Source organism: Cryptomeria japonica, chromosome 10, assembly GCF_030272615.1.
Source record: "Cryptomeria japonica chromosome 10, Sugi_1.0, whole genome shotgun sequence".
Taxonomy (NCBI): Eukaryota; Viridiplantae; Streptophyta; class Pinopsida; order Cupressales; family Cupressaceae; genus Cryptomeria; species Cryptomeria japonica.
The window spans coordinates 656471172-656615350 of record NC_081414.1 but is presented as its reverse complement, the minus strand read 5'-3'; the positions used below and the strand labels follow the sequence as shown (position 1 = coordinate 656615350).

General features: G+C 34.4%; 1 protein-coding gene across 1 annotated transcript; it reads left to right on the top strand.

Moving 5' to 3' along the window:
* The first annotated feature begins 96433 nt into the window (after positions 1-96433).
* LOC131859118 (uclacyanin 1-like) lies at positions 96434-97462 on the top strand. The gene is made up of 2 exons (XM_059212660.1): positions 96434-96611; positions 96969-97462. The coding sequence occupies exons 1-2, from the start codon at positions 96434-96436 to the stop codon at positions 97460-97462; spliced, it is 672 nt and encodes a 223-aa protein (XP_059068643.1).
* Positions 97463-144179: the final 46717 nt, after the last annotated feature.

Genomic DNA, 144179 nt, shown 5'->3' with positions numbered 1-144179 from the left:
TCAAGGACCTATTATGTCATCATAGGTCCTATTATGTCATAATCAGCCCGATTATGACATAATACCCTTCAAAAGGTCCTACTAGGGGGTATAATGTCATAATAGGTCCTCTTAAGGGGTCTTATGACATAATAGGACCTATTATGACATGACAGGTCCTCTTAAGGGGTCTTATGACATTATAGGACCTATTATGACATAATAGGTCCTATTATGTGATGATCAATCCTATTATGTCTTAGTAGGTCCTACTAAGGGGTCTTAAGTCATAATAGGTCCTAGTAAGAGGTATAATGTCATGATAGGTCCTCTTAAGGGGTCTTATGACATAATAGGACCTATTATGACTTAATAGGTCATATTATGTCATAATAGGACCTATTATGTCACAATATGACCTATTATGATTCAATAGGACCTACTATGTCACAACGAGACCTATTATGACATAATAGGTTGTATTATGACATTATAAGTCCTATTATGTCACAACTTATAAGATCTTCTAAAATCTAGAATCTGTATTATAACTCTTAGAGATCTAAAGCCACTCTCAAACATCCTGCCAATATATACATGAAATATAAATTAAAGTATAAGAAAGGAAAAACAAAAAGGGAAATGTGAATTGTACTTAAATGTTATATTTCATGTATATATATAGTTTGTTTGTTTTTTTGTTTTTTTTTTAAATTGAAAAAAGGGAAACAGGATCCTATTTTGTTTTTGAAAAGGGATCTCATTTGCCTAATATTTTTTTAATTATTTTAAAAAACAAAACAGGCAAACGAGATCTCGTTTCTAAAAATTTTAAACTTTGGTTCGGTTGTAGCTTCAGTTTTGGCTTGGGAAATGGCTTGGAGAGCTAAACCTTTGGCTTGGACCTAGTTTGACCTACAACTTGAAGGCCAAATCAATCTTCATATAAAATATTAACTTCAAGAATATATCTGAACACCAAATTTTTAGAAATTTTTTAAACAATGAAAACCCATTATAGTAGAGACTATCTAGATTCTAAATAGGTAAGTTTTTTAGAAAATGGATCAATATTTTTATTTTTAAAATAATTACTAATGAAAGAGGTCCATAAACTTGAAATAATAGGGCTTTTTAGTTTTTTGTAAACTTTTTTGTCTGTAAGCCTTTTGGAGAAAACATTATATGGCATCAAACTAGAGAGAATTTTATACAGTTTAAAAAAAAAAAAAAAAAAAAATTAGGTTAAATTATGCTTGCCGTACACAAGAATTTTTCAAAACAATGATTATGCATAATAAAAAATTAACAAAAAAATATGTAGAAAAAAATTACAAAAAAATATTCTCCTCCAAGGTGAGTGAGTTACAAATCTTTTCCCAAAAAGATTTATAAAAATAATTTCATTTATGTCAAATTATGCTTGCCATACATGGGCATGGTATGGTCCTGAAAAAGTGACTTTTAAACTATAGGTTTTAGTAATGCCTATTCAAACTTCATTTTTAAGATCTGGGTATTAAAATAAATTACATATTTGGAATGTAGACTTCAAGCACTACATTTTCTATTGTTGAAATTTTTCAAGATTCACTCTTTAAGTGTGTCAAATCTTTAGGTCAAATAGGATGAAAATGAAAAAAAGGGAAAAAACTTCCACTTTTTGGCCAAAAAGGACACAACTTCTTGCAGGTACCACTAGGTGAAACTTGAAGAGAGACTATCTTTTTGGAGATGTTAAAGATCAAAAAAATATCAGGTACATAATTCTTCTAGATGATGATTACAAGGTAAACATTGTCCCTTCTTAAGGCATCAATTAAAGTATTTATCTAATAAACTATCTTTATATATAAATGTTTATTAAATGGTTTAAATTGATATGAATTAATGTCCATGTGAATAAATATTAATACTAGTATATCAATAATAATGCAAAAAAATTGTCAATCGATCTCAAGGTAGGACTGAAATAGGCACAAATAAATCAAATTTGAAATTACTTTTTTGAATTCCAGGGGTTAAAAATATATATACAAGATCAAATCCATGCTCTCCAATTGATCCAAGAAGACATGGAGGTGCCATAAATATAAATTACACAAGAACATGTACAAAAAATTATAAGGCACACTTAGATATGTGGGAATGTGTGTAAATGGATATAGATAAATGACAATAAAATAAGCCAACTCTATATGAGATTGTACCATTTATCGACATCTAATTATATTAAGATACTCTTGTAGAGAACACAAAAATAATCTAGAAATTTATACAAAGATGCAAATTTTATCACTATAATAATTTAAAAGAGAATAATATCTAGCAATTGTGCTTTGGTGTGCAATGGGTACGTTCAAGAGCCATGGAAGGTCAATTAGGGAATTTTTTGGTGTATTTTGCATACATTTGTCTAGTGTGTAAGGTCAAGTTGTAGGCCATTTAAAAATTGATGTTATTTGTGCAACCAAAGTTTCAATCAAGAAGTGATAGCTTAAAATGAACTATGCATCTACCTATAGGGATCCAAACATGACTAAAAAGGCTTTAAATTAGGAAGCTAATTAGATTCCATTACCAATAGGATCATGTTATGTTTGCAATAGATATAGAGGGAGATAGATATATTAATAGATAGAGAGGGAGGGAGAGAAATAGAGAGAGAGAGAGAGAGAGAGAGAGAGAGAGAGAGAGAGAGAGAGAGAGAGAGAGAGAGAGAGAGAGAGAGAGAGAGAGAGGAGGTAATAAAGAGGAGAAGAGAAGGTAATAGAGAGAATAAGAGATAGGGAGAGAGATAAAGATAGAGATAGAGATAAGAAAGAAGAAACAAGGATTGTGTGAGTAATAATTAGAGAGATGGATAGATAAAGGATAGAGAAATAAAGAGATGTAGGAAGAGGGAGTATCATAGAGAGGAGAGAGAGAGGTACAAATAGGGAGAGATAGGGATATAGAGAGGGAATGATAGAGATAGGCATAGTGGGAGAGAGAGAGACAAAGAGAGACAGAGAGATGCATGAAGAGGTGAGAAGATAGAAATAGGGGAGAGAGATAGAGAGAGGAATGTGGATACGGAGAGAGAGATGGAGATGAGAAGATAGAGAGATCGAGAGTGATGGAGAGATAAATTAAATGTATTATATAAATCAAAATAGAAATTCAAAATATAAATGTTCTCCAATAAATTAAAATTTAAATAAGATAAATAATTATAAATTAAATTAATTTTAATAAATTTAAAGTACTATTTATAATTTTTTAAAAAGACATAAATAATTATAAATAAATTTCAAACTTAAGTCTGAAAAAAAATATTAAAATAGAATAAACTAAATGCAAAGTCAAAAATATATGAAAAACCAAATATTAATAAAAATAATAATTAAAAAATTTATACTAAATGATAAATATTTTAAATTTAAAAAATAATTAAATAAAAAATAAAACTATTTTTTTAATTTACTAGATCAAATATATACCTAAAAAATATTTAATAGATTAATGAATATTAATTGAATCACAGTCCAAATCTTCAAACCTAAGGTTTATATGCATTATGTAGTTAGTTAGGGTATGTTCTCTCATTATTAAGATCATATCTTTGGAAATTGTATTGTGCCTAATATATGAACTAGTACTTGTTTTGTTTCTCTGTGGGATTAAATATTATTGGATCTAATATTATTAATCAAATCACTACAATATTAAAAACATTAAAAAAAACATTATGTTTTATTTAAAAAATCACTTTTAACAAGAAAATAACTTAAAATAAAAAAAAACGAAGACGCGTTTATTTTGGCTGCGATTGACTAACCTGTGGCTAACATGCTGTACGAAAAGTATGTTTTATGCCCAAATCAATATAATTAATCCCGCAGCAATCTATCTAAATTTTATAAATGCCTCTCCAATCATAGAAAGGGAGGGTTTCCACCACATTAATCACAGCCCTGCAAACCAGAATGGGCAGAATTTATTATTTTATAAATGCCTCGTTCTACAATTATCTTCCCGTTTCCCAGATACTCCAGACACCCCAACAGAATAGGCAGAATAGTTTCCCTCACTGCGGCTTCCATGGTCGTCCTATCACACTGAACAATTACATTAAAGGGCCACAGCAGGGAAGGATCATTTCCATAAATAGGGGGAACAGCGGTTTTAATGTTAGCTTTAGACACATATTAGTAATTTTAGCCTCCAAAGCCTCTAATATTGCCTGCACGTATCTGCAATGCCTGAAGATGCATCTCCCTGCAAATTGGCTCACTGCTTCTCGAACATTTGGTTGCTTCTCATCGACATGGTCTTCACTGGAAAGAAAAGAAATCGTTGCTTTGACATTCTCGATGACAAAATCTAAAATGTCATTCTTCTGTTTATTAAGCCTTGCATTCAAATCGGGCAATACACTCAAACTCAGAGAGGACGATAGATCTCTGTTTGGTCCAAATACTCATTCTGAGAAGAATTTCAGAATGAAGATGAAGATGAAGTGGATTTCCCTGTCACACCGGTGGAATTTGAGGCCACAAATTGATGCCGCTGGGTCGTCATTTGCTGATTACGTTTTGAATCCGTCATTTCTTGATCCACAGTTTGCTCGTTAGGTTTTTTGAATCCATGCCTAATTGGATCTTTCTGTTTGGCATCACTGCAATAGCACAAGCAATAATAATAAAACTCAGAGAAAATCATGATGAAGGATAAGATTGAAGGTAAATAAAAATGGAAGATAAATGTAATAGAGACAGCAATATCTTAATCTAATTTTTTTATTTCTGCTTAGATTGAGAGCTGAAATAAAGTGCACTCCAATTTTACTTGATTTGTTTCTTGAGGATATGATAATTGTAGATTAAATAGAAATTTCTTCTGCATAAGGTTATGGAAGAACATAACATTTAGATAGAAAATTGGACAGCATAAATAATGTTGAATGAAGATATGTAAATAATGTGAGAAACCTCTTATTTATTGAATTCTCAAAAGTTAAAATCAAGGGATAGATTGACAATGGATGGCTAAAATTAGAGCAAAGATTAGGGTTAAACTCAAAGTTGTGATCATGTGATACTTGTCACATGATGGATAGAATTTAGGGTTAGGAAGTGCATTAAAGAAACATTCTTATGAGAAGAGCTAAGATTAAGATGTTTAGTTTAAAATGAATGGATGAGATGAAAGCTAGTTTGACTTTTGTGAAGTGTCTAGATTAATTAAACATGTGAAAGGGATACTTGTCACTTGATAGAAAGTTTATTCTACAATCCATGTAAGCAATTTAAAGGTAGGATTGAATCGACAATAATAAAGAAATAAAACTAAAGTGTAAAATTAATTAATTAAAAGAATAAATATTTATTTAATTAGTGAGATCAAGCAAAGGACAAATTAATGAAATAAATAGTAGATATATATATTTAATTAAAAGTCAGGATAGAATTGGATATATGGTGAAATTATTTAAATACATAATATGTATTTAATTGAGTAAAATTAAATGTAATTAGATATGCACAAAAATAGGTGTCTACATTTTGCCCTTCTTGAGATGATGTTGCAACTATTTTGAGAGTGAGTAATACTTATAAACTTTGGGCTTCAATTAAACCTAACCAATTATATTCCTAGAGGTGCCATAAACAAGATTTTACATCTCTTAAAATATAGCGTCACAACAACAATTAGTAGCTATACCCAAATGAATACTTGACCCTAAGCGTTTGTGACTAGGTCAAGGTCATTGTAGATGCATTTATAGATTCAGTAAATCATACAACTTATTACAATAATCAATTATTTTTTATAGACTATGGCAATGGGTAGATATACTAAACATATTTTTTTGAGTATTTAACATTTAGGCTATCTTATAATAATTTCTTGGTTAACAATGCTAAATAATGAAGAATATACATAACCTAAAATAGCACTGATCTACTCCTACCACTAACTATAAAAAGGATTCCATTTAAATTAAAGTCTCCATTAAGTAATGAATACCAAACTAAAATGGAATATATTCAATACAACATCAATAGAACCATATTTTTATTTTGAGAAAACCAAAGATTATCTAAAATAAAGTGTACATACTTAATAATCTATATTAGAACTACGATGACCCTTGTGCAATAAAATATGACCACTAAAAAGTATTTGTACTGTTTAAGATGTTTTCATACATGAATCGAACTTCTATTATAGTTTCACAAGTAAATGTGGTGAGAAGAGATATATAATTGTGACTTTACATTCCCCATAATCTTTACAGAGTGTCATGGAGATACTCATTATAAAATATATATAATAAAAATCCTTTATACACTATATTAAATAATAAATTCAATTCATTTGCAGCTGAAATGTGCATCTACCACTAGTACATTTGGGGCTCAATTCCGACAGTTGCTTGTCAAAATTATGACTCTTTTTCATCAGACTGTTGACAAATGCAGTCATCGAAAACTTGTTGTCAGATACTCCGACGATGCTCATCAACATCAAAATTCCGACGGAAACCATCAGGTCTCCATCGGTGTATGTCTTACCGATAGCCTCATCGGCTATCAGCAAGACCAAATGTTCCCTTCACCACTAGTGTAAGTCCTGCCGATGGATTTCATCAACATGTACTACCTTGATGACACACAAGACATGAGGTCTCAATTGGTGTATGTCTTGCCAATATACAATGTCAGCTATCGACAAGATATACACCGATGGAGACTTGATGTCTCAAGTGCCGTTGGGGTAGTACATGCCGATGAAATCCATTCACAAGACTTACACTAGCGACGAAGGGAACATTTGGTCTTGCCGATAGCCGATGAGGCTATCGGTAAGACATACACCGATGGAGGTTTCAGGTCTCTATCGGTGTATGTCTTACTGATAGCCTCATCGGCTATCGACAAGACCAAATGTTCCCTTTTCCCCAAGTGTAAGTCCTGTCGATGGATTTCATCAGCATGTGCCACCCCAACCGCTCATCCGTCGAGAGAATGTCGTTGGTCATACAGCATCCTCGTCGGATGTTTTCGTTGATTTTCATCGAAATACCGACACCGTCTAATGGAAACTAGGAACTATGTATCGACGAGGATGATGTATGCCCGATGGTATAGTCGTTGGTGCAAATATAAGGGGCATTAGAATTTCAATGATTTTTTATTTATTTATTTATTTTAAATAATACAAAAAATCATATAATGACTACTAAAATCTGATAGTTTCACGTCAACACATTAATTGTTTTATGATGTGAGACATGTTTCAGATCAAAACCCCACACAAAATCTAGCCTATTTGCTAATAATGCAACAATATTTTGATCAATTCAAGCAAATCATTAGGACTTGTTAGCTATCCTTCTTAACTATGCCCAATACAGGGATTTGTCTCTAGGTTTCTATCATGCCTTGTGCTCTATCAAATCTCCTCTATTTGAGCTACCTTGAATGCATGCCTACCACTATTTGAAACTTTGATAATCTATATCATGTATATTGCTAACGTTGAAAGGCTCCTTTATCACTATGAATATTGTCTCAAGTGTATGGCTTCTACAATAAGCATAGGATAGTATTTATATTGATTTTATACAAAAAAATTTACTCACAACTATCTTTGCAATAGTGAATATCCTTACTGTCACATACAATGAGAATGATGGCATCCTTGTCATCTTTTAAAAATGATATCTTATCTAAGTGTTTTCTCATATCGTTTTGATTATCTCACCACTAAAAAACCTTCATCACCATGATTTGCTAACTATCTACACTCGTGGAGAGTTATTTGACCGCTCTTTGTATCATCTATGGATTTAGGGCTTTTGGTTTGACTGGCAACTCTTGGTCTCTAACTTTGTATGACTTCAATTTTCACTACTCATTCTCTTCAAGTTGACATCTATATTACTGTTGCTATATCTTTCCTATGATTGAAAGCTTTGATATCTCAACTATAGTGAGGTTTGACTGTGAATGAGGATACTTCACGACCCCTTTTGTGATAAGTTTCTTTTAGATAAAAATATGACCTAGATGATCATCAAATGAGAAATATTGGCTATCATCATCACTATGCATAATGAGTTTTTGTTAGAGAGATCAAGTATTATATTAACAAAGTAATGAATTTACAAGGCTATGTGCTCAATGGGTCTCTTAACTTGTAAAAAATGCCAACATTCATGAAGAAAAATGAAAAAATGTCATTAGTGAAATAATTACTCATTGAGATCATCTTAAGATGACTTAAAATACAACCATCATATCCCACAAAAATAAATACTGGCCAAATATGCCTCAAAAGCCTCTAATTACTTAAAATTTAATACTATCCTCTAGATATCAAAAGAAATTTGGTCCTATGAATTGACCGCTACAATTTGGAGTACAAAAGAGGAAATGTACTTGGTAGTCCACTACAATTTTAAGAATAAAGAGACTCTATGGCACTGAGAGGTTGCAATCATAGCCTATGTTGGCCATAATCCCTGTTGCAGCAATAATGAGAAGTGAGGTAATAGTTATAAAATTTGGATGAACTCAAAGAGACATTTACAAATACAACCTACCCTTTATAATACCTAATTGAAAAAATGGATGAAATGCAAGTCCTTGTATCAATAACGTCTGGCAGATAGTAAAAAACTAGAACAATAAATTCTATTTAAAAGTGGTTAGACTTACAATGATAAGGAAAATTAAAAAATGCTAAAAAAAAATGTCAACTAATAAAAAAACTTACAAGGATGAGGCATATTCGCAGCTTTTGCAGTCACGCCATGCATATCAGCACTAGAAGCAACTCATAGTATTAGTGTACATACAAGACAATATGGGAGTTCATTATACCCAACAACTTGTGGTGTTGTTGTTCATGTTGGCTCTGTTGGACCCTGCAATTAAGATTCAATATACATTATTCAATAATATTAATTGTGCAGCATAATGAAATATTGAAAAGTGTGTTATCTTATTGAGCTTCTCTTTGTTTCGAGAATAGTTTAATATGCTCTACTTAACAGGGCCAACCATGTGAATGTGGAAGCTCATTTGGCCCTTCCCCCCCCCAACATCACTCTAAATTCCCTGTTAACATCTAACATTCATTTATTCCTTCATCCATTATTAAAATATATCATTCATTCATTATCACATAATGTTCATTAACACATATTATTCATTAACATTAATTAACAAGCAACATTCATCAATATTCATTAACACATATCATTCATGAACATTCATTAGCACATAACTACATTCATTAACACATAAAAATCAGTCATTATCAAATAAGGTAGATTACAATAATTTTTTTAATTTTTTTTTAAGCTATGTAAAAACTAAGTGGAGCATCATTTTCTTCATCATTTCCCCCATCTGTAGTTGTCCTTCCCTCTGCTCGTGATCTCAATGTATGCCTAGTCCTATATAGAGGACAAGGACACTAAACCAAAGGGGCGTCATCTGCAATAACAAAGAAATGGGTTAAATTCAAAATATTTTTTAATTACTATTACAAGTATTTCATTAATTTAAAGAACATAATTGTGGTGCTCTTTACTTGATGGGGTGACATCATCTTCCACATAATTTTGTCTAGCCACCTCAACAAGTTGAACGACCTCTAGATCCTTTAGAGTTGAAATACGAAATGTTACATTAATCAATACACCAATTGTAATTAAATTTGTTTAAAGGAATAGTAGTGGTCCTGTTTACCTAATTGGGGAATATCACGTTCCTAATGTTGTCTACCTAGATCATGCTCCACTTGGTCACCACCGACTACATGCTCTAAAATATTAACAAAAAGGGTTACATTAATTACTACACTAATTACAATTTAATTAAGATGTTTAATTGTATTAATAATTAAATAAAAAAAAAAGTAGAAAATGAATACCTCCACTACTAGAATGCACATCTAGACCTTCATGTCTAGGTTGTGTTCCACAATTAATAGGTTGCATTCCAATGTCATGTGCATTGGTATCATTGCTTGGTTATTTAAAAAGAATATAGCCACTTTATGTTGGAACTTAACATCAAATAGATTATTGGTAAAGTATTCAATTTGAAATCATTTTCATTTAGCTTATTTACCTTTGTGATGGATGCATCAAAATCGCATGTTTGCTGTAATGCCCCGCCAGGAAACCCCGAAGGGATAAAGCCATAACACAAGAATAGAGTGCAAATTTTTTTTAAAGTTACAACACATAAGATGCAACAAGATATCAAAGATTCAGATCACATAGCGGAAGACTTCAACTAACACCTAGAGAGTTTCCCAACGAGATTACTTAAATTTCACAATTCACTTATCTCACACAATTAATCCAAAAGCTGAATATCTAATAACTAGATAATTCATAATCAGAATAATTCCTTTCAAAAGAGGGAAATATAAATCACAAGCGAAGATTCATCATTAAGATCCATTCATAATCTTTACTCAAGCTTTTCATTTAAAATTACTAACCATACATCTAACATTCTAATACACTAGGTTTTCATCATAACATAAGAGATCTTTCCAAGCATATTTAAATTCCTTAACAACAACTGAGTATAATTCATTACTCTAAGTCACATTCTTTCATATTCCAACTTATTGCATTTTAAAAGACGATTGCATACTAGCATCTACGATAAATCACATCTAAACCACTTATGCATTCGATCAACATGGCATTCAAGAAAGAATTGAATATAAGCATTTATAGTTAATTCCATTTATCCAGTTAACCATTCTAACATAAGTTAATCATACATGATAAAGCTGAATAAAGGAAACATAAGAGAATACATCACATAACACCATAATGATCTCGGAGTTCACCCCTAAAGGGCTACATCTCCGGGTCTGCTCAACTGCAAGACCCCTCTGATAAATAATAAGGTTACGGATACAAGAGGTTACACTATACAATCCAGCCATCAAGGCAATACATAAACAATATACAAACGACCGCATCAGTCGATTAATACATAAACGATCCCTGAAGAGAACAGGATCCAGCTAAACATAATCAAAGCTAAAACAAGAGTCCAGAAGAGCATCCATAAAACTGAGCCATCACCACCCAAGGTCTAACATGAAACCGACACTCACAAGGGCAGAGACAAAAAGGACGACTCACAAAGGTACTCCTAACAGGACAAAACGACAACACACTAGCGAACGTAGGGACAAGTGTCATCACACAACCTGGTATGGTTACCATGGCAAGTCTTCATAGGTCCCGGCCCCATAACCTGGGTCACCCTGGCAACCTAATCTGAGCTTTCGGCCCATCCAAGCCTCATGTGGACCCACACATCCTCTCGTGAAGACAAGGATGGTGGTTTGCCATTTCAGGCCTTCCCACAGCATGTCGAGTCTATGATAGCCCTCATCCCATGTGTGAGGCACATTATCTTATTTAGAGATTACATTCTAATCTACTTAAAGGTTACCACTTATTAGACTCACTTTCGACGGGTTACCCAGCAGTCACTTTGGGCGTGGCCCCCAATCGAAAGCCACTTTCCCATACGACACTAGACTAAACTCAGACGAACTCAAAACCAAGGAATACACATGGTCAGATGAACGGAGTTCAAGAAGAGAGAAACAATCATCTGGTCAAACACGACTCAAGGGTAATTACTTACTGACGGTACTTTAACTAGAGACCTGACAACTAAGGTTAACCACGAATCATTATTTGACTCACTCAAAGAGGATATTATCAAAAACGACTCCACCACAAACAACAGTCAACTCAGAATCGAGGACTGAAACAGGTACCCCAAGTCAATCCATACGATAGGGTCCTACTAAACAATACAAAACATGCCGTCTCATAATTAAAGGCGAATACAGGAATTAAACTCGCAAGGCAATAATCAGAAAAGACAATATTTCCTCAAATTGATTTAAACATTAAAATCGATCAAGTTTTCTACAAGATCCAAATCAGATTACAGTTATCTACCTCATCAAGGGATAAGTTGTTCTTGGTTTTCTAACTCTTAAGGTTCAAGCATCGAACAGACATATGAAGCCATAAAGAGTTTTTTTTTTTTTTTTTTTTTTTAAACCAAATTCATATTAATAAAACTCAGACAACCATTAATCAAATAAATCAGATATTTAACCTCCAACAAACATCATTAATATACTGGTCTGAAACCGACCTCTACAGTTCCGTATTATTTCTCAAGCCCAGATGCATTATACGGATTACGGAAATAAAAATGTAGAAAGAGAATCTAAATGGAGATAATCAATTCCAAAGCATATCATTTCAATTCAAACACCCAACGATAAATGTTTCGCTACTTCTCAATTACTCAAATGATATGATCTAAGATAATATTAACAACATCAATTAGTAATTACATCGTATTTCAACGATTTTCCAATAACACATTATTCTCTATTTTGTTTTTAAACAACACTACCTTAATTAGCCAAATGCTCTAATCAGCTAGAAGGTGAGATCTAGATTTATTAACCCAAGATCAATCAGAGAATAATCGACAATATTAAATTGCAATATTGCAATCGAAGAACTTAATTGGGAAGAGGGCATAAGTCACGAAATGAAGCTAAATAACAATTAACCTATAAGCTCTATTATAAAATTAATCATTATCAAACTAACATTTGTGACGATTATTGCCTCCTTAATCAAAATTAAGAACTAATAAAACTCAACATTAAAATAACATACATCAAAATGATATTACATAACATATGCATTTTTTTTTGAATGATAAAAAAAACACATTAAAAAAAAACGTTTTAAAAACTATGTTTTAAACAAAAGAAAACGCATTAACAAAGGGCGAGGGCGGGCCATGCCCTAGCTGCAGCACCAGGGAACAACTTGTGGGCGGTGCTCACGGTGGTGCTCGCAGGTGCCGCGGCGCCCTGTGGCCACCGCGGCCCCTGTGGCCACCGCCGTGAGCCGCGGCCGCAGCTAAACGGCGACCAGGTAAGGGGGAAGCGAGCGGTAGAAGGGGGGGGATGTGCAGGGGAGGGGAGGAGGAGCGGGGGAGCTCCGCTCCCCGCCCTCTAACCCCAAACAATGGTTTTTTTTTAAAAACCCCAAAACGCACAGTTCGAACCCATGTTAAACAAAACAACGCACAGTCCGAGACTAACACAGACGTCCAGCTCGGCATAAAAATAAATATTTTCTTTTTCCTACGAAAACACAGTTTGAAATACCCGAAAAACGCCACACCCACTGAGATTTCAAAAATTTCAATTTACAGAATGAGCATGTTCAAAAGAAGTATATTTGGGTATCCTATATTTTGATGGGTATTCATTAATTCAAACACAAATGGTTTCCCACACCCAAAACAGATGAAGAACATCAAAACCCAATTAAATTTGTTCATATTTCTATTAAACCATTCTTAGCAAACCAGAAATTCTTTTGGCAACAAGAAAATAATTCAGAATCCTACCTTCATTCGCAATCCTGGTAGAGATTACTGAAGAGCCCACCTGCCAGATCCAACATCATTCCTTCCCAAAACCCCCAATTTCATTCCAATTTTTTTCTTTCCAACCAAAAATTCTCCAAAATGTCCCTTCCCCCAAATTTCCCCAAATTTGGGTTATATGGAAGAGTTGACCAAAAACTCTATTTTTGGAATTAAAATTTTTTTTATTTACAAATAATTCACAAAATTAATCCTTTTCTCACTATACAACAAATTAAACTTGCCTTTTTCAATTAAAAATCGATTTCCTCAATCAATTCAATTTAACCTTTCAATTAATAATCCAACAGAATACAATTAAACCTATCGCAATTAAATACAAATCTTCCTTTTCAACAGCATATTCAAAATGCATTTAATATTCAAAATCAGTTATTTAATCGAACTTACTCCCAATTAAAAATGAGCAATTCATATCAACGAAAATCGCATAACGAAAACCTGATTAATTTAATCCATTAATCTTCAATACACAAACGCATATATACTCAAAATAATCACTAAGGACTAATTAATCAATTTAATCAAACACACCAGGCATGCAAATCGAGAAGGACAACCAAACAGACGACTCGCAAACCCAAACAAAAAGGGATTACCGACGATGACTGGCGATGCTCACTTGAGTACGACGAAGGTCAACTAGGGTCTTACGACCACCTAATCCAACTCTAAGGATAAAAGAGGTACACTCAAACCTGCACATCCAGGTGAAGACAAACCTCGCACTCGTGTGGCGTTGTACCTGAAATCTCCTGCAACCAAGAGCCATACATGCATACATATATAAAATTTAATGAAAGCATTAGTCCGATACTAATATCACGAAATAGGAACACTGAATAACTTGCATATAACTAGTGTGAAAATCACATCAACAGCTATGCGTTAAATCAAGCATCTGACTGTAACATCATATTAAGATAAGCTAATCAAGATTAAACCAAGGTTAGAAATAGATTAGGGTAGGGGTACTACATTTGCCCACTCAATTCTCATAGCTGTTCAACCACAACTGTATAGCCTTGCTGGTTGGCAATTCTCTTGTCATCTTCTGTGGGTGCTCTATTGAATTCAGAGCCTTCCACTTTTTCTTAGTATCGTGAATTTTGCTTGTATTGTTTGATAAAAAAAAATGTTTATAATTTATAAATATTTTGATGTGATATTTTATTTACTGTTTCTTAAAATTTGTGCAGGAAGTTTCATATAACCACCAAAGTCGAGTTTGTGTTTCTCGTGCTTTTCTTGTCTTGCCTTGGTTGCCTTGGATGTGTCACTCTGTCTATGAAAAGTTTGAAATATGTTAGATTATATATATATAAAGAGTAATTAGTACATAATTACATTCTTAATAGTATCACATACCTTCTTCTAGCATCTGGTGGTGTATTTCCTTTTTTCCTTTCAATTCTCTCCTTCGCATCCAAAATCAGGTCCTTCCACTCCCTCTCTGGAATCATGGGGGAATGCTCGTACTTTACGTTCTTCTCTAAATGTGTCCTGTATTGGTCCCTCGCATACTTTAGATATGTGCCATCTTTTTAAGGACCTTGGTTTTGTTGAATGTGTCATTTCTGAACAACCCAACCATATGGTTTGTTAGTTCATCTTTTAACTTTTTTTCTTGGTCATTCCACCTTTAAAGAAAAAAAAAACTTGTTAGATTCATAAATAAATTGAAGCTACCTTTGATATAGTTCAAAAAAAGGATCAAAGGAAAAAACTATTCTAGCAATGATACGAAATCAAAATAGTGAATTAGGGTTAGGTCACATATGATATTCCACCTTTTACGTATGGTGGGCCCAAATATCTGGAATGCAATGTCATTTAGGTTTTTATAAAAAATATCATTTCCTACAAAAAAAACATGGGATCATTAGTCCAAAACAAGTGATCATTAAGTAAATTATAATTAGACTATATATAATCATAATTTTAAAGTACATGGAACCTTCTGTATCTTTAAGGGAATCAATTTGTCGTTGCTCATCAGCAATGTGGCCTGCAATGTTCTCATACTATCAACATGAGAAGATCCAAGAAATGATGGTATGTTATCAGCAATAGTCACCTCTGGCACATCCTCATGTGCATATCTTGCTGCAAAAAATGATCCACTATGAAATACCCCCAAGAAAGAACACTTCAAGGGAAATAAACACATAACAAAAGAGAGAGAAAAAGAGGGATCTACCAATAGTGGGTGGGTCAACATGATGTGTAGTAGATGATGTCTGCATGTTGCGTGTTGCCGACATTGCAGTTGGCAATACAGGTGGGGCTAACCTCGGATGAGGCGGCGTTTAGACAGGAACATTGACAACACCTGAAGAATAAATAATTAAATATATGAAAATTGCAAGAATTTTAAACAAGGATGAACCTTTATTAAGAATTGTAAAGAAAGATGAACCTTTATTAATGTTCGATGCTAATCTTAATGACATAACAACATGAAGAAGGAAAAAGGTAGTTAAATTTATGACAAGAGGGTAGTGTAAAGGAAGAAGGAAGGAGACACCTTGAATAACACTATAATGTATTATGGTTTGATAAAATCAATAAAAATTTGTGTTTTGGAACTTGTTAATTGCAAATTTCCATAACAGTCACGTTTCATGCACTGTTTCAAGTTTCTTCTCATCAAGAAAATAGATTAAAAATATCTAATCAAGGATTGAAGAGTGAAGTTTAATGAATTAACTTTATTTTGTGCCAAGTTAGAGCAATGGCCGTGAAGAATGAGGAGAGTTTGAATTGTTTTTCTCTAAACTGTCCAAAACCCTCAGTTCTAGGTCAGTCACAAGGGTTTGTTAATATCCATTGATTTAGTCATTGAAAAAATCTCAAATTCTACATTCCTATTACTGACTCAAGTATCTTTCATCTTTAATTGTTCTTATATTGAATGGTTGTACAAATGTCAAGAAAACTAGTGCCCTAGCAAACTGAGACAAAGTTTTCCCTGTTTTGGGAAAACAAACCATGTTGTTTTGTTGAGTGATGTCCAATGGGTTGAAATAGGACTGTGTTGATTAAATAAGGTTGGAACAACTCTAAATAACCTTGCCCAGTGTAGCATCCTAAAATTGCGACACTTGCAATTTCGACTGCATTTGGGTCTTCACGATGGCGGCGCAACGTTGAACCTGAATGGAGACCCCAAAACCTGCTTGTAACACCAAAAACTGCATTTTTCTGCACCTTGGCATGATCCCTCCTTGCACCCTGCTATCCCAGGCGGTGGGACCATGGCGCCCAGTGCCCTGGTCCTTCTGGACTAGGGCGCCCAGTGCCCTAGTCCCCCAGGACCATGGCACCCAGCGCCCTAGTCCCTGGCCCTATTTTGGGCCCGGTCTCTTTTGGGCATCGGGTCTTTAATTTTGCAATTCGGGAAATAATGTTTCCTGGTCGGCCTAAGGTCAAAAAAATCAGTCTATCAACCCTAATTGACAAGTATATAAACTATATTTCCCCTCCCATTTGAGGAGGCAAGAAAGAGGAAGGAAATAAGTAAGAGCAAGATGCGGAAGCAATATTCAAACATTCAAACATTCAAGCATTCAAGCATTCCTTCAAGCAATTGAGCATTCTAAGTCTCCATTCAAGGCTAAGTGTTGCATTCAAGACAAGGATTCAACCATTGAAGAGGAGATCACATACAACATACAACATACTACATACATTACACCTTCGCATGTAAGAATACAAACATTCTTACAACAAGGTATCAGTACTTGTTTACATTACAAACATTTACATTTACAGCATTCTCATTTCTTGGTTAATTCCAAAACTGGGGTTTGACCTAAAGGCAAACCCCTCATCCCTAACCCCCCAATCGTCCTCTCTTTTCTATGTGTAGGTTGCAGGTATGCGGCTGTAATTGAAGATTTGGAATCCTTGTGCAGAGACGAATAGATCCCCCTTCGTTTCGCGGATTTTTCGGAGGACCGTGTGCACGCCGGGCACCATCGCCCTGTCAACTTTCACTCAAATTTGCAGAATAGCACTGTCTTGACATTTTACTGCTAATTCTAGGTCCACAGCTTCATCCCATATCCCTATCTATGTTTATAAGCGAATCTTTCTTGCTTCTACATAGATTCCTAGTTCAATCATTCTATCTACATTTCTTTACAAAAGAGGGTATCCTTGATGTCTTAACCCTTGAAACTCATTTAGAATCCAATCCTGCATTGTGTGGGATTGGATCTTATGGTTTTCAACCCCTCTTTTGAATGTAAAGTCTCTCCTAAGTGAACACCATCAACCCTAGTGACCTCCCTTCTCTCCCCTCAGAGTTGGGGAGGGGAGAACGACTAGGGTTCGATTTTTCCGCTTTACATTTTGGTGAACCCGACGTGAAAATCCTAATTCTGATTATTCATACTTAGATCTGAAAAATTTGCTTCCTTAATTACATTTCCATGTTTGATCTTTTGCAAATTTTAGAGGCTAATTGCATAAAAACCCTAAAATATTCTTTTTAGTAATTAAGCTTGTGAAATGTTTAATTGTTAATGCTTGTTTCAGATCTACCCTTCTATTGCAAATTGTCAATTCATATTTGTGCTTTAATTCTGAAAATTAAGTGGTTAAGTGTCAAAACCCTAATTTTTAAAACCCTCTTGATTCAACCTTTGACTAATAATTTCACTGATCAAAACACCTCCAAATCAGCTGTAACTTTGGATTCCGCAACAAAATCACAATATCTCTCATCCCTGAAAATTTGGAAAAAAGTTGCGAGGACCATGTGCACCCTGAGTGCCATCATCCCCGACATTTTTTCTGAAATTTCGGGAGCTAGATCTTACTGTATTTTTCTGCTAAAATCTAGAATTTTGGCTGATTTTATCAATTTTAACACTTTCAAAATTAAAGTCAAAGTTTGTCTAGCGATTGCTTGGATTGAGGCTTCTAATCATTCAAAAATCATTGAAATTGAAATTCATATTAAAATTGTGTTCCTTACTGTACTAAATCTGAAAAGTGTGTTAGCATTCATTCGAAATTTCAGTGCTTTAATCAAATTTTTGTAGTTTGTGACTTTTGAAATTAAGTGTTTAATTGCAACAACCTTGATTTCCACCTTCAAATTTGAATTTTGCATGAAATCGAGTCAAATTTTAAATTTCAAAGCCTGCATTACTTTCAGCATTCCCTCTAAAATCATAAAATTCAAAATTCCAGTTTCCTTCTCTTTTTCAAAATTCAAATTTTACATTTTTCAACAATCTTGGTAGGGTTCAATTTTGAGATTGCAACTTTAATTTGGTCTATCTATAGATCGTAAAATCACTCAATTTTTTCAGATTAGCTTTAAAATCATCATAACTTTCATCCCTGAAAATTTCGAAAAAAGTTGCCAGGACCGTGTGCACTCCGTTCGCCATGGTCCTGGACATTTTTTCTGAAATTTCGAGAGATTGTCCTGATTGTATTTAACAGCTTAAATCTAGGAGATTGGATGATTTTATTGAAGTTTACTACCTCTAAAATTCAAAATCTTCTCTCTCTCTTTAGTGCATGAGTTTTACAACAATAAGCCCTACTTACACTATTCCCGTTAGACGAAGCCTTAGAATTAAGTCTTTCCAAGGTTTAATTACTGAGGAGATGGAACCTAATTTGAATGGCCTTTTTAACGAGGACATTGGTAATTCCTCTAATCCTCTTAATGATGAAGAAGCTCTCCATGAGGTTTCTGTAGAACAACTTTCGAAATTGGATAACCAATTTGATGATTTTCGACAATGGATGTCTCAAGAATACCCCGATAGCGAAGCTCTTTCATTAATTGAGGGTCTAAAACGTATGGTTCAAAGTGATAAGAATGGAATTGATATTTTTCGTGGTATTGCACACATTGTGGATTCGAATGTGATGCTGATGAAAAGTTGCGCCGAAACCTTAGGTTATACACAACCTCCTACTCAAGTTAATCATTCTATTCCTTTGACAACTTCTATTGCTAGTATACCTACTTTTACATCAAACATAATGACTACTTCAATACAAGACATTCCTCCTATGATCAACAGTCATGGGGGCAATCCTTCTTCTTCAATCAACCCTCTTCCTTCATTCAATCCAACTTCTTCATTTATTCCTTCAATAAGTGTTCCTATTATATCTCCACAAATGAACATGACGCAAGGAGGCAATTCGTTTAATCATTCCATTCCTCCTTGTAGTGTTCCTCCTTTCCAATCATCTCCTATGACTAACTATCATAGTGTCCCACCACCTTACTCTCAATCAATACCTTCTTTCAATAACATAATACCTCCATCACAATCTAACACGTCTAATATGAACTCTTCGACTGAAGCGACCATTAACAATCTTGCACAAACTGTCTCTTCTTTACAGCAACAAATTGCCTCTATGAATCAATCTAAGTTTAGTGTGCCCACATTTGATGTTGCGAGCCCACTTTCTCTTGACATTGTTTGAGCTATCCCCCCTAAACATGTTGAAATTCCACATTTGGAGCTTTATAATGGTAAGGGTGATCCTCTAACACATGTTAAGACCTTTCAAACAATATGTACCGATTTTGCTTATGACCAAAGATTGCTTGCAAAACTGTTTACTAGAACATTAAGAGATAAAGCCCTACAATGGTATTTCTCATTGCCTTCTTATTCTATTACTTCTTTCGAACAACTTGCCAATGCTTTTATTCAACAATTTCAAAACAATATAAGTCCTAAAGTTACTTTGATTGATTTAATGCATTGTAAACAAGGTGTTAAAGAAAAAGTGACTGATTTCATTGGTAGATATAAGCATTTGTATGCTCAAATTTCTTTTCCAGTACCTGACAATGATATTCAAAGAATCTTTATTTCTAATTTACAAAATGATATTAGAGAAAAACTTCTATTTTCTGAGTTTACTGCTTTCCAACAGTTGTGCGCAACTCTTCACAATTATCAACTAACTGTGAGTCAAATGGAACAAGCAAATCCTATGGCTCCGAGTGATAAGGGTGATAGTAGTCAACAACCATTTGGGAAGTTTAAACCGAACAGAGAGTCCATTAAAATCAATGAAAACATCATCAACAACAATGTGAATGCAGCATCAGGTGTGCCTCCTATTTCTAAGTTTTTCAAGAAAGAAAGAAAGTTTACTCCTTTGAATGAATCATTGCATAGTATTATGAATAAGTTATTGGAACAAAATGTGCTTACTTTTCCTCCTATAAAGCAAATAGATCCTGTGAAGATTAATTCACCCTATTTGGATAACAAATCTTTTTGTCAATTTCATCGTCATCCTGGGCATGATACTGAAAAATGTTTTGCTTTAAAGGGTAAAATTCAAGATTTGATTAATAATAATACTATCTCTGTTTCTGGTATGAATGATAAAGGCAACACATCTGTAGCTCCTCCTAACCAAAATCTTAAGATTTTCACTGATCCATTACCTTCTCATACCTCTAATGTGATTGATACTAATGACTCCTCTGTCTCACCTGATGATCTTGTGTCTATGACTCCGAATGTGATTAACTTTGTGGAGCAGCAGAAAATCCCTAAAGAACCTTCCATCACATTTGATAAGGATGAGAACATTCCTCCTCCTCAATCTCCTCAACTTCCTACTAAGACTAGATGAAATCGTTCTGCACGTGAACGCCGACGAAAGCGTCGTCTTAGAGCTCAGGCAACTGCTTCTCAAACTTTGCAATCCCCAAAAACACCTTCAGCCAGTATTATTCCATTTTCTCCTCAGTCGAAAATTGAGCCAAAATCTCCTAAACATAAGATGTATGATGGTCTTGATCCTGTGCGAGTTAAAGATCCTATTTTTATAAATCTTGATGATGATATAGATGAAAATGTTATTCATGATGAAAACGTTACTCTTGTTCATTCTGATAGTGAATATGAATATGTTGATGTTGATAACCATTTATCTAACGAATTTTCTAAAGCACTTTTCCTAGCTCCTAGACAAGAACAACGTGGCTCGGAACATGAACATAGCCCTTGTTTGGATCTTGTGATAGCTCCATCTGCTGTGTTGGATGTTCCTCCTCTAGCATGTTTCCTACCTTCCCGAAATATTGATCAGCAAGATCGGGGGGTAGATGACGTGCTAGACTAGTTTCATTAGCATAGTAGACTCTCTCCTCCTCTCTTGATCTCTTTTGTTACTTCTTCTATGTGTTATTCTCATTCTTCTATTTGTTGTCCTTAGTGTTGTCTACTTGAGGATGATGCAAAGCATTGAGATCTCTTTTGGTCTCTCTCATGTTGACTCAAAAGACACATGTGTTCCCTTCTTCTAGGTGACCTTCCTTGATTGGGGAATGAAGAACAATTATGCATACATACATATGATATACATGAATTATCATACAACATATTGACCCCGAGGAAAGCGAAGTCACCTCGTTCTTTGTGTTTTGTTTCTATTATCCTTGGGCTTATCTCACACTTGGGGGCTAAATCCTTGTGATAACGTGCTCTTTTCCCTTCTCATTTTTATATGTATCACTACCTTAAAGAAATCACCCCCGATGAGGCGTGTGCGATCGCTTTAACGTAGGGGGGCATACATTACGTTCATATCTTTTCAAGATACTTGAAAATTTCTTGACAAATTTAGCTTTGCCTTGAAAATTTTTGATATCTTTCTTGCATGACTCATAGTGAGGGAACCTTACTACTGACAGTCATGGTTCTCCCTCGTGATCTTCCCTTTTACTTTGTCAATTGAATTCGTAAGATCCTTAGTCCACTGGGGGCTTGGTGTATCTTGCCTCCTTGACATGGTGAAAGTTTTTCAATGTTGTTTCCTTGTACTTTACCGGAAGTATAAGCGTACGCTTATACTCCCGCTCAAGTGGGGGCTAAATGTAGCGTCCTAAAATTGTGACACTTGCAATTTCAACTGCATTTGGGTCTTCATGATGGTGGCGCAATGTTGAACTTGAATGGAGACCTCGAAACCTACTTGTAACACCAAAAACTGCATTTTTCTGCACCTTGGCATGATCCCTCCTTGCACCCTGCTGTCCTGGGAGGTGGGACCATGGTGCCCAGTGCCCTGGTCCTTCTGGACTAGGGCGCCCAGCGCCCTGGTCCCCCAGGACCATGGCGCCCAGCGCCCTAGTCCCTGGCCCTATTTTGGGCCCGGTCTCTTTTGGGCATCGGGTCTTTAAGTTTGCAATTCGGGAAATAATGTTTCCTGGTTGGCCTAAGGTCGGAAAAATCAGTCTATCAACCCTAATTGACAATTATATAAACTACATTTCCCCTCCCATTTGAGGAGGCAAGAAAGAGGAAGGAAATAAGTAAGAGCAAGACGCAAAAGCAATATTCAAACATTCAAACATTCAAGCATTCAAGCATTCCTTCAAGCAATTGAGCATTCTAAGTCTCCATTCAAGGCTAAGTGTTGCATTCAAGATAAGGATTCAACCATTGAAGAGGAGATCACATACAACATACAACATACTACATACATTACACCTTCGCATGTAAGAATACAAACATTCTTACAACAGGGTATCAGTACTTGTTTACATTACAAACATTTACATTTACAGCATTCTGATTTCTTGGTTAATTCCAAAACCGGGGTTTGACCTAAAGGCAAACCCCTCATCCCTAACCCCCCAATCGTCCTCTCTTTTCTGTGTGTAGGTTGCAGGTACGCGGCTGTAATTGAAGATCTGGAATCCTTGTGCAGAGACGAACAGATCCCCCTTCATTTCGCGGATTTTTTGGAGGACCGTGTGCACGCCGGGCGCCATCGTCCCGTCAACTTTCGCTCAAATTTGCAAAACAGCACCCTCTCAACATTTTACTGCTAATTCTAGGTCCGCAATTTCATCCCATATCCCTATCTCTGTTTATAAGCGAATCTTTCTTGCTTCTACATACATTCCTAGTTCAATCATTCTATCTACATTTCTTTACAAAAGAGGGTATCCTTGATGTCTTAACCCTTGAAACTCATTTAGAATCCAATCCTGCATTGTGTGGGATTGGATCTTGTGGGTTTCAACCCCTCTTTTGAATGTAAAGTCTCTCTTAAGTGAAAACCATCAACCCTAGTGACCTCCCTGCTCTCTCCTCGGAGTTGGGGAGGGGAGAACGACTAGGGTTCGATTTTTCCGCTTTACACCCAGTATGATGGAAATTGATAAGACAAGAAATTTTCAATCTACTTGTTTGATCATGATAGTCACAATGAATGGTAGTTTGGGTTCCTTATTTTGCAGTTTTAAAATTTGTAAGGATTCTATGAGTAAATGCAGATTATAAGTTCTTGGGTAGTTGGAGAAGACATTAATGAGATGAGGACAATGAAATAACTCTCTTGGAGGACAGGGGTAAGTATATGTTAAGGTATGATGGTTGAAATACTTGGTATTCTCACAATGTTAAGGCTAACATGGAGTTGCTTGAACATGTAATTTGTCTAGTTAGAAGTTGAGCTCAAGTAGAATGTGAGCTCAAGTAGAATATGATGAGCTTTAAAATGAGAGAGTATCATATAGTGAGAGGTGAGTTGGTAGTGAAGAATAAATCACAGTATGAAGCTCTCAAAAATGATAAATGATGAAGTGAGAGGTTAATCCAAGTCAAGGATCTAGAAAAAGGATGTGTTGGGGGTTTGTTGAGAACAAGTTAAGGGATGTGTAAGGGGATTTGTTTCCCTGATGTATGAATGATCAGTCATGAAGAGCATCAGCTAGATCTCTTTGCATCAACTACATAATAAATATATGATCAATAACACTAGCATTAAAAAAGCAAGTTCACAAGTCCAAAGGAGGATTAGTTTTAATGTATAAAAAATGGTCATCACCTGAACTACCTACAATACCCTGATCATGGCCACTAGGTTGATGAGGGCGCATAAAATCCTGTAAAAACAACATGTACATATTTTAGTTAATGACATAAAAGAGAATAAAATAGAAACCATTATTGAACTTTTGCTATAATTAAAGCTTTCATTAATCCTTACTTGCAAGTTATGTGTTGTCAACATCAATTGTTGCACCATGCCTTTTATTTTATCGGTCTGAGGGCTCATGGATGCCAAAGAAAGAATCTCTCTATTAATTTTTCTAATAGACTGTTTCATCATTTCTATAGGGTTTGTGGTAAATCCGATGTCATCATCACATAATACTATTGAGTCCACATCCCTTTGAGGTGCTCAGGTACTGCAGGTCCCTTTCCCTTTCCCTGAACATCCGTCTATGACAAGAATATTATTAATACTATCAAAATTACTCCAAAACACTCAAGAAAAGAACATAATAATATAACAGTTTGCTTCTATCTAATTTGTACAATTACAATGAGGTTTACCTGCTCAGTAGAAGTGTCAAGACCTACATCCTTGTCTGTGCTATGTGATGGATCCATCTCACCATGTGACAAAGAAAAAATATAAAAAATATTAGCAAAATTAAACCAATAGACTTAGAAAAAAACTTAATAATAAAATGGTATATTGGAGTCATTAGATGGAGGTTAGATTAAATGGTATATAGTACATAGCACCCCCATGATAGTAACTTTGTTTGTATCTATACGATTCAAATTATAATTGATTAGTAGCTCTTCCCCTGTAGTTATTAATTTTATCACACATACGAATACATGATTTCCCTCATGCGCCTCAAATATGCAATTAGGTTTCTTATTAGTTGACCCAGGTCATGTAATATTTAGAAAACCTACAACATTCCCTGTTGCTTTTGGCCTTCCATCAATGTATCAAGAACTTGTTTACTTTGATCATTATCTTTCTGTTGTATATAATTTGTTGATAGTGTATACCTACGCATACTTTTTTTATATCAAACAATTTGCATCCAACTTTTGTAATTGTAACAAGGTCTGACAAACTCCATCAATTCAGCAACTTTGTTGTAATAGACCTTTATGTCGTCCATGGAAAATAGGCCCAAACCATGTAATTATGAAGGTGTTATGCAATATATCCTATCGTTAACACCAAAATCAATGTTAATTGGAGGAAGTTCCTTGGATACCCATTGTTTCTATAGATTTTTGTACCTCAAGGGCACCTCAATGTTTCCTTTTGTCTCATCATCGTAAGAACATGACCCCCCTTGAGCAAGGAAAAATTCCATGTGTTTATTGAATTTTCTTCTAATATTTTGACCTCTAGTTTATCTCCCTATTTTAAATCTACTTCTTGTCTCACTTTCATCTTCTATTCTTGCATTTCCCTCACTCGAGGAAGACACATCTGACAAATACCTATTTTCTGATAGATGTACTCCATAAAATGAGAGAGTTAGTTGGTAATGAGAGAGATATTTTATAAATGAGGGTAATGTTGATGAAGAAGTCAACCCTAAAGTTGATGTTGAGATTAAAATTTGAATAAGTCCAACTAGGGCCTCAAGTGTTGATAACTGTATTAGATTTACTGCTAATGTCGAGGTGTGAAAAACTAAGGAAGTTTGTTTTCCTAGTATTTTTTTAAAAATAAACTGTTTCTATAGGGTGTATTGACTTATACCCATTGATCCATGAGACTGTGCAGGATCCTCGTGAAAAGGGTTCAGGTTCCTGCATATGTAATTCAATTATCTTATGTTAGCTAAAAATTACATGATACATATACTAAATATTACATAGTACACAACATGAACAATATGCAGTCATCATAATCATTGTATATTTGTTTATTCCTTACCTTTACTTTATGTAGACTATGCAGGATCCTCAAGTAAAGGGTTGCTGATGTCTGTAATCAATTACCTATTTCCACCAAGGGTGGCAGCATCACACAAAATATACATATGAAATCAGCACCAACAATTGAGCATCATAAGCATTACATTTGCAATTTGATAAATGATAAATACATATGTATCATATGCATCATAAGCATCTCATATGTATCATCATAAACATGTAATCCATCAAATATATATCATAAATCACCATCTATCACATAGCTAATAAATAGTCCACATAATGAATTAATTATGTAACCATATAAGTCAAATAAATTTCTATCAAGAAATCAATATTAAATAGATAATATACTTATCACATACATCATACATTTATTCATGTCATTGATATTCTTCTTCATCCAACTCATCATCACGACCATCATGATCATCATCGCCATCATCATCATCATCGCCATCATCATCATCATCATCATCATCATCATCATCATCATCATCATCATCATCATCATCATCATCATCATCATCATCATCATCATCATCATCATCATCATCATCACCATCACCATCATCATCATCATCACCATCATCGTCATCGTCATCGTCATCGTCATCATCATCACCATCATCGTCATCGTCATCACCATCACCATCACCATCACCATCACCATCACCATCACCATCACCATCACCATCACCATCACCATCACCATCACCATCACCATCACCATCACCATCACCATCAGCAGCAATAGCATCATCATCATCAGCTTATTCTTCTTCGTGAACATTTTTTCGTTAGGAGCATCATCAACTAATTATCGATCGTGATCATCATCTACATCATCATCTACTTCTTAGGTATCTTCTTCTTCAATCAAATTATACTTTATTGGCCTTCCTCTTGGATCTTGTCTAACAACAAATGACCAACTTGATTTTTGTGGAACATCTTAGTAAAATACCTACTCACATTGGCTTGGAAGAACATAGGGCTCATCCCCAACTGGCTCAAATGACCTTGTATTAACCATTGTAAATCCATCATCATGTTCAATAATAGTTCTATCAGGATCATTTTTATTTTGTCATAGCCTATACCATTTGATGACGAACATAACTAATTTGAAGGAATTAAAGTCACATTCAAGTATATCATCCAAAATGTCATAGTATCAATTTTGAGACTCTTGAGGATGTATGTCATTTCTAGATGAAATATTGGTCACCTCAAAGACTACAGTTATCCCACAATCACAAATTTTCTTCATGTCATCCAACTTTTTGATGTGAAATTTATGACCATTGAAGTACATAGCCTTGTAGTGTTTGACCTACAATATCTCAAACATGTAAAATTAATGCATCATGAGTTGATAAACATATGGGTGATTAATAAATTTATACGTACCTATAAATATCTTAAACCATGTGTGACCAGAATGTTGACATTGTTCAATCCATACCATCATCCAATCAAGATTGTTTGCAATATACAAATGTAGTGCATCCCACTCTCGACCAACTGTACAAAAAATAAATAGATGACTTACAACCGAGTTATTTTGAAGATTAAGATTTAGTTAGATACAATAGCATCTTATAATTACCTCTCACTTTCCTCAATCTACCTTTCCCCATCAAGTAGTCCCCTTTGAATTTGTTAATGGGGTTGGGATCCCAAATGCAATCTATGTGGATTTTTGCTACAAACTTAGGAAGATATTTAGTAATGTACACCATAGTCTGGTATATTTTATACCCCTCCACCATAGAACCCTCAGGATGTGCTCTTTGTTGAACCAAAGCCCTCAAAAACTTTCAAGTACCTCTCAACCATCCACATTGACCTAGTGTGTACAGGTCCACACAATTCAATCTCCTCAACTTGGTGTATGAGATAATGTTCTTGTGCATTGAAAAATGTTAAAGGTGGACACTTTTGCATTTCACACATTAGATGAGGAATTTTTCTCTTCCAATATTTTATATCTTCTTTATGGATTTCTCTAGAGGATAACCACCTGCAAGAGATTCAAGACGTAAAAATATATAAATGAGACTTTACAAAATAATAGACAATATATTACATAACAAGTAAAACAAATCACAAATATAATATCTATATAAAAAATTGAACCAACATCACTACTTACCTCATGTATTTTCCAAGATCATATATGACTTGCTTTAAATTATTGTCGAAGTGGTCTGGGAGAGATAGAGGTAGAATGTACTGCGACAATTATAAAATGATCTTTTCATTATTTTCTAACTTAATACAATGAAAAGTACATGTGCAGTATACAAATATATAGTAAATACACAAGAATATGAATTACCTTAATGAACGTATGCCAATCATGTGTTTTCATCCCTGACCCAGATTCACTTTTCTTTGATATGAGATTATTTATGTTTGCATCAAATTCTGTGGGAAATCGAATTTTTCATATGACTTCCTTTATAGCATTGCTTTTCTACTCTGTTAATAACCAAGGAAGGGCACTTATATTAATCTAGTCTCCACTGCTATTTGATTGAATGAATTTTTTCATTGCATGATTGGATTCCTAAATGTCACTACAAATTTTGACATTTTTTTCTTTGTCACGCCTTCCATCAAATATTTTCTATAATGTCTTTTTTATATTCTTTCCAATATGCATAGTATCAACCAAATGCATAATTTGTAGCTTCTCATAGTAAGGCAACCTACTAAATTGTCTATCATAAATTTTTAATCCCCTTGGAAGGTGGTCATCCATGCCTTGACGACCTTCACAATCATCAATTACATCACCAGTAAACAAAACACAATAGAAAAATACAAATTCCAAACATAAACCATTAGATGGAATGGCATTACCTCGACGGTCAATTCTATTATATTCCAATTTCCATAGGTGAGGTTTCATTCTTCGTGGCTTTGATGTAGTCTCTTCTTTCCCATTGGAAAGATGTTTTTGAGTATTCTGATACTTCTGATTTTGGTGGAGGAAGTGCCCATACTCATCAAACACCTGCTTTCTTAAAAAAATTGAATGACGAGATTTCATCTTTGGACCACATACTGGACATGCAAATTTTCCCTTTGTTTGAAGACCTAGAAGATAATGTATAATTCGATTAAATATGTAAATTTTTATAATTATAATTATCATGTGCAACTTGAACACTATAACATACCACAAATATGTGTTAGCCCTAGGGCATCGTGTATTGTCCATACAAGCATTGCATGGAATTGAAATTGTCTTTGTCCTATTGGTCTAGAGACATCATACATGGTGACACCATTCCATAACTCCAACAACTTGTCAATAAGAGGTTCAATATATAAATTCATATCTTTAACTTGGTACTTACCTAGTGTAATGAACAAAAACATTATCTAATTATTATGACCATTTTCCTACAATATTTATAATTAAATGTAGATGACTATTAAATGAGAAAATACTTGGAACAATCATTGCCAACATTATGTGCTCCCTCTTTATTGACATCCATGGAGGAATGTTATTGTTTATAACAAAAATAGGTCACACTGAGTAAGCAGATCTCATCTCTCCAAATGGATTGACACCATCTACTGCCAATGAAAGCCCGAGATTACAAGGTTCTTCTTTAAAGTGTCCCCACTTTTCCTGTATGTCCATAAATGTTGAACCATCCACAAGCATTCGAATAATGATATCTCAACTTTTATTGCATGTATGGTAATCCATAAATTGTGCGAAGCTAGTGCACCTGAATAATCATTGTATACATGGAATAATGAGACTATAATGAAGAACCTTGCAAGACCCCTTTTTTGTTTATTTGATCTGTTCGATATCTACTAATATGACATTCAGGGCATTCTGTTATGAATTAATGTTGTTAATGATATATAATATGATCATTGGGACAAGCATCTATTGCTTGATACTCCATTCCAATATCTTTCATAATGGAAGATAATTCTCAATATGAGTAAGGTATAATATTTGATGGTAGTTAAAAAAACTCACCTATCAATCTAAAGTGAAAAATAGAATTTATTAATATAAGTAATATTAATGGTACATGATTCACCATTTATTAACTATAATGACATATATGACATACCTTAACATACATGAGATTGTTATGTTGGATAAACCATTCCTAACCTTCAAGTTTACCAACAACAATACAATGGACAAAAGAGTTGTTTGGGAGCCTTCATAAAGGACCTCATATGCCTTCTTGAGTAGAGGTAAATCATGAACAACATTAAGGTCATCTTGACCATCATGATCACATGTACCAGTACTAAATGTGTCATGGATCAATGTATTTGTACCATCTTCAATTGTGTTTTCTGGTGCATGGTCGTCATCTTCCATGGGATCATTATCTTCAGCTTCAATATTCACACCTCCATGTTCCTCCACTTTGATAACCATATTCTCTGAGTTGTGTTGGTCCATATCATGTGCCCTGGGGTGCTTGACCTATATAAAAATGATCAACATAAATAAACCATGATCATGATCTCATCATCAAGTGATTTCTTATGTATATAAATTGTTAAAATGATATAATGAACAACTTACCAATAGACGATAATCATGTCCCCCTTCAATGTGACTATGTTGCCTACAATGTTTCTTAGTTGTTTTGATTAGAAGTCTTCTAGTCTTTAAGCCCTTACAAATTTTGTAGGGACAATAACATTTTCCATCACCTTTTCTTTTCAAGTTAGACCACAATCTAGAAATTGTCTCCTTATTTTGTTCTTCACTAATATTATCTGACATGGTCTTTCTTCACAGGAAAAAAATCAGGCTATGGAAAAATTGCAAATCAAACCAAAACCATTTAACTCTTCTTTTTCATCTTAAAATATTAAACTTAATATAGAACGTATTTAGTGTAGCTAGTGGTCACAAATTCTTTTGAGATGCATGTTCAGTCATTAGATGTTCAACATAAATTCTCTTTCCTCTCCCACCAACTCTTCCTCCCTCCCTCTTTCTTTCCCTAAGATGTTGAGTGCAAATGCTAAATGGTATCAACAAAACTTCTCTCATCATGATGTTTATAAAAATACTTAAGGAGGAAAATAGTTGGAGTGAGATGATTATAAGTGCCATCAACTATGCATTGGAATTATTTTGAGTGCAGTCAACTTGACTAAATTAGGTAGATTCATTGAGGACAACTCATTCAACAATCATATTTGCATCCATAGAATTAGGCACTAAACACAGGGCTTCACATTAGACTTTAGTTAGTGATTGTGATTAGTAACCAATCAGATAAGTATATCTAATATCTTCTCATGTAATCTGAACATTATATTGAAAACTTTGATCTGAACTTAATGTTGGGTTTTTCCTCCAATCTGGAGGTTTTTCCAAGGTAATTGCGTGTGTTTTTGAATATGGGAAAACAGGTTTTGATGGGGACCTGAAACCCAGTACAGTCATAAAATCAAAAGATAAACATTACAACATAGCAAAAAGACAATAAACAAAAGAAAGACAGCTAGTGAACCAAACACTAGCAAACAAGAGAATGCGGATTACAGACCAAAAAAGACTGACAGTAGTCTAGGCTTAGGTTAATTTCTGAAGCATCTCCGCCGTGAGGTAATCTGCATGTGTTGTCTTGTGTTTTTGCTTGTATTGTTTATTTTTGAGTTTTATTATTACTTTTGATCACTAAAATTATCACCTTCTATATAAGTGAGAGGGTGCCTTAAGGTGTTCATAGTGATCCTTGAGAATAAAATAAACTCATAATTTTAGTAATTCACTATGTTATAAGTAAGACAAAATTACTTAGAGAAGTGAGGACACGTTTGAATTTTATAACGTGTCTAGAGTTTCTTCCTAGACGAGATCTTACTAGTATATTGATGATAATAGATTATTTATTAGAGTTTTTTCCTAGTTCAATTTTTCACAAGGTAAATCACTTGCATTATGTACTTGTCATGTGGTGTTTATTTTATATCTAGTATATAATTGCTAACTAAGTTTTTAATTTGAATAAAGGGCCTTTTCACCTTCCCAATTTATTTGATTCAAGTCCTCTTGAGGTAAATGCCATGATATTGGACAAAATGAAAAAATAATTAGAACCCAAGTTCCTAGCAAAATGAGTAAACAATTTCATCCCACGGCAGGCACAGTCCATATTTATAAACTGCAAATTTACCAAAAATCAAGGGGAAAAATGCTTAAAATTGTATGATCTCCTTGTAGTTACCCAAAAGATGTGATGTTAAATCTATTTCTATATATAATTCTTTGATGTATAATGAGAGTATTATTAATCATGTTAATACTGTGTGGTATTATAATTCATCCCCTTCTCAATGGGGCAAGATGTTTAAGAATATTTGGAACTCTCTTGTTGCTCCTAAAAAGAAAGCTTTTAAATGGTTGCTTCTACTTGATAAGTTACCTATCAGATATAAACATTATAATGATGTTTTTGGTAACATTTGCAATGTTAAAGTGACAGTTAGCATATTTTCTTTGACTGCTCTGTAGCTAAGGAGGTTTGGAAGTTGTTTGGGTTTATTTTTCCTTGGCATATTAGCATACTTGATGTTCTATCTAGTTTTATTAGAGGACTTTAAAAAAGATACGAATTAGTTTTGGAATTTGCTTTCATGTGAAATTATTTGGTACATTTGGAGGATTAGAAAGTTAGAGAAGTATCAAGGGATAGAAAGGGCCCTTACTGATTCTTTTTTGTAGACTCACATTCCATACTTAAGTTAAAAAACTTCGGTCTATGAATACTTCGGTCTATAACCTTCACAAACTAAGCAAAAAGATGTTGCAAGTACGGAAGTCTTCTTAGAACTAGTTATAAAGAACTTGAAATGTTAGTTATGAAATGATGCTTCAGTATAATATACCAAATTGAAATACTTAAACATAGAAAAATTGCAAAACGAACCAAAACCATTGAAAATTCAACACAGTAACATCATGAACAACAGTCATTGACAGATCACAAGAGAAACAACTATATTGGATCAATGTCAAAGCACTCTGATAAGATCTGATAGCACATAATTTTTCAAATTAATTATGCTCTTAAAAATGCTATTCTCTTATATTTTTTCTTTTGATTTTATACATTGAACACTTTCTATCATAATAATAGTTACTACTAGGTTTTATGTGATGGTTGACATGGATGAGCTTTCACTTTGAAAGGTCTTGGCAAAATGTATATTTCAAAAGCATCTCAGGGAACATATGAGAAAAGGAAGAACTCCTATGTATGTTAGAGGTTTTGTTCAGTTTATATTGAATCCATTAAGCAGATTATTAATATTCGTATTCCTAAGAAGAAGTAAAAGATGCAAGTAATTGAAAATTGTATTATCGGGTTAAGTTATCCCAATAAGAACACTTGAACAAAAAAGGCCAAAATTCGATGAGGGTATCATATACTGATAAAGGCAATGAAGGAAATCCATCGGCAAAGGTTATAATGAAAAGAAGGTCATCGACATAACCAAAGGGATCGGGATGTGTTATTTTGAGTTACCCCGATGCCCAAAAAAGACATCGGGAAAGCATGTATTGATGGAACATACTTGATTAGGAAAGCTTTGCCTATGGGTATAATTCATTCCAAGCTATCCCTATACTCGATGGAAGAGTTGGTTGATTAAGCAGAATGAACTGAATACAATGGGAAGAGTTCCACCAAAGGAGAAAGTCATCAGGGAAACAATGCTAATCTCTTTGAGCCCAAAGGGAGTATCGGGTTGACTTACACCGATACAACAAAAGATAAGTTATCGGCTAAGGATATCCCGATAAAGGAGAGTAAAGTACCATAATAAAAGAAGGGTTTTGTAGGTGGTGCCAAAAGGAAGTAACATCAGAGAGATATAGGTCATCGAGTCATTGCCATATCTGAATTCAAAACTGAAATAGTGATTTCTTATTTAATGCTTGTAGTAGGTATATCTATGGTTCACAAGAGGCAATTTTATGAGAAACTCATCAATGTAAATCTGTATGTAGATGCATTGGGCATATAAACTAAAACTGCCTAATCTAAGTGTCACACAAGCGAAAGATAATTCACAGAGAGAATAGATTGAGTTTCTAAAAACCAAAGTGAAGAATTATTATTACAAAGATGGACACTTCAAGTTTAGCTAGAAATAAAAGGGCAGCAAAGAGCGTCGAATCTAAGGGAAAGAAGACTAAGACAGAGGATGTGCCTCCTGTTAGAAGACTAAATGAAGAAATGATTCAACAAATGCAAGCACCCGGCCCAGAGTCCATGTAATGCCCCGCCAGGAAACCCCAAAGGCATAAGCCAAACCACAAGAATAGAGTGCAATCATTTTTTATTTTTTATTTTTTCAAAGTTACACCACATCAAGATACAACAAGATATCAAAGATTCAGATTACATAGCGGAAGACATCAACTAACACCTAAAGAGTTTCCCAATGAGATTACTTAAATTTCACAATTCACTTACTCACACAATTAATCCAGTAAGCTGATTATCTTAATAACGAGATAATTCTTAATCAGGATGATTTCTTTCACAAGATGGAAATATTAATCACAAGCAAAGGTTCAACCATTAAGATCTATTCATAATCTTCATTCAATCTTTTCATAGGAAATACAAGCCATACCTCTAATATTCTATCACTCTAGAATCATCATAAACATATGAGATCTTTTCAAGCGTGCTTAATTTTCTAACCACAACCGAATAGATTCCATTACTCTAAGGTACATTCTTTCATATACCAATTTATTGCATTTTAAAAGACGATTGCATACTAGCATCTACGATAAATCTCATCTAACCCACTTATGCATTCGATCAAAAGGCATTCAAGAAGAACTCCATATAAGCATTTAAAGTTAATTCCATTTATCCACTTATCCATTCTAACATAAGCTAATCATACATGATAAAGCTGAATAAGGGAAACATAAGAGAATAACATCACATAACACCATAATGATCTCGGAGTTCACCCCTAAAGGGCTACATCTCCGGGTCTGCTCAACTGCAAGACCCCTCTGATAAATAATAAAGTTAGGAATACAAGAGGTTACACCATTACAATCCAGCCATCAAGGCGAAATATAACAATATACAAATCACCACATCGGTCAATTAATACATAAACGATCCCTAAAAAGAAAAGGATCTAGCTGAACATAATCAAAGCTAAAAAAAAGGTCCATTGGAGCATCCACAAAACTGAGTCATCACCACCCAAGGTCTAACATGAAACTAGGTACCCACAAGGGCAAAGACAATAGGACGACTGACAAAAGTGCTCCTAACAGGACAAAACGACAACACACTAGCGAACGTAGGGACAAGTGTCATCACACAACCTGGTATGGTTACCATGGCAAGTCTTCATAGGTCCCGGCCCCATACACTGGGTTACCCTGGCAACCTAATCCGAGCTTCCGACCCATCCAAGCCTCATGTGGACCCACACATCCTGTCATGAAAACAAGGATGATGGTTTGCCATTTCAGGCCTTCCCACAACATGTCGAGTCTTTGTTAGCACTCGTCCCATGTGTGAGGCACATTATCTTACTTAGATATTACATTCTAATCTACTGATAGGTTATCACTTATTAGACTCACTTTCGATGGGTTACCCAGCAGCCACTTTGGGTGCGGCCCCCAATCGAAAGCCACTTTCCCAAACGACACTAGACTATACTCAGACGAACTCAAAACCAAGGAATAGACATGGTCAAATGAACGGATTTCAAGATGGAGAAATCCACCATTTGATCAAACATGACTTCATACGAGGTGCACTGACAGACGGTACTCAAACTAGAGACCTGACCGACTAAGGTCAACCACGAATCAACATTCGACACCCATATAGAGGATATGACCAAATACGACACCACCACAAAACAACAGTCAACTCGGGACCGAGGACTGATACAGGTACCCCAAATCATTCCATACGATAGGGTCCTAACAAACAAAGCATGACTTGCCATTACATAAGCAAAAGCGAATACAGAAGTAAACTCGCATAGGTAATATTCAACAGATACAATCTTTCTGAATTGATCTAAACTTTAAAAGTCGATCAAGCTTTCTACATGAGCTATAAGAGATTGCAGTTATCTACTTCATTTAAATATAGGTTGTTCTTGATTTTCTAACTCTCTAAGGTTCATTGTATCGAACATACAAAAATACGCCATAATGAGTTCTTTAACCAATTTCACTAGAATATAATTTAAACACCCATTAACCAATTAATTAAGATATTTAATCTTCAATTAAAACATCATTGACGTACTGGTTTAAAATAAATCCTACACATTTGTCTTTTCCAGAACCAATTTACACTATATAGATCAAGAAATTATACATATCTAGGGAAGCCAAATAAAGAAAATCCATTCCCAGATTAACAAAATGTTTCCTTGAGCATAAAAAGAAAATTACAAAAATAACTATTAATAAATGAATATAGTTAATAATCCGCTATTGATTAAATATAATCAAATTAATAATCAATATAAAAGAGACAGATTAAGTATTTAATTACCAAAATACGCATTAAAACAAGATGAGTTTGAATATTAACTATTGTATTTTAGTTTTTTAAAAAACATTATACAATAAATTAATAACCAATCATACTTGAATTTTTTTACTTAAATGCCAATATTTAATAATCAAAACTTAACAAAAGTATTAAACATTAAATAATATTAAAAATATTATATGCATTTTTTTTTTTGAATAAAAAAAATACATTTAAAAAAAAACATTTTTAAAAACTAAAAAAACAAAGCATTTTAAAAGGGTGGCGAAGGCTGGGCGCCTAAACCCTAGCCACAGGAGATACCCGCACGGGCGGCGCCACTGTGGTGCTCGCAGGTCCCGCGGTGCCCTGTGGCCACCGCGGCCCCTGCGGCCACCATAGTGAGCCCGCGGCCACTGTGAGCAGGACAAGCGAAGGGGAGGGGAGGAGGAGGCGGGTGGAGCTCCGCTCCCCGCTCTCCAAACCCTAGACCAACGTTTTATTTGCTAAAACAAAAATTTTGATTTACATAAAATTTTGAAATAAACAATTAACATTGCCCCCCATTTTTTTTTTTAAAACCAAAACTTGATTTACCCAAAAACTCCATTTTCCAAAAGAAAACAAAATAGAGAAAAGGGTTTTCATAAATTTCATTCCAAACAGCAAAACCTCCATTTGAACAGTCTCATAATGAGACTTAAAATATTATTTCCAGAATGATAAGGTTTTCTTTTTTTTTTTGTTTTTTTAAACACAATGAATCAACTATTTTGCAAGAACACCAGGCATGCATAGTTTTTAAACCCACAAATCCAAAATTAAATCTCAAATCAATTTAAGAAGATTGGATTTTTAGCAACAAGCATTTTCATTCAACAACAGACTATTTCCATGGCATCAAGGAAGAACAGTTAAGGTAATTCCTACCTTCATACGCATTCCTGGAAGAGCTGATGGAGAGCCCACCTGCCAGATCCAGAAGAACTCCTTCCTCCCAAAGACCCCCAAATTTCAATCCCAAAAACTTTCTCCAACAAAATATTTTCCAAAAATATCCATCCTCTCAAAAATTCCCAAAAATATTAGGTTATAAGGAAGAGTTGACCAAAATTCCATTTTTGGAATTAAAATTTTTATTTAAAAATAATTCTCAAAATTAATTCTTTTCTAACTATATCAACAATTAAATTGTTTTTTTTCAATTCCAAATTGATTTCCTCATTTAATTCAATTTAACCTTTCTAATTTCAAAAGCCAACAGAATACAATTAAATCTATGGCAATTAAATACAAAACTTTCTTTTTCGACAACATATACAAAATGCATTTAATATTCAAAATCAGCTATTTAATTGAACTTACTTTTTCAACAGCATATACAAAATGCATTTAATATTCAAAATCAGCTATTTAATTGAACTTACTCCCAATTTAAAACGAGCAATCCAATATCAACGAAAATCGCATAACGAAATCCCGATTAATCTAGTCCATTAATCTCTAATGCACAAATACATATTTAATCAAAATAATTACTAAGGACTAATTAATCAATTTAACCATACACACCAAGCACGCAAATCAAGAAAGTCAACCAAACAGATGACTCGCAAACCCGAACAAAAAGGGATTACCGACGATGACTGACGATGCTCACCTGAGCACGACTAGGGTCAACTAGGGTCTTACGACCACCTAATACAACTCTAAGGATTAAAAGAGGTACACTCAAACCAGCAAATCCAGGTGAAGAGGAACCTCGCACTCATGCAGCGTTGTACCTGAAATATCCTACAACCAAGAGTCATACATGCATATATATATAAACTTAATGAAAGCGTGAGCCCGATATTAATACCACGAAATAGGAACACTTAACAACTTGCATACAACTAGTGTGAAAACCACATCAACAGCTGTGCATTAAATCAAACATCTGACTATAACATAATATGTAGATAAACTAACCAAGATTAAACTCAGATTAGAAATTGATTAGGGTAGGGGTACTACATTCTCCCCCCCTAGGTTCTGACTTACTCCTGGAAGTCGTAAGGCTAGATGGAGAACATGTCGTATGCATCAGCCCTGAAACTCATTCAACAAATATGAAATTGCACATAGAAATCTTTCCATAATCAAATGAAATATTACTGCTAAATCCTCTACAATGCCATTACCCATTGGCAAGGTACATCTAAATCCATACATTCCTTAAAATATTCTAGGAATTATCCACAATCATAGCAGAGAAACAAGAATTTTCTCCCTTTCATTACACCAAATTAAAGCATTACAAAGAGGTAAACAACAATTACCATAATCATCTACCAAAAATGACAAGAAAACATGGCATCATGACCAATTTCTGTTACCAAGACATCTTTATCATAACATTTTATTGAATAGAACTAGCTTAAATATCAATTTCAACAACCAAATTAACTTTGATGAAATAAGAGCAACATAAATAACTCAATTGTTTACAGTTGCTAGGCATAAGAAATCCTTCCAAAGACTATGTCCCATAACATAGTGACAAGTTAACACAATTTACTCCATGTTACAAATAATAACCATCCACATAACTGGAATGCATAACACAAAAGGCCACATGTGAGCATGTCTAATGCTCAGTCAAAGATAACATGCATGATCAGCATCTCTATGCTTGATCTCAGAACACAATATGATCATAAATATCCAATATCTCACTCAAGGGCTCGATGGTGCTAGGCACACCATAGCAGTGCTACCTTCCATACAAGACCTTTGTGAATATCCCTTGTTGAGCAAGGTGGTTAGCCTCCAAGAGATAGTCACCACACATAGGTAGGTAGTGGGTCCTAGCTGCAACACAGCCTCACATACCCCCATCCTCAAGGTTCCCTACATCTACTTCCTCGCACACACTCTACCAATTCCGTATCATACGTCCTTGGAGAGGAATTTCACATATCAACACAAGACCAGCATCCGAAAACAATAAGGATAAACCAATTTAGCCACCAAGATACAGATGAATAAAGATAATAAATCATCACTTTCCAACAGTAAGGCAAGAAAATAATCCAGAATTGCAACACCAAATCAAAAGTGCAAAAGATCACAATATCGTGGCTAAACCTTCAAAGTCAACGTAAAATAAATTGCTGATCCCCAAAGAAATATAAATAATATCACAACTGCACATAACATCACTATGTGACTAGCATCTAGCCACCAACGAGGAAGGAAGGAACAACTGACTAGCTATTGCAGTAGCTCATCATATGGTGCGACCTAGTCACACTACCCACATGGCATGGCGGTGTGCACCTCGACATCACCTCGCATCACGTCGTCATGCGGCATGGCAATACCCCAAGCGGAGAACACACGCAATGGACGTATCCCGCATGGTATTGTACCTCACGGAAAAAGCACGCGCAGGTCACATCCCGCATAGCGACGTATCTGGAAGGATACTCGCCGTAAGTCAGAGGTATACATGACTAGGGTCCACCCACATGCCCACCAACACATACTAACTGGCAACACATGTGAATAAACCTACCTTTCATGAAGACAAGGCAAAGGATTCTCCAAATTACACCATCACTACACACCAGAATCACCATCCAAATGCTCAAATAGAGGAGAGGAATGGGCTATCACATATAAACCTATAAATAGATTCATCAAAAGGGAAAGTATTGAGTACACCCTTGATACAGTTTAGTAGTACAACTATATCATTCCTCGAAGTAGAGAAGCTAAAGTCGCTTCGCACCAACATTACTCATACGCCAATGCATACTATTCAAGGAATGGTTACTTCGAATACTACCCCATAACATACTAAGTTACCCACAACCCAAGGTTTGGTACTTAGCAGGGAAACAAATAAGCAACATCACATAAACAGTATGGTTTCCCATACTCATAGGCAACATATCCTCCATGGTTGATTACTTCACCAATCCATGGGCACATATAATAAGCACTGGTTTCTTACAATACACACAAAAACACCAGTACTGGTTTAGTCACATTTATGGGGAGTACTTTTCAGTACGCTAACATCTATTCAAGGAAGATTTTAATTATGCTTTCTATATAAATAACTGAATCAAGTTTACTCTAGATACAAGTACTGAAATTATTAACAATTCACAATTACATAGGGAAATAACATCATTCCTATATCTTTCTCAAATTTCACTATGCATCCGTAACTAAATTACTAGCTAAGCAAATTCTTTTCCCAAAGAGGACTTTCATCTATCACTATGAAGCCAAAATGCAATAGTACAATTTCACATGTTTTATAAACATTCTATTTAAATCGATGCATTCTTTAATACCATTTCTAAAAAATCTTATGATTAGGCAAAGAGAAGGGAAAGAGAGTTTGATAACCAAACTATTTCCTACAAAAAAAACGCAAGATCAATCAAGATCACACTATAATATAAAATTTCTCACTATAAGCCTATCATTTTAATTACACGGTTTTCATTTCGCTACCGTTAAGAAGGATGACAACCAGCCTAACAAAACACTTCCAATAATTATGGTTGCAACAGGAGGTTCTAGTTTTCCAAAGAAAACAGAGATCAAGACAGGCAATCTTTTCGATAATGCAAGACCTCTTAAGAACACTCACTATATAATACAATACAAACACATGCCATAGTTTGCAACCTATTATAGAAATCACATTACGATCAAAAGTTAAGCAAGGAGCTATCACCCGATTAAAACATATTAAGGCATGCACATCAAACAAGCTTTTCATCCGCACTTTCTAAACACATTAAGGTAATTACATATACCCAAAAGCGAGTTCAATGGAGCATTTGCTAAAATAAATCTTCAATCAACTGGTTAATGAAACACATAAAACAATATTTCAGGGAACACATTAGTACTCTCTCAAAGCTACAATAACATGCTCCTTTCAATACTTCTTCTACAAACCAAACAGTTTCACATAATTCAACTATTCGCATAGCAATGCACCTTACTAAGGTAGAATTTAATCATGCTACTCCTACAACATACACATGGAGAATTCTTTAAACGTACACATACAGTTTTCTCCCAATAACCAATATGAACTTTAAAACCCATAGCCCCTTTAATAATCTAAAAACACATAAGCGTCATAAGGCTCACACAAGGGTTCAAGAAGTCACACCCTTTCTCTCACAAACACAAAAACTCAAATCAGAGCTAATTACACATATCCTAATCATTTTAATTTCCAGAAAGAGAGAGAGGAATGGAGATAATCATTTAATTTTCTACAAAATAAGCATTCAATATCTACCATACTAGTCCTTCAAGTGGACAACACTAAGCTAGATCATAATTTTAAACAAACACAATTCGCATTTTCAGAATCAAGACAGGCACTGACCAACCCGAATGGATTAGTCTAAAGAGTACAACACTCAAAAAGGAAGGTACATACGACTCTCTATCAAAATATGAATAATCGTAGACCAAGACATCAATAAGCACACAATGCACATAAAGCATGATCAATCACTCAAAACACCAACATCAAGAAGGTGAAACCAAGGTGTGAACACACACGTCACACACAAGTTAAGGTCTGCTCAATCACTCACATGCAAAAGGAGGACAAGCATACACATAAGGTCGATACACCTCACACCAATAGAGGCCACACATGACACTAGAGATCCCAATGTTTGCAACTTGGCTCTGATACCAAATGTAATGCCCCGCCAGGAAACCTCGAAGGGATAAGCCAAAACACAAGAATAGAGTGCAATAATTTTTTTTATTTTTTTTTCAAAGTTACACCACATTAAGATACAACAAGATATCGAAGATTCAGATTACATAGCGGAAGACATCAACTAACACCTAAAGAGTTTCCCAACGAGATTACTTAAATTTCACAATTCACTTACTCCCACAATTAATCCAGTAAGTTGATTATCTTAATAATGAGATAATTCTTAATCAGGATGATTTCTTTCACAAGATGGAAATATTAATCACAAGCAAAGGTTCAACCATTAAGATCTATTCATAATCTTCGTTCAAGCTTTTCATAGGAAATACAAGCCATACCTCTAATATTCTATCACTCTAGAATCATCATAAACATATGAGATCTTTTCAAGCATGCTTAATTTTCTAACCACAACTGAATAGGTTCCATTACTCTAAGCTACATTCTTTCATATACCAATTTATTGCATTTTAAAAGATGATTGCATACTAGCATCTACGATAAATCTCATCTAACCAACTTATGCATTCGATCAAAAGGCATTCAAGAAGAACTGCATATAAGCATTTAAAGTTAATTCCATTTATCCACTTATCCATTCTAACATAAGCTAATCATACATGATAAAGCTGAATAAGGGAAACATAAGAGAATAACATCACATAACACCATAATGATCTCGGAGTTCACCCCTAAAGGGCTACATCTCCGGGTCTGCTCAACTGCAAGACCCCTCTAATAAATAATAAAGTTAGGAATACAAGAGGTTACACCATTACAATCTGGCCATCAAGGTGAAATATAACAATATACAAATGACCACATCGGTCAATTAATACATAAACGATCCCTGAAAAGAAAAGGATCCAGCTAAACATAATCAAAGCTAAAACAAAGGTCCATTGGAGCATCCACAAAACTGAGTCATCACCACCCAAGGTCTAACATGAAACTAGGTACCCACAAGGGCAAAGACAATAGGATGACTGGCAAAAGTGCTCCTAACAGGACAAAACGACAACACACTAGCGAACGTAGGGACAAGTGTCATCACACAACCTGGTATGGTTACCATGGCAAGTCTTCATAGGTCCCAGCCCCATACACTGGGTTACCCTGGCAACCTAATCCGAGCTTCCGGCCCATCCAAGCCTCATGTGGACCCACACATCCTCTCGTGAAAACAAGGATGATGGTTTGCCATTTCAGGCCTTCCCACAGCATGTCGAGTCTGTGTTAGCACTCGTCCCATGTGTGAGGCACATTATCTTACTTAGAGATTACATTCTAATCTACTGATAGGTTATCACTTATTAGACTCACTTTCGATGGGTTACCCAGCAGCCACTCTGGGCGCGGCCCCCAATCGAAAGCCACTTTCCCATACGACACTAGACTATACTCAGACGAACTCAAAACCAAGGAATAGACATGGTCAGACGAATGGAGTTCAAGATGGAGAAATCCACCATTTGGGCAAACATGACTTCATACGAGGTGCACTGACAGACGGTACTCAAACTAGAGACCTGACCGACTAAGGTCAACCACGAATCAACATTCGACACCCACATAGAGGATATGACCAAATACGACACCACCACAAAACAACAGTCAACTCGGGACCGAGGACTGATACAGGTACCCCAAATCATTCCATACGACAAGGTCCTAACAAACAAAGCATGACTTGCCATTACATAAGCAAAAGCGAATACAAAAGTAAACTCGCATAGGTAATATTCAATAGATACAATCTTTCCGAATTGATCTAAACATTAAAAGTCGATCAAGCTTTCTACATGAGCTATAAGAGATTGCAGTTATCTACTTCATTTAAATACAGGTTGTTCTTGACTTTCTAACTCTCTAAGGTTCATTGCATCGAACATACAAAAATACGCCATAACGAGTTCTTTAACCAATTTCACTAGAATATAATTTAAACACCCATTAACCAATTAATTAAGATATTTAATCTTCAATTAAAACATCATTGACATACTGGTTTAAAATAAATCCTACACATTTGTCTTTTCCAAAACCAATTTACACTATACAGATCAAGGAATTATACATATCTAGGGAAGCCAAATAAAGAAAATCCATTCCCAGATTAACAAAATGTTTCCTTGAGCATAAAAAGAAAATTACAAAAATTAACTATTAATAAATGATTATATTTAATAATCCGCAATTGATTAAATATAATCAAATTAATAATCAATACAAAAGGGACAGATTAAGTATTTAATTACCAAAATACGCATTAAAACAAGATGAGTTTGAATATTAACTATTGTATATATTTTTTTAAAAAAACATTATACAATAAATTAATAACCAATCATACTTGAATTTTTTTACTTAAATGCCAATATTTAATAATCAAAACTTAACTAAAGTATTAAACATTAAATAATATTAAAAATATTATATGCATTTTGTTTTTTGAATAAAAGAAATACACTAAAAAAAAAAACATTTTTAAAAACTAAAAAAACAAAGCATTTTAAAAGGGCAGCGAAGTCTGGGCGCCTAAACCCTAGCCGCAGGAGATACCCGCGCGGGCGGCGCCACTGTGGTGCCCACCACAGTGAGCCCGCGGCCACTGTGAGCAGGACAAGCGAAGGGGAGGGGAGGAGGAGGTGGGTGGAGCTCCGCTCCCCGCCCTCCAAACCCCAAACCAACGTTTTATTTGCTAAAACAAAAATTTCGATTTACATAAAATTTTGAAATAAACAATTAACATTGCCCCCCATTTTTTTTTTAAAAACCAAAACTTGATTTACCCACTCGATTTTTGAAAAGAAAAGAAAATAGAGAAAAGGGTTTTCATAAATTTCATTCCAAACAGCAAAACCTCCATTTGAACAGTCTCATAATGAGACTTAAAATATTATTTCCAGAATGATAAGGTTTTCTTTTTTCTTTGTTTTTTTAAACACAATGAATCAACTATTTTGCAAGAACACCAGGCATGCATAGTTTTTAAACCCACAAATCCAAAATTAAATCTCAAATCAATTTAAGAAGATTGGATTTTTAGCAACAAGCATTTTCATTCAACAACAGACTATTTCCATGGCATCAAGGAAGAACAGTTAAGGTAATTCCTACCTTCATACGCATTCCTGGAAGAGCTGATGGAGAGCCCACCTGCCAGATCCAGAAGAACTCCTTCCTCTCAAAGACCCCCAAATTTCAATCCCAAAAACTTTCTCCAACAAAATATTTTCAAAAAATATCCATCCTCTCAAAAATTCCCAAAAATATTAGGTTATAAGGAAGAGTTGACCAATATTCCATTTTTGGAATTAAAATTTTTATTTAAAAATAATTCTCAAAATTAATTCTTTTCTAACTATATCAACAATTAAATTGTTTTTTTTCAATTCCAAATTGATTTCCTCATTTAATTCAATTTAACCTTTCTAATTTCAAAAGCCAACAGAATACAATTAAATCTATGGCAATTAAATACAAAACTTTCTTTTTCGACAGCATATACAAAATGCATTTAATATTCAAAATCAGCTATTTAATTGAACTTACTCCCAATTTCAAACGAGCAATCCAATATCAACGAAAATCGCATAACGAAATCCTTATTAATCTAGTCCATTAATCTCTAATGCACAAATACATATTTAATCAAAATAATTACTAAGGACTAATTAATCAATTTAACCATAGACACCAAGCATGCAAATCGAGAAAGTCAACCAAACAGATGACTTGTAAACCCGAACAAAAAGGGATTACCAACGACGACTGACGATGCTCACCTGAGCACGACTAGGGTCAACTAGGGTCTTACGACCACCTAATCCAACTCTAAGGATTAAAAGAGGTACACTCAAACCTGCAAATCTAGGTGAAGACGAACCTCGCACTCATGCGGCGTTGTACCTGAAATCTCCTGCAACCAAGAGTCATACATGCATATATATATAAATTTAATGAAAGCGTGAGCTCGATATTAATACCACGAAATAGGAACACTTAACAACTTGCATACAACTAGTGTGAAAACCACATCAACAGCTGTGCATTAAATCAAACATCTGACTATAACATAATATGGAGATAAACTAACCAAGATTAAACTCAGATTAGAAATTGATTAGGGTAGGGGTACTACAGTCCAAAAGGTTGAAGCAACACTTGCCTCGAAGGGAGCAGTTGGAAGATAGATACAAAGAGGCCAAGGATGTCTGGACTAAGGTGAGGGGACACAAATTGTTCCCATTCTATTATCTGAGATGAAATAAGGAAATGTCGCTTTTCAATCATTGGATGATGAATTTGGGTAAGTTAACTATCACAAAGGTCTTTGTGAACATAAGGTTGCTGGAGGTTCTAGTTAAAAATTACAATTCCGTGAAGATATACATTCAACTCCCAAATGGTGATGCATTTATTAGGTTTTCCATGGGTACTGTGAATGAAGTTTTTAATTTAGATCCCAACCAAGACAAATCCCTATCCTTTGGGGAGTTAGAGGAAGAATATCTTAGGATGGACACTAAATACACTGGCTGGAAAATTCCTATTCATAAAAGGCAGCCATGGAAATTGACTGAGGAAGATGGGCCATCATTTAGCATTGATTTATTTAGATAGTACTTGCAGTATAGATACATGTTATGCAGGAAAGTAGGAGGAGTTGAGGTGCTTGATTTGATGAGTACTGGGCCATTGGTTTTAGCTTCTGATTTACAAATGTATGAGCCCAGACCTTTTGACTATGCTGCATATCTGGTAGAGAAGTTACATGAAGGTTTTCTAAACCTTAAAGATAATAGGAACCCTACCCTAAAATTTTACTCACTGTTAATGCATTTGGTTTTTTCTATGGACATGTGAAGGGTTTGTGGCGAGAAGATTTAAAATTGAATACAACAAACAGGGAAGGTGAAGAACAACTTCTGCAATTATGGACATTTATTTGGGACTCTTGGTATATGAGATCCAATTATATTAAGTTTGAAGAACTTATAGAGAAACCATTGTACAGGATATATGGGGTTTTGTGTGGAGGATCTATCTCTAATGGAATTAAGAGCTTTTTAAAGTATTGTGATGAAAGGTGAATTATTGACCACAACTGGGGAGACTGGTTTGTAAATAAAGATTTCACATATTTCAGAATATATGGATTTGAGGGAATCCCTTATATGTTGCCTAAATTAGTTCCAGATAGAATAGCCCACTTAGAGATTGTAAGGCAATTGAGTGTGTCAAACGCTAAACATTTTGTGGATCAGCACAAACAAGCCTTCTTGCACGGAACAATAAGTTTTGGAGATTTTACAATAGTGTCTACTAAAGATTATGATAAAATTGATAGAAGAATACAACTTATTTAAGCACTATTCCAAGAAGAATTGTGATGCTAAAGGTTATATTCATTCTTGCAAGAAAAAGAAAAACTTGGGAGATTATCTGCACTCAAGTTTGGAGGCTGAAGATATGTTTGGGAATATGGAGGATGTAGAAGCCCAAGAGGTAATTGATAGACCGAATAGAGAATTGGCAGAAAAGACACAAAGATTGTAGGAAATGGAAATTGAGGAGGAGGAGGTGGAAAGTGAAACAGATGAAAATGTATCCATCTCTAGTTATCAAGTACCAACAAGGGAAGAAGAGCCCAATGTGCAAGAGAAAATTGTGACAAAATTGAAGGTTCATGTTGATTCTTGGCTGGAGGAATATTTTGCCTTTGTTGGAGATGATGTCGTTATACAATCAAAATAATTTAAATCATTTTTGTACAATTTTAAAGAAAAGAAGAGGGATTCTATTCCCAAAATTACACCAGAAAATGAAGTTGAACTGTTGACGAAGTTAAAAGAACAAATAGATGCTGAATTGGCCACAATAACTCCTCAAAAGGGGAAACAAATGCTTACAAAGGATGGTCTAATCTTATTTCTTGGATGGGATCTTAGTGCTTCATTTATTTTTGATAGTTTATTACATTCAGAGAATAAGGAGTTTAAATTAGATATACAGGGTGTAAATAATGTGTTCATTCGGTCAAGATTCGATCAAGCTGAGGAAGCCTTGTTGTTATGGGATTTATATCCTCCTAATAAAATACCTAAGATTATTAATGTTGATAAGTTCTTTGGCCATATGATGAAGCTTAAAGTTGGGGAGATTGATCCCATCATTTCTACAGACATTGGAGTAGATATCTCAAAGTTTAACAAGGCACAAATGGTCATGACAGTAAGAGAAAGAAACCAATATAAAGGATTGTAAGAAGAACTACTTAGAACAAGTGGACAACCAGTGCCAATGGTTTTTTCTCCTGATAAATCATAGTGGAAGAAAATGTGTGAGTAATTACAACAAGAAAACAAGAAGATTCTTAAACAGATGGAAAGTATGAGGACATATATTGCCTTTGTATTGTTAACCAAAAGATTTGAGACTTTGCAAGGCTTTTCTAGAAGTGTTTTGGACAGTTTTTTAGAAGAACATGGATAATGCAATCTCACACAATAGGATTCAAAACAGATTGGGAACTAGACTGCATGATAGAATAGTAGCCAAAGCAAAAAATGAGGAGATTGAAAAGATAAAGAAGTTGTTGACAAGACACAATTAATTTAATGAACAGTTATAGATTGAGTATGATGAGTGCAAGCACATAACTTGCAATGTTTCCCAGAATTGGTTGATCAGAAAGGTGATATTAAAGATAAGGATAAATGGATCTCAAAATGCCGGATTTTGTCACACTGGAGATCATCGTCAGGGATATAATTCATGATATAGATACATACAAGTCAGAAAAATACTTGGAGCACATTTAGAAATGTGGCAAGATGTTGGGAGATCAGACCTGATTTTTAAAAATGTCTCAAGGAAATGTCAGTTTTTAGGTAGTTAGTCTTTAGTTAGACTTAGTTAATTTTAATTCCAAATGAAAGGGTATTCCCTTTCATTGTGGAACTGAATCTCATCTATATTTTTTACTCTATCAAGACAATCTTTTATGTAGTTCTTATGGAGTTTGTTTTTAAGAAAGATAGTATCAAGTTGGTGGATGATGATATTTATTGAAATCATCTGGTTTTATTATCTATTTTCAATATAAAGATCAAGTTTTCTTCATCTTTGATGGTATCTACATTTTCAATTGATTGATTAGTTCCCTATGATAAATATATTCAATTAGATTGTTTCAATGTGCTATCTTATGTTGTTGTGATTGAGATTATTTTTTTCAGTTTGAAGGATTGGTTGGCAAGCTTCAAACTATCTTATTGGTCTTTCAAAGTAAAGTTAAATTCAATATGACTAATTGCATATTATATTTTGATTACAACTCATATAGATGCCTTTGACGTGATGATCTTGGTTTATTTTCTGGAAATGCCAAACTGGTGAAAATACATTGTGCTATATGTAATCAGTTGATTATCTTATGTTTATTTCAATACAAAGCTATAGTGTTTTTTTATCTCTGATGGTATTTATCTTTTTGATTGTTTGATTAGTTCCCTGTGATAAATCTATCCATTTAGATTGTTTTAATGTGTTGTCCCATGTTATTATAGTTTGAGTTAAGTTTCAGTTTGATTATTAGTTTGAAGGATTGGATGTCAAGGTTGATTATGTCTTATTTGTCTTTTAGAGAAAAGTTAAATTCAGTAAGACTAATTGCAACATTATGTTAGGGATGAAGGCACTGGTCTACTATTGTTTGAAGATAATTTAATCAGGTATTTTCAAAGTAATCTCAATTAAGAAATTATACTTATAATAAAGTAACCTTTTATTGAAAGCATTCATTTACAAGCAAGTAATTCAAAGTTTTTAGTAATTATTTAATTGAAGTGACATAAACCTTTGAAACATTCAATTCCAATCAGGCATACTTGACAACATGGGATTAATACCCATCAAAAGTCTCTTCTCAATCTTCAAAACACCCTTACAAGACAACAACTTAATAGGCACCAACAATAGTTTGAGGAAGACAAACAGGACAAAGGCTTTCCTTATCTTGTAATGAAGTCAATCACTTCGATCAGTCTCTTGATATCATTATTATAGACTTATCCTCCATTTTATAGAAAGATCCAATGGTTCAAATGAAAGTTATGATAATTCTTCCAAAACTTGTGTCACATGAACTAGCCAAGAAAATGGCCGAGGATGTATACTGTGAAGATGTGGGACAGGATATAGATAATATGGATGAGGAAACACAAGAAATGGCGGTTGAACGTGTCAAAAAATATCACCATGTGTTAAAGGCCCTTGATATTGATGAATATTCTAGAATTGTGGAACAACGGACATCCAATAAAAAGCAGGAAACTCTTGTTGACATAAAGATTGAATCGACAATATGAATGTAAACAACAAAAATTAACTTTCTACAATTCATGGGTTAAACTCTATTTTAGTTTCTCTTTATATCTCTATGCTATGGAAATGCCCTAAAGTTTTTTTAATAATTAGTTTTTGTCTCTATGCCTACAATTTGTTATGTTTTTTTAAATCTAATTTTTTCCCGATTTTTATTGATGCACATGAACTAGCCAAGAAAATGGCTGAGGATGTATACTATGAAGATGCAAGATAGGATATCGATGATATGGATGAGGAAACACAAGAAATAGTGAACATGTCAAAAAATATCCCCATGTGTTAAAGGCTCTTAATATTGATGAATATGATAGAAGTGTGGAACAACAGACATCCAATAAAAACTGGGAAACTCTTGCTGACATAAAGATTGAATCGGCAATATGAATACATCAACAACAAAAATTAATTTTCTACAATTCATGGGTTAAACTCTATTTTAGTTTCTGTTTATATCTGTATGCTATGGAAATGCCCTTAAGTTTTTTTTAAAATTAGTTTTTGTCTCTATGCCTACAATTTGTTATGTTTTTTTTATATCTGATTTTTTTCCGATTTGTATTGATGCACATGAACTAGCCAAGAAAATCATTGAGGATGTATACTATGAAGATGCAAGATAGGATATAGATGATATGGATGAGGAAACACAAGAAATGGTAGTTGAATATGTCAAAAAATATCCCCATGTGTTAAAGGCCCTTGATACTGATGATTATGCTAGAAGTGTGGAACAATTGACATCCAATAAAAAGCGGGAAACTCTTGCTGACATAAAGATTGAATCGACAATATGAATGTAAACAACAAAAAATAATTTTGTACAATTCATGGGTTAAACTCTATTTTAGTTTCTCTTTATATCTCTATGCTATGGAATTGCCCTTAAGTTTTTTTTTAAAATAGTTTTTGTCTCTATGCCTACAATTTGTTATGTTTTTTTTAAATCTGATTTTTTTTCGATTTTTATTGATGCACATGAACTAGCCAAGAAAATGGCTGAGGATGTATACTGTTAAGATGCAAGATAGGATATAGATGATATGGATGAGGAAACACAAGAAATGGCTGTTGAACATGTCAAAAAATATCCCCATGTGTTAAAGGCCCTTGATATTGAGGAATATGCTAGAAGTGTGGAACAACGAGCATCGAATAAAAAGCCAGAACTCTTGCTGACATAAAGATTGAATCAACAATATGAATATAAACAACAAAAATTATTTTTTTACAATTCATGGGTTAAACTCTATTTTAGTTTCTCTTTAGGTCTCTATTCTATGGAAATGCCCTTAGGTTTATTTAAAAATAGTTTTTGTCTCTATGCCTACAATTTGTTATGTTTTTTTTTAATTTGATTTTTTTTTATTTTTCCACGATTTTTTGAAAAAAAATCAAATAGTGTTGGTTTGCTGATTTTTTCCCCAAACTATTTTTGCTACTATGAAATAAAGAGCCATCCCATGATGAGGAATTTTATTTGCTAACTGGAAAAAATGAAGAGACCCTTTCAGTGGGGAAAATTATACAACCAACTGCCCATAGAGTCCTAAATAATCGAATAAAAGTTGCTTCCATACAAAGGGCTATTTTGAGGGTTGGAAGGGTTTAGAGTTGCAGCAAATTATCAAACAGGTAATAGTTACAGTAACCAACCAAGTTGGTGTTGACATAAACCTAGCAACATCACATGAATGGATGCTTTCTCCTCTACAATTTGTAGCTGGCCTTGGACCTAGAAAAACTGCTTACATACAAAGGGCTATTTTGAGGGCTTGAAGGGTTTACAGTCGTAGAGAATTGTTCACCCCTCTAGAAGGTATGAAGCAACTTGTCTTTATAACGAACATCCACAACATGGAGAGGTTAAGGAGGTTGAGGATCCATACTTTTCCAAAGAGGATACCATTAAACAAAGTGAATAAGAGAATACAAGGAATGCAAAGGAACTTGTAAAACAATCTTGATGACAAGAATGAAAGGACCAACATCTTGTACAGTTGTTGGCGAGCATCTATTTTCAGCAATTGTGCCCTAATAATTGCCCTAATTTTAATTTTTACTCATTATTGATGCATTTAATCTTATTATGTGGACGTTTTTGGGGTATATGGCCCGATGAATTGAGGCTTAACATCAGAAACAGCCAAGGGGAGGAGCAACATGTTCAATTGTTGACTTTTGTTTGGGATTATCATTACACAAGATCAAATTGTAACTAAATCAAGACCTAAAGATTTTGATGATAGAAAGATAGTGAATCATAACTTGGGCGATTGGTATGTCCAGTGACTTGTCTTTATAACTGGCAACCGCAAAATGGAGAAGTTAATGAGGTTGAGGATCCATATTTTTCCAAAGCCGATACCATTAAACAAAGTGAACAAGAGAATGCAAGGAAAGAAAAGGAACTTGCAAAAAAATCTTTATGACAAGAATGAAAGGGCCAACCTCTTGTACAGTACACAACATGAAGCGCAAGAGGTAAGAGGTAGTAACAATAATGGTGATGGTCATTGTGTCAATGGCACCGCCATCTGTTGCTTCAATTTTTTTAATTTGAATTTGGTGAGTAAAAGTAGAGTGAATTCGCTAGGGTTTACGGTTTCCAGAAAATATTGTGGTGAGAGATATATTGAAGACCATCAAGATTAAAAATCTTAAATCTCATATTAAATACAATATACATGCTACTTATATCTGTTATTCTCATCAAATTTATATTCTTTTGATAAAATAATGATTCTTGAAAAATAATGTAATATTATTGAGCTACTTTAGAGATTGAACAAAGCATTTGAGGAATTTTGGCTTAATTTTATCTTTATTGGTTGTAACCTACATGGAAATCCAAACCATTTTAAAGAATAATTGTTTCTAGCTGGAGAAACAATTTTCTAGTGGTCAATATAACAAATTTAGTCACAATTTTGACTTTGGTATGTACTGAGGGCTAATCAAGTTTGGATGGTAAAAATTATGAGAGTTTTAATCATCAAGGGTCAAAGATAACTTGTACCATTGAAGGAATGTGGAATGGTGAAATTCTAAATAAAAAAATTACCGAAGAAGGTGAGAGAATGTTGGAATGTCAAAGGTTGGGGGTCACACATACATTATGAAAAGTACTTGGTGAGAGGGAAAATCAAAATTCCAACACTAAAAGAGTACTCAATTAAAGGTCTCTAATTTAGGAGGTTGGAGTTGGTGAAGAAGGCATGGTGTGAAGGGATGTTTGAAATTTGGACAACAAATATTTGAAAACTTTCAAAATTGGGGGAATGAGATGACAGGATACAAGAACTAAATTAGATGAAATCCTACAACTACAACTTTTTTAAACAAATTAAGGAAAAATTGACTCGAGTTAAAAAATAGAGGAGGTCCATAGGATTCAAAAGGATAGAAAATTGCTTAACACCAAATAAATTAGAGGTTGTGTATGACAGATAAGGCATTCCAAAAAGGGGAAGTCCAATGATTTGATAAGGATGAAGGGAAAAGGTGAGGATGGATGAATTGTTTATTGGGATGGATAAACCTGCAACTATAAAAATATAACAACTTGCATAGACTTAGGATTTTATTATAGAATACATGAGACATTGAATCTTTTGGATTTATTTGAACTATTACAATATTGGTAATGGCACAAGGAAATAAGGAAATACTTGAAGAAATTTGACTCATTGGAAACTTACTTAAACTATCTCATATTGGTTATAAGTGGCGATTTTAAAAGAGTTCAAATACACAAAAGGGAAGGAAATCAAGAAAAATGGCATTCGTCCTTTGATTCCTAAAAAGGGTAGTAAAAACACCATTCTATAACATATAACCCTTAAAATTTCATAGAAATAATTAACATATAATTTTTTTCCCATATAAATGATATTAAATGTGAATTAATATCACTCTTGGCATTATAAATTAAGAAAAAAGGTTTCACCATTGAATTCTTCATAACCTTTACTATTGTTTCTTACTTCCATTATTTTCATAATGAATTGGCACATATAGGTTGAAGGATGGATGTTTGATAAGAGAAGGCTTAAATCCACTATTGTGTGTATATGAATAGGTGTGATAAGTATGAGGGATGAAAGGGGTAATAGGCTAGGAAAGTGAAATTGAAGAGTAAGAATAAAAAAGCATGTGCATGGGAATAGGTAGAGGTTGGATAGGTTTGAGAAATATGTGGAATGAAAGAGATGATAATTTAAGAAAGGGACATAGAATAGGAAGGACAATGAAATGTCTCCATGGGAGTTGATATAGGGATATAATAATGAATAGACATTTTGTGAGAGAGGATGGTAGATGTAGGAATACAATCACCAAGAGTAGTTGTGATTAGTCAAATAGTGGTGGATAAGATAGGTATGAAGGTAATTTAGAAGGTGGGAAGTTGAAAAAAGGATAAACAATATATGGTATGTACTAGTTAATGTGGGAGAACTACTATGGGGCTTGATAACGTTAGTAGGAGTAATGTAAAATATGGGCCAATGGTAGTGTTGGCTAGATATATAAGGTTTTCAAGTACCAAAAATATAATTTATAGCATTTATAGACTCATATGTACAAGTCATATAGCCCTAAATACAATGTCTAGTATACTTAAATAAGATATAGAAATATAAAAGACAATTAAATAAAAAGTTGAATTCTCGAGAATAAGATAATTAAGTATTATTATTAAAATATATTATGGAACATGTGGAATTGTGAAAATGTGTTTAGAGGCTATATAGAGAAGTAAAACATGGGAGATAAGAGTATGAAATATATGAATTAAATGTATATGAAATAAATAAGATGATAAGTGAGAGTAAAACATGGCAAATATAATTTGAGATATGTATAAGCCATTGAAGAATCTTAATATATAATGGGTGTATATAAATGAAGGTAGAGTTTATCATGGTATAATTTGTTTTATACTTATCAAATATCTCATTTCTCTCTTTTTATTGAATCACAGTGATTTTTACTATATATTTGACCTAATATTAAACATTAGACTTCAATCAATATTTTTACATAATCAAGTAGAAAACGAAGAGGAGATATCCTATTGACAAAGTAGATGAAGAAATTTTAGCTCTAATAGCTTATAAAATTTCATATCATTATGTATAATCAATGAAGATATTTTAAATCATATTAGATAACTTTGTGTAGGATTTTAATGTTGGCCAAACTAACAAGCTAATTTATTAAATTTCTTTGTCATGAGTGTAATTTTAGTTATATAATTATAAATTTATCATAATAAGAATTATTCATATATTATTTTCAATAGAAGCATAAATATAAATTTTATTCTCATTATATTACATTCCCATCTTAATATTTATATGAGCACACTTTGATGGAAGATAAGGATCATAAGTAGCCCAAGCCATCAATAAAATATAGGATTATAAATTTACCTAATTCAGTTTCAAATTATAAAAATTAGAAATATCAATTTAGCATAGGGTATTTAAGGTGGTCCAAACAAGGAGTTTGTGTACCTATATCCCTATAGACAATCATCCACTATTATAAGTAGAGTAGGAAATCTTAGAGCTCATTTCTACAAATCCTAAAAAACATTGAGATAAATTGGTCAACTAGCATACAATTTGGAACTACTTGAGAAAAGAAGAGTTTACAATGTCTTCAATGTTTGGTGTATCACTCTATTGGATGAAGAAGGAAAACTAACTTTTATTTTGGACTTAGTTATTGATGTGAAAAAAGGGAAGATGAGGAGCTAAGAGATTACTGGGTGTCTATTCTAATGGAAAGACCTTGATGATGATGCCATGTGAGGAGCATCATGAATTTTGGAGCATCCTAATTTGAGTTTGTTTGAGGGAAAGTAATTTTGAGTGGGGAAGACTTCTCTTTCCTCCCTTTATGTAATAATATTATGATGTGTCAAAATTCCTTGATTGAAAGACCTCTTATCCACTCTCAAACATAAATTATATTTATACAAGTCTCATCTTCCTCATTTGTTGTCATTATAGGTTGCTCATCTTTATACACTTTGGTGAGTTAGGTAATTTAGATCTAAAAATGAAACCCTAATGGAGTATGTAAGGGTGGGTATGGTCATGAAAAGAGATATCCAACAATAAAAATTAACCCTAAAATAAAATGTGCCTTTTAATGAAGTAGAAATGAAAATAACACAAATCCTCACAAGATTTAAAGTGATAATGAAGTATAACATATAGATATCAAACCAAAAAATAGTGCATGTACAAAACCTATAGTAAAGCCCTAGGGTGGCATAAGATGAGATAGATTCACTAAAATACACTGGAAAATAATTTTTTCTATGCTAGAAGTAATCTAGGCTAACCAAATGAAATGCATGAATATAAGCATAAACTAACCTAGATGAATAATTTGAATTATATGGAAATGGATAATTTAAAATTAAATTCTAAGAAAGGAAAGAAAATGAAAGGGTTTGGGGTATTTATTTTGTGGAATTTTGAGGAAGAATACAACCTAATGATGTGAAAATATCTAAATTGTGTTCACACAAGTAGACAATAATAAGGTGTGCTCATTGTTTGGGATGTTGTGCTAAACTATCACTATCTCATAGGCAAATCAATGGATTGAGGTCCATTTTCAAAGTATGGATCTATCATGTGTCTCATGAATCTAATCTTGGTGATTGAGCAATTAGTACCTAGTATATTATTTCTTCAATTATTTGTTTTCAATGACTAGCAACATTCAAAATACCTTAAGTATGTTGTCAAATCACTAGGGACAACTTCTCCTAGGTGGACTCCAAAGAGAGACTAGCTTTATGGAGATGTTAAAGATCAAAAAATACAATGTAAATATTCTAGATGGTGATTAGAAAGTAAGTGTTGCCCCTTTTAGCACATCAATTAATGTATTTATCTAATAAACTCTCTTTACATGTGAATGTTTATTCAATGGTTTATGGATATGAATTAATGTCCAAATGAATATCTTCAAACATTAGTATAGCAATAATCATACAAAACACTTGTCAAGCCATCTTAAGGTAGAAATGAAATAGGCGCAAATCAACCAACTTTGAATTTAAATTTTTTAATTCAAGGGTTAGATTGATAGATAGAAATCAAATTCATGCCCTTGAAATTAAACAAAAGATAAGTAAATGATAATATATGGGTGGGGAATAAATGTGTAGACATGGAGGCTCCATAAATTTCAAGTGCATGAGAACAAACAAAAAAATTCATAAGACACAATAAGATGTAGCAATATGAGTAATTGGAGATGGAAAATAATTATAGAATTAGCCTAACTAATTAATACAATATTACACTAATTTTTTATTTATAATTATATTAAAATACACATAAAATGAACATAAATATAATCTAGAAATTACTATAAGGATATTTATTTTAACATTGTAATAGTTTAAAGTAAAATAATAATAAATAAGAAATCTTGATATTCATTTTGTTTCTAACCATTAACTATACTAGATATGAAAAAAATAAAATCATTATATTTAAAATCATAAATTTATAATTTTATGATAAAAATAATAAATATCAATTAAATAAAATTATGCAGTGTTAAGATATATGAGATTTAATAATGGTCATCATCCTTCTCTCCCAAAGTAAACCTCAATAAGGTCTACAAAATCATTATAAAGAAAGAAGAACCAATGAAAATAAGTCACTAAATTCATGTCCAAATATTAAAATATTAAATATAAACAAATCTAATAAAATTATCTAAACACGAGAAATATTATAATACCTAAAGTTATACAAGAGACAATATCCACATAGCTCAAAGTATGTATGCATCAGGAAGGAATTATTGTCTAGATTTTATTATTATTCTTCAATCACTCAGCCTTTCTTAGAAGTTTTCAATCAAAAAATTATTGTCCATAGTTTATTATTAGTTTTTTTTAATGGAGGTCCAGACCTGCAAGCATGGTAACCCAGCAAGGGCACAAAGCCACTAGCCCAACGAGTGCCTTCACAAAAAAAAAATTCCACCTGATATGGGAGCACAAGACAATAGGCTAGAACCTCTTTGGGTAAGAGCCAAGGACTGAGGGGTATCCATTCCACCAAATTCACCTAGGGTATGATCCTGACCTCATCCCTATTGATGTCAGAGCATTGCACTCAACAAGACTTGATCCCTGGTGGGCTCATTTGGAGCTATTCAACTTCACCTATAGACCAAGGGCCCATTGACTCATAAAATATTATTATTCTTATGTTGCACTTCATAATTGTGCTCCAAGACACTACATGGTAAACATGTACTACCAAAAATGATTTACAATAAACCCAAATCTCGATAACAGTCAACAATTAACAAAAATGATTTATAGTGGGATGCATGTATAACCTTCATATAATTTGAAAGATGTGGTTTTAAATAAACTTAGTCTTCCATGGGCATCAATGGGGCATATTAGAATATAGTGCTATAAATTATTTTTCAGATTGACCTTTCATGTTGTTATATACTCTTAAAAATGGCATTAGCTAACATGCATAATAAAGCTAATAATATTTTCAAGATTGTATTGCCTATTTCAGTTGTATCAATATTTATTATATTTGGTGATAACCTTGGTTAATGGAAGATTTCATCATCTTCTTATTGAACCATGGAAGATTTATTATATTTGGTAATATCTTAGTTTATGGAAGATTTATTGTATTTGATTGTCGACTCTACCTGCCAACACATGTTTTATTTTAAAAATCATACACTAGTGTAATATCCACCACGAAACCCTAGAGAAACTAACACTTAATCTAGGAAAATAGGGATATTTTTTTTAAAAGATAAGAAATACTCAAATCGAGCCACATCTTTACATTAATTATTTCAAGTTACAAATACTACATGAACATGAACATATGAAACTAATTGCACAAATGGAATAAACATATATACATGTAATAATCTTCCAATTTTATAATCCACATCTTACATTTTCATGTTCCCTAGGGTATCATAACATCATTATTGAATAGTACACAATATCCATAAATGATCAATGTCCATATACAATCTACATCCATGTTTCACTAACAACATTACATAAGTCACCACAAGATTATATATTACATCATTTACAAGTATCCTATCATAAATATGCATCTCCTTCTACAAATGAATAATCATATAGAACGAGATCTAAAGAAATAGAAACATCCATCACACTCACAACCATCCAACGTAGAGAGAATATCCCAATGGAACAAAGGCATAAACCACTCGACCATGTGGAACCAAAAGTACCAACCCCCCACACACAGTAAGCTTAAATTGACACCAAACTTCCAAAGAAAATAAAATAATACAAGACATAGGCTCAAATCTAGATAAAGGCAAATGTCGATGACTTCCATGAAACAAGGCTGAGACCAAGGATACATCTGTAGGGAGAAGTGTCATCGCATGCTGACAACTAGAAATCTAAGCATCCTTAATGTGAACCTCTTGGTAGTCTATACCTCCAAGCATCCTTATGTGGAACCTCTATGTAGGTGACACTCATGCGGAACCAACTCAATCTCTCATGAAGACAAGGGAGTACAATCATGTCATCAAGGCTTTCCCAATCTCGTCCTGAGACTATAATAGTACTGTAGATCATGAGTGGGGTACTACAACACATATTATTATCTTATTAATGTGAAAACTACCAAACCCCTAAATAAATTAGTTAAGGTTATCACTTATTTACAAATAAGTCCCATGAGGTCTCCTGGCAGTCCTCCAAACATCTTTACAAGGAACTCTCTTAGCAGTGACCCCAACACTCATTGGAAGCCACTTCCCCTACTATGATCCTATGATCTAGGGATATAACACAAATCAATAACCATCTATAGTGCATAATCCATTTACTCCCATATTATAAAACTGAAGCATTATAATAATTTGATTTTTCAAGCTCAATATAATTTTCAAGAGAGCACATCATAAACAATATCAAGTATCTTTGCAACTTCATTTAGAAGAGAAATAAATCAATTCTACAAAACTATCACAAAAATATCAAGTCCAAAACAAGTTTTCGGTCTAACTTAGACTGATGAAAACAAACCCAAAATTCCAAAAAGATCAAAAACATAAAAAAAATTTAGTTTAGTGCATACGATGCATCTTTTAACCCATACATGGATTCTTTTAGCGCATCCATGGAGCCTTTTAGCACATAAGAAAAATCAGTTAATTTACAAATTTCGAAAGAAAAAATAGAGATTATTCAGACCAAGGAAGAATCTTAGACAAAATACAAAACGCAAAATCGATCTGGAGGAAAGCATTTAATCTCTAAAAGTCAAAACAAGAGAATTCAAAGAAAGAGAAATGATTTCATGACAAGAATTTTACAAAACAAAGATCACAACCGCAAAAAGAAATTCCCGACCATTATAACCATAAAGAAATCCAAACTTCATACTAAAGGACATGATTTTAATAAAAAATACACAAAGATAATTTCTCCACAAAATCAACCACTATTCTCATAGATTGAATACAGAATATCAGAAAATAAATTTTCATGGGGACAATTCTGATAGACCAAAAGTCTATACACAAATAAATCTCAACCATTATTTTAGAAATACCCATACATAATAAACATGGTTCCTGATTATAGAAAATTTTCAAATTCTCCCCAAGTTCCAAAAAAAAAAAATCCAAACATAGAGAGTACAATCTTTTCCTTTCTCAAATATAAAATTAATATCAAATTCAAAGGTATTAGAAAATCTGCAACTTGGAATATAGAAGAACGGTCTAAAAACTAAGATAAGAAATTGAAGACGCAACCACAATCTAGGTACACCAAGAAAAATCTACAAGAACCAAGAAATATTCCAATACGCAAATCACAATGAACAACCGTACAAAAAAATCTCTTTGAAAACCCAAAAGCAATTATTTTTCCAAATTCACCAAAAACTCTCCATAGCAATACACTGCAAAACTTCTCCAAAATTCATCCAATGAAATAATAATGGAAAACTCTCTTCGAAAAATTCTCAAAAAGCCCTAAATAATGTATAATGCAAAATTCCAAAAAAAATAAAAATAATAATAGAAATATTACATGTAGAAAACTAAATAAAGATTCAATGCAAAGCTTAAGGCTCACTCTAGTTCCACCTTCGAAAAGAAGAGAAAATAAATAAAAATATTAATTACTATATAAAACACCTAATAAATCAATTAAGAAGAATAAAATAAAAGAATAAATAATTAAAGTCCAAGGGGTTGAGCTTAACTAGTTAAAACACTGGGTTCTCACTATGGAGACCCAAGTTCAATTCCCAATAGGGACATCTGCAGTGGAATTATAAGTCGTGATTCTTGGCCTTCCATGGGATGGGGAAGGTCTTGGGGTCAATCTATTAATCTAATCAAACATAATAATAATAATAATTCAAAGATATGTAATCGGGATGGGGCCCCATACGGTGTCCCCACTGGTTCATAGCTCCAGTCAAAAGCTATTCAGGCTTCGACCAATTACCGATAAAAAAAAAGAATAAATAATTAATTAACAATTACATAAATAGCATTAATAAAATAGTCAATTAAAATCCCAATTAAATATAAAAGCTTTAAATAGATAAATATATAAGTAAACAAACAAACAAATAAATAAATAAATAACAATTAAATTCCCAAGAAGGCTCCAACAAATAAATCCTAATAAAAATAATTATTTATCAACATTAAACTCACAATAAATGTTATTTATTAATTACACATTAGAAATCATAACATCATTAATTAATTATCACAATAAAATCAACCCACACAACAATTAAATAAATATCACATGACCACTTAACCAAAATACTAGAACTACATCCATAGGGGGAATACCTATGAGAAGAACTTCGGCAAGTCTGTAGGGTTTCAATGTTCGTGTAGGGGTTCTTGGCCTCTGAATTGGAGGAGTGCAGGTGGCCTCCTCCATGTAGGTAATTTTCTTTGCCTCTTCCTATCATCTCTTCTTCATTTATTATCTTGTTTATGTCAAGCCACCATCTGGTCATTTCCATGGGCTCTTTGTTGTTCTTTATGCCCTATTACACACTCGAGCATTTATGTCAAGAGATTCCAGTGGTGGCCCTCATGTCAAGGGCTCGACTCCTCCTAAGTCATTCAAATCAGCGTTGCTTGATTTGGACTCTAACCCTATTTCTGATTTAGACAGATTTGACATTAGGGTGGCAGACTCTCCTATAGGGTACGATGGGATCGATGGTAAAGAAGGTACACTCCCTCCCTCTTCTCGCTCTTCCCTCTCTATAACTCCAAACTCTTCTATGTTGGATGCTATTGATGCATAAAAAATAGATTGAAGGATGTTGCTAATTTTTTAGCAGCCACAAATGTTTCTAATATACTGGCCCACTAATTTATGGATGAATGGTTGAAGAACATTTGGATTAAAAACTAGGTCTAAATTTTTCTTTCTAGAGAATGATTCAAAAGGGTTTATATATTATTTTTTTCAAATATGTTAGCTCGCAAGCTCAAGTAGTTAGCAAACAATTTTGGATGGTTGGCAAATGTTCTTTTAGGGCTATCAAGTGGTCTCTCGAGGTGGTTAGTGATGAGATCATTTCCCTTTCAATCCCTAGATGGATCATTATCAAGAATCTTCCCCCACTATTGTGGAGATTCATTCCACAACTCCTTCAGCTGATTGGAAGGATTATTAGGGTTGATCATTCACCCTCTTTTAATCCAAACCTTGATGCTCGGGCTCTCATTATGATTGACCCAGGTAAATATATTCTTGGCACCATCGAAATCTTGATGAGTGATGATCTCATTACCTGTTCCATTGAGATTCTGTAGTACCCCTGCCCTAATCAATTTCTAATCTGGGTTTAATCTTGGTTAGTTTATCTTAATATAATGTTATAGTCAGATGTTTGATTTAACGCATAGCTGTTGATGTGGATTTTCACACAAGTTGTATGCAAGTTGTTTAGTGTTCCTATTTCATGGTATTAATATTGGGCTAATGCTTTCATTAAGTTTCTATATGTATGCATGTATGACTCTTGGTTGCAGGAGATTTCAGGTACAACGCCGCATGAGTGCGAGGTTCGTCTTCACCTGGATGTGCAGGTTTGAGTGTACCTCTTGTATCCTTAGAGTTGGATTAGGTGGTCGTAAGACCCTAGTTGACCTTAGTCGTGCTCAAGTGAGCATCGCCAGTCATCGTCGGTATCCCCTTTTGTTTGGGTTTGCGAGTCGTCTATTTGGTTGACCTTCTCGGTTTGCATGCTTGGTGTGTATGGTTAAATTGATTAATTAGTCCTTAGTAATTATTTTGATTAAATATGTATTTGTGCATTAGAGATTAATGGACTAAATTAATCGGGATTTCGTTATGCGATTATCGTTGATATTGGATTGCTCATTTTAAATTGGGAGTAAGTTCGATTAAATGACTGATTTTGAATACTAAATGCATTTTGTATATGCTGTTGAAAAGAAAGTTTTGTATTTAAGCGCAATAGATTTAATTGTATTCTGTTGGCCATTGAAATTAGAAAGGTTAAATTGTATTAAATGAGGAAATCAATTTGGAATTGAAAGGCAAGTTTAATTTTTTGTTATAGATAGAAAGAATTAATTTTGAGAATTATTTTTAAATAAAAATTTTAATTCAAAAAAAGGAATTTTGGTCAACTCTTCCTTATAACCTAAAATTTGGGGAAATTTTGGGGGATGGATATTTTTGGAAAATTTTTGGTTGGAAAGAAATTTTGGGATGAAATTGGGGGTTTTGGGAGGAAGGAAGTGCTTCTGGATCTGGCAGGATTGGGCTCTCCTTCAGCTATTCCAGGAATGCGTATGAAGGTAGGTTTTACCTTAACTGTTCTTCCTTGTTGTTATGGAAATGGTCTGTTGGGTGAATGAAATTGCTTGTTGTCAAAATCCAATCTTCTTAAATTGATTTTAGATTTAATTTTGGATTTGTGGGTTTAAAAACTATGCATGACTAGTGTTCTTGCAAAATAGATGAATCATTGTGTTTAAAAACAAAAAAAAAAAAATGGTTCTTTTTGCCATGCCTGGTTTTTTGTAAATAAAAATAAACTTATTGAGGTTTTGATGTTCCTCAATCTATTTTGGGTGTTGAAACCCATTTGGGTATGAGAAAATGAATACCCATCAAAATAATTTGATGCCAAAGCATTGTTCATTCTAGCTGGAACTTATTCTAAAATGAGAATTTTTGAGCCAATGTTGATTTGTTGTTTAAAAAAAATAACGCTGTGTGTTAAACGTATTTTTATCGAACCTGTGCGTATTTCATTTGAGTTTTTTATGGGTTTGGGGTTCGGAGGGCGGGGTGCAGAGCTCCACCCGCCTCCTCCTCTTCTCCCTCGCTCGTCCCCCTTACTCTTGCTCGCCGTTCACCAGTGACCGCGGCTCACTGTGGTGGCCGCAGGGGCCGCGGTGGCCGCAGGGCGCCGCGGGACCTGTGGGCACCACAGTGGCGCTGCCGCGCGTTTCCCTCCTACGGCTAGGGTTTGGGCGCCCACCCGTCCCCGTTGGGAGGTGGGCCCCGCCTTCACCCCTTTTTAAAATGTTTTTTTTTTTTTAAATTAGTTTTTAAGAATGTGTTTTTTTATGTATTCTTTTTTTAGTCAAAAAAAATATATAATAGTTTAATATTAGTTAATTAGACAATTTAATTTTATTTAATGATAAGGTTTTAATGTTAAACGTTATTCATTAAATTATTAATTAATGTATATAATTAATTTAAGGGTAATTAATTTATATGTTAATTGGTTCAAATTGCAATTTGGTGTATTTGCAAGGATTCATATAGGGTTTTGCTAATTGAAAGGTAGGATAAAACCAAATGTTTATCAGTTGTTTATTCTGGGAAATTAAGTCCTATATTAATAGGTTTTTGTGGAAGTAAAATATTATGTTAATTTGGAAAATGGTTACTTATTTGTTTTAGCTCCCTTCTAAGGGTATATTCCCTTTTTTTTTAGAACTATATGATTTCGAAGGAGTGAGATTGAGTGACTTTATTTCAAGAGGGTATCAATAATGTTTTAATTGGAGATTAAATATCTTATTTAATTGATTAATGGTTGTCTGAGTTTTATTAATATGAATTTGGTTTAAAAACTCATTATGGCTTTATATGTCTGTTCGATGCTTTGACCCTTAGAGAGTTAGAAAACCAAGAACAACCTATTCCTAGATGAGGTAGATAACTGTAATCTGATTTAGATCTTGTAGAAAACTTGATCGACTTTTAATGATTAGATCAATTCGGAAAGATTGTATCTGTTGAATATTCCTATGCGAGTTTAATTTTTGTATTCGCTTTTGCTTATGTAATGGCAAGTCGTGCTTGTTTTGATAGGACCCTGTCGTATGGAATGACTTGGGGTACCTATTTCAGTCCTCGATTCCGAGTTGACTGTTGTATTGTGGTGTTGTCGTAGTTGGTCATATCCCTTGTATGGGTGTCGAATGATGATTCATGGTTGACCTTAGTTTGTCAGGTCTCTAGTTAGAGTACCGTGAGTAAGTGTACCACTTTTGAGTCGTGTTTGACAAGATGTTTGTTTCTCCCTTCTTGAACTCCATTCATCTGACCATGTGTATTCCTTGGGTTTTGAGTTCGTCTGAGTATAGTCTAGTGTCGTATGGGAAAGTGGCTTTCGATTGGGGGCCGCGCCCAAAGTGGATGTTGGGTAACCCGTCGAAAGTGAGTCTAATAAGTGATAACCGAACAGTAGATTAGAATGTAATCTCTAAGTAAGATAAATGTGCCTCACACATGGGACGAGTGCTAACACAGACTCGACATGCTGTGAGAAGCCCTGAAAGGGCAAACCATCTTCCTTGTCTTCACGAGAGGATGTGTGGGTCCACATGAGACTTGGATGGGCCGGAGGCTCGGATTAGGTTGCCAGGGTAACCCAGTGTATGGGGCCGGGACCTATGAAGACCTGCCATGGTAACCATACCAGGTTGTGTGATGACACTTGTCCCTACGTTGGCTAGCGTGTGCTCGGTTTGTCTTGTTAGGAGTACCTTTGTGGGTCATCCTTTTGTCTATACCCTTGTGAGTATCGGTTTCATGTTAGACCTTGGGTGGTGATGGCTCAGTTTTATGGATGCTCTCCTGGACCTTTGTTTTAGCTTCGATTATGTTCAGCTGGATCCTTTAGTTTTCAGGGATCGTTTATGTAGTATTGACTGATGCGGTCGTTGTATATTGTTTATGTTTCGCCTTGATGGTAGGATTGTAATTGGTGTAACCTCGTGTATTCTTAACTTTATTATTTATGAGAGGGGTCTTGCAGTTGAGCAGACCCGGAGATGTAGCCCTTTAGGGGTGAACTCCGAGATCATTATGGTGTTACGTGATGTATTCTCTTATGTTTCCCTTATTCAGCTTTATTATGTATGATTAGCTTATGTTAGAATGGATAAGTGGATAAATGGAATTAACTTTAAATGCTTCTATTCAGTTCTTTCTTGAATGCCATGTTGATCGAATGCTTAAGTGGTTTAGATGAGATTTATCGTAGATGCATGTATGTAATCATCTTTTATAATGCAATAAATTGGAATATGAAATAATGTAACTTAGAGTAATGGAATATATTCAGTTGTTGTTAAGGAAATTAAGTATGTTTGAAAAGATCTCTTATGTTTATGATGGAATTCTAGTGTGTTAGAATATTAGATGTGTGGCTTGTATTTTTATGAAAAGATTGAATGAAGATTAAGGATAGATCTCAATGGTTGAGTCATTGCTTGTGATTTATATTTCCATCTTTTGAAAGAAATTATCTTGATTAAGAATTATCTCATTATTAAGATAATCCGCTTATTGGATTAATTGTGTGAGTTAAGTGAATTGTGAAATTTAAGTAATCTCGTTGGGAAACTCTTTAGGTGTTAATTGATGTCTTCCGCTATGTAACCTGAATCTTTGATATCTTGTTGTATCTTAATGTGGTGTAACTTTTAAAAAAAAAAATTATTGCTCTCTATTTTTGTGTTATGGCTTAATCCCTTCGGGGTTTCCTGGCAAGGCATTACATTTGGTATCAGAGCCCATGTTGCAAACATTGGGATCTCTGGTGTCGCGTGTGCCCTCTATTGGTGTGAAGTGTATCGACCTTATGTGTATGCTTGTCCTCCTTTTGCATGTGAGTGATTGAGCAGACCTTAACTTGTGTGTAACGTGTGTGTTCACACCTTGTTTTCGCGTTCTTGATGTTGGTGTTTGAGTGTTTATATGTGCATTGTGTGCTTATTGATGTCTTGGTCTACGATTACTCTTATTCTGAAAGAGAGTCGTATGTAGCTTCCTTTATTGAGTGTTGTACTCTTTAGACTAATCCATTTGGGTTGGTCCGTGCTTGTCTTGAATTTGAAAGTGCGAATTATGTTTGTTTAAGATTATGATCTAGCTTAGTGTTGTTCACTTGAAGGACTAGTATGGCAATTATTGAATGCTTATTTTGTAGAAAATTAAATGATTATCACCATTTCTCTCTCTCTTTCTGGAAATTAAAATGATTAGGATATGAGTAATTATCTTTGATTTGAGTTTCTTGTTTGCAAGAGAAAAGGGTGTGACTTCTTGAACCCTTGTGTGAGACTTATGATGCTTATGTTTTTAGATTATTAAGGGGCTATGGGTTTAAAAATTTATTTTGGCGATTGGGAGAAAACTGTATGTGTACGTTTAAAGAATTCTCCAGGTGTATGTTGTAGGAGTAGCATGATTAAATTCTATCTTAGTAAGGTGCATTTCTATGTGGATAGTTGAATTATGTGAAACTGGTTGGTTTGTAAAAGAAGTATTAAAAAAGAGCATGTTATTGTAGCTTCGAGAGAGTATTAATGTGTTTTCCAAAAGATTGTCTTATGTGTTTCATTAAACCAGTTTGACTGAAGATTTATTTTAGCAAATGCTCCATTGAACTCGCTTTTGGGTATATGTAATTACCTTGATGTGTTTAGAAAGTGCGGATGAAAAGTTTGTTTGATGTGCATGCATTAATATGTTTTATTTGAGTAATAGCTCCTTGCTTATCTTTGATCGTAATGTGATCCTCTCTAATAGGTTGCAAAATTATGACATGTGTCTATATTGTATTTTCGCAAGTGAGTGTTCTTAAGAGGTCTTGCATTATCGAAAAGATTGCCTCTCTTGATCTTTGTTTTGTTGGAAACTAGAACCCCCTGTTGCAACCATAATTATTGGAAGTGTTTTGTTAGGCTAATTGTCATCCTTCTAAAACAGCAGCGAAATGAGAACGGTGTAATTAAATGATAGGCTTACAGTGAGAAATTTTATAATGTAGTGTGATCTTGATTGATCTTGTGTCTTTGTAGGAAACAGTTTGATTATCAAACTCTCTTTCCCTTCTCCTTGCCTAATCCTAAGATTTTTAGAAATGGTATTAAAGAATGTGTTGATTTAAATAGAATGTTTATAAAACATGTGAAATTGTACTATTGCATTTTGGCTTCATATGGAAAGATGGAAGTCCTCTTTGGGAAAAGAATTTGCATAGTTAGTAATTTAGTTGCGGATGCTTAGTGAAATTTAGGAAAGATATAGGAATGATGTTATTTCCTTATATAATTGTGAATTGTTAATAATTTTAGTACTTGAATCTAGAGTAAACTTGATTCAGTTATTTATATAGAAAGCATAATTGAAATCTTCCTTGAATAGATGTTAACGTATTGAAAAGTACTCCTCGTAAATGTGACTAAACCAGTACTGGTGTATTTGTGTGTATTGTAAGAAACCAGTGCTTATTATATGTACCCATGGATTGGTGAAGTAATCAACCATGGAGGATATGTTGCTTATGAGTATGGGAAACCATACGGTTTATGTGATGTTGCTTATTTGTTTCCCTACTGAGTACCAAACCTCTGGTTGTGGGTAACTCAGTATGTTAAGGGGTAGTATTTGAAGTAACCGTTCCTTGAATAGTATGGATTGGCGTACGAGTAATGTCGGTGCGAAGCGACTTTAGCTTCTCTACTTCGAGGAATGATATAGTGGTACTATGAAACTGTATCAAAGGTGTACTCAATACTTTCCCTTTTGATGAATCTATTTTATAGGTTTATATGTGATAGCCTATTCCTCTCCTTTATTTGAGCATTTGGATGGTGATTCTTGTGTATAGTGATGGTGTGATTTGGAGGATCCTTTGCCTTGTCTTCATGAAAGGTAGGTTTATTCACATGTGCTACCAGTTAGTATGTGTTGGTGGGCATGTGGGTGGACCCTAGTCATGTATACCTCTGACTTTCAACGAGCATCCTTCTAGATACGTCGCTATGCGGGATGTGACTTGCGCGTGCTTTTTCCGCGAGGTACACTACCATGCGGGATACGTCCATTGTATGTTTTCTCCACTTGGGGTATTGCCATGCCACGTGACGACGTGATGCGGGGTGATGTCGAGGTGCACACCGCCATGCCATGTGGGTAGTGTGACTATGTCACACCACATGATGAGCTATTGCAATAGCTAGTCAGTTGTTCCTTCCTTCCTCATTGGTGGCTAGATGTTAGTCACATAGTGATGTTATGTGTAGTTGTGATATTCTTTTTATTTCTGTGGGGATCAGCAATTTATTTTACTTTGACTTTGAAGGTTTAGCCATGATCTTGTGATCTTTTGCACTTTTGATTTGGTGTTGCAATTCCGGATTATTTTCTTGCCTTACTATTGGAATTGATGATTTATTACCTTTATTCATCTGTACTTTGGTGGCTAAACTGGTTTATCCTTATTGTTTTCGGATGCTGGTCTTGTGTCGAGATGTGAAATTCCTCTCCAAGGACGTATGATACGGATTTGGTAGAGTGTGTGCGAGGAAGTTGATGTAGGGAACCTTGAGGATGGGGGTATGTGAGGCTGTGTTGCAGCTAGGACCCACTACCTACCTATTTGTGGTTACTATCTCTTGGAGGCTAACCACCTTGCTCAACAAGGGATATTCACAAAGGTCTTGTATGGAAGGTAGCACCGCTATGGTGTGCCTAGCACCATCGAGCCCTTGAGTGAGATATTGGTTATTTATGATCTTATTGTTGTTCTAAGATCAGGCATAGGGATGCTGATCGTGCATGTTATCTTTGACCGAGCATTCAACATGCTCACATGTGGCCTTTTCTGTTATGCATTCAAGTTATGTGGATGGTTATTATTTGTATCATGGAGTAAATTGTGTTAACTTGTCACTATGCTATGGGACATAGTCATTGGAAGGGTTCTCTTATGCTTGGCAAGTGTAATCAATTGAGTTATTTTTGTTGCTCTTATTTATTGAAAGTTAATTTGGTTGTATAAATTGATATTTAAGCTAGTTCTATTCAATAAAATTTTATGATAAAGATGGATTGGTAAAGGAAATTGATCTTGATGGCATGTTTTCTGGTCATGTTTGATAGATGATTATGGTAATTGTTGTTTACCTCGTTGTAATGCTTAAATTTGGTGTAATAAAAGGAAGAAAATTCTTATTTCTCTGCTATGATTGTGGATAATTCCTAGAATATTTTAAGGAATGTATGGTTTTAGATGTATCTTGCCAAGGGATAATGGCGTTTGTAAAGGATTTTGCAATAAACATTTCATTTATTTATGGAAAGATTTCTATGTGCAATTTGATCTTTGTTGAATGAGTTTCAGGGCTGATGCGTACGACATGTTCTCCATCTAGCCTTATGACTTCCAGGAGTAAGTCGGAACCTAGGGGGGGAGAATGTAGTACCCCTGCCCTAATCAATTTCTAATCTGGGTTTAATCTTGGTTAGTTTATCTTAATATAATGTTATAGTCAGATGTTTGATTTAACGCATAGCTGTTGATGTTGATTTTCACACTAGTTGTATGCAAGTTGTTTAGTGTTCCTATTTCGTGGTATTAATATTGGGCTAACGCTTTCATTAAGTTTCTATATGTATGCATGTATGACTCTTGGTTGCAGGAGATTTCAGGTACAACGCCACATGAGTGCGAGGTTCGTCTTCACCTGGATGTGCAGGTTTGAGTGTACCTCTTTTATCCTTAGAGTTGGATTAGGTGGTCTTAAGACCCTAGTTGACATTAGTCATCCTCAAGTGAGCATCGCCAGTCATCATCGGTATCCCCTTTTGTTTGGGTTTGCGAGTCGTCTGTTTGGTTGACCTTCTCGGTTTGCGTGCTTGGTGTGTATGGTTAAATTGATTAATTAGTCCTTAGTAATTATTTTGATTAAATATGTATTTGTGCATTAGAGATTAATGGACTAAATTAATTGGGATTTCGTTATGCAATTATCGTTGATATTGGATTGCTCATTTTAAATTGGGAGTAAGTTCGATTAAATGACTGATTTTGAATACTAAATGCATTTTGTATATGTTGTTGAAAAGAAAGTTTTTTATTTAAGCGCAATAGATTTAATTGTATTATGTTGGCTGTTGAAATTAGAAAGGTTAAATTGTATTAAATGAGGAAATCAATTTGGAATTGAAAGGCAAGTTTAATTTGTTGTTATAGATAGAAAGAATTAATTTTGAGAATTATTTTTAAATAAAAATTTTAATTCAAAAAAAGGAATTTTGGTCAACTCTTCCTTATAACCTAAAATTTGGGGAAATTTTGGGGGATGGATATTTTTGGAAAATTTTTGGTTGGAAAGAAATTTTGGGATGAAATTGGGGGTTTTGGGAGGAAGGAAGTGCTTCTGGATCTGGCAGGATTGGGCTCTCCTTCAACTATTCCAGGAATGCGTATGAAGGTAGGTTTTACCTTAACTGTTCTTCCTTGTTGTTATGGAAATGGTTTGTTGGGTGAATGAAATTGCTTGTTGTCAAAATCCAATCTTCTTAAATTGATTTTAGATTTAATTTTGGATTTGTGGGTTTAAAAACTATGCATGACTGGTGTTCTTGTAAAATAGATGAATCATTGTGTATAAAAACAAAAAAAAAAAAATGGTTCTTTTTGCCATGCCTGGTTTTTTGTAAATAAAAATAAACTTATTGAGGTTTTGATGTTCCTCAATCTATTTTGGGTGTTGAAACCCATCTGGGTATGAGAAAATGAATACCCATCAAAATAATTTGATGCCAAAGCATTGTTCATTCTAGCTGGAACTTATTCTAAAACGAGAATTTTTGAGCAAATGTTGATTTGTTGTTTAAAAAAAATAACACTGTGTGTTAAACATATTTTTATCGAACCTGTGCGTATTTCATTTGAGCTTTTTATGGGTTTGGGGTTCGAAGGGCGGGGAACAGAGCTCCACCCACCTCCTCCTCCCCTCCCCCGCTCGTCCCCCTTAATCTTGCTCGCCGTTCACCAGTGACCGCGGCTCACTGTGGTGGCCGCAAGAGCCACGGTGGCTGCAGGGTGCCGCGGGACCTGCGGGCACCACAGTGGCGCCACCGCGCGTTTCCCGCTTGCGGCTAGGGTTTGGGTGCCCAGCCGTCCCCGTTGGGAGGTGGGCCCCGCCTTCGCCCCTTTTTAAAATGTTTTTTTTTTTTTAAATTAGTTTTTAAGAATGTTTTTTTTTACGTATTCTTTTTTTAGTCAAAAAAAATATATAATAGTTTAATATTAGTTAATTAGACAATTTAATTTTATTTAATGATAAGGTTTTAATGTTAAACGTTATTCATTAAATTATTAATTAATGTATATAATTAATTTAAGGGTAATTAATTTATATGTTAATTGGTTAAAATTGCAATTTAGTGTATTTGCAAGGATTCATATAGGCTTTTGCTAATTGAAAGGTAGGATAAAACCAAATGTTTATCAGTTGTTTATTCTGGGAAATTAAGTCCTATATTAATAGGTTTTTGTGGAAGTAAAATATTATGTTAATTCGGAAAATGGTTACTTATTTGTTTTAGCTCCCTTCTAAGGGTATATTCCCTTTTTTTTTAGAACTATATGATTTCGAAGGAGTGAGATTGAGTGACTTTATTTCAAGAGGGTATCAATGATGTTTTAATTGGAGATTAAATATCTTATTTAATTGATTAATGGTTGTCTGAGTTTTATTAATATGAATTTGGTTTAAAAACTCATTATGGCTTTATATGTCTGTTCGATGCTTTGACCCTTAGAGAGTTAGAAAACCAAGAACAACCTATTCCTAGATGAGGTAGATAACTGTAATCTGATTTAGATCTTGTAGAAAACTTGATCGACTTTTAATGATTAGATCAATTCGGAAAGATTGTATCTGTTGAATATTCCTATGCGAGTTTAATTTTTGTATTCGCTTTTGCTTATGTAATGGCAAGTCGTGCTTGTTTTGATAGGACCCTGTCGTATGGAATGACTTGGGGTACCTATTTCAGTCCTCGATTCCGAGTTGACTGTTGTATTGTGGTGTTGTCGTAGTTGGTCATATCCCTTGTATGGGTGTCGAATGATGATTCATGGTTGACCTTAGTTTGTCAGGTCTCTAGTTAGAGTACCGTGAGTAAGTGTACCACTTTTGAGTCGTGTTTGACAAGATGTTTGTTTCTCCCTTCTTGAACTCCATTCATCTGACCATGTGTATTCCTTGGGTTTTGAGTTCGTTTGAGTATAGTCTAGTGTCGTATGGGAAAGTGGCTTTCGATTGGGGGCCATGCCCAAAGTAGCTGCTGGGTAACCCGTCGAAAGTGAGTCTAATAAGTGATAACCTAACAGTAGATTAGAATGTAATCTCTAAGTAAGATAAATGTGCCTCACAAATGGGACGAGTGCTAACACAGACTCGACATGCTGTGAGAAGGCCCGAAAGGGAAAACCATCTTCCTTGTCTTCACGAGAGGATGTGTGGGTCCACATGAGACTTGGATGGGCCGGAGGCTCAGATTAGGTTGCCAGGGTAACCCAGTGTATGGGGCCGGGACCTATGAAGACCTGCCATGGTAACCATACCAGGTTGTGTGATGACACTTGTCCCTACGTTCGCTAGCATGTGGTCGTTTTGTCCTGTTAGGAGTACCTTTGTGGGTTGTCCTTTTGTCTATACCCTTGTGAGTATCGGTTTCATGTTAGACCTTTGGTGGTGATGGCTCAGTTTTATGGATGCTCTCCTGGACCTTTGTTTTAGCTTCGATTATGTTCAGCTGGATCCTTTAATTTTCAAGCATCGTTTATGTAGTATTGACCGATGCGGTCATTATATATTGTTTATGTTTCGCCTTGATGGCAGGATTGTAATTGGTGTAACCTCGTGTATTCTTAACTTTATTATTTATCAGAGGGGTCTTGCAGTTGAGCAAACCCAGAGATGTAGCCCTCTAGGGGTGAACTCCGAGATCATTATGGTGTTACGTGATGTATTCTCTTATGTTTCCCTTATTCAGCTTTATCATGTATGATTAGCTTATGTTAGAATGGATAAGTGGATAAATGGAATTAACTTTAAATGCTTCTATTCAGTCCTTTCTTGAATGCCATGTTGATCGAATGCTTAAGTGGTTTAGATGAGATTTATCGTAGATGCATGTATGTAATCGTCTTTTATATTGCAATAAATTGGAATATGAAATAATGTAACTTAGAGTAATGGAATATATTCAGTTGTTGTTAAGGAAATTAAGTATGCTTGAAAAGATCTCTTATGTTTATGATGGAATTCTAGTGTGTTAGAATATTAGATGTGTGGCTTGTATTTTTATGAAAAGATTGAATGAAGATTAAGGATAGATCTCAATGGTTGAGTCATTGCTTGTGATTTATATTTCCATCTTTTGAAAGAAATTATCCTGATTAAGAATTATGTCGTTATTAAGATAATCCGCTTATTGGATTAATTGTGTGAGTTAAGTGAATTGTGAAATTTAAGTAATCTCGTTGGGAAACTCTTTAGGTGTTAATTGATGTCTTCCGCTATGTAATCTGAATCTTTGATATCTTGTTGTATCTTAATGTGGTGTAAATTTAAAAAAAAAAAATTATTGCTCTCTATTCTTGTGTTATGGCTTAATCCCTTCGGGGTTTCCTGGCGGGGCATTACAAATTCTTAGGGGGCTGAATGCATGCTTCCTCTATAGACATGAAGGGCATATGCATAAAAATTCTCTTATTTTGGTTAAACGTAACCCTAACCCAACTACTAAGATAGGCCAAGAGAGAAGCCAAAATATGGCTTCCTCTGCTAAACTGATGGAAGTGCAAACCCCTATTTGAGACAAGCTAAATGAGTTGAGTAAATCGATAGCTAAGGATATGGCTAAGCCGGTTGGCCCTCTCCCATCTTTTGATGAAAATATGGATTTTGAGAGCTTTAATGCTCACCTGCCTCCTCATTCTCTGCTAAAAATATCTCTTGCTCAGATGAATGATGCCCCCACCAAATCAGGAAGGATGAGGGTTAAAAATGAGCAATAGTTGGTGTTGGATAAATTGAAATCCCTCCCTTATCTAAAGACCAATCATACAGAAGTTTTGAATCTTACTTCTCCTCCCCACTTAAAAGGTAAACTCTCATTTGTTCAATCGATAGTCCAAGATCCTAAACGAAAATCTATTTCTGTGTATAATTTAAATAAGGATAGTTATGCATATAAGATGACTATTGATAATAAGGATCCTAATTATACTATTGTTAATTTTGTTAATAAGGAAGTTTTATGTTGTGGATGTTAATTCTGTTAATTCAGTTGATGTCAACTTTATTAATAAGGATTTTAATTCTCTTACTAAAGATACTATCTCTAATAATTATGTAGATGTTAATTCTATCAATAAGGATGCTAAACATATGGTTACTATTAATACCAATAATATCGACCCCCCTAACAAGAGTAGTTTTAATGAGAGTGATTTAGCATCTCTGCAAAACCCTCTCCCCATTGTCCCTAGCCTAGAGGTGGAGAGTATTGAAATCATCAAGGCCAAACCCATTGTTAGTAATCAAACGCTGGCATCCCTTGAGCTTTTGGTTTCTAATCAATTTGGTCGAGTCATTTCCAACCCATTATTTGAAGATCTTGATGGGGAGCAGAGATCCCTGCCCATCGATGTATCCAACAAAGAGAATCTCTCCCCAAGTGTGGAGATTGAATAAGGGGACACCCTTATCATGGATGGTGAAGGTCCTTTCAGTGTTGTTAAAGAAGGAGAGGGAGGCCATTAGGAAAGAAAAAGATATCCCCTCTCCCTAATAGAAAGAACAACAAAAGTGATGTTCCCAAATGCTTTAGTGGCTTCAAAGCTACCAAGGATATTCCTAATTAATTTCATCTGTGATGGATCTTTTACTCATCATCGAGAACATTAGGGGGCTTGAGTCCCCTGATCAAAAGCTAATTATTAGGATTTTTCTCAACCTGCATAAGAACCTGTATATCTTACTTCTAAGAAAAGTTAAAGCATCTGAATTTCTACTAGAGGTAAATCTCATATTCATTTGGAGGGATTCTATTCATTTCACCACCAATCATGAAAAAGGTAGAGGTGGTGCAATCATTTTGATTAATAAGAAATGGTCCTCATTGAATGTAGATAATGGATCATCTCCTTGAAATAGACCTACATGACTGATATTAGAGAAAGATGGACATAGAACTGACATCTGCTCTATTTACGCCCCAAATGATTACCGAGATAGGATAGAACTATGGAAATTATTGTCTACTCTCCCTAATATTCCATATATTTTTGGAGGAGAATTTAGTATGATTGAAGAATCTCAAGATAAGGTTGGTGGGCTTAACATGGAATGGAAGTGTGGTGAGAAGTTATATTGGGATATAATGAAAAATAAGTTTCACCTCTTTGGCTCCATCCAAGGAAAGAAAAAGGAGATCAATCACATCTAGTACACATGGTGCAATGCCCAGCAAGGATCCAAGAGGATATATTCAAGACTAGATAGATTCTATGAAAACTCTATTTCTTTCTCTTTCAATCTAGATCCCTCTAGATGTGTGATCAAGGTTATTGTTACTAGATTTTCACTTTTTGGCTCAATCAGGTAGAGCCATGATGTTGTCAAGCAAAAAGGTGTATTTTAAAATCTTTACATTGTATTCACCATTATAAAATACAATTATCTTTAAATATTAAGATTACAGAGTTCAAGAAGATCCTTTCATTTTTTAAGGAAAATGAGCATAACATAGAAAGATTTGTGCAATCTTTTTTGAAAAATAATGTAATCTTTATTCATCAAATATAAATATGTACATGTAGTCTGACACAGGCTGTGAGACTGGCCTTTACTTCTTTGAAACAAAAGAAGAAGAACAAATATATGAAATAAGTAAAATAAAGGCATAAGCATGTAAAGAGGGTAACCAGTCATTGCCTGGATGATTGGTTATGCATCTTCAATGGTGGTCTGAAGTTGATTGTTTCTGCACATCCTAAGTCCTTCCAGGTGCCCCGTTTCCTGCATTAGTCACAACAACAAGGCTAGATCTTGAAGGATCTAAGCAATGACTACTTATACGCCACATGATCACATGCTTATAAATATACATGTTGATATCAGTGTGCATCAAAGAAGTAAAGACATGTATCAGCAAATATTTTAAATAAAAGGAATATTTTGCTAACTAGTTTGTTCCATGTGCAGTAATAGGTCTGATCAGTTCTAGTATCAGCATGTGGGGTAAAATGTGACTCCTACAAGGGTTCAGCCCCACATGAAAATGAAAGGTACAATAACTATATTTTCCCCAAAGACTATTTAAGTCTAGAGTCCTGCTAAAGGAAATAATCAAATTTGAAAGGAAGCTTTGTATTTGTCATCCAATGATTCTTTTGGCAGAAACTCAGGACTTAAATGGTCTCAAAGTATTCATTTCTTTGATGAAGTAATGAGTGAGTAGCATACATCAACACTGACACTAGTACATTCGGGTCAAAATTTCGACAGCAAATCATCGTAATTCCGACACAATTGCATCGCACTACAAACAAAAAAAGTCATCGAAAACTTTGTTTCAGAAGTTCCTACTATCCTTGTGGTCGTCGCAATTCCGACATCACCTCCAACCTTTCCGATGGCCGCCATGGATGCTCATACCCTGAAAGAATACCGTCACAATATTGGCCTATCATTGGAATTCCGACTCCAAAGGATAAAATTCCGACAGAGGAGTGTTGTTGGAATTTTATCCTTTGGAGTCAGAATTTTGACGGTAGGCCGGTATCTCTCTTCTATCTCTCTTCTCTATCCCTCTCTACCATCTCTCTTCTCTCTCCCCTCTCTAGGTCTCTTTCTCCATCCCTCTCCTCTTCTCTCCCTCTCTACTTCTCTTTCTCTACCCTCTCTAGGTCATTATCTCTTCCTCCCACCCTCTCTCTCTCTCTCTCACCTCTATAGGTCTCACCTTCCATTCCTCCATCATTACCCATGTTGTCAAGCTGTAAGATATTTTCCAAAGTACTTGGTTGCTAGGGTTGATTTGCTTAAGTGTTGGAGTCAGAGTTAGATGAGACCTACATGATTAAGCTGTATTAAGTGATCAAGTCACCAAGATCTCAATTGTAAACATAACTAGGTTGTAGGGTTTTAGGGTATAGCATAGGTCAAGATTGAGGTATGGTGGTCAAGAATTACCTGCCAATGAGAAAAGACATCCAAATGATGAAGAATAAAGGCGATGAACTCATAGAAGTTTGGAGGAGATAATTTGACTAAGTTAAAATTTTGTTTAAGTCATGATCATGATACTAGCTTTCTCATCAAGAGCAATTTGTATGAATGAACCCTAGAAATGTGCCCATGCTAGAGAAGCAAGAATTCCAATAAAACCTAAGGCAATGCTAGTAAGGGGTCAAAATTAAAGAATTAGGATACAAAAAACAAAATTTGGCTAAGTCGAGATGTTGCTCAAGGATGACCTAAATCATGGAGTGTAAATCAATCATGAAACATGAGAATGGATAGGTCTTGACCCAAGCAACATAAGTCCCCCTTGTGATTCCAGCAGATATCACATCACAATCATTGAGTCTATCTGCAATATAAAGTCAAGACCTAACTATTGGAATCTTGGAGTCATCCCATTTGATCACATAGTTTAGCACTTGGGAGGATTTTGTTAAAGAGAGAATAGAATACTTAGTATTTTATTTTGTGTTGCATAGTGCATAAAAAACACATCAACATAAACCATTGAAACGTTTGGTTAAAGCCTTTGAATCACAATCCCTACGAGAAGCTATCAAGAGTGCCCAGAATTTGGAAACTTTAGTATCCAAGAACATAATTCATAAGGCACCACTTTTAGAGCAACCAAAGAAGCCTATCAATGTAATATTTTATTTACCTTGGATATGTTTTATCCTAAGTGTGATATTCCACTATTAAAAAGCTTAATTAGGTAATATTTTTACTTAGGTAGAATAAGACAATGAGTTGCACATTCTCCTTCTTTGATTGACATTCTACTTTTTCCTTGTCACAAATTTGGAAACTTGGATAAGCAATTTCTATTTTTGGTTTTCTACCTCTTCATGATCCTCATGGATTTGGAATCTTGGAAGCTATATATTGTAGGTTTTCCTCTATTAACATATCAAATGAAATTATTATGAGCTTTCATATCTTAACATACCAAGGGCTTAAGTTTGGGGACGATAGGGGGATGACGAAGGGGGTGGGGTGGGATGCAAATATATATACAACTTAAAAAATTAATTATAAAAGGATGTGTATAGAATAAGTATAGCAATTGTAAATAAAAATTTTCCACACTATGTAAATTTTACAATAAACATTAAAAATATGTCAATGATTGCATTGAAATTTGAACATTAACAATGGTGGTAGAGTTTTGGAACTTTGGGAACAAACTAAGAATAAGTATAAGAATTGCAGATGAAACTTTGGCATACTAAGTGTTTAAACTAGTCAACATAAAAAAAATGGAAATGATTGCATTAACAATAAGAATGGTGGGTAGAGGTTTGGGGTCAATGGGTAGTGCCCCTTGTGGGGGGTTTGGGGAAGAGCCCCCATCAAGGTTAGGGGGTAATGCCAAACCTTTAATACAGATGACATTTTCACAATAATTTCACCATTTTTATTTAGAATTGGAGTTTCTAATTGGGGGCCATGGGAGACTCATAGGCATCCTCAAGATGGTCAAGAGACTCCTTGGAGTCCCTAGGACATCCCTAAGTGGTGTGGCAAGGGGATCTTTCCCCTAAGTATTGCATCCTGAAAAAATAGGGATTTTGGAGGGGGGGAAGGGGTCCCCATGTTTAAATGGTTTCAAAAGATTCTAATTTTTTTTTTATCTTGTCATAACAAAATATACTTCTCTTACATCCTTGGATGATTTGAAAATTGAAAACAATTTGACAAGAAAAAACTAACTTCTAAAGTTTAGACTTAGTTTTCTTTTTTTATCAAAGTCACTACAGCATTTCAATGATCAAAGTAGCTTTTTTTGGTGGTTTCGAAGCATCCAAAAGGCTTGAGAAATTCAATATTATCTTTCATTCCACCAAAATTGGAGATCAAGAAGCATGCTCACAAACAAGGATTTGTTTATAACTTAAGGCAATCGACTAGTTTTGGGGGCATTTTCAGGTCTAAAGAACCTACCATTGTGTCAAAAAGGCCCATAACACCCCATTTTCATCTAAAACTTGTCTCTTTTGGTTGTAGAAGCATTTAAGGAAAAAAAAAATCACACAACCAATGATATGCCTATACCATACATATTTGAGTTAAAATAAAAATAAAAAATTGACAAGGTTTGGAGACCATTGAACAATTTGGGAGATTGCTAATACATACACTCAATTTATAAAGTCTCAATTTGATGTACTTAATCTTCGAGAGGCCTATAAAAAAGCATTTTGTTATTGCAAACTAAGATAAATTTCCATTTTTGGCAGTTTTCATCATGGATTATGGTATTAAATTCCGACATTCTATTTTCAAGATAAATTCAGAGAACCATTTGTACTCAAAAAAAGGGATAGTGAAAAATTACATTATGTAGGATCTCCTACCCTATCTCATTGAATTAATTCCTACACCAAGTGACTATGAACAAAAGCATAGGTATTTAACAACAATGACATGGTCCATGGACTAGTGATCCTCCTCTTGATACTCCATCTACAAATGAGAACATCTCTTATACACGTTGCTACTTCAGAATTAAAAGTTGCTTCTTCTAGAACTTTCCATGATTCTTTGCAATAGGATTATATGTCTTCTAGATTCACCCTACTAGGACACATTCCTATCAAGCATCTTTACTTTTTTGAAAAGTAGACCACATTTCAGATCTAGATGACACCATAATGACTTTGATTTCCTCTTGCAAGATATTCCTCCATCATGTATTGCTTCATCAAAGTTCAAATTTGCTTCTTCAAGGGCTCTCAATGATTCTCTATATAGTATTCTTTGTGTCTATGAGATCCACTTCATTGGGAGGCCTACTTAAACATTTCACATCTGTTTGTGGACTCTCACCTTTCAAATATTGATGAAACAATTGAGAAAATTTTTCTTCTCATTGATGACAATGCCCATCGAGTTACATCGTCTCCCATTGTAAATTCACTTGTTCTATCCCCACCATATCATGCAACATGACACATTCTATTTCACATTAATTAAGGTCTCACACTTCAATGATTGTAGTCCTTGAATCTTCTATGGAACAATCACAGCTTAACATCAACATCAAGACACATGAGTCACTTCAAAAACCATACATCTGAATTCATTTCTACATTCCACTTGAATGGGAATTCAACAATTTGACAACTCAAGATTTCCATATTGTGAAAGGAAGGTGCATCATTTGTTGGAAATGAACCTACTACAACATTCACCATTCAACATTTTGCATTGCTTTTCTCTCTTCTTTGTGGAGGCACCAACTTTAGGGGATGGGGTGGGTCTATATTATCCTTCACATATGTCACTTGGGATGGAGTTTTGTCCTATGGATTTTCTAGTCTCTACTTCGAGAGGGTACACTCTCTTTATAATTTGAGGTTATTTCATATTTTACATGGATACCTAACCTTGTGACCCATTTCTTCTTACCTCAATTGCACTTAAGGGGGTGTGCCAATGTACCATTTTATTCACCAAGTGGATATGTTTTATCGTAAGTATGATATTGTATTTGTTTTTTTAGTTTACTTAAGTAATTTCTTTTAACTTGACATAATGACCTGCACATTCTCCTTCTTTCATAGGATTATGTTTTTTTCCTTATCCTCAAAAATTTGGAAACTTGGATAAACAATTCCTTGTCTTTTGGTTTTCTATCTCATCCTCATCTTCATCCTAATGGATTAAAATTTTTGGATATCGAGTGAAGATATTGTGAACTTTTTCATTTTCTCTCTTATGAAATCAACTATGTTATGCTATTTTGATTTTATTATCATTTATATTTAACAATTTAAAAAATGTTATCACTTACATTAATTTCTAGGTTAATATTTATTTTGTAGATTCTAATAGAATTGAATACCGTACCCAAACAATATCTAGTATGAACTAGTTAGTTACAGGCTAGGTTCCAAGCATACTTGGTAACACAATTTTTGAGCTTGTGTTTGTTTATGATTTAATGATTGATGCATCTAGTTTTGCTATGCATCTACTTTGAATACAATGAGAGGGTGATTTTGTCTAAGCCAAGAGACCCTGCTATCTAATATTACCCAAGAAAGATACTGATATTTTACCTTGGAAATATAAGCTTTTTGTAAGTATAATTCAATGAATTGTGATAATAACTTAAAACGAAGTAAATTAAAATTTGATTGAGTTCCCCATTGTATTTTAACAAATCACCTAGGAAGATGTTCGTTCCTAACAATTTCCAATTCTCTTTCCAAAAGGATGAAAAAGAAGAGAAAGGAACTAATTAATGTTGGGACAAACTTTAGAAGACCTATGTTTTGTGTCTGAAAGCTACTAGCCGAGAGAGCATGGAAACAATCTAAAGTCATGGGAGAGAGTTTCAATTCTATCTCCAGAGATTATGTCCAGTACTCTTGTATTGAATTTTTAAATCCTTCTAAGTTTAAATGTTCGCGAGGAAACTCTACAATTTTAATAAAATACATAAATGAAAACCAATTTTGTTTTCATCGGAATACTTTTGAAAATCACATCACCTCAGTAATTGAACTGTAACAATAAGATTGCATACAAAGTGCAAGTTTGCTATGAAACATGTTAAAAGGGTTAAATTGTTTCAATTAATACAAACACTGGAACTATTAAACAACAATAGCTTGTTGGTAATCAAGATTTTGGACTATACCCACATTTTACACCTTTTCATATAGTTACAAAGAACATAGAAAACATGTACGTGGAACTACAGATTCCAACATATGTAAAAATACAACAATCTAAATAAGAATGAGAAGCATGTGGAGAATGGTTAAGACATGCATAAATAAAAGGAAAACAAAAATCTCTCAATGTGTATCACAAACAAATCAAGGAAAAAAGCTTTTAGGCAGGGGGCCGATATGATCATAAAAATTTCAAAACTTCCAAAGTATAGAGCATTTGAGATTTTATAGAGAATGCGCTAATTCAGCTTTATTCATGATGAGGAATATTCACAACTTTTGTAGTCACACCATGGTGTTGTTTGTGTTGGCTCTATTGGACCCTGCAATTAAGATTCAATATATGTACATTATTCAATAAGATTAACTGTGCAACATAATGAAATATTGAAAAGTGTGTTATCTTATTGAGCTTCACTTTGTTTCAAGAATAGTTTAATATTCTCTACTTAACAGGGCCAAGCACGTGAAGGTGGAAGCTCATTTGGCCCCTTGCCCCCCCCTAACATCACTCTAAATTCCCTGTTAACATCTAACATTCATTCATTCTTTCATTCATTCTTTCATCCATTATTAAAATATAGCATTCATTCATTATCACATAACATTCATTAACACATAAAATTCATTAACTTTCATTAACATGCAACATTCATCAATAATCATCAATACATATCATTCATGAACATTCATTAGCACACAATTACATTCATTAACACATAAAAATCAGTCATTATCAAATAAGGTAGATTACAATCATTTCTTTCTTTGTTTTCTTTTGAAGCTATGTAAAGTCTAAGTGGAGCATCGTCTTCTTCATCATTTCCCCCATCTTCGATTGTTTTGCCCTCTTCTCGTGCTCTTGATGTATGCCTAGTCTTATACAAAGGACAAGGATGCTAAACCAAAGGGGGGTCCTCTGCAATAAAAAAGAATTGGGTTAAATTCAAAACATTTTTTTATTATTGTTACAAGTATTTCATTAATTTAAAGACCACAACCATTACACTCTTTACCTGATGGGGCTGCATCATCTTCGACATCATTTTGTCTAGCCTAAACCTCAACATGTTGAACACCCTCTAGATCCTCTGGAGTTGAAATACGAAACGTTACATTAATCAATACACCAACTGCAATTAAATTTGTTTAAAGGAATAACAGTGGTTCTCTTTACCTGATTGGGGAGCATCACATTCCTGATGTTGTCTACCTGGATTATGCTCCACTTGGTCACCACCAACTACATGCTCTAAAATATTAACAATAAAGGTTACATTAATTACTACACTAATTTTCAATTTAAGATGTTTAATTGTATTAATAATTACATAAAAAAATTTGAATAGAAAATGAATACCTCCACTACTAGGATGCTGCATTCCAATGTCACATGTAGTGTTATCATTGCTTTCTTATTTAAAAAAAATATAGTCACTTTATGTTGAAACTTAACATCAAATAGATTATTGGTTAAGGATTCAATTTGAAATAATTTTCATTTAGCTTATTTACCATTGTGACAGATGCATCAGAATCTCGTGTTTGCCCACTCAATTCTCGTAGCCGTTCAGCCATGGCTATATAGCCTTGCTGGTAGCCAATTCTCTTGTCATCTTCTGTGGGTGCTCTATTGAATTCAGAGCCCTGCATTTTTGCTTAGTACTGTGAATTTTGCTTGTATTGTTTGATCAAAAAAAAATTGTTTACAATTTATAAATATTTTGATGTGATACTTAATTTACTGATTCTTACAATTCGTGCGGCAAGTTTCATATAACCACCAGAGCCGAGTTTGTGTTGCCCATGCTTTTCTTGTCTTGCCTTGGTTGCCTTTGACGTGTCACTCAATCTATGAAAAGTTTGAAATATGTTAGATTATATAAATATAATGAATAATTAGTACATATTCACATTCTTAATAGTATCACATACCTTCTTCTGGCGTCTGGTGGTGTATTTCCTTTTTTCCTTTCAATTCTCTTCTTTGCATCCAAAATTATGTCCTTCCACTCCCTCTCTGGAATCATGGGGGGATGCTCATACTTTACGTTCTTCTCTAAATGTGTCCTGCATTGGTCCCTCACATACTTCAGATATGTGCCAGCTTTTTCCAAGAGCTTAGTCTTGTCGAATGTGTCATTTCCAAACAACCCTACTGTACGATTTGTGAGTTCATCTTTTAAATTTTTTTCTTGGTCATTCCACCTTTAAAGCAAAAACAAACCAGTTAGATTTAGAAAGAAACTAAAGCTACCTTTGATATAGTTCAAGAAATGGATAAAAAGAAAACTATTCTAGCAATGATATGAAATCAAAATAGTGGATAAGGGTTAGTTCATGTATGATGTTCCACCTTTTACATACGGTGGGCCCAAATATCTACAATGTCATGTCATTAAGATTTTTATAAAAAATATCATTTCCTGCGAAAAAAACATGGGATCATTAGTCCAAAATGAGTGATCAGTAAGTAAATTACAATTAGAGTATATATAATAATAATTTTAAAGTACCTAGAACCTTCTGTATCTTCAAGGGAATCAATTCTTCGTCACTCACCACCAATGTGGCCTGCAACGTTCCCGTACTAGCAATACGGGAAGATCTAGGAAATGATGGTATGTTATCACCAGTAGTCACCTCTGGCACATCCTCATGTGCATCTCCTACCACAGTAAATGAATCCACTATGAAATGGCTCCAAGAAAGAACACTTCAAGGGTAATAAACACATAACGAAAGAGAAAGAAAAAGAGGGATCTACCACTAGTGGGTGGGTCAACACGAGCTGGTGCAACAGATGATGTCTACATGCTACGTGTTGCCAACATTGCAGTCAACAATATAGTTGGGGTCGACCTCGGACCCTTGTCAGCACCTGAAGAGTAATACATTAAATATATAAAACATTAAAAAAGCAAGTTCACAAGTTTAAAGGAGTGGTTTTAATATATAGAACATGGTCATCACCTGAACTACCCGCAATACCTTGATCATTGCCACCAGGATGATGAGGCCTTATAAATTTCTGTAAAAATAACTCATACATATTTTAGTTAATGACATAAAAGAGAAAAAGATCTAAACCATTATTGAACTTTTGTTATGATTAAAGCTTTCATTACTGCTTACTTGCAAGTTCTCCACTGTCAGCAACAATAGTTGCACCCTCTCTATTATCTCATCGGTTTGAGGGCTTATGGTTGCCAAATAAACAATCTCTTGGCTAATTTTTCTAATATTCTTTTGTACCAATTGTATAGGGTTTGCGCTAAGTGCGATGTCATCAGCACATAACATTGTCAAGCACCCCACATCCCTATGGAGGTGTTAAGGTACTATAGGTTCCTTTCCCTTATCCCGAACATCCGTATGTGACAAGAATATAATTAACACTATCAAAATTACTTCAAAACACTCAAGAAAAGATCATAATGTAATAGTTTGCTTCTATCTAATTTGTACAATTACAATGAGGTTTACCTGCTCCGTAGAAGTGTTAGGACCTACACCCCTATCTATGCTATGTGGTGGATCCATGTGGCCCTGTGACAAAGAAAAAATATAAAAACGTTAGTGAAATGAAACCAATAGACTTAGCAAAAAAACTTAATAATACAATGGTTTATTGGATTCATTAATTGGAAGTTGGCTTAAATGGTATATATATAGTATTTACCACCCCCATGATAGTAACTTTGTTTGTATCTATACAATTCAAATTGTAAACGATTAGCGGCTCTTCCCCTGCACTTATTGGTTTTATCGCACATACAAACACACAATTTCCCTCATGTGCCTCAAATATGCAATTGGGTTGCTTATTAGTTGACCCAAGTCATGTACTATTTATAAAACCTATAATATTCCCTGTTACTTTTGGCCTTCCATCAATGTATATAGCCACTCGTTTACTTTGATCATTATCTATTTGTTGTATATAATTGGCTAACAGTGCATACCTAGGCATACTTTTTTTATATCGAACAATCTTCATCCAATCATTATAATTGTAACAAGGTCCAACAAACTCCATCAATTTAGCAACTTTGTTGTAAGAGACCTTTATGCTGTCCATGGAAAATAGGCCCAAACCATGTAATGACGAAGGTGCTATGCGATATATCCTCTCATTAACACAAAAATCAGTGTTTAGTGGAGGAAGTTCCTTGGGTACACATTATTTCAGTAGATGTTTGTACCTCAAGGGCACCTCAATGTCGCCTTTGGTCTCATCATCATAAGAACATGACCCCCCTTGAGCAAGAAAAAATTCCATGCGTTTATTGAATTTTCTTCTAATCTTTTGACCTCTAGTTGATCTCCCTATTTGAGATCTACTACATGTCTCACTTTCCTCTTCTATTCCTGCATTTCCCTCACTCAAGGAAGACACATCTGACAAATACCTATTTGGTGATACCTGTGCACCATCAAATGAGAGAGTTAGTTGATAATGAGAGGGATATTTTGCAAATGAGGGTAATATTGATGAAGTCGGCCATAAAGTTGATGTTGAGATTAAAATTTGAGTAAGTCCAACTGGGGCCTCAAGTGTTGATAACTGTATTAGATTTGTTGCTAATGTTGAGGTTTGAAAAACTGAGGAAGTTTGTTTTTCTTGTAATTTTTAAAAAATATATTATTTCTATAAGGTGTATTGACTTATACCTGTCAATCTATGAGACTGTGTAGGATCCTCGTCAAAGGGGTTTAGGTTCCTGCACCAACAATTGAGCATCATAAGCATTACATTTGTAATTTGATAAACAATAAATACTGCCATATCATAAGCATCATAAGCATCACATATGTATCATCATATATGTAATTGAGCATCATAAGAATCACATATGTATCATCATAAAAATGTAATCCATCACATACGTATCATAAATCACCATCCATCACATAGCTAATAAGTAGTCCACATTCCATAAATAAACACAAAGTTCAAAAAATGTCACATGTATCATTATAAGCATGTAATCCATCACATATGTATTTTAAATAAACCTCTATCACATAGCTTGAGGTGCATCATGAATTAATTAAGTAATGGCATTAGAATTCAAAACATATGAATTATTTATGTAACCATATAAGTCAAATCAATTTCTATCAAGATATCAATATTAAATAGATAATATAATAATCACATCTCATACATTTCATTCATGTCATTGATCTTCTTCTTCATCCAGCTGATCATCATGACCATCACGATGATGATGATGATGATGATGATGATGATGATGATGATGATGATGATGATGATGATGATGATGATGATCATCATCATCATCATCATCATCATCATCATCATCATCATCATCATCATCATCATCATCATCATCATCATCATCATCATAATCATCCTCGTCATCGTTGTTGTCATCATTATGTTCATCATCATCATCATCATCATCACCATTACCGGCACCATCACCATCACCATCACCATCATCATCAGCAGCAGCAGCATCATCATTATCAGCTTCTTCTTCATGTACATTTCCGTCAGGAACATCATCGACTAACTGTCGATCGTGATCATCATCTATAGCATCTTCTACTTCTTCGGTATCTTCTTCTTCCATCACATTATACATTATCGGCCTTCCTCTTGGATCATGTCTAACAACAAATGACCAACCCGGTTTATGTGGAACCTCTGAGTAAAATACATGCTCACATTGACTTGGAAGAACATAGGGCTCATCCCCAACTCGTTCAAATGACCTTGTATTAACCATTGTAAATCCATTATCATGTTTGATAACAGTTCTATCAGGATCATTTTTATTCAGTCATAGCCTATACCATTTGACGATGAACATAACTAATTTGAAGGATTTAAAGTCACACTCAAGTATATCATCCAAAATGCCATAGTATCGATTTTGAGACTCTTGAGGATGTATGTCATTTCTAGATGAAATATTGGTCACCTCAAAGACTGCAGTTATCCCAGAATCACAAGTTTTCTTCATGTCATCCAACTGTTTGATGCGAAATTTATGACCATTGTAGCACATAGCCTTGTGGTGTTTGACCTGCAATATGTCTAACATATTAAAATTATTGCATCATGAGTTGATAAACATACGGGTGATTAATAAAATTATATGTACCTGTTGATCTCTTAAACCATATGCTAAATCAATTTCCCTTTGTGTAACATTGGAATCTCCATTACGATGAGCTTCTTTAACCAATGAAGTGACACCATCCCATGTTAATGTGTGACTAGAATGTTGACATCGTTCAATCCACACTGTCATCCAATCAAGATTGTTTACAATATACAAATGTAGCACATCCCACTCCAGACCAACTGTACAAATAATTAATAGACCACTTACAACTAATTTATTTAGAAGATGAAGAATTAATTTACTACAATAACATCTTATAATTACCTCTCACTTTCTTCAATCTAATTTTCCCCATCAAGTGCTCCCCTTTGAATTTATTAATGGGGTTGGGATCCCAAATATGATCTACATGGATTTTTGCTGCAAACATAGGAAGATATTCAGTAATGTACACCATAGTTTGGTATACCATATATCCCTCCACCATAGAACCCTCAGGATGTGCTCTTTGTTGAACCAAAGCCTTCAAAAATTTAAAGTGCCTCTCAACCATCCACATTGACCTAGTGTGTACAGGTCCACACAATTTGATCTCCTCAACATGGTGTATGAGGTAGTGTTCTTGTGCATTGAAAAAAGTTGAAGGTAGACACTTTTGCATTTCACACATTAGATGAGGGATTTTTCAATTCCAATATTTTATATCTTCCTTGTGGATTTCTTTAGATGACAACCACCTAAAAGAGATTGAAGACGCAAAAATATATAAACGAGGCTTTACAAAATAATATACAATATATTGCATAACAAGTAAAACAAATGGCAATATCTTTTCATTGTTTTCTAACATTATACAATGAAAAGTACATGCATAGTATACAAATATATAGTAAATACACAAGAACGTGAATTACCTTAATGAAGGTATGCTAATCATGCATTTTCATCCCTGGCCCAAATTCACTCTTCTTTGATATGAGATTTTTTATGTTCACAACAAATCCTATGGGAAATCAAATTTTTCGTATGACTTCTTTTATAGAATTGCTTTGCTGCTCCATTAATAACCAAGGAAGGGCACTTATATTAATTTGATCTCCATTGCTATTTGATTGAATGACATTTTTCATTGCATGATTGGATTCCACAATGTCACTACAAATTTTGACAATTTTTTCTTTGTCACACCTTCCATCCAATATTTTCCATAATGTCTCTGTTATATTCTTTCCAATATGCATTATATCAAACAAATGCACAATTTGTAGCTGCTCGTAGTAAGGCAACCTACTGAATTGTCTGGGATAACTTTTTAGTCCCTTTGGAAGGTGGTCATCCATGCCTTGATGACCTTCAGTATCATCAATTACATCATCAGTAAATAAAACATGATAGAAAAATTCAAATTCCAAACATAAACCATTAGATGGAATGACATTACCTTGATGATTAATTCTACCAACTTCCATAAGTGAGGATTCATTCTTCGTGGATTTGATGTAGTCTCTTCTTTCCCATTGAAAAGATGTTTTTCAGTATTCCGGTACTTATGATTTTTGTGAAGGAAGTGCCTATACTCATCAAACACCTGCTTTCCTAAACTTTTTGAATGACACGATTTCATCTTTGGACCACAAAATGGACATGCAAATTTTCCCTTTATCTGAAGACCTACAAGATAATGTATAATTCTATTAAATCTGTTAATTTTTATAATTATAATTATCATGTGCAACTTGAACACTATAACGTACCACAAAAATGTGTTAGCCCTGGGGCATCAAGTATTGTCCGTACAAGCATTGCATGGAATTGAAATTGTCTTTGTCCTATTGGTCTAGAGATGTCATACATGGTCACACCATTCCATAACTCTAGCAACTCATCGATAAGAGGCTCAATATATACATTCATATCTTTAACTTAGTACTTGCCTAGTGGAATGAACAAAAACATTACATAATTATTATGACCATTTTACTGCAATATTTATAATTAAATGTGGATGACTATTAAATGATAAAATACCTGGAAAAATCATTGCCAACATTATGTGCTCCCTCTTTATTGACATCCATGGAGGAATATTATTGTTGATAACAAAAATAGGCCACACCGAGTAAACAGATCTCAACTCTCCAAATGGATTGACATTGTCTACTACCAATGAAAGCCTGAGATTACGAGGTTCTTCTTTAAAGTGTGGCCACTTTTCTTCTATGTCCATAAATGCTAAACCATCCGCAGGCATTCGAATAATGTCATCTCGACTTCTATTGCATGCATGGTAATCCATAAATTGTACCAAGCTAGTGCACCTGAATAATCGTTGCATACATGGAATAATGGGAATATAACGAAGAACCTTGTGAGGCACCTTTTTTGTTATTTGATCTATTTGATATCTACTGATATGACATTCAGGGCATTCTGTTCCAAATTCACGTTGTTTATGATATATAATATGATCATTGGGACAAGCATCTATTGTTTGATACTCCATTCCAATATCTTTCATAATGGCAGATAATTCTCGGTATGAGTGAGGTAGAATATTTGATGGTGGTAAGAAAAACTCACCTATCAATCTACAGCGAAATTTTTTTTTTTGAGGTGTTAATATAGAGAATATTAATGGTACATGATTCACCATTTATTAACTGTAATGGCATGTATGACACACCTTAACATACGTGAGATTGTTATGTTGGATAAACCATTCATAACCTTCAAGTTCACCATCAACAATACAACAGAGAGAAGATTTGTTTGGGAGCCTTTGTAAAGGGGCACATATGCCTTCTCAAGAAGAGGTAAATCATGAACATCAAGGTCATCCTGATCATCATGATCAGTTGTGCCAGTACTAAATGTGTCATGGATCAATGTATTTGTACCATCATCTTCAATTGTGTTTTCTAGTGCATGATCGTCATCTTCCATGGGATCATTATCTTCAGCTTCGATATTCACACCTCCATGTTCTTCCACTTTGAAAACCATATTCTCAGGGTTATGTTGATCCATACCATGTGCTTTGGGGTGCTCAACCTATATAAAATTGATATACATAAATAAACCGTGATCATGATCTCATTATCAAGTGATTTCTTATGTATATAAATTGTTAAAATGATATATTGAACAACCTACCAGTGGATGATAATCATGTCCCCCTTCAATGTGACCATGCTGCCTATAATGTTTCTTAGCTGTTTTGATTAGAAGTCTTCTAGTCTTTAAGCCCTTACAAATTTTGCAAGGACAATAACATTTCCCATCACCTTTTGCAAAGAATTCACATATTCTAAATCATGATCTAATGATGTGAACAACTCATATGCAACTATATGGCATGCAAAGCATTTATTTTAACATACACTTATTCATCCACATTGCAAGGATAACAATACAAGGCTCACATATTGGTCTAAGAGGATGCCATGGTCTCACAAAGTAACCAAGAACCATATGAAATGATGGTCTTGAATCCACACACAACTAGGGAGGATCCATACGATTATGTATGACTTCCCCCTTGTTTGTTTAATGGGATTATCCTCCAAGACATAGCTGTCAATAATCACTAAGAATGTACAAGTGGATCGTAGCTACCCATACAAAAAACACTTACCCATATCCTCAAATTTTCCCAATGTTTGATTCCTTATATACACTCATCCAAGGTTATCTACGTTGATCTTGGTGAGGAAACACATCACAACAAAGAAGGCAACATTTAAAAATAGCAAAAGTCTCACTAAACTACCAAAGATCATAAATATTGAAAGAAAGAAAAAATAGTACCAATAATAAGTCAAATAAATGTGTTCAATTCCAATAGAAAATCAAACATGGCCACAATAACTACACAATAGAGAAAAATCACAATAGTGATTAAACTAATTCAAACAAGATAAAATAAAATTGTTGGCCCATGCAACAAAGATGAGAGATCATCAATAATTGAAGGAAACTTCACAATCCTTAAAAGTGCACATTACATAACTATACGACTAGAAATTATGGCTAAATAGAGTGAAGATTCATCATGACTCCAATAATAGTCCTTCATGTGTGCATTTGTGGCATGAACACAAAAACTCCCACATGGCATGGCCATGTACCTAATGGAGAAGACATGCCTAGGCTACATGCCTAAAAACCATGACTATAATAATAGTCCCTCATGCATGCATTTGTGGCCTGGACACTACAAATCCTAACATATCATGGTAATACACCTCATAGAGAGGACACACCTAGGGCCACATTACACATAGCAACGTGCCTCACAAAGAAGACATGCATAGGGCACATGCCACATAGTAATGTGTCTTATGGAAAAATGTGCATGCATGTCACACAAAAAAGATATATGTATACATCATGAGGCACATTCATATGTTGTCAAACACAACCTATTGTATCTAACATGAGTTCCTCTCTACATGTGTGCAAATCTTCCAACACTAATCGCCACTAAGAAGGAATAATATAAAATGCATCTTCAAATATTTGTGTGTCTATGTGGAATTGTGTCTTTGAACCCATACCATCCACAACATGTAACCATCACCTACACTATATCAAAACATAAGTATGGTGTGACATGATATCTATTTGCATAATGTCAAAACACATGCAAACATGAAAATCATCATAGCATGACAAAAATCAATCTCCACATGTTGAAACAAAGATATAAATAAGATAATAGGGTAAGAGGAAACCCATACCAAGAACCACATACCAACTATCGGCAATACCATCAAGATAAATGTAGGATAGGATACCACTATGAGCCATCCAATGGTCCATTCTATGAGGAGAACTAGGGGATACTATCTTTGAAAGGTGTGGTCAATAGAGATAATCCCTACTAATGCCACAATATGTCACCATAGCTTCTTGAGTTTTCCATTCTTCTACTTAACACCACATTTATTGAGTTCCTAAACAGCGAGGTTCGTTCTCAATAGGATGCACAAACATGTAAACACACAAGCATGGTTTCATCATACTTGTACAACAATACAAATTCATTTTTCTAGTTAATTACTTAGTGTAAAAATAACTCCATTACATAACATAGGGCAATAATCACCATAAGTTTTCAAATAAACTGCCCAAACATCAATTGGAGTTACCCTTTCTAAGGTACAAACATAATTTATTTATAACTTCAAAATTAAAATAATCACAATACATCAAAATAAGTTCAATAGTGCATGGAAATAGACAACATGATCCATAATTAAACCCATAAATTACCCTAATTGGATATGCTAATAAAATGGTGTCTCAAATAATAGAGATTATGTTGGACCTATAATAGAGATCTAGACTTCGTTTCATCATACACAAGCATGGTTTCATCATACTTGTATCCAAATACACCATCCATAGATAGGTACTCAGTACCTCAATCTCATGGGTACCCTTTTAGCTAGATTTACCCTATATTTAGGTGACTCTACCCTTGTATCATTCCTTGATCTAGTATGTCATTCCACCAATCAATAATTTTTCCATATTCTTGGGAGAATACAATATCCCTTAGGTGAATATGCCATATCCTTAAATGAATCCTCCTTGTCATCATCCTAAGTCCTATTTTTGTTAAGTCTTATCCCTTCATCTTTAGGAAAATCCACCTATCCTTATGTGAATCTACTTTCTCTTAGGTGAATCTATTTCACATAAATCATTGATCTTATCCATCTTTCTTACGCAAATGGTGAATTTTTCCTATCCTTAGATGACTACACTCCCATTTAGGTGAATCTATCTAGTTTTAGTCTCCTTCCATTATTTTGTCCAAATTTCTATCCTCTAGTTTACATGAATCTACTTGTTCTTAGGAAAATCAACCCTATCATTCTAAGGAAAATTCACCTTGTCATCATCCTTAATCATCTACCTTTCAAGTGTATAGTCCATCCATCCTTGGGAGAATCTAACATATTATTGAGTTCAAATCCTCATGAAATACATTCATGTTTATCTCAATGATGGCTCCAAGTGCATCTACTTATTGCTTGATCTTCATGGTGATGGGATTCACTTTCATGAATATGATGGGGTGCTCAGCAGAACAACATGTGGTGAGGGACGACAGAGGATGGGATCCTACCTCAGATTTGAAAGGATGGGCTTCCCACAAGATCTTCCATGTTGGAGATAATCTTTGTAATATTGCCCTTCCCTTGTTATAAATTTGTTCAGAAATTTTAGTAAGCCCTTTCATTAGGGTTTTTTAGGTTAGATATGTATGGATTCTATTGGTTCTTTCATATCTATTTAAATCCCATCTTTAGATATTAGATTGGATCTTTCACCATGCCCTATGCCATGGTGAGTGCCTGCTTTTAGATCTTGTCAATCTCTTTTGAGTAGCTCTTTTAATCGACTTATGGTAGTCAAAATTGGGTTTGTGGAGAACTTAAAGAATAGATCTTTCTTCTAATGAAAATTTTAGGTTAGATAAAGTTTGGCCTTTGTGCCCAGAAAAATGATGGCAAACAACTACATTTTGACATTTGACAGGGTTTGCTTATGCTTCCTTTGAACAAAGCGTATTGGAGCTGAAGAGCCGAGAAGACTTTGAGAATTGTGATGCGAGCAATCCAATCAAGCTATATGATGGAGGGCTTGATGCAGTCCCACTCATTGAAATGGGTGGCAGATATTTTACCATTGGAATTACAGAAGACTGTCAACATGGAATGAAAGTGCACATTAATGTTTTATCTGATGGACTCGACAATTGCCAATCTGACAATTTTGATGTAGTTTTAGATGGGCTTGACAATGTGGCCAAAGATTTGGGTTTAGATTTATTATCAGATGGAATGGAGCATTATATTGTTGCTTCTACTAGTGATGATTCAATGGAGGAGGGGGCAATAAAGGAGATAATTTCTAAAGGGCCCACATCATCACGAAGGCAATTATCTAATTGCCCTACATCAATTCTCATAAACCTCACACTCTCCATTTGTGGCACTATTATCACCATGCTTATCTACGCCATGCTTTAGCTTATCAACTCTTTGTTTGATTAAGAACATATATATATGTATGTTGTACAATGTTTGCCAGCATCCTCCCTACGTGTGCCAAAATAGGAGCTTTGGAACAAGGTATGGACATCTATCAAAGCATAATCGAAGGGGGTTTTTTGTCAGAAATTAGTTGCAAATGCTCCAATAACAAAAATCACAAAATGGGGTAGCATACACATGGCATGTGAACTGTATGACGGAATACCTCAAAGAGATGTCATTTCATGGAATTTTAAGATCGCAGGATATGCACAAAATGGATTAATTCAAAAAAAAACTAGTTGCCCTTGATTGCGAAAAAAAATTAGTTGCCCTTCATTGAAAAACAAAGAGTTCCTTTGATTGCAAAAAAAACCTTACCTTGCTTGTGCAGAGATCGCTCTGGCAGGATGGGGGGGGCAGGGAGGCAAGACGGTCACCGCTTGCTTCGGCTGGTTTGCTTTCAAAATGAAAATGCATTGTGTTTTTTTTTTTAAATAAAATGCCTGAGGTCGTCAGAATTCCGACGAACACGGGCATATTTTTTTAAAAAAATCAAATTTTCACACAATGCTCCTTGTCCATCAGAATTTGACCCCAAATGCATTAGTGCGAGTACATAAGGATAATAAAGTTATAGTAGATAATTATTTTAGAATAAATGAATGCCCACATTTGCATCACGAGGAGTCAAAAATCCATTAGCCTCTAGATCAAAGTTGAATATGTAGTGTCAGGCTAGTAAGTGGGGATAAATGAGGCTCCCTTAAGGGTTGAGGCCAACTTACTAGCAATAAACATAAAATATAAGAGTAATTGTGCAGCATTAAAGGGACATGTATTTTACTCCATGAAACCTTTTATTTCATAACTATAAGCAAAACAAATCATAGAAGGACACACTCATTAGCACAGACAACTTATAGGGACCGAATAATCTGAAACTTTCCAAACATACAATGACTAAAGGAACCAAGATAATGGCAAATCATTGTAAATGTTCCTTATATTGGTGCTATAAGAACTGTGTTTTCTACAAATATATGCCTTGTATGTGATAGTTAAACACCATGAAAATAAGTGACAATCCCAAGTTCAAGGTCAAAAATCATCAAAAATCGTTATCAAGACCATATTAAGTGTCGTGTATTTGTGTGGTGTACCTATACCTACAACCACAATGCACTCAATAAATCATTATAAGCATGGTTAGAAGATTTAAATCAAATACATGTAAAACCATAGCTAATCGACTTATTTCCTCCTAGTAAATGCGAGTATCAAAAATGCTCTTAGATCGGATTATGCAAAATTAAGTGACTTGACTACACTTAGATGGAGGATTTGAATGCTGAAAATGCATGATCTAGCAAGAATAGCATGATTAAGCTATATGAATGCATTGATTGATCTAGAATGATTAAGCTAAGATTTAAGCTAAAATGAGCATGATAACATTGCTAAAACTGATAAGCTATAAGCTAGATGCCTATAATAACAATGCTTAAGCTATGAATGAGATGGGATCCATATTGCTCAAAATGAGGTCTATTTATAGGATTTTCAAGGCTAGGGGTGATGTGGCAAGAATCAACGGTCAAGATTGATCTGAAGATATCAATGGTTAAATTGGAGGAGGTTGGCAAAGGGGGTTGGATTAAAGGGAACACTTAGTGACAAGTGTCACAAAGGTTCTAGAAGATGTTGGATGAAAGGGGACATGGTGGTAGGTAGAATGAGTTAGGTTTAGGAGTGGTAGAATTTAGGAGATTTTGAATTTAAAAATTCAAATATTAGGAAAATGGCTAATTAATCTCAACAACTCATGATTTGATTTGTTTTAATTAATTAGGGGATTTAGAAGAAATGATTTTCATGGGGGGAATTAATTAATTAAAGGGGTGAAATGAAATGAACCTATTTAATAAATCCTTAGATTTATTAATAAGTAGATGAATTTGAGATTTAATCAAATTTCTTAGTGAATTTAATTAAATTGGGGAGGAGAGATTAATTAAATAATTGATTATTTAATTAATTATCTTCAGACCATTTTTAGGTGTATACATTTTGCCCCTCTTTGAAGCGAGGTGTGATGACTCATTGATTCAAAGAATAATCTCATTTTGATGATGATATTGATTTGATAGGATGCCCCAGCTCTTGATTGCTAAATTCTAGTATGATGATGCCCCCTCAAGAGATCAATTGAGAGAATTGATCTTTGGAGTTTTTGCGAGATTGATATCCCGATAGATTTGATTTGATTTCTACAACTGTGGTTTGATGAAAATGTGAGTTCTTTGATTAGCTTGATTGCTTAGGTTGGTAAGATTGAAAAATCTTGATTGATTAGATTCAGTCTGGTTTCAAGAAGGATTCATCCTGTATAAGACAACGATGATCAAAGCGTCTGGTTTCAGGAAGGATTCATCCTGTATAAGACATGATCATAACGTCTGGTTTTAGGAAGGATACATCCTATATAAGACATGAATTAGAATCAGATCGTCTGGTTTCAGGAAAGATTCATCATGTATAAGACGTGATAGAATTGATTATGTTTGATTGATTGATTTGATTTGATAAGGTTGATTAGATAAAGAACAAATATTTTGTTGATATCAAGTTGCAGAAATATTTTGGATATGTTGATTGTTGGTTCTATTGAGAGAGATAGCATAAGAGTTGGCTGGGTTGACAATATCATGAGAGATACGAGTCATCCTTCTGATTGCGTATACACTTGTGATGATGCTTTGATGATTCTTGTGATATATTTAACCTTGGATAAAAGGAGCTTGGTTGGATCCCATGCAAGAATGAAATGCAAGCTAAAATGAAAATGAAATGCAATGGAATGCAAAGCTATGACCGGACTAGTCACTAGATTATTTTGCATTTTTGTCATCATTGAGCTTTTAAATGTGGGAGGTGAGTGAAAACATCGATGGTATAATTAAACCATGATGACCTGAGCACTATTTTCCTGGATTTTGATATAGGAAGTTAACACAAGCATCAAGGTATAATTGAACCGTGATGCCCTAAGTGTTGTTTGTGTAAAACAAGTAGTATTAATCATTTCAATATGCAAATTGGAAATCTCTTCAATGATATTCTGATGATCATGTCCCGAGACAAATTTGCACAAATTCATGATTAATTTTCAAACAGTAGACAAGAAAAATATCATGTTTCTTCCTTGTTCCTCTAGTCAATGACATCCTGGAGTCACTCAGAAATCATGATAGAGAAAATCAATATATAAAAGTTGAACAATCAAGTTACAATCATTCATTCAAAAAGATATTATCCACTGAAAAGTGTGTGATGTGCTTAGATTGACTTCGTGATAGCTTGATAGTTGATAGTTTGATCTTGTGTTCAATGTTGGATGTGTCTCAGTTTTCGCTTGATAATAGTTTTCGCTTGATAAGAGTTGTCTAGCTGTTTGGTCTACTTGTTTGATTAAGCTCAAAATGATCAAGAGTTTTCCCCCAGCTAGGTGTAAGATTTTGCCCCAAGCCTAGAAACAAAGTCGTTATGATATATCCAATGATCCAAACCATGGCAAGAAGCCACCTGGGATGTCTGTGTATGTAGAAAGGCTTATGATGGTCAGCGCTGATGGAAGAATGAATGCAAGTAGAAAAATGCATGAACTAATAGATGGAAGAGCCAACTGACAGATAGCGCCTGTTTGCCAGGTTTTCACCGTTTGTTTTTATTGCACTTATTCTAATACTTTTTTTTATTTTTCATTGTTTTTGATTTTTTTCTGATTTTTCACAGTTTTTTATTTTTTCTGATTTTTCAGACATAGAACTTCTTTGAGTGCATGCTATTGATAGGTTCCTCGAGTTGATCTCCCTCTTGTGTTGATAATTGATATGCTCCTGATCCAAATACTGCTATGACCACAAACGGACCTAACCAATTTGGTTAAAATTTTCCTTTCTTTTCTCGATCTACCTGGTTGCATGGATTTTCCTTTAGCACTAGTTCTCCAACTTGAAAGATTCTTGGTTTAACCTTATGATTATAGCTTTGACACATTCTTTGCTGATATACCTTTAGATGATCAAAGGCATTGTGTCTGCGTTCATGTATTAGTTCTAACTCTTGCAGTCTAGATACTCTTTGTTCTTCATCTGGGATGAGTCCTTTTAGTGATACACGTAGAGAGGGTATCTCTACTTCAATTGGCAATATGGCTTCTGATCCATATACAAGAGAGAAAGGTGTGGCACCTGTTGGTGTGTGGATACTGGTGTGGTAAGCCCATAGAGTAGGGTTTAGTTAGATATGCCAATCTTTCCTAGCATCATTCACTATCTTTTTAAGAATTTTCAGGATAGTTTTGTTAGATGCTTCTGCCTACACATTTCCCTGTGGATAATATGGTGTGGAGAATATGTGCTATATTTTGAATTTCTCACATAGCTCTTGTACATCTTGATTCTTGAATGGTCGCCCATTATCAATGATAATGGTCATTGGTATTCCATAGCGATAGATGATATAATTCAAGATAAATACAACAATTTTTTTTCTTGTGATGTTTATGAGAGGTACCACTTCAATCCATTTTGTGAAAAATTCAGTAGCTACAAGGATGAATTTATCTTTCCTATGAGATCAAGTCCCCATTGACAAAAAGGCCAAGATGTTTCTAAAGCATGTAGTTCTTGTGTTGGTGCATGGATCAAGTTCCCATGGATTTGACATTGTTTGCATGTTCTTGCTATCTTAAAAGAATCTCATTCCATAGCCATCCAATAGTAGCCCAAGCGTATGAGTTTTTTCGAAAGGGTAAGACCACTTGAATGAGTGCCACAAATGCCACTTGGATGAGGAAGGATTTACCTTTCCTACGAGATCAAGTCCCCATTGACAAAAAGGCCAAGATGTTGCTAAAGCATGTAGTTCTTGTGTTGGTGCATGGATCAAGTTCCCATGGATTTGACATTGTTTGCATGCTCTTGCTATCTTAAAAGAATCTCATTCCATAGCCATCCAATAGTAGCCCAAGCATATGAGTTTTTTCGAAAGGGTAAGACCACTTGAATGAGTTCCACAAATGCCATTATGGACTTCATGTAAAGCCTTCTCAGATTCTTCTTGTTCGAGACATCATAAGAGAGTATTGTCTAGACCTCATTTATACAGGGTATCTATGATGAGAGTAAAATGTGAGGATTGGCGAATAAAATTTCTCTTTTGGTTTTTTGATAAGTCAGCAGGTAGGGTGTTATCTTTTAGGTATGTGTAAGTTTGGCCATAGCGGGAGGAATCATGTCCAATAAGTGGATAGATGGTTTGGGAATCAGGATAATTATAGGCAGGATGAAACAACTCTTCAACCAGGAATTCATAACACTCTTGATTTTCCTATGTCTGCAATAGAGAAGCAAGTGTAGCCATGGTGTCTACTGCTTTGTTGTCATTTCTTGGAATCTATTCAAAAGTTATTTCTACAAAGTACTTCTTGATATCATCCACCATCTTTTTCTAAGGCATGGGTTTGTCATCTTTTGTTTGATAGTCATCATTGATTTGATTAATGACAAGTTGAGAATCTCTGAAGACCTAAAGTTGTTTGATGTTCCATTCTACAACCATTTTGATGAATAGAATGCCTTCTTTTGATTTATGTTGTGTTCCTTTAGTGATTTTTTCTCTTGATCCATGATGTGTTCCATTATTGATGCTTGCTCCTGGACTGATATTCGGGTGATGTATTGTAAGATATGGATCGAACCTTGGAATGTTTGTATATGAACAGGTAAAATTGACTTGCCATCTTTTGAATGGTTTCAAGTATTTTTGTCTTGCTAGTTCTGATAAAGAGATTGTTGTTGGATGTAGATCAGTTGTGCCAATGATAGTTGCCTCTGCTGGTTCTATTATGATAGATATCTTCTCTTGATAACATTCAGGTAAAGTGTCAAATCTCCCATCTTCCAATGCCTCAAGGAGGTTTTTACTGTTAGATACATCCTTTAGTTTTACTTTTTCTCGATCTAATGTTGCCAAATAATGGTTTTTAGCTGTAGACCTGATATTATTTTCTTTATTTTCAATTTTGCGACTAGGAGATTTGACATCCATTTGACTCAAAGATACGTTAGCGGAATCCCTAATGAAAGTTGTTGCAGGTTTGATTTCCTCAAGATATAAGGATATGGCATGGTCATTCAGAAAGGTATCAATAGTGGTATGTCCTTCATTTTCCTAGTCCATAGGTTCAGGATAGCTTAAGGATAAAGTATCTTCAGGTTGAATAGTTTCAAAGATATTAGGGGTCATGATAGAGATGTCAAGGCTTTCAGTATGTATTTCCATGTCTAGAATGGTACTCTCATCAGAATGACCTCGTATAAGAAAATCTTGATCGTCCTTGGTTAATTCCATGTCAGTCGAATGTGATTCTGATTCAAGTAGGATAGTTCCTAACGTTTGTTCTACATACATGTGAACTACATCGACTACTATATCTGCTTCTTCATCCCTCTCAATTTTCTCTTGTTTATTTTTCCATAATAGCAAATATTCTTCATTCCCTTGATCTTTTAGCTGCATTTGTTTTTCCATGTTTGACAAAATTGATTCAAATGATTGTTCTTTGGATTGTGTGCTTGAAGTTGCTACCTCTTTGTTAGGTGAAATAATGACCTCTTGAGCTAATTTTAGATTATTACAACACTGCACTAGATTTGAGTCTATTGCTATTGTGATTTCATGTCCCTTGTAGGGGAATTTTAAGCACAGATGACCTATTGATGTAATAGCTTGTATGTCCTGAATCCATGGTCTCCCCAAGAGTATATTGTATGGTAGGTCCAAGTCTAAAACTTGACATGTTGTATCTTTCTGCAAAGGTCCCACTCTAATGGGTAATATCACCATTCCTTTGGAATAATGTTCTTCTTCACCACAAGCTTTGATTTTTATCTTTTCTAGGGGATCAACTGCATCTTTTGAATATCCTAGAGCAAAGACAAGATTCATAGAGCAAATGTTCAAGCTAGCTCCCCCATCTATCAGGACATGTTTAACAAGTGTTCTATGAATGAGGACTTCAATATCCAAGCAAGTGCTTTGGGGATGTTGCAATGAATTAATGCTTGGATATGAAGGAGATGAGCTTTGAATAGGATCCTCAAAAATAGGTTTGATGGCAATCATAGATATTGCTTGGGGAACTTTAGGTTTGGATGCATTATTTGGTAAGGATGCTATGGAAGGTTCTTGCAAGCTTTCAAGAGGTGTAGGAATAAATGCCTTTGGATAATCAATTTGCTTATGGATGGATGGATCAATGTTAGACATACGATTTTGATCTTCTTTAGCCAAATCCTTTAGGGATCTCTTTAAGAGGTGCATAAAAGAACCACTTTTCTTTTGAGATGTGTTTAAATCCTTGTGAGGTTTTAACATAGTTGGATTTTGATTTTGAACTTGTTTGATTTCTTTGATATGTTGGTTTGTCATGTTTTCTTCTTGTGTTTTGCTTTGGTATGTCATGTCGATATGATTTTCAGCCATTTCAAATGTTCCTATTTCTGTTTCAAGGGTTTGATTGTCTAAAAGTTGTTTTGATAAGTGATCAATAGTCAATGTCAAGACAATAGAGTGATATGACACTAAAAGAGAATTCAAGTGTTTAAAGGTTTGCAAGTTTTTTGATCTTTAGTTTAGGAGTGCTATGATGGTGATTTGATAAGAACCAAGTCCAGTAGGAATGATATATCCTATGATGTGGGACAAGGTTATCCTGACCAAACGTTTTAGTTTCGTGATAAAGGATGATTGATCATGATGAGAAACTATGTTTGAGTGATCAGTTTATCAAAGAGGGTGATAATGCACTTTGAGATGTTTAGATTTTGAACTTGTTAAGGGTGAGCACTTGAAAATCTTGAGGTGTATATTTTCTAAAGTCTGATTTCGATGGATGATAACTTGACCAAGCAAACCAAGCAAACAATCTAAGCACGAATTGACAGATAATAGGTGTTTATGTTTACTGCAAATTGATCAGGCATACATGATAAATCTAAAATAGGCATGTAAGACACAACTTTGGATTGACAGATGCAGAGTTTCGTACAACATAAGATTTAGCTTAGGACGACACAAGATACATAGCCGTATGATAGAACATATTTTTTCATATAAACAGTAGCAACTCGTACGACATGGGATTATAGACCATACAACAAAACAGATGACTCGTATGACACAGGATGGTAGATAGTACAACAAATGATTTTATGCAAGTTGACTTGTATGATACAAATTATGACTCATGCAATAGGTATTTTAATAGGTGTAAAAAGTGTTTGTTTGTTTGAGTTTTGATCACTGAATTTTGATGTTTTACTTTGGTTTTCTAGTTTTAATTGTCTGATTTTTCAATTTAGGGATGAATACACAACACATTGACTCCAATCAAGCTAAATGCTAAGGAAGTTGGCTAAGAATGAAAACCTTTGCTTTCTGACTTAGCTACACACCCAATAGCTAATCAGAATATGGTCGTTGCGTCTCACGCAATGGATTCTCAATGCCGTATTATCTGACTCCAAATGCTAATGGGGGCACGATATGGCAAGTGTCTTGGGAGAGTTACTATCTCTCTTGCACAAAGATTATCACCCTTTTGGGGGTGAATCAGGTAGCTTCCATTTTTATAGTTCTTAGTCAAGAATTATGTTTGAAATTACCCCTTGAAGTCATGCAAGCATGATTGAGGCCTATAGCCCGACAAGGTACCGAAACAAGTTGTAGTCACGTAAACGTGATTGAGACTGCGAGGCCCTACAAAATGCCTGATATGAGAGATCTCAAAGAGAAGACTCAAATAATCCCATCCTCTGAGACTTTAATCATTAGAGACCTATTTATTATAGTGAGTTGGAATGTTCAGGTCCAACTATACTCACTTGGGTCATTCTCATAGGGTGATTAATTTTTCCCACTGTGACAGGCTCACTAAACATATGCACTATTGAAAACAAAAAGATGAGTCTATCTTTTTGATCACCTAAGGAAGGCGAGAGCATACTCGCCTATCATCACAAGCACATAAGACATGATAGTTCATTTCTTTAAGCCCAAATTGAAGTGTGCCTAAAAATCTTAAAGAATACACAAAGTTTTTGTTGAATCCTTAGGCAACCTGCAAAATAGATCCATTAGTAGTCAAGATTGTGTTTTGAATTTGTCTTCGACAAGTGTATCTTTGACAAGCGTATCTGCAAGAAAAGAGTTAGGCTGCAAACATCTCATATACATAACAAGATTAGCATTAGTGATCTAAACTATGAAATTTTCAAAAAAACTATATGAAATTTTAACCTAACTTCAAATAGGCATAACTTTCTGCTCGGGTCTCAAAATTACGAGCCATTTACCTTGTTGGAAAGGACTAAAAATGACCAGAAAGCCTTCGAAAATGTAGATTATTGACATATAGACAAATTTGAAATTTCTAATTTGCATTTTTTTTCAAAAAGTCATAGAACCAGAGACTCGTACGACACAAATTTGCAATTAGCACAACAGAGGATTAAACTTCACACAGAGAGCAAAATAGACTCGTACGAGACAGAATCAACCTAGTATGAGTAAACAATTTTCAAAGTATAAACTCGTATGAAAAGGATTTAGCTATCGTACGACAGTGAAAATAAACTCGTACGACAAAGGATCAACATAGTACGAGACAAGAATTTGTAGTTTAAAATCTCATACGAGTCAGGATGAGGTATCGTACAAGACTAAAAGGAAGTTCGTACGAACCAAAAAGGCAACTCGTACAATAGTATAATTTTGATCCGGCAGAGATGAAGTTTGAGGAAGCTTAGGAGGCTGAAAATGATGATTCTGACATCATGGTGGGTGCCAAAATGTCGTGTATTTGTGTGGTGTACTTGTACCTGCAACCAAAATGCACTCAATAAATCACTATAAGCATGGTTAGAAGATTTAAATCAAAGACATGTAAAACCATAGCTCATCGACTTATTGCCTCCTAGTAAATGCGAGTATCAAAAATGCTCTTAGATCGGATTATGCAAAATTCAGTGACTTGACTACACTTAGATGGAGGATTTGAATGCTGAAAATGCATGATTAAGCTATATGAATGCATTCATTGATCTAGAATGATTAAGCTAAGATTTAAGCTAAAATGAGCATGATAATATTGCTAAAACTAATAAGCTATAAGCTAGATGCCTATAATAACAATGCTTAAGCTATGAATGAGATGGGATCCATATTGCTCAAAATGAGGTCTATTTATAGGATTTTCAAGGCTAGGGGTGATGTGGCAAGAATCAACGGTCAAGATTGATCTGAAGATATCGATGGTTAAATTGGAGGAGGTTGGCAAAGGGGGTTGGATTAAGGGGAACACTTAGTGACAAGTGTCACAAAGGTTCTAGAAGATGTTGGATGAAAGGGGACATGGTGGTATGTAGAATGGGTTAGGTTTAGGAGTGGTAGAAGTTAGGAGATTTTGAATTTAAAAATTCAAATATTAGGAAAATGGCTAATTAATCTCAACAACTCATGATTTGAATTGTTTTAATTAATTAGGGGATTTAGAAGAAATGATTTTCATGGGGGGAATTAATTAATTTGAATTAATTAATTAAAGGGGTGAAATGAAATGAACCTATTTAAGAAATCCTTAGATTTATTAATAAGTAGATGAATGAGAGATTTAATCAAATTGCTTAGTGAATTTAATTAAATTGGGGCAGAGAGATTAATTAAATAATTTCTTATTTAATTAATTATCTTCAGACCATTTTTAGGTGTATACATTAAGCATGCTACAACAGTCATAGGAAAGAGTTTAAAGAGATAAAGTTGCAACTCAAAAGGGCATGCTATTTCATATCCGTATCAAGAAGAAATTTCTATCAGCGCCTAATAAATGGAGATCGCTATGTTTACAATAAAGACATGTTTATTTGCACAGGATTATGAGTTGCATTTCAGTGGACAAAAATATCTATTGCAGAGCAATAAGCAACAAAAAGATGTATTCTTCCTCAAGTATGGAAGCTAGGATGCATAATGAAGATGCCAAATACAATAGATGAGATGATGTTGTATGCAAGAGTACAAGAGAAGATGCATGAGAAAAGCATGAACAAAATGTGCAAAATTTACAAATGCTCATTGAAAGAACATTTTTAATTGAACCTAAAGCTTTTATGATCAACTAGAAGGGGCATTATTGATCAGATATTTTAATAAATTTCAACATAGTTTGCAACAGTTGTTACCCATTTTGGGTACTTCTTTTGCCAAGCATTCAATAGATCAAAAACCCCATGGCTTCAAGCTAAAGAAATTTTTTTAGTCATGGCCGCTACATTCCCCTTGGAATGTGTCTTCCCTCTCAAATCTCTGCAAGAAATAGAGCATACAAAGTGGCCAAATTAGAATGCACAAATGCAGGTCGAGCCTCAGTATTTTGAGGTAGGGATGCAAGAAGAGGGTTGTACCCTATGAGTTTTAGAAAAGCTCGACAAAAAACTAAAGGAAAAAAAAAAAAACCCAGAGGTTGACCCCCTTGTTTAATGATTGGAGGAGTTATATAATTAGAACCCCACATTTTCAGAAATGGCAGCCATAGACAGAGTGTGTCAATTTTCATATATCAAATGGATGCTCAGAAATTTACAGTCAGTATAGCTAAAAGGAAATGGGAGTTTTGAGTTATTTTCTCATGACCTGTACTCAGGAAAATAGTCTGCTCAGAAGAACATAGCATGAAATATTCATCCAAGAAGCATCTGAGAGGCATTCCCAGTGATAAAGTCTTTTTTCATAGAAAACAAAGATATCTAAAATTGCAAGATAAATCCTAGTAGCATTTACATCATTCATAGCGCATGTAAAGGAAGTGCAAACAAAATTAGTGTTTGAAGTAACAAGCTTACCTATTATTCCCAACCTACAGATAATCGACACAAAACCCTTCCAGAAAACCTCATCTTCAGCAATGGTGGCCATCAGAGATACATTTTTTTTGAAAATACAAGATGTAAAATGAACAAAGGAGGCTACAAATCCTCTTTTAGGGTTAGACTACCCTAAAAATATATCAATTTACGAAGGTGTATTTTTATGCTTTGATTTTAAAATAAAGTTTTGTAACTAATTGCTGCTGTGCACTAAGACTTATCTCTTATGCTTTTAAACTTAGAGCTTTATTCCTTAGTGTCAAAAGACCACTTGTTTTACATAAATTTTTGATGTGAACAACAAGATAAGTCTTGTTTTGTAAAACACTTCAACTTGTTTGTTATTTTTTAAATGTAAAGTTGCCACACAAGGAGATCATTAAATGCAAGATTGTAGATGTGCTTTTGAAGTGATTATGTGCCTTAAAGCTTAGTCAAAGACATTTTCCAAAGGTATAGGGAGTTTGTTTACTTTTAAAAGAAAAGATGAGCTTTTTGGGGGTAGTTTGATGTATCATCATATTGCACCAAGTCATGTATGACTTTTTTACTCATTATGAGCTCTTTTCATAAAGATTTAGGAGCTAGATTTTAGGATTATTGAAGGCATCCGATCCCAATCAGTTTTGTTTCCTATCTTCTTGGATTTTATGGAGGGAGAGGATGGTTGGTCTATTTATTCATGTTTGTAACTTATTTTCAAAGAGTTCGTCTTATACAAATTGGGATCTTAGTTGCTTTTGACAGTCCTTTGTCCAATTTTTACCATATTTTTGTAATTCATATGATTTGATATATATAGAAGCCACCTTGGAGACAGATAGCAAAGTATTATTACCTTCTTATCATTTATAGAATTGTGTATTTCATGTGATTGATCAAGTAATTAGTGAAGTGTGAATGTCTTCCTTATAATTTTATCTCATTTCTTCACGCCTTTTCTATGAAAGTGTTATGCGTAGGTTGCAATTTTGTGTCTGAATAAGTGATATGATCTCAATTTCATGAGGTTTTCTTTCCTTGCTTGATAAAATTTCATCTAGACCTTCTTGTGAAATACTTATTCATGTGCATGCTTGGAAGGAGTCGTATAAATTCATATCGGTCATCTTAGCATTCAAGTGTCTAGTTTTCTAAGTATCATAACTTGCAGTTTGGTGTATCACTTAGCTTTTAGTCTTTTAGTTAATTAGCAGTAGCAGGTTGTGTTTTCCAAGTTATCCTTCACCCTTTTCCTATTAAGTTTAGTTTTGTAGGTGATGACCAGCTAGGAGCCGGACTTATCCGAAGGTTCAGTTCAGTCATAGGTGACCCACAACTTTGAATTGATCCCATGTTTCTCCAAAAGGTTTTAAGTTTTAAACTTTGCTTAGGGTGCAATACTAGGAGATAATAATTATTACATATACCCTCTCAAACTACCATCCCATCATGGCGTACATTTTGGTCAGATCTAGCACATCCCCTCTTCTGAGAAGAACTAACAACTTCATGCTAAATGTTAGGCTTCTGGATTCTCAAGATATCCAGGATGACTTGTTCATAGGTGGGCAAATCAGTAAATGGCACTTTAGAGATAACTTTGCTATTAATAATTGGAACAAGAATGTACAGAGTTGGAGGGCTCTATGTCAGACTTTAGGCACCAATTTTGCCAAAGATTGTAGGAAAAAAGAGAAAGAGTTGACTAACAAACTCCTCATTCAAGAAGCTTTGGCTCAACAAAACCTCCACAATCCCGATTGTGCCCTGGCAGTTTCTCATACTTGAGATAGACTTAGAAACATCAAACACAAGAAAGATCAAGGGACCAAAGTTTGTGCTAGACTCAACTAGATACAACATGATGGTAAGGACTCAAAGTTCTTCTTTAGCATGCTCAGACAGAATTTGTTTAAGGAGAGGATTGATAGGATCTGGGAGGATGGTGTGGAGTTGACTAATTTAATTGATATTTAGATGGCCTTTCTCTGGTACTACAAGAATCTCTTTACCTTGGAATGGGTCTCTTCTTAGTATATCCCCACTTTTAGATAGTGCAGAGGTATCATTCTTAAAAAGTTCTCAGACTTAGATGTTGCTTCTCTTAGTAGGCCCCTCAACATCGAGGAGATCAAGAGGACCATTAAGAGCCTGAGTAATGACAAAGTCCCAAGTCTAGATGGGCTTCCTACTGAATTTTATAAGGTCAATTATGATTGGATCTCTAAGGATTTACTTCATGTTTATCAAGAAGATCTTAATAGCAAAACTCTTGGTCTAGAGATCAATAAAGGGGTTTTTAAACTTATTCCCAAAGATGGGAATAAATCACTTGTCAAGAATTAGAGACCTATCACTCTTCTCAATGTCTCATACAAGATCCTAGGCAAGTCTCTTGCACTCAGATTAGAAACTATCCTTCCTAAGGTGGTGAGTGACACACAAACTGGTTTTATCTACAATAGATACATACTTGAGAATCTGATCACAAGATGGGAAGCTATGAATTGGGTGAAGACCACCGATCAAAAAGTGGCTATGTTTCTTATTGACTTTGAAAACACTTATGATCAGGTGGAATGAAGATTTTTACTTATGACTATTGATGCCTTAGGTTTTCCTAAATATTTTTGCAAGTTGGTGGAGGTACTCCTTAAAAATGCTTTAGCTTAAATTGATATTAATGGCTCTCGGTCACAGAGTTTTTCTCTTAGTAGATCTATCAAGCAAGGATGCCCCATGGCCCCCACTCTCTTTGGGTAAGATGTTGATGCTATGTTCTATTTACTCAAGGATACTTCACTTTCCCCCAAAGTACAGGGCATTACCCTTCCCAACAATAAGGATTTGGTCAATGTTCAATTTGCAGATGACACAACTTTCTTTCTACAATTCGTAGAAGATAACTTCTACTCCCTTCTTCACAAATTGAATATCTTCTATGAAGCCTTAGGAGCCAAGGTTTCAGCTCCCAAATCAATGTTGTTGGGATGGGATGACAACTCTTCTAGGTGGCTCTCCAAATTCAAATTCCAGTGGGGTGGCCCCTACAAGAAAGTTAGATACCTGGGCATTCCCTTGGCGGTTAACCCCAACTTGAAGGATATGTGGTTGTGGGTTAAAATGAAAGTGGAACATAACCTTAACAAATGGAACAAGATGCATCTCTCTCTTGCGGGTAGAGTGCAAGTCTGTCAGAAGATCCTCTCATTCTATACTTTGTACTGCTCATCCCTTTGGATGTTTTGTAATTATCATATTAATGATATTCAAAAGAGTATTAGAAGATTCTTATGGTTTGATGGTAAAGGCAATAGGAAGTGGCACTCTATCAAATGGAGTTGGTATTATCTAGACAAGTGCATGGGTGGGCTAGAACTTAAGGACCTTTGCCTTCAAGGTATCTTTCCCACAGCTAAATGGATATTCCACGCTCTAGAAGGAGCTAAGCCCTGGAAAATCCTTGTGAGAAACAATATTTTTCTTGCTACTCCTACACAAGCCGAAGGATGGAAATGACTCCCCTTTGTTGACTTAATTGCTGGTAGATTCCCTATATCCCCAATAGGATCCCCTATTTTTAAAACTATCTAGAAAGCCTAGGAATATAGTAGGCATTTGATTGCTAACAATGGGTTGGTTGACAATAACAATACAATTGCTTGAGAAAGATCTATTTGGTGGAACTTATTACATAATGAAAAATCCTTGGCTCTCATCTAGGGATGCTCAACTAATAGTGCGAAACACAAAGGTATTAATACTTTTAATGATATTTTATGTGATGGCGCTCTTATCACATGGGACTTTCTGCAACTCATATATCATATCCCCCAGTCCAATTGGAGGACTTATTCCACGATTAAAGCCACATGTGATAGGATGGACCTATCCATTCCATGTATAGTGAGGGAGGATATGCCTTCCTCCTACACATGGATAAAAGGGCCCCTTCTACCTAGGGCTAGCACTAAATTGAGTTATAGGTCTTTACTTTCTAATGATGGTATTTTCGTGCATCTTAACATTGTTCAGATCTTGTAGTACACTAAGGAGGATTGGTAGAAGGTATTTCTTTTCCATTGGAAATATCCTATTTTACCTAAACTAAAATAACCATAAGATCAACATCTACATACTTCTTATGTCTATCATGCGTTACCACTAAATGCTAACGAATACGTTCTACCTACTACTCCATCTCCTACAACATCTTAGGTCCTAAAAGAACTCGATCCTCTAGTAAATCTCAACTCAAAGGAATACGACAAGGATTGCCATACAAAGACTAAGAAGGGGACATACCAATAGAGCTATGGTATCCATTATTATAAGGAAACTCCACCAAATACATCTAATCCTCCCATAGATATTCCTAAGATCCATGACATACACCTGAAGCATATCCTTAAGAACTTGATTGACTCTCTCTGTCCACACATCTATTTTAAGATGATATGTTGAGCTAGATTTTAGTTGAGTCCCTAAGGCATGCTAAAGATAAGTCCATAATGATGTAGTAAATACAGGATCTCAATTAGATATGATCCATCAGAGAATTTTGTGCAATCTTAGAATATCTTTCATGAAAACTCAAGCCACTATCACTATCATATAGAAAGACCAAATCAGTGTAAAGTGTGTCACCTTGGTCAACCTATAAACAATAACCATGATAGCATCACACCTACGAGAAGAAACTAGCAATATGACAATGAAGCCCATCAAGATAATATCCCATTTCCAATCTAGAACTAGGTTAGACTACAACAACCCAATGAGATGCTGATGTTTAGCCTTCACCCTCTGACACTCTAAACATCAAGACACCAAATTTTCTATATCACGCCTCATATCGAACCAATGGTCCAACTTTTGAAGGTCTACATGCATCTTATTGAGACCAGGATGTATCGAATAAGGTGCATGATGTGCCTATGACAAAATCAAATTCCAAAGTTCTTCTACTGATGGTACATAAAATTGGCCCAAATGGTGAAAAAGACCATTTGAATCCAATGAATATCCTACATATCTCCCTTCCAAAGCTTTCTCAAAGTCAACCTCCATTAACCCCTCCTGATACCAAGCATCTAAAGGAAGTTCTCTAAGTATCTGACTCCTCAAATACACACTAAGAGTCATTTTTGACAACTCATGTCTCCTACAACTCAATGCATCTCCCACCACATTCTCTTTCCCCTAAATATACTTAACCTCAAATTCATAATCATATAGAAACTCCATCCATTATCGCTATCTAGCATTCAAGTTTAGTTGTGTAAAGATATACTGCAAACTCCAATGATCACTATGGAAATCAAACTAATGCCCAAAAAGAAAATGCCTCCATCTCATCAATACATGCACAACTGCCACCAACTCCAAATCATGAGTGGGATAGTTCAACTCTTGATCCTTGAGTTTGTGAGACTTATAGGAAATTACAGATCCATCCTGCATAAGAACTCCTCCTAAACCTTTGAATGAAGCATATGTGCACACAACAAAATAAACTACTAGATTAGGCACAACTAGAATAGGTGTACTAGTAAAATGTTCTTTAATAGCTTGGAAAGTTCTCTCATACTGCTCCATCCAATCACACTTTTTTCTCTTTCCTCTGAAGAGAAGTGATGGATGAGATATCTTTGAGAATCCCTTAACAAACCAATGCTAATATCCTACAAGGCCCATAAAACTACAAACTTCTCCCACATTAGTGGGCACTAGCCAATCCACAATCACTTGACTCTTAGAAGGATCCACAACAATACCTTCTCCATAGATAACATGGCTAAAATATTTTACCTCAATCTGGAAAAACTCGCACTTTGCCAAATTGGCATACAATGGATTATCTCTAAGGCACTGTAACACTTGACTTAAGATCTATCTTAGAGAAGACCTTGGCATCCTTAATTTGATCAAAGAGATCATCAATCCTCAGAAAAACATATTAGTTCTTTATAGTCACCTTATTCAATTGTCGGTAGCCTATGCACAAGCAAAGGGATCCATCCTTTTTCTTAACAAATAAAACTTGTGCTCCCCACTGAGAAAAACTAGGATGAATGAAAGCCTTAGCTAATAGATCCTCCAATTGTAACTACAAATTACTCAACTCCTTAGTAGTCATTTAGTAAGATGCCTTAAAAACGGACTCTACTCCAGGAATAAATTCAATCTGAAAATCTATGTCGTGCGCTTAGGTGGCATACTTAGAATCTCACTAGGAAAGACATCTGTAAACCCTTGAAGGATAGGGTACTTAAGAAGAGGATCTTCTTGTTTCTCCTTCTCTTCCAAGTCATTCATTTTTACTACAAACAACTGATACCCCTATCTCAAACACCGCTTCAATTGCATAGCAGAGATCATGCGAAGAGATATGGGTCATTGAATACCCATAATATCCACACTCTTCCTGCTTTCTCCAACTCATTGCAATATATTTCATCAGTAATATATACTAGCCTAATGTACCTCAAGTCAGTCCATGCCTAAAACAACACCATAAGATCCCAATAAAAGAACACGAAGATCGACTATGGTGATAAAGGCTCCTAAATATAACTCATAGCTTCAACCTACCACATATCGTCCTGCCTTGCCACCCTTAGCCTCAATCGCTCCACTAGAGAGGGGGAAATAAAAGAATCTGAAGATCTTGAATCAAATAATACAAAAAATGAAACACCTCCTATCTCACCTGCAGTCTCCACAACTATACCCTGATGCTTGGTTTGACACTTATCAATCACCATGAAGACTCGGTGTGATATCCCTGCATCACCTACAGTGGACTCTAACATTGTTGGCCTATGTCTTGTGGTTTGTGTTGACCTCTAAGGATAATGTATCACAATGTAACCCTATTGACCACATGTGAAACAACTCCTTTTGCTATAATCTCTATTTTTGGATGACACACTAGACTGTTGGAAAATACCTCTACTAAGATTCTACTAGAAAATATTTCCTAGCTAAGTAGTAGGAAAATTCTTGTTACGCAATTGGGTACGATCCCTGGCCACCTGAGCACTACCGCTGTGAGCAAAAGTCTGACCAGGAAAGTTTTTCTTCTATTGACTTTGTCTGCCCCTAAATTGTGGAGGGTGACTCCTATTTGAACCTGCTCCCTATGGTTGTGTAGCCCTCGCACTAGAATATGAATCTAGAGCACTATCAATCTATACTCATGTTTGTCGACCCAGAACCATAGACAAATTATCCTCAACTATCTAGGCCTTCTTAATGTTGCCTCCATGGTATTGGGTTTGAAAACTTGAATGCCTCCATTGATATGAGCATTAAGGCCTCTAATGAAGTGTTGTACAAGCATGGCATCATCATTTGTTATTCAAACATACTACCTAAGATCAAAGAACTTATGCTCGTAATGCTCTAATGACATAGCCATCTCACGCAGGTTATGGAACTCATCCGCCTGCCTATGTTTCCAATGATATGACAAGAAGAGAGCATGAAACCTCTCTAGGAACATCTCCCACAAGACTTATGCAATACCTAGATGGAGATTCTCCTCCTCAAGATGCCACTAAGTGGATGCAAACCCATGTAGATGCATGATGGTGCACATAGCCTTAGTGTTACTACTATAATAGTAAAACACCTTCCAAGATCCAACAATAATTTTTCTGCCTCTATCCCACAACCAGATCCATCAAATGTAGGGGGTCTGGATCTAATGTATCTCTCACATCTCAAGCTAAAAATATCTTAATCTGGAATAGTTATTTCTCTCTCGTGGGGTGATCTCTCCCTCTCCCTGTCCTAATGTACAACTCTCTCCTAATGAATGGACTAATGATATTCTTCTCAAAAATTATTTTCCTACCTCGATTCCAACCGTTTAAGAATATAATGGAGAATATTAACCAATTGAGAGATTCATCATTGACCTACTAATTCTCACCTTGAACTTCCTCTTCCTGATTATCAATTTGGTGGTCAGATTGTTGTTCCTCCTGATGTACCTCATTAGAAACCTTGGGATTAGGATTTTGTCGAATTCCCATATAGTTACTTTACCCACGACCTCTACCTATAGTATACATCTTATCTATAGAAGGCACAATAAGATAAAGTCTAGGGCTACCTACTACTGAGATAAAGGTGGTAATGTAACTCCAAAGTTTTAACTCAAGTTATTCTACTAGTATTCATAATGGGCTTAGCTAAGACCAAAGCACCCAATGTATGAACATGGGATTTGTTATCAGATGTAATGCCTACCACAAAGCCCTAAAGAAACTAACACATAATCTAGGAAAATAGGTATAATTTTTTTTAAAGATAGCAAATACTCAAATTAAACCACATCTTTACATTACTTATTGCAAGTTATAAGTACAACATAACATGAACACATGAAAATAAGTGCACAAACAAAATAAACATATATACATGTAACAATCCTCCAATCTTATAATCTACATTTTACATTTTCATATTCCCTAGGGTATTGTAATGTCAATAATGAATAGTACACAACATCCATAAATGATTAATATCTATATACAATGTACATCCATATTTCACTAACAACATTACTTAAGTCATCATAAGATTACATATTACATCATGTACAAGTATTTTGTCACAAATATACATTATTTTCTGCAAATGAATAATCATATAGCATAAGATCTAAAGAAATAGTAAAATCCATCATGCTTACAAACACCCAACACAAAGAAAATATCCCAATGGAACAAAGGCATCAACCACCCGACCATGTGGAACCAAAAGGAACCACCCCCCATATGCCTAGAGAATGATATAAGGCCTCACCCACACAAATCTTAGACTAAAACAAAACTTTGGAAGAACAATAAATATTAAAAATACGAACTAATAACACAAGTTTAAAGTGGAAAATTGGATCCTAGTGGTTCCACCACGAGTATTTTCACTTGCAAGATACTTTACATTCAAAGAGGGGCTTGATCCACTAGATCCAAATCCAAGGGAAATAACGATGTGAATACCAACTAGATTGTGAGTTGTTGGAATGTGATTTACCCTCTTTTGTAAATAGATATGTTAACTTGTTGACTATGTAAAAAGGGAGACAAATATGGATGAAAGAGGGAGCTACCAGTTTGGGATCGTGTTGTAACTTTGGATCTGAGATATTTAGACTGATATGGATCTTCCCTACAAATTTGGAGAAAATTTTTCAATACCAAGTTGAAAGTGTACTTGGTCTTCTGAAAAATCCACGCACCGAAAAGGATTTTTCCATCTTTGCAAATGAAGTCCAAACATGCAATTACAACTGCGCACCTGCAACCTACACATAGAAAAAGAAGGGGAAAAGGGTTGTGGATAGGGGTTTGCCTCAGTCAAACCCTGGTTGAGGAATGAACCTTGAAAGATATTAATTGAAAATTCTTAAATTTAAATAATGGAAATGTATACCTTGTAGATCTGCAATTGATTGATAATTGTTTCTTTGCTTCTTGAATGTAATCATAAATGTTGTATGAAATGGCATGTAACATGACAAAATCCTAACACACACACATGCTTGCAAATGAATGTTGTAATGTTGCTCCAATGGATGAATGAAGAAGACACACGAAGAAGATAACTTGAATGCTTAATGACGATAATGAAGATATTTCACTTGAATTTCGCTAATTCTCCTTATGCTCGTATATTTTCGCTTATTCCTCATTATGCAAATGAGAGAGCTAGATCCCCTTTTATACTAGCCTAGGAGAATTATTTTCATCTCATTGAAGGCTGACATTGGAGGATGTCAGTCCCCGAGGAACAAACTTGGTTCAAGGGTCAGATGGACCCATCTTAGGGCCACCCTAAGAGGGAGGACAGGGGTGCCACACCCTTGTCCAAGGGGGATAGGGGCACCACGCCCCTTTCCTACCCTATCTTGGGGCTTGGACAAGGTCCTGAGGTGTCATCATGGCTATGATGGGAGAAGACTCAGGATGAAGGTGCAGAGAGGGGTCTCAATCGAGTAGAGAGATGTAGTCACATAAGTGAGGGCCTAAGATGTGGTTGAAATTGTGAGGGTCACAATTTTATGATGCTACTTTTATCCCCCACTTTAGCGGGAGTATGGCTTACACCAATACTACCAGTAAAGTAAAAGAAAGAGAGAGATGAAGATGAGAGAGGTGAAGCAATACCACAAGGAGTATAAGACATCGCTAATCTTGAGGAACAAAGCCCCCAATCTTAGGATCTAAACTCACTCAAACATATGCAAGAGCACACATAATAAAAAGAACAAGACAAGAAAAACAAGACAAAGCACAAATGACATATGACAAAAACAAAACACGAGACCACACATCAGCTACACTAAGAGACCTCAATATAAACATCTCAAACAACTAACTAAAACACTAAGATAAATCCCATCACATAAACACCAATAATCAAATAAAAGAGAAAAGATGACATCATCCATGAACCATCAATAGTAAAAATATGATCTGATGAGTGGAAGGCAAGAAAGGACATGAATACACACTTGGGTGATCCATGAGAAGAAAGGCAAATGAAGGGAACCATGTAGATCTCACCCCTAGAATTAGGTGATCCACGAAGAAAAGAGGATATGGAAAACTAGCCTCCAGATTTTGTTTGGGTGATCCATGTAAGGGAGGAGAGTGAAAACACTGTTAGTTCCACTCAACCTCATGTGTGTGTGTGCAAGTGAGGTTTGAAGCACCTCATAGGAGTGTATGCCCAAGTATGTTGCAATCTGTATAAGATGTATAGTACAAATGTCAAGAAAGTGGAAACATCTCTCTCTAAGAGGTTGCCCACTAGTTCCGAGAATATCCTACTATATAAAATAAAAGTGGCAACATCTTTCTCTAAAAGGATTTCCTCTGGTTCCAAGAATATCCCACTGTATAAAAGAGAAAGTGTCGACATCTTTCTCTAGGAGGTTGTCCTCTGGCTCCAAGAATATCCCACTATAAAAGAGGAAAAGTGACGACATCTTTCTCTAAGAGGCTTCCCTCTCATTTCGAGAATGACCCATTGTATAGGAGATACAATGTATGAGAGAGATATAATACAAAAGGATTAGTGTGGTTGCCCCCACCTTAAGATGTCAACATAGTTTACCATTGATATCTTAAGGAAAGTAGAACAAGGATACCTACCTTCAACACAAAGAAGATATCCATTATGCAACAATGTCATAAATTCAAGTAAGAGAGAGAATACTCTTCAAGAAAGGATAAGATAGTTGAAAAGAGATATCTTTCTATAAGTGTAAAGGTGATCCTTGGAGGAGAAGATATCTTTTCTCAAAAGACATCTACCTTCAAGAGGAGTTGTCTTAGACAAGTATAATATCTTCTATAATGAAGCACAAAAGAGAACAATAATTCAATACTTCCTCCTATTTCTAGGTGAAAGAGATTCTCGATCAAGGATAACTCACTTTTATCCCAATGGGGATAGGTGAATTTATTATAAGTGTACATTACCAAGTGTGAAAGAGATTATAGTCAATGGCTTACACATCTTATAGAAAATAGGAAAGAGTGTATCCTTAGAGAAAGAGATAGAGAGAAAGATAATTGCCCCCCAAGTGTAGGGTCAATGAGAAGAGCTTACACAATATTCTAGAGAGAGATTAAACACAAGCAAATTCACAATGAACTTACATGAACACATGCAAGAAAAGAAATTAGTATATGTAAAATACACATCTCAAGAGGTGGTAATCTTCTAAGAGAAGAGAGAAAGAACACAACATATTCCCCAAGAGGGATTAGTGATAAGAACATAACATTGTAAGAAATGATAATCACATATAAAATTAAATCTCCTAAATGAAATAATGATAAATGAGATAAAAAGAAAGAGAAAGGAGTAAAATCCTTTCCCCCTAAGTAAGAAGAACAAGAAAGAGCGTTACGCATCTTCTAATGGTGATTATTTTCAAGTGATATGCCTTCCTAATGGAACGAATCCTCTCAAGGAAGGGGCATGTTCTTCACAAGAGATCATTCCATGCTAGGGGGCATATCTCATACTTGTAAATAATTGAAACCATAGAAGAGGTAAGTTTTTCAATAATTAAGAAAAGAAGAAGAAGTGTATTACTCATGAAAGATGCTCCTCTTCAAGGAAAGAGAAAAACCAAAGAACAATTATATGAACACATAAGAATAACTCTATGTAGGAAAGGAGATCTAATAATGAACAATGCATAAAGATATAGATAGATCCATTCAAAAAAGAAGGGAAGTGAACTTCATGTTGCTACCCCAAAGTATTGAAAATTGAGACAATACCACCACAAATAATAGATAGACCCCAGTTAAGTTGGCTAGTTATGTCATAAGGTGAAGAGCAACATGAAAAGAAAAAGAAGTGCTAAGGCACTATGTTTAGTTCAAGGAAGACAACTAGATTTTTTGTAAGAGAAATTTGTGCACATTCATATTGCTTTTGAACAAATATCTTAAATGCATGACATTTTCCAAGAGAATGTGAATATGAATCAAGAAAAATGCAATATTCCTCTCCTTTCATTTGCTGAATATTTTGTTTTGGTTTTTAGGAGGAAAGGAAATGTTCTTATCATATTTCAATCTCCAATAGATTCTTGTAGCTATTCTATTAGAATGATAAATGTGTTTTAGCTCATTTTCTTGACATGAAGGAGAAGAATTATTATTAGAAGAAGGATTATTATCCACGATCCTAATTTTTCCACTATCTATCCCATCTTGAATAAAATTTTAAAAATTAGGGCAATCATCAGCATTATGATCGTGGGTTAGATGGAATGATCAAAAATGACATTTTGAAGAAGAAGCATTCTTATGGGCTCTTTTGATTTGTTGCCTTTGGAGATAGTGTTTGAATTTTTGGAGCTTAAGGAGTTCATCCATAGAGAGAGGAATCTCCTTTCCTAGGCCTTCTATAGTAGCTTACGTAGGAGGTTTTATAGGGACATGAATTCCTTGCTCAAATTTCCCAAATCCTTGTCCTTGAAAAACCTTGTTTTGTTATTATATGAAAGCCACGACTATAAGAATGTTGCAAATCGGTAGTTTGGGCAATAAGATCATGAATTTATTTGATATCTAATGTGTAAAGGGGAATAAAAGGTTTTTTAGATGAAGAAGGAATGTCACTTGAAGGGACATTCTCCTTTCTCCCATCATGCTTATCCTTTTTGGGAGATTGGGGATGAACATCTTCATCATCTAAAGGTTCGTATTTACTTAGTTCTATGTGAGGGGAAAAATCATGAATAAAATCCATAACATCATCCTCTCTACATATATTTTGATGTTGGAGATAAGTCCTAGGAGAAGGAGAATGGTCTAAAGATAAAAGAATGTTGATACTTTGATTTTTCCCCCCTTGCTCAAGGGTATGTGTATAAGAAGAAGATGGGCCCATATTTTTTTCCAATGCTATCTCTTTTTCAAAAATATCACTAGTTAAAGTATTATCTCTCATCTCATTCACACAAGATACCCTAGGAGAGGTACAAGGATTAGGATTTCTAAGATTGGGATCTACAAAAGCCTTAAGGTGATTAACATATGAAATTCATTCTCTTAAAAACATCACCATAATGCAAGAAAAATGATATATGAAATATTTGAGATCGATTTGAAAAGGAAATGACTTTGAAATCCTAGTAACACAATATGACCAAGTGCTATTATGAAAATAAACAACATGAAATGAAAGAAGCCATTATCAAACACATGATTGTAATAAATATATGTTAACAATAGTGTAATCATGTTTGAAATAGAAAATAAATATAGTGCATTGATTTCCATTGAAAGCCTCTTAATTAAAATGTTAATTAACTTGAAAAGAAGATCTAAAATTAGGACCTTTTTATGAAAATTAATTAAAAAGTTGAAAGTATTGAAATTTGAATTTGTTTTCAACCTTAAGGGGTGTAAAAATTAATAAAGTGCACCAATTTTCTGGATTTAAATAGAAAAATATAGTCAATTACATCTCCCAAAATTTCAAGAAAAAAGCTAGGGACCAAGTGCAAAGTGTACTTGGTCCGACCAAATTTTTCCGAAATTTTCATAAATTATAGAAATTATAATTTTATTGTGGAATCCAAAAGAATAGTTGATTTGGAGATGTCTAGATTGGTCAAATTAGTAGTCAAAGGTCAAATTAAGGGATTCTTAAAAATTAGGGTTTTTTCTTTTTAACCACTTAATTTTCAGAATGAAAAGATAGATTTGAATTGCAATTTTGAAATAGAAACCAGATCTAAAACAAGCAACTAAAATGCTAAAATTTACAAGCTCAATTTTCTCATAATGTAAAATTAGGGTTTTTATGTAATTAACCTCTGAAATTCGCAAAAAGATCAAAATTGGAAATGAAATTTTGAAATTCAAATTACAATTATTCAGATCTAATAAGAAAAAATTAAAATTATTATGTAAGACATCGAGCTCACCAAAATGTAAAGTGGAAAATTGGATCCTAGTGGTTACCCACCTAGGAGAGAGAAAGGAACCAGTAAGAGGATTTTCAATTGGGAGATACTTTACATTCAAAAGACGGGCTTGATCCACTAGATCCAAACCCAAGGGAAATAAGGATGTGAATACCAAGTGGATTGTGAGTTGTTGGAATGTGATTTACCCTCTTTTATAAATAGATATGTTGACTATGTAGAAAAGGAGACAAAAATGGATTAAATAGGGAGCTACTGGTTTAGGATCACATTGTAACTTCGGATTTGAGATATTTAGACTGATGCGGATCTGCCCTGCAAATTTGGAGAAAATTCATTAGGACGAAGTTGAAAGTGAACTTGGTCTTCTGAAAAATCCGCACATCGTAAAGGGTTTTTTCATCTTTGCAAATGAAGTTCAAACTTACAATTAGAGTTGTGCACCCGCAACCTACACAGAAAAAAGAAGGGGAAAAGGGTTGTGGATAGGGGTTTGTCTCAGTCAAACCTTGGTTGAGTAATCAACCTTGAAAGAAAGTAATTGCAAATGCTTAAATGTAAATAATTGAAATGTATACCTTGTAGATCTACAATTGATTGATGATTGTTTCTTTGGTTCTTGAATGTAATCATAAATATTGTATGAAATGGAATTTAACATAACAAAACCCTAACACACACATACTTGTAAATGAATGTTATAATGTTGTTCCAATGGATGAATGAAGAAGACACATGAAGAGGAGAACTTGAATGCTTAATGATGATAATGAAGATCTTCTGTTTGAATTTCTCTTATTCTCCTTATGCTCGTATATTTTTTCTTATTCCTTGTTATACAAATGAGAGAGCTACATCCCCTTTTATACTAGCTTGGGAGAATTATTTTCATCTTATTGAAGGCCGACATTGGAGGATTTAATTCCCCGAGGAACAAACTAGATTCAAGGGTCGAATGGACCCATCTTAGGGCCACCCTAAGAGGGAGGATAGGGGTGCCATGCCCCTGTGCAAGGGGGACAGGGGCTTGTCCTACCCTATCTTGGGGCATTGACAGGGTCTCGAGGTGTCATCAGGGATGTGATGGGAGACGAATCAGGATGAACATGCAGAGAGGGGTCTCAATCAAGTAGAGAGATGTAGTCACATAAGTGAGGGCCTAAGATGTGGTCAAAATTGTGAGGGTCACAATTCTAGGATGCTACAACAAGACATAGGCTCAAATCTAGATAAATACAAATGTTAATGACTTCCATGAAACAAGGCTCAGACCAAGGACACATGTAAGTAGAAGTTTCATCACATGTTGACAATTAGAACTCCAAGAATCGTTACTGGGAATCTCTCGGTAGTCTAGACCTCCAAACATCCTTATGTGGAACCTCTAGGTAGGTGACACTCATGTGGAACCAAATCAACCTCTCATGAAGACAAGGGAGTATAGTCATGCGATCAAGGCCTTCCCAACCTCATCCAAAGCCTATACTAGAACTCTTGGTCATGAGTGGGGAACTACAACAAATATTATTATCTTATTAATCTGAAAACTACCCAAACCCTAAATAAATTAGTAGGGTTATCACTTTTACAAATAACTCTCATGAGGTATCCTAGCAGTCCTCCAAACATCCTTACAAGGAGCTCTCTTGGAAATTACCCCGACACTTATTGGAAGCCACTTCCCCTAGAATGTTCCTATGATATAGGGATACAACAGAAATCAATAACCATTCGTAATGCATAATCCTTTGATTCCCATATTACAAAACTGAAGCATTATAGTAATTTGATTTTCCAAGCTCAATATAATTTCCAAAAGAGCACATCATAAAAAATATCAACTATCCCTCCAATTTCATTCAAATTAGCAATAAATCAATTTTGGAAAACCATCACAAAAATATACAATCCAAAACAAGTCTCTGGTCTGACTCGAACTAGCGAAAACAACCCATAAGTTCCAAAAATATCAAAAATGTCATTTTAGCACATACGATGCATGTTTTAACACATCCGTGGATTATTTTAATGCATCCATGGAGTCTTTAAGTGCCTAGGAAAAATTAGTAAATTTATGATTTCAAAAGAAAAATAGAGATTATTCAAACCAAGGAAGAACCTTAGACAACATTTGAAATGCAAAACCAATCCAAAGGAAAGTATTTAAGCTCCAGAAGTCAAAACAAGAGAACTCAAAGAAAGAGAAATGATTTCACGACAAGAATTTCACAAAACAAAGATCAAAACTATGGAAAACAATGCCCGACCATTCTAAGCATAGAGAAATCCAAACTTCATACTAAAGGGCATGATTCTTAGAATAAATATACAGAGATAAACACTCCACAAATTCAACCACTATTCTTATAGACTAAATATAGAATATCAGGAAATAAATTTTCAAAGGGACTATTTTGATACACCAAAATTCTATACACAAATAAATTGCATCCATAATTCTTTAAAATACCCATACATAATAAACATAATTCATAATTATAGGATTTTTTTTCAAATTCTCTGAAAGTTCCAAAAAATAATATCCAAATACGGAGAATACAATCTTTTCCTTTCTCGAAAATAAAATTAAAATCAAATTCAAAGGTATTAGAAAATCTCCAACCTAGAATATCAAAGAAAGGTCTAAAAAGTGAGAGAAGAAATTGAAGACCCAACCACAATCTAGATACACCAAGAAAATCTACATGAACCAAGAAATCTTCCAATATGAAAATCACAATGAACAACTATCCAGAAAAATCTCTTTGAAAACCCAAAAGCAATTCTTTTCCCAAATTCACCGAAAATTCTCCAAAGCAACACACTGCAAAACTTCTCCAAAATCTAGCCAATGCAATAATAATGCAAAACTCTCTTCCAAATTATTTTAAAAAGCTCTAAATAGAGTACAATGAAAAATTCTTAGTAATAACAATAATAATAATTACAGAAATTTTGCATGCAAAAAAATAAATAAAGATTCAATGCAAAGCATAAGGCTTACTCTAGTTCCACCTTCGAAAACAAGAGAAAATAAATAAAAAATATTAATTACTAAATATAACACCCAATAAATCTATAAAGAAAAATAAAATAAATAAATAAATAAATAATTAACAATTAAATAAAAAGATTCAATAAAATGATCAATTAAAATCCCAATTAAATATAAAAGCTTTAAATAAATAAATAAGTAAGTAAACAAATAAATAAATAAATTACATTTAAACTCCCAAGAAGGCTCCGACAAATAATTCCTAATAAGTCGTTACATATCATGATAACACCATGAGCAAACATAAACTACTAAATATGCATAAATAACCATTCATAAATCCCAACATATTCCAGAGTACATCATCATCCATACAAGAATAATGTATCATTTGTCAAGATGTAATAACTGTTGTCTACCAGTATCATCAAAACATAAAACCATAACATTTACCCAAAGTATCATGAATGTATCTCAGCAAGCAAATGAATGTCTATAAATACATCAAAGTAAAAATATGTCAAGGAGGGACACTACAAATACAATTGTAAAGAATAAATACTCCTGGGAATTAATAAGATGTGTATAAATAAGTATACATTAATTTAGCTTCAATAAATAAATTTTATTTTTTTTGATAAAAGTGGATAAAAACACTGAACTATATTAAATTTTAAAAGTTTTTTTATAGTGTCTGGTTCAAAAAGCACTGAAGGGAAAGAACTAGTAAGAAAACCCTTTAGTATTGCTTAAGTAACACAAGCCTATTCTACCCAATACCAAATGCCCATTAGCATAGTACATCAAAAAACCCATCCCAATTACACAAGCTACATTATATATAAAGGAAGCCGCCATAGAAGGAAGATTAAAGTATGATCACTGAAGGATGCATATCCATTGCTGCCAAAAGACACTAGTTTGAACCACCCCTGTCTATGACACACAATTCTCCAACCACTAGTTAGAATGATACCACATAGCATAAATGAAACCATAATCAGACACCCTGTCAAAATAAACATTATGATCAAGCATAGCAGAACCCACACCAAATAAGGAGGTTGATGAAGACAACAGCTATGCCCTTCTTTACTTCAATAATTCCAAAACCGAGGAAGGGATCTCATCCACACTTACCTCCCACATATTAGCATCACTATCAATGGCTGAATTAGCTAAGAAATTTGCAATCTTATTCACTTCCATATAACAGTGGGAAATCAAGAAGGATTCAAAAAAGTCTAATTTTTGTAAAATATGATCAAGTATATATTGTAATTGCCAACAATTCGACTTTTTTTTCATGACACTTTGAATAATAACCATAGAATCACCCTCAATTATCAAGTCCTTAATTCCCAAAGATATAGCCATATCCAAACCAAAAGACAAAGCAAAGAATTATGCACAATTGTTAGACTTGAAACCAATCACATGACAATGAGCTTGAATAAATCTTACCTTATGATCATAAATTACCATACCTACCCCTGCCAAGCCAGGGTTCCCATGAGAAGTACCATCAAAATTCAATTTAAAGTGCCGTTGTGGAGGAGGTTTCCAACAAGCAAAATTTCTCTTACTTATAGCATTAGTCTTATTTAAAATAGATCCATGAGAAGGTAAGATTGATAAAATTCTCCAAACTCGAGCTACCCTACCATCCCAATGAGAAAAAGAGGTAAGGGTTTCCAAATTCTTATAGATAAAAGACAAAGCAACTTCAGAGATGGAAGATTCAATCCTCAATAAAACCTCAACCAAGGAAGAACTTGTTTGTTTAAAATTCCTATTATTACCCTCTAACCAAATATTCCAAATCACAATAGATGGAGAAATAATCCAAAAACATGCATAGAAAGATGAGGCAAAAAGGAGAGGCTAGGCTCTAAAGTGGGAAAGGAAATCCTTACCAATAACAAAGGAGAGATTAAGCTTTTCAAACAACCACTGCCAGCAAGCATAGGCAAAATCACAGTGAAGGAACAAGTGTGCAAAGGATTCTAAATTTTTATTACAAAAGACACAAGAAAATATTGTAGTAATACCCAACCTGTCCAACCTCAATCCTGTAAGGACCCTATCCTGCACTACTAACCAAGCAAAAGCACCAGCCTTTGGGAGGCAAGCCATATGCCAAAATAGCTTGTATGGCCAAGTAGATAAATCTTTAGCAACCAAGAGAGAATTATAGCAATCCTTAACTGTGTACTTACCAGAGATATTCCTTGTCCAGATAAGCTAATCGTCAGCATCAGAAAGAATTATTACTCTCTCCACCAACATCTTTTCATATTCCAATTTCACATTTTGATCAATATCTAGAAACTCAATTGATTTCCATTTTGCCACCTTAAGATTCCCACTATACTCAATTTCAAAATAATCAGCCACAAAGACACCCCAAAGGGAAGAAAGAGTGGAAATTAAAGGAGACCAATCCCTCAAGTTCACCAGAGGGGGATGTTCATTCCAAAATTCCTCCCAAAACCTGACCTTTCTACCATTATGAACAATCCATGAGAGATGAGGTAAAATCAGTGATCTACATTTACTTAGAAAATTCCAAATAGCTAAACCGGACGGTAAATTAGAAACTTGAAAAACATATTCTCTAGGTCTGTTATTTAAATATTTAGCAAACATAATTTGTGCCCAAAAGGAGAATGGTCTCTCATACAATTTCCAAACCAACTTAGCACCTAAGGCTAAATTCTAACTTTCCAGACTCCTAATGCCTGTGCCCCCAAGGTTTTTAGGCAAACAAACTTTATCCCATGCTACCAAAGGGAGTTTCTTCTTACCATCTTTATTATTACTCCAAAGGAAGGACTTAAGAGTATCTTGCAAACTAACAAGAGTGGCTTTCAGAGAGTGCAAAGCATACATGAGATAAATAGGAACATCGTTTAGGATAGACTTAATAAGAAAAATCTTACAAGCCAAAGATAACCATCTATGATTCCATGATAGGATCCTTCTAGAGATAACTGAAATAATCTTATCCCAAAACTCAACTCTATCCTACTTAATGAACAAAGGTATACCAAGATAAGAACAAGGAAGATTTCCAGATGAAAATCCCCAAAAAATCTTCAATCTATCCTGAACCAATTGTGAAGCATGAAGGAAAAAAATCTTTGACTTATCAACATTGATTCTCTTACCAAAAAAGGATGCAAAATTCTATATTATCCCCTTTATCACTCTTGCCTCACCCAAAGACGCCTGACCAAATAACAAGGTATCATCTACAAACAAGCAATGCGAAATGCTTTGTGGAACATTATGAATCCTAATTCCCTTCCAAAGCCCTCCCAGCTTAGCGGCTCTTATAGCCCAACTGAACGTTTCAGCTAGAAGAATGAACAAGAAAGGAGATAGGGGATCCCCCTGCCTAAAACCCCTAGAAGAGGAGAAAAAACCACAAGGGGAGCCATTAATTAGAACTAAGAGCCTTGCAGAAGAAATACAAGCACGAATCCATTTGACCCATGCCTTGGAAAAGCCCAATTTAAGTAGAACAGCACACAATGCCCCCCATTCTACTCTATCATATGCTTTCATCATATCTAATTTGAGGATCATGGCTGAGATTCTCTGAGTAGAAATAGAATGCAGAACCTCATGTGCCACTAAAGCTCCCTTCATTGTCTCCCTTCCTGGAACAAAACCACCTTGTTCTAAAGAAATGATCTTAGGTAAAATTTTAGCCAACCTTAAAGAAATATCCTTGGTAAAAATCTTGTACAAAGTATTACATAAAGCAATAGGGCGAAAATCAGCAAATTTCTTGGTAACCTCTTTTTTAGGAATAATTACAATCATTGTATTATTAAGCTCTTTCAAAACAGACCTATTCCTTCTAGTTTCCTCAAGGGCCAATAAAACATCATTTCCCACAAAATCCCAGCATTTCTGAAAAAATAAAGGAGTAAAGCCATCTAGTCCTAGAGCCTTATTAGGGTTCACTGCAAAAACAACATTCTTAACTTCATCCAAAGAAAAAGAAGACATCAACATTTTATTATCTTCTGAAGATACCAAAGAAGGAATATTAGAAGAAATGTTATTATGAAGATCTCCATGCTCCGAAGACAATAGTGACTTAAAAAAACTAACTACCTTTGAAGCAATATCCTCTTGTTCTGTTAAAAGTCTGCCATTTGGACACTCAATACAAGATATCCTATTTTTACTTCTCTTAATTTTTGTTGAAGAGTGAATTTTTTTTGTATTTCTATCACCATCTGAAAGCGAGATCTCCCTCAATTTTTGTCTCCAATAGATTTCTTCTCTAGACAAAAATTCTTCAAGCTCTACTTTTAGCAATTTTAGTTCATCAAAAACAAGAGGCACCATACCATGTTGAATCACATGTGAATTAAGACTTCAATCATATCTTGAATCCTCTGTTTTTCTTGAAAGATGTAGCAAGTGATAACAAGAATCAGTTGTAGCAAGTGATAACAAGAATCAAACGAATGTCATCTTTGTAATGGGAGAAAAAATTTCACCATACTCCATTCCCTCAACCTATGAATACCCCTTCTTGATCAATCATGATTTATATTTCTCAACACTACCATCGAGACAACACATTTTCTTGAACACGCATTTTCATCACATAGGCTTGCATCATTTGAGCAAGAATAACAAATCACATGTAATATTATTCTTCAAATATGTCATCTCTTTATCCATGGATTTCATCCAGGAACTTTCATCACTCATACCCATAGCCTCTCTCACAATCCTAGGATCATCATTGTTAGCAATTGAAGAAAATATAACTAGAATCTAAAATTGAATAACCAAACCTATTTGGTTGTCACCTAATTCTTATAGACCTCCACAAAGGTTGAGGTTGAGGTTCCTCATATTATTTTGAACTTTCAGAGCTACTAGATCTCTCTTCATCATAAAATCCATTATGAGATCATAGTTCTTCTATCTTAGGGGTTGAAGGAAACTAAATTGCTTCCTTGTTTTACTTCTGCTCTACTTTGGCTATAGGTAAATAATGGAAGGTTTCATCTCTCTAAAAATAAAATATTTATGATAGATAAATTAATTAAAATCTAACACTAGATCCCAAAGCTTGTAGCCTTTACACCAACACCATAATTGATAAAGATTCATTTCACTACTTTGTTCTCTAGCTTAGAACTCCTTTCACTCAAAACATGAGCATATTAAGCTTCACACCCAAATACTATAAGACGTTTCATTGAAGGATTATTTCCTAACAACACCCCCATATATGTTTTATCAACAAGTCTTTTTGATTAAGTGAAAAACAAGTTTTGAAGGGACCTCGAGATCCTTTACAACATTATATAAAAATATTGAACTATATAGACCCACATAAATAAAACATTAAAAAAAGGATAAAAAAACTAGCAAACAAACAAAAAGCCAAGGAAGGACCAAAAACTAGCAAAAGGATAGCACACAGGCGCACAAGGGACAACAGAGGATCTACCAAGAAATGGACCTAAGTGAAACTTTTAAGGAGCTTCGTAGCTTCCATCTCCAATTGATCCATAGAGCCAGCTTCACTCTTAATTTCTTCGATCTCCTTATTAGCATGCATTTCCTTCTTCCTCCTACTTGCATGTGTTCTCTTACCTAGACTAGCATAAGCATCTTCAATGCTTGTATTCTTGTCTTCCATAACTTCAACAATAGCTTTCTCCCAGTTGACCTGGTCCAACTTGGTGATCAAGATCTTTAAGGTGTTCAATAGAGGCCTTGAGTATTTAATAACTCTTCTCCCCAATTTTCTTGAGGGTACCGTCCAAATTGAAAACCCTCCTCTCCAAATATTTAAACCTAGCCTCCACCACTTTAAAATTGGAGCCATAAGCATTAGTGATGGCTTCAGCATCATTAACCTCTTTTATCAACTCCCTCAAATTATCAAGGAAAGAGCTAATCTTACCAGTGCTCATGGCTTCAATAATTTCAATCTTGTTGGAGGAAGCATTTTGCTTGGCTTTTATGTCCTTGACCTCAAGAAAGACCCATTTCATTACCCTGTAGAAAACTAGCATCCCATCCTTGGCATTTTGAAACACATTGATAGTAGGGTCTCCATTGTTATTATTCAGGTTAGTAAAAGTAGCCTCTTCTCTAGGGGTTTCTAAATCAACAACAGGGATTTTATTATTGATGGGAGAGAAACCCTCACCTATCGCATCCTTAAGTATACGATCAACAGGTCGAACAAGGCTCTTAGAAGCCAAAGGAGGGGAGAGAACTTTGGAATTGCCCACATCATCCCCCAAGATTTTGGCAGAGATGGAAGGCTAAATCTTTGTCTTCTTCTTTAGAGGAGAGGCAACCCACTCATCCTCATTCTTTGTCTCCATACCCTCATCATCATCATCTTCTTCCTCATACAACTTTTCTCCTCTTGATTCTTCTTTCTCCTATTCTTAGTCACTATTCTTTGCCTTTACCTTTGTTAGTATTATTAATAGGGGTAGTCATGTTCGTATCCTCTTCTAATTCCATATCAGACCCTCCTTCCTCCTATTCATCTGAATCATGCATGTAATCTTTTGAGGCAAAATGGTCAGAAATGGTTTGTTGTATGGAAGTGGATTTTACATAATCATACAATAACACCATTAACCCTTCATGGAGAAAAGGGTTAGTATTTGGATTAGCCCTAGCATTCTTAATACTAGTATTCAAAGAACAAAGATGATAGAAAGGAATAGATACCTTCTCTTTATAATAAAAGTAATTCAACATCACAAAATGATACCCATAGACCCGAGTAAACCTCCTATCTAGAGTAATGTACTGCATAATAGAAAATAAAACCCACCTCTAGACCCTCTTTATCACCTTGGGAGAGTAGTAGGTCTTACTGCCCTTTACCAATTTGGCCTTTTCAGCCTCCTCTTTTAGAAATCTTTTGATGGTAGAGTCCGTGAGTTTTTTAGTCTCTGTAAAACTTCCTACCATCAAGGGTGAGACCAGTAATATCAACAATAACACCCTCGTTGATATTCACCTTCCATCCGTAAATATTAATCTTGTCGTCCTTCCAATGTTTTTTAAAGATTCTAGTAATGGAGGGGTTCCAACCTTGTAGATGCTCCATGAAGCCAGTCATATTACCAGCATCCAAAACCTCCCACACCTTAGGCTTTTGCTTCCATTCATCATAGGATAGGGGATCCATTCTCTTCCTCTTTCCTCCCATCACACCTCCAACAACACTAATCAAAACCTCCTTGATATCTAGAAACACAACAGATCTAAACCCAAGATGAGATATGATCTACAGAATTTAGAAACCCCAAGGTTAAAAGCAACAAGAAAAACCCAGAAAGCATGTGGGGTCTTTTCAGAATTAATCTCCGATTTGTGAATCAAATACCACCATTTGTAAATAATAATAACTTTATTCATTGGAGTGTATTTATCAACAAGTGTTAATATAGGAGAACTATTTACTAAATAACATAAAATGGCTATAGCTTTGGCCCAAAAAAAATTAAGGCCAACACCACTAAGCATACTCCTAACCATCTCTATCAATGTCTTGTTCATCCTATCTATGACTTGATTTTGTTGATGGGTGTATGGATTTTTCTTATGCCTCTTAGTCCCATGGTCCTCATAAAACCTGTCAAAATATACCAAATAAAACTCACCACCATTGTCAATCCTCAAACACTTAATCTTTCTATAAGTCTAATTCTCAATAAGAGTCTCCTTTAACTGACTATAGACTTCAAATTTTCTTCTAAGAAAATAAATGTCCATCTACTATATTTATCAATTAATAATACAAAATACATAGATTTGGAAATTGTGTGGACATTAACAAGACCAAAAATATCAAAATGTATCAATCCAAAAACCTAGAAATTTTTTAATAAATAAAGTAAAACTAGACATATTTTTTATTTCCATAAATGCAATGTTTGCAAAAATAAAACTCAATATTATAATAATCAAGCCCCTTTATGAGGCATTTTTTTTTTAGGGTTTTGAGACCCTTATTACAAATTTGACCAATTTTTTGGTGCCATAATAATTTCTTCTTCACTAGAAGTTTCATGTCAAAAGAATTGGCACCCTTAGGTACCTATAAAGTATGACCCTTAGATGTAGAAGTAATATGTCTCTTCACATCTCAACTGATAGTGTGGATGAAGAATCTAGAGTCCTCTACTTTGACTCCTTAGAAAACCTAGTACACTGTACATTGCATATATCCAACTTATACAAGATGCCAATTCAAACATCCTTAGAAAGCACCATATCCCCTCTAGTCATCTTGCATGAACCTTGTGAGAAAATAATGTGCACACCCACATCACTTAATTTAGTTCCAAAAGGTAGGTTCCATGCCAAACCCAAGATATGTAGGACACCATCGATCCCATTCACTCTACCATCAATGAATCTAATATTTACTCTTCCACAATCAATAATCTTTAGATGATAATAATCATTGAGATACACCTTCCCTCCATCATATTCTTCATAATTCATGAACCAACCCCAATGTGAGCTCATGTGGAATGATTCACCTAAATATATCAACCACACATATTCTAATGCACCTCTACTCCCCCTCCTCAAACAACTAGATGTAGACATTCCCAATAGAATTATCACTCTATCAATTTACCAATCCAACCAATCCTTGATCTCCTATACTAATAAGGGCTTGTCTATAGATATCCAAAAAATGAGACCAAAAAATCTTTCACCAAGGTTGAAATCATTAATGTAATCACACTATTTGGAGGATCCAGAGGGGAGTACTTCTCCTCTAAAAACTTTCAAACAATTGAAAAACAAACTGAATTCTCAAAAGTATAAATAGAGCCACTAGCCTCAAGAACTATAATTGAAGCCATAAGGTCCTTCCCTTTATAATGGGGAAGTGGACTAGTCTTCTAATGACCACCTCTTAGACACACATTACATAAGTGCACTATAGTCAAGCAAAGTTGGAAAAAGTGAGTCAATTTCTCAAATTCCAAAGGTTGGTTCCAATTACCCATTTGATATTTCAATACAATCCACTATGGTAACTTTGCTTCAGGTGCAACACACACATAAGAGCAAGCAAAGACCTACCTAGCTCCATTCTTGGTGACATATCCAAGAGAGAGAAAATAGATGGAGTTAGTAATCCCAACAATAATTTCTTTATCTTAGAACTTCAATGGCAGCCCCAATAGATGAACCTAAGTTTGGATGGTGTCAGCCAAATGAATTGAAGGATCAAAGCCCGAACACCACTTGCACAAAAGGAGGTACTTCTTACTAAAGAATCAAGGACCATTCAACATAGTTAATGTGAAGTATAAAACCTTTTAGGTAGCACAAAAATGGTCTTACTTCCTTTATTAACCCACTAAGAAGCAACCCATTTTCTCACAACAACAATATTAGGGCATCTTCAAATGACTTTACCGACAAAGAAGTTCTCCATGTTGGCAAAATTCCTATCCAAGGAAGGGTCTTTAATATCTAAACGTGTTCTAGTCTTATAACACTTTGCAAAGTCTATATTAGTAGTGGCATGTTGCTCACTATTGAAAATATGCTTCTAAAGCCCATAAGATTTCTTGACATAAAACATATTCAAAGAGTGAAAGGAACCACTTACCTTACCCTTGGGAATGACAACCTTCTGATTTTCCACACATTTTTTCTCTAGAGAAGAATGAAGAAATACCAAGGGAAAGGAACCACCATCACTTGGAGGTATACCACATCATGGATGTTAGGGGTAAGGAGGTGACCATCCACACGTAAGTCCCCACATGATACTAACACTAATTTGGAACAATCTTCATGCGTGCATTCTTGCAATAGGAGAGTACCCTACACCTTCACCTTTAAACCAAGAGATTCCTTCCAACCGCATGCAAAACTCATTCAAAAAATTTCAATACTAAAATTATTACATGTTGGTCTCAATAAAAATAAATGATAATATTTCTAGAAAAATGCACCTAAGAATTTGAAAATAAACAAATCCATATTATAACTAAACTCAATAACTCATCCCTCTTTATCAAAATAAATATCTATCCATAACTAATAACATGTTATTAAACTTTTACAAACTAAAGAGCTGAAAATTATCTATACCATTTTGAAATGAATATTAGTCTATGTTAATGTTTGTGTGGACACTCAAAACTGTCCTAGGTTTCCAATGACATTTTTCACTAACATTTCATCTAAGCTAATTAAATAGTTTTATTAGCACTAATATTCTTTTTCTAATTCAATATAATTAAATAATTGTTAATCTCTCTTTAATCAATTAACCTCGATTCATTAATGACTCAACCTATTTATACTTCTATAGCTAAATAATTATCTAGATTATTTGATCCCACTTTTAATTAAATAATCCCTATTGTTTAATTATCCTAACTAATTATTCCTCTACTATTATTTAACTATTCTAATAATCCCTTAATTCAATTCTCACAATTAAAAAAATTTGAAATTTATTTAATTATCCTAAATGTGGATGAAATTAATAAATTTAAATTACTGATTTTAACCTTGTAACTATTCCATTTCTAAATTCTCTCACCACTCAAACTCTTCCATCTATTTCTACTTAACTCCTCCACTTTCTAAAATCTTCTCCCCATTCAACTAACACTTTTCTCTTTCATGATTACATTTTCCAATTTCATCTCTTTTGCTTTATTGGTTCAGTAGGAATTTTTCTTAGAATTTGAGTTCATGGTTGCTCATTACATTCTTTGTAGATTTCCCTATTTCCTACTATGGCAATCTGTATCAATTAGAGTGATAAATAAATTGCTTTCCTTAAAAAATAAAGAGTGAAATATAAAAATAAAATAATTGAGGTTAATTTAATTTCTTAACCTCAGTAGGAAACAATTTTAATTATAATATAGAATGGAAATGTACTAAAAGAAAAAAAGTAATCATGAAATAAAATATAATTCTTAGACATTTTAAAAATATAATTCTTAATTGACCTTTTGTCTTTTAAGTCCAACCTTTTTAAATTATTTAATTAAATTTATTTTTATAGGTTTTAAAAATCTAACCTAGTACTAGACCTATAATAATTTCTTAATTAGTCCATGACAAATATATATTATTTGAAATAGTTTAGAGCATACTAACATGACCTAGAAAAAACCTAAACAACCAATAACCCTTTATTACTCTTAAAAAAAAAGGGACCTCCATTCACAGCTAGGAAAAAAATATGAAAAACATTGTGTCTTTAAACATGCAATTGGAACCTGTTGTGGCCACTCTTTGCAAAAAAAAAAAAAGACTTACTGTAATAGCCAGATGATTAAAATTGAGGGATTCAAACCTTTCCAAGCTTAACAAAACTAAAAATCCCTAATTCACAAAATCTACAAAATCCTCGCCTTTTTAAACCTGCGATTCTCAGTATTCACATATTACCTAGTGTTCTCATACTTACACTAGTACATAATATTCATTGTTTATCCTTTCTCCAATTTCCAACCTTCTTCTATATTACCTTCATGGCTATCTCATCCACCACTAACCAACTAATCTTAACACCTTTTTTTCACTATATTCCTACATCTTCCATCCTTTCTTATACAATATCTATTTCTTTCTTAATACCTCAATCCATTTCCATCCATGCACCTCATTATACTTCCTATTCTATGTCCGTTTCCTAGCTTATTATGTCTTCCATCTCTCATATTTTTCACACATAACCAACATCCATCCATTCTCATGAATACACTAATACTTTTTGCACCCATTCATATGCATATTGAATTGGCGTTCACCATTTTCTTATCAAATATCCATCCTCTACCCTAGATCTACTAGTTGATAATAGTATTAACAAGAGAATATAATAGAATTAAGGACCAATAGGTGAGGCAATGATGAAATCAAAGATGCTCAATATACACCATAGATTTTTTATATTGTTGTAAATCCATTAGTTATGTTCTTTCTGGCGCCTTGTTTCTTAATATTTGATTCTGAGTGACCTTGATACACATTTGAGATCATTTATTATCACATGACTTGAATAGATATATGAGCATCACCTCTATTTTAACTATATCTAATAACTCTTAAGTGTTATGCTATAGAATCATTCTTTTTGTTACCCTTGTTGGGACTTCAATTTGTAATTCCATTTTTCTTTTCCCTTGCCTTTTGTCTGTCTCAACTATTTTAAAATAATCAACTATAACCACCATGATATAGTCTTAGTTAATTTCCCATGCGAGACAATTTTTTTCTATGTATTGTTGTGTGTCATTCTCCAAGTGCTAATAATTGCAAGAAGTCCAAAAAGTTATAATTTTAAGGTATTTTCTAATCAAATCCTATGTCTATGCAAGTTGTTGGAATTTTAAACTTGTAGGTTTATCCATCATTCACCCATCATCATAATTTATCTCTATACTTATCAATTAATCAAAATTCCCCTTCTTGGCATTTAATCTTTCTCATGCCCAACCTCTAATTTCCTTCATATTAAAATTTTTCCTATCTTTTGAATCCTTTCACATCCCCTAATTTTTTACTATTGACTTGATTTTTCTTGAAGTTGTTCATTATAGTTGGAGTTGTAGGATTTTCTATACTTGGGTACTTGTTTCCTATGATCCTAATCCAGCATGTTTAAATTTTTTTAGATTTTATCAAAATTCTAAACATCGCTTCACATCATGCTCTTCACCAACTTGAAACTCCTAACTCTTAAACCTTTTTGTTGAGTACTCTTTTCGATTTTGAATTTTAACTTTCTCTCTCCTCAACTACTTTTCATAATGTGTGTCTAACTCCCAACCTATGAAATTCAAAAATTCCCTCACCTTTTTGGGTTTTTTTATTAGACTCCGCCCATTTCAGACACCTTAATTGTATAATTTATCTTTGACCATTGAAGTTTGAAACACCCACACAATTTACTCTCCAAACTCACCGATCCCCCATACATACCAAATATAATTTATGACTAAATTAGATATAGCGGACACTATAAAAGTGTTTCTCCACCTAGAATCCATTATTCATCAAAATGTTTGTATTTTCATATGTTAGTTACAATAATAATGACAAAATTAATTAAAAAATTCATAAATGATTTGTTGAAACTCTAAATTAGCTTGTTCTTACCATTTTTAGGGATCATTATTTAATCAAAAGGACATAAATTTGAGGATATTAAAAGGTATTTCTACCTCATATTGTATTTAATATCTTAGCTAAGGTTTTTAATCTTGATGGTTTTTAATTCATCTCTTAGCATAATATTTGTAACAAATTTTGCAGCACAACCATACCATATTGCTCCAAATTCAAAGGCATCATTAATGTAAAAGAAATTTGTATGTTTGGATGATGTTCCTCATTGCTTCTTGTCATATTTTAACTCACTTCATAGTATCTATCATTTGGTTTTCAAAATAATCATAATACTAAAATGATTGTTAATTGGTGATGATGGGTTTTCTCACATCATCTAGGTTTTTATCATTCTAAGCCTACTATCTACAATTTGGATACCAAAATGATAGTTATAAATATACATTCAATTTTTCATGTAATGGTTAGTCATGAAGCCAATATATGCATCCACTAATCTATAAATGAATTCTAGAACATTAATGGATGTACATTTGAGCTATACATGAATTGGATATATTATATTAATAGTGTATAGTTTTGTTTTAATTATATATCTTTTTTAATGAATGTTTCCATGCCATCTAGTAATGACTTGGGCGAATGTAAAGTCACAACTATATATTTCCTCTCACCACATTAATAGTGGGACTATAATAGAAGTCTGATATACGTATGAAAACATCTAAAACGTTAGTAACATGGTCATATTTTAATGAACAAGGGTCATCATTTTTTTGATATATATCATTAAGTATGCACATTATATTTTAAATATTATTTGATTTCACTAAAATAAAAAAATGGTTTTATTGATGTTGTTGTGGGGGCGAGAAAAGCGAGACCTAATGACTAGCACCTAATACCACTTTTGCCAACACATTGGGAGTACAAAAGAGCCTAGGGAGATAGATCACTTTGTCTACTTCTTGTGAGAAAGAGAGCACCAAGGATTACCTCTTAGGGTTTATATTCCTCTTGTTGCAAATGATGAGAATAACTAGGGTTTGAATGATCACCTAGACTAGGAGATACAAAATGAAGCACAAATGAACTTGAAATTGAACAAACTTGTAGATCTAAAACTGAGATACTGAAAGCATGAAAGGGGGAGGATTATGGATGTTTACTTGATGCTACAGATTGAACCAAACTAACCTAGACTAGGGTGCCACACCAGTATCTTGTTTCTACAAACAGGAAGCTGCAACTGAGACACTACAAATCTGAGATCCTGAAGCTACAACTTGCTAAAAATCACTAAAAAGTAGAGAGACCATGGCGTCACGCCACTGTCCTTGGTAGGACTAGGGTACCACACCCCTGTCCCAAGCAAATTAGGGTAGATTTGATGATTCTGGGTGATTCCAGTGCCTTTTGCTAAGCTGAAGGTGCCTTTGGGTACCTGTTTCTACACTTGCAACTGAAAAGGGAAGTTTTGGGTGGCTATATAGGGTTTTGCCTTAGTCAAAACCCTCTATTGGTTATTTCCACCTCCACAAATAGCTGATAATGTACTGAAAATGTGTGTGCTCGAACCTTGTGTGCATGCAAGATCCTAAAATGAAAGAAACTAAAGCTACCCTACCCATGAGAGTAAACCCTAAATGTAAATGTGAATGTAAATAACAATGATTCAAACCAAATATGATAAATGATCTAAAGCATGAATGTAAATGTGCAAATTGATGTAAAGAAGCTCATACAAAGATATGAATATAACATTAAATCATACAAATCCCCAAGGGAGAGATATTGCCACAAGATCTCCTATTACTCTTCAATATCTTCAAGGCTCCTAATTGATGATGAATGCTTGATGAAATGTTGTTGAATATTGTTGAATATTGTTGAAGAATCCAAATAGTCTTCTCTTTCACTACATAGAAGGCTCCTTATGCTCCAAAACCTTCTCTTAGATTCTTAGAAAGATCCCTTCAAATGAAGAAAGAGAGCTCTTATGTATGAATCCCTAGATCTTAATTTTGACTTAATTTCGCCTTTAGGATGACCTAGGAATTTAATTTACCACCAATATTTTGGGGTTAAGTATTATAATATCATAGAATTATGGTCTCGAAATTTTGGTAAAAAAGTCGAGGACCGTGTGCACTCTCGCCACAGTTCAACCAACTTTACACAAAATTTTTATGGTCGTTAGATATGATGATGTTAGAGTGAATCCTAAAGATATAGCTGATTTCAAGGTGTTTTGATATGCGAAATCATGCCTTATAGGTCAAAATAGGACATAATTAGGGTTTATAATTAAATGATTTATTGGAGGAATAAAATAAAAAGGGGCACACTTAGGGTAAAGGGCCCAATTTCATGATGTATGAAGTGATAAAATAGGACTTCAGATTTAATTAAATTAATTAAATGCTTAAAGGGAAATAATAATGCAAGATGCAAACACACTAATGTGGGTGCTAACCTAAGTGTGAAATTGTACCACCTTAGCAAGGGTGTACAATTTATGACACTACATTTATCCCCCACTTTAGCTATCATATCACACTACGTGCATATACAAGCTAAAGTAAAGAAAAGTAAATATCATTTGAAAAAGGATATATCCACAAATTGTCAGATGAAGGCCCCAATGGTATCTACAGTATGCATTTAGGATCCACACCCTACAAAAACACATGTTAGATAAAATCACAAAATCACTTCAATGCTTACTAAGGAAGGTGATGAAAATTCAAGGGTAGCTATATGCCCCCCTATTTCGGCTTGCTAATTTAGTGAGTTGAAATAGGGTATCATGTTTACAACATCGAATTGTGAAAGAAGATTGAAGAAAAATGATCACAATAAGATTTGATACAAGATCAAAAACTAATGGAGAATCATTTGGTAAGAAAGAGAACTAAGCCTCAATTCCAACACAACAAAGAGTTTGAGGATTTTCGAGCTCTCTAACACAAGATGAAAGATTTAAATGGAAACAAATGCAAAGAGAAGGAAGAAGAGATAGAAAGCATGAATACTCACTTTGGTGATCCATGAGAAGAGAAAAGGAACCATGGACATCTTTCCCCTAAAACTAGGTGACCCATGGAGAGAAGGACATAAAAAAATAGCCCCCAGAGTCTATCTGGGTGATCCATGTAAGGGAGGAGAGTGAGAACATTGTTAGTTCCACCCAACCTCATGCATGTGTGTGCAAGTAGAACAAGGATATCTTCCTTTGACACCAAGAATATATCCATCATGAAACGATGTCATAAATCCATGAAAGAGAGGGAATACTTGTCAAGCAATGATAAGATAGTTCAAAATAAATATCTTTCTATTGAAGTGTATAGGAGATCCTTGGAGGAGAAGAGATCTTTGTTCAAAAGACATCTACCTTCAAGTGGAGTTGTCTTTGACAAATATAACATCTTCTAGAATGAATGAATGCAAGAGATTTGAAAATATAAGAGGATTGAGATGACATCAAAGATATTATTTATAATAACACTCTTATAAAAGAAGGCAAGAGATCATCATCAAGGATATGCACATGCACAAAATAGAAGGGTTTATTATAAAAGATACTACTCAATGAAGAAAAGAAATTGATGAATGATCAAAGACTTCCAACACCAAGGAGGAGGTCCCAATTAAGGATATGTACTTAAGATCCATATTAGGGATGCTTGTTCCAATATGAGAGAAGGAATTGACATATGAATACACCTCTACAATCAATAAGAATTCCTTATCGAAGAGACTACATCACAAAGGGGAAATTTTAATCTTAAGAAGGATAGATGTTTGAAATCACTCTTTCCCCTTGTATATATAGGGAGAAGAGATGAGATAGACATAAGCTATTATGTTTCTTCCAAAAGTATGATTGCACATGAAATTGTACCATCATGAATGACAATGATCCCCCAATAAGTGAGCTATTAATGTCACATAATGATGAGCAACATAATATCCATTAATGTTATTTAATGACATGATAGATTGAATGCGGTATTTGAATTTGACATGTTAAATTCTTACTATAAGTGAGATTAAAAAAATGTATAAGATGATGAAGCTTAAAGGGTCTTTAGAAAGGGAGAATTTTATGGGAGAAGAATA

Bases quoted from the DNA above. Each gene is read 5' to 3' on its own strand.
- LOC131859118 (XM_059212660.1), top strand. From the start codon at position 96,434: ATGGCTCCAAGTGCATCTACTTATTGCTTGATCTTCATGGTGATGGGA. The intron at 96,612-96,968 runs GTAATATTGCCC...GACATTTGACAG, and splicing joins CCATGTTGGAGATAATCTTT to GGTTTGCTTATGCTTCCTTT.